Below are 141832 nucleotides of genomic sequence, written 5' to 3'. Positions count from 1 at the left end.
AGTGGTTTCACTAATTTTATAGGTATGATGAGTTAGTTATGAATTAATCTAGTTGCAACATATTTACACAATCTTGCATGTTACAATAACTATTTCATGACTTTGCGTATTTTTAAAAGATATAGAATCATGTAAGAAGACTAGCAAAATTAGTTTCATGATTTTTGGATTATCAAAGAGTTAACTATGCATTTAACTATGTTTAGCAAATACATTTTCTCACATAAAATATATAACTTTTTTATGAGTATAAATACTTGCATTTAACTATGTTTAGCAAATACATTTTCTTACATAAAATATACAACTTTTTATGAGTATAAATACTTTTATCATGTCGATCATGTTACAAGGAAACTAAAAAAATTTGTTTCAATTTTATAAGGTTGGGCTATTTTTTGGGGATTTTTTACAAATGCCCTCGACGTATCGCATAATTCAACCGGATTTTGACGTAATTTGACCGAAATGCGAGGAATGCGTGAAATGTAAAAAAAGCGAAGAATGCGACCACATATCGGTGTGATGCGGTCGAATTATCGTTGAATGCGGTCGAATATCGGTCGGTCGTTCAAGTGGATTTTGCCTTGATCAACAGAGTTTAACCACACAAATTTTGGGTCACATTTCTCAATTCATGATATTCGCAAATTCAGCAACCCTTGCATTTTTACCTGACCTTGCATTTGTGAACCCTGGTGCCAATACGGCCGACCAATACCTGATCTTGGTTTTGTTCGATCTGGATTGGAAGAACGATACAATTCATCGGGTAGCAGTACAATCTTTTAAAAGGGGCTTGAGCAGTATGATTACCGGCAAAGCTGCAAGTTGCAGTATTGCCTTTGGTTGTTATCTGATCAGTGGACTGCCCACTTAGCTACGCCGACTGGACGCTACTTCTTGTCGCCTTTGATTCTATCAGGTTCCAACTTCCAAGTCATGGCATACATGCTCTGAACTTCTGGGGTTCTGACCACTTTTCTCCTAGTCGGAGCAAGAAAGAAAAGTTGAAGATTTGGGTGGTGGTGACTGGTGAGGGTAGGGCACAATTCACATTACAGTAAGTCAGCCAAAGTTACCTAACTAACAGAAGGAAACAAAGAAACAAGTCTTCAGTCTAGCCATTTTTTCCTCCCTTTGAATTATCTGTAAGATGGTATGCATGCATGTACAGCGTAGGCGACGGTGGATGTCTACGGAGAAGTAGCGGCTGTGAGCAATGCAGAGAGGCGTCCAAGTCAACCCATAAACTGTTCTAGGCCGTCGATCACTGCCTGCCTCGCGTTGTGGTGATCCGGTCCAACTCACTAAACGAAACAAATAAACAATAAATCAAATCAATTCGATTTTGTTATGATATACTCCATCCGATCAAAAATACATGATCTTTTTATTTTTCATAGTTTTCGACGTGCAATTTTGATCATTATTTTCTATTAAAATATAGTTATAATATCTAATAAAATATAATATTATAAAAATATTTTTAAAATAAATCTATTACCAGTTAAAGTTTTAAAACTTTGATCGTATCTTGATCAAAGCGACCAGTATTTATGACTAGAGGAGTAAGTCGTATAATAGGGTACATACTTAATCTAAATTAATTCTATGAGGACATGGGCCTTTATGTTCATTAGTGGTAGAAAGTTTAGTCTTATATTACTTACTATATAAAATGTGTCTCCACCTCCCTTGTACAAGGAGAGAAGTGGTTTTTAAATTATACATATAATTATTAATAAAGTGGAACGATAATTGACTATATCCCATGTCTTCTATGTGCTATTCCTTTAAATTCTTATTTAATTGGTGTGCGATAACGTGAATATTGCAACAGGTTTGACCTAACTTTGATTTTTCGCTCAATCCGCACTAACATTCAATCGCGCACGCACCTATGCCGTGACCATGCATGCAGCACGCATCAGAGTACATTTTTGCCTGGCTGATCCGATCGCTAATCACGCCAAACGTTAGGTGAAAACTGGAATAAATTAGTATCTAGACAACACAGGACAGAATTTGATGCAAACTGGTGCACTAGAACACAGTGTCATTAACCGATTAACCTGACCAGTCACCGTAATTAGCCTGCTCTGGGCGCGTGGTTTTCGTCAACGGCCGTGACAATTTGACATTCTAGCCAGTCCGGCAAGGTCAATTCCAAGATTTGGCAGAGAGAGAGAGAGAGAGAGAGTTTCGGCGGTGAGTGGCTCGCGGCCTGACCAGTACGGTCGAACCCACGCCCGGGTTGGCTTCTCTCTCGCCGAGTTCGACTTGGACTTCGCCGGCCGGCGAGGCGTTTCCTCACGTGCTCTGCCAATTTTTTTTTTTTTTTAACATCGAGTCTCTTTCCTGTAGTTTTTATTAAAAGCTTTCTGACAGAACGTGCGAAACTGAGGACTCGCTTCAGGTTTGTCATCGAACTACAAACCCGTTCGCTGCTGATTTGGTTGGAAGTCTTGGACCGCTTGTGTTGGAAGATCGCCGCTTGTGCCTAACGTCTGTACCGAACTTAACCGCCATGGGGTCCAAGTCGATCGAGTGCAACTGTGTTGCCATGTGGGCGTTACGTGCGCAATGTGTAATTGCGTGGTCTCAGTCTCAGGACAGCGAGGCGCGCAATGGCACGGGAGATGGTAGATGCCGACCCGACTTGATCTCCTAGCCCGCACGGATACTCCACGAAACTTACTATGCACGCAGCCATTTGCTGGGGACAAGTGTGTGCTTCGTACACGACAGGCTGATTTTGTTCTCCTAATCAACTCTTAAATCATCCATCTGATTCTGTTCCGTAGAGTATATGTGTACCGCGACAAGACAGGATCTCCTTTCTTATTGGCATACAAGCAACTAATTTGACATCTTTATAATTTTATGGCACTAGTATGGTGCGATAATGATTTTGTCTATATCTATATTTGTATATTTTTATAAAATAGATGAATTGTGATCGATTCAAATGATCTTCGCTATCGATTCGAGTTGATTAAACGGTTATTGTGTAAAGTTAGATCCCGTTTGTCCTTTCAAAATTATTTCCAATCTTCTCACCCACTAATTAAGGAATTATCTGTGATTTTATCTCTTTTTTACAATCCGTACGTGTATTTTTAGATAGTCCGATATGTAAATCTTTTTATTATACTATATTCTTTTACCTATTTGATTGCTATATTTTGAATTGATTATACACGTGTGAAATATGAGTGCAATGGTTAGTAATTAATGATCTCAGTTTAACTGTAGCATGCCCCTAACTTTTTCTCACAAACACTCCTTTTCCTCTGGGGAGAGGTTATACGAAACAGAGACCGGCGAAGCAAGCGTACGTTCATTCCCCAATCGATGGACGTCGCTGTTGCTTTGGCAAATCCAGGCACCCATGCGCGCATCATGCCACGTCCCCCAGAATGATTTTTTGGCGATATCGTCAGGCGAGCATGCAGTGCGCGCGTACCCGAGGAGAGAGATGGGCAAGCAACACGGACGCACGCACGCTTCCCTGTTTACTTGCTGCACCTGTCATCACTCTCAACTTTACCAGAAAATAAAAAGAGTAGCTGTTGCAAAATCTGAAAGCACTGCAATTTGCAGCACAAATAATCGCAGTTGATTCAGCCACTCAGCCAGAGCTCTTGATTGGAGCTGAACTAACACCAGAAGCAAGAGGCATGTCCTGATCTTGCATTCTCACTCCGCTGGTAAACCTGCCGATACGAACCTGAATCCATTCAAGGCTTGCGTTGCGTTGCGCTGCATGGCTTGGAAATGCCCGGCCGCTTCCGCGGTCTTGCCCCCACGACACTCCTCCGCGCGCGCGCGGCCACACGAGACGAGGAGCGCCGCTCGGTGCCATGCCCTGTGGTGTAGCGTAGGAGACGGTTGTGGTTGGCAGATGCGTGCGTGTGTTCTGGAAATCCTCGGCCCGCCGCCGTCAGCAAAAACCGTTGCGATCGACTGACCAGTGACCACCTCGCAAGGTTTCTCCGGAGTTTGTTAACCACCGGTTGCCACCGTTCTCGGATCACCGGCCCCGCCGTCATGGTGTGGTGCGCGTACCGATGTGTGTGCTTCACATTTCACAAGCGAAGTAAAGAGGCGAAACTGAGAGTTAATGAAGGAGCAATCTTTTTGGGAAAATGACCGCATCATTCTGCGTTTCAGTATTCCCCGCAAAAAATATTAATGATCTGCGTTTCAGTACTCAAGGAGCTAATTCTGCATGAGGGCAACTTTATGCTATTGGACAGCACACTATTGTGCCGATACACACCATATTGCCTATTTGGCAGAACTCACTTTTATCTAAATTTTTAGGAAAAATGATTTTTTTTTAGTAAATTTAATAGAGGAAGTGATTTTATGAGAAAATTAAATCAGAGTAAGCTGATTTTTCAGCTCTCAGCATCTAATTCATTTTAAAAAATCACTATCACATAATCACTCCGGAGTTAAAAATTATAAACTGCTATTTGACATAACTTCTCTCAATTCCACTCTAGGAGCTGGTATCGAAGCTATGCCAAACTAGCCTATAGCATCAGGGGCGGATCCCTACTACTTCATAGCCAATAGAAGCCCTGCTAAGCTTCCAAATATTTTTTTTGTCATGGATAAGAAAAAGGAAGAAGAAAAGAGAGATAAAAAAAAAGGGATAGAGGAGAAAGATGAAGAAAAAGAGAGAGATGGATAAGATCAAATATTATTATAGTATCTTCTATTTTTTTTCATCTCCAACAACTACCTTATTTTCTACGTTCTATTATTTTTTATCTCTATTCGGGTCCACAATCATCTTTTATGAACAGTGCTGCATAATGGTACAGTCTCTACCACTAGCCGCAAATTTTGGGGAGTCCCCCTCCTTTCCGTATCCTTGTATCACTCGATACAGGTGCTACTAGAGCACTCGATACGGTTGTCTCCGATCCATATCTGCCTTCTCCTCACCCTGTACCACTCAATATAGGTGTTGCTGGAGTTGTTTTAAGCCCTATCTGACTCATCTGCATCCGCTATCATAGTATATGCATGTCGAACCTACGGATATACCTTGTTTGAATCAAATAATGACGTTAGTGGATTGGATATCCGTCAGTGGAGACAGGTGACGATACAGGGTAAAAAGACTGTGTAAAGATCGGTGACGTTCTAAGAGGGAGGTGAATTAGAACATTTAAAATCTAATTAACTCTAAAAGCTTCTCAAGATAAACCTATATCAAATTCTATCTGAATATACTCTAGATTTATCTAGTATGTTTACTCTACCGCTCAAAAGAGTTTTACAAACTATAGACAATCCTAGCAAACAACTCTAGTAAGATAAATGCGTAAAAGTAGATTGCAATTATGTAAATGCGGAAATGTAAATAATGTAGAGAGAGCAAACTCGGCACGAGGAATTTTTATCCAGTGTTATCGATGGCATAAACGCACCTAAGAAATCAAGTGGATAAGTGTTTTAGTTTACATATGATGACACATTGGCAACAGTTGATGTATCTTGAACTTTGTTACCATTATTTGTGGATGATTGTTCTTGTTCATGTCTAACTCGAGTTGGTGGTGTTTTGAATTGGCGAATTCTTCTTTGTGTGCAGAAAAATTACACACACCGAAAATTCGATGTGAACATTGAATGTTCTGGTGTTCATCGAAAGTTCTGGTGTGGGCAATGTGTACTTGCTGGACTATTTCTTGTAGAGAGCAATTTTCGGTGAAATTAGATATCAATGCACCGGAAGGTCCGGTGAATATGGTGGCTACACCGGAGGGTATCATTGGAGTATTTTTAGTGCTGAAGCAAAAAATGAAAGCAAACACCGGATGGTCCGGTGATGGACTTTGAGAGCGTTGGAGTATTTTTTGTAGAGAGTAGATTTTTGACGCCAAATTTGATTATGTATGTCGGATAGTCTGGTGTTATAATTGTGAACACCGGATAATGCACCAGACTTTTTGTTGTAGGGAGGTTGCAGAAAGGGTGGTTCAATGGATTAGCACACATGAGATTATTCAGTGATGGATATGAGATCACCGAAAACTTTCACCGAACCTTTTCTTGCAGAGAGCAAAGTTTTCCTAGAACAGATAGTGTTACACCCACCAGATTGTCAGGTGTTCAGGAGCATAACACACCAGAACATCCGATGTTCACGTTTTCTGCAGGATGTGCTCTGAGTTGAAGTTTTTGATTTTGTGCTAATCAGGAGACATTTTGGAGTATGAAAAAATATGTTTGCTTGCTTCAAGGTATGCAGGTGACAGATGCAACTTGACGGTCAACGACAGGTGATTGGGCTAGACGATCAAGGAGGGATAGACAGAGTTAAGAGTGATCCTAATTGTACACATGAAGATTAGATAAAGCATGAAATGGAAGATGAAGATGGTATGTTGACAAAGTCAAGCGAAGATGGCATGTTGACGTGGCGGCCCGAGGGATCAGGAGTGGGAGAGACTTGTCAGTGGTCAAGATCGCAAGACGAAGGACACGTGTCATCATCGAAGCGCTTGCTTCAGGTGGAAACAAGTGACGGCTAGTCACGTTTTGAGAAGTGTGTTAGGATTTCGGGGTTTGACTTCAAAACTGTGAGAGCACTAGAGGAGTATGTGGTACCATCGCGAAGCTTGCGTCAAGACGAAGTTAAGTCGTAAAGACACCACGGCCGTTTGATGAATGAAAAAGAAAATGGATTAAAATACACTTGGTGGTAGGTAGAATTATATTACAAGAGAATGTTATTTTGGGAAAAAGATAAGAAACTTTGAGGTCAAGTTTTCTAGACCTATAAATAAAGGGGTAGTACTATGAGAGAGGTAGTACCAATCATTTGAGCCCCCTATGCCACCCATATGAGAGCATTGTGCTAGGATTTTAGTGGAGAGGAAGATGAGTGCTTAACCTATGTAATATGTGAGAGTTTTGACTTTTGAGAGAAAAATATTTGTAATCGGTCTAAAATAGAGATGATCTCTTTGAATAATAAAATTTATTTTGTTTCATATGCTTGGATTCTCCTCCTAGTTTTCCTTTCTTGGTTCTCTTGCCTTGTGTGCAAGTTTTTTCTTTGCGGTTTTGATTTTCATTTTTGTTTTTGGGCTGAAATTTTAGCATATTGTGAGGTCATTTTTCTTGTTGCAAGAGGTATAAAATTCGCATACACACGCTTATGTGATAGAGTCTTGAATTATACTCTACCATTCAAAAGAGTTTTGCAACATATAGCCAATCCTAACAAACTACTCTAGAAAGATAAATGCGCAAAGGTAGATTGTAAGTATGTAAATGCGAAAACATAAATAATATAGAGAGAGTAAACTCGTCACAATGAATTTTTATCCCGTGGTATCAATGGCATAAACGTCACCCTTAGTTCACATTAGAGCTCTACCAAAAATATTGAGCCACCAAGTCAAGGTCTCAAGCCGAATGAGTTACCAAGCCATAAAGGTAAGGCTCAACCACTAGCCTCTCTTCCGGTCACTTACTGTCCTGATCACTTCGGAGTTTGAGCCACCAAGTCAAGGGTTCTGTGTCCCTGTACACGTGTTTTATCACCGCTCCACACTAAGTCGAAAGGTTAATAAACTTGAGCAACTCTAGCTTAAGTAACCGACGAGTCATCAAGACTCCAAGACGCCGACGTACCACTTGGTACAAGTTAGGATAACTTATTGATCCCTTTTTCAAGCTACAACGTCTAGTTACAACTCACTCTATGTCTATAAGCACTAAACATTATCTAATCTTATGCTTAATCACCTTGGATAATCACTTTAAGCACTTCAGTGATTTAGAAATACTCCGGTGTAAAGTATCTGGTGTGTACAATACAAGTACCGGACTTTTCGGTGAGTTGATCTTTGTTGTTTTGTGCTTGGATTCTTTTCTGTAATAATCAATCCGGCGTGATCCTCCGGTGATCACTGGACCATCCGGTGAAGCCATCTGCATTATCTCCTTTGTCAATAATGCTCCGTTGCTTCTACCTATTTGACACCAGACCATCATGTGAGGTAAAGCTATATCTGGATATAAAACTCTAGTGCGTATAATTCTTCAAGCATTGGATCGGTGAGTATATTTTTCATAGGACTTCTCTAATTCAACTAAATTTTATTCCAGTTATAATTACTTGTTTGTATATTGCATCTATGAGAACTATTAGAATATATACGTGACAAATATTTAAATATCATCAACTAAATTGTCATTAATTATTAAAATTTATAATCTAATAGAATTATTTTCACTGCATGCAAGCACGGAGCAGAGACCGGTAGCCGTAGCGAAAACAAACACAATCCCATGCGCGCGCGGCAAAATCCCAGCCCAAAGTCCCTTTCCAGTGTTTCCATTTGAGCATAGCTTTTTGGACCAGGTCATTCGAACATAACTAACAAGAAACACGGCGCGGGACCGCACATGCGTGCTACCTACAGTGGCAGTAGCCTCTGTGAGATGGATCTCTCGATCTCGTCTCGACCGGCTATAAATAGACCAGCCGGCGCAGAGGCTGCGGCATGCACGGTGCGATTAGCTTAGCTTCTCTCTCCAACCTCCATCTCCTCTTCGAAGCATCGCGCCGTGCTGATCAGGACAGAGAGAGAGAAAAGGAGAGAGAGAGAGCTTTCAGCAATGAAGAGGGCTCTGTTCTTGCTGGTGTGGGTCGCGCTGTTGAGTGGTAAAGCTACCTGGCCATTAAATCGTGTTGCTAGTATTATGAGTTGGAGACGAAGGACTAATGATCGTGACCCTTTCGATCTCTTCCTTTTGCAGCTGCTCGCATGGTGCAATCTCTTCCTTACGACTACTCGTCGAGCTCTGAGGTACGCATAAGCAAGCTGCTGCTGTTGCTGCTGCTGCTCTCTCTCTCTCTCTCTCTCTCTCTCTCTCTCTCTCTCTCTCTCTCTCTCTCTCTCTCTCTCTCTCATCTCCATGCCTGTGACGTGCTTGCCTACCAAATTGTCAAGCCCCCGCGCGCCATATGCGCCATGCGCTCGACGGCCCGCGATGATGGTCGGTCGCTCCATCAAACTTCAGTTTCGTATTGCATTGTGCATGCCATCCATCATCTCGCTGCCCAAAGATTTACAGGCGCATGCATAACCTGCTGCTTACCAGTGCTGTTGCGAATTAATAAAAAAAGTAGCTCATGTTGCTAGCTTGGCTCGACCAGATCAGCCACGCAAAAGAGATCGCGTTTTCGACATGAAATCTGGCATCCTAGCTTTGGAAACAACTTGTTTTTTCAGAGAATTTTTTTTGCAGTACCACGTCTATACGCGTGGTTAAATCACCAGCCGTTAGTAGTTGCCTGTGCGCGCGTGTGACTTGAAACTGACAAAGTGACATGCGTGTATGTGGGCGGGCTGTGTGGCCCATGCACTAGCTGCACAAAAAATATTTGTTCTTGCCTCCTGTGATTCTGCCGACCTGAGTCCACTTAGGCACTCACTAGTGACGATCGAGACATGTCGCGTATGCAGGTCACAAAAGCTTAGTGATCGTGTGAACTCAAGCCATGAAGTTTACTACTTCATCACTATAGTAGCTTTTTTTTTGTTCATTTAGTACTAATATTCAGGCACAATAGTATATCCCTTTTGATCAGTTAGGACATCATGGGTTGGTGCAAATGGACCAAACAAGTAGGAGCAAGAAGACGTCGAAGGAAAAAAAAATCACAGTTCTCTGCCAAAATACTTCCAGAACAGGGCCGATTTGCAACTGAAAGAAGAAAAAAAAGGCTGGCCAGGTCGTTTTGACTCGGCCTGATCAACTTGCTGATCAGATCAAAACGCACAGGTCCATTTCGATCCAGCCTAACAGTTAGTAAACACTACCCTGCTTCAGTCCTGACCGATCTGGTTGCGAGGAGCCTAACCACGAATGATCGATCATCCACTGTCGTAGTCAATAGAAAAAAGGCCGGTCGATCTCCTTCAATGGTGACGATTGAACTGATCATCATGCAACGAGCCGACCCAATTGACCAGAACCCAATGTGCGCGCGCACACAGGCACATATTTGCTTGTTGCCAACACATCTTTATATCGGCGTGCCTTATGATCGATCGACGGCCAAAATCAGAGTTGGGGATGCCTTATTTTGTTTTTGTTTTCTCGTGAACACCAAGCAGAGGAGGGCGCGTGTACCCCAGTGTCTGCCACACACTGCATCATGCTCGCTCATGCATGCCCCCACTAAACCTCTTTTATTTTTGAAGGAATGGGAAGAGCTGCCGATTATAGTAATAAGAAGAAAGACCAACGGGCTAACATGCTCGGTTAATTAAAAAAATTAAGCAAAAGTTATAAAACACAGCGGGCTAAAATCCTAACTAAACTAAACCAAAAGCAAAGCAGAGACAACCCTGTAGACTACAACCATTGAACCTCTTATTGGACAGATCATTATTCACACCTGCTTAGCTTCAAGAGGACAACTTATTCTGGTTAATCGGTTGGTGAAGATGCTATAATTTGCTGTCAGTTAAACAAGAGGTCTATACTTGTGTGTGCAATTGTGGTTAGGGCAGGAGAGGAAAGTCAAGGGCTTCCAAGCATGGGCCTAAAATGATTTTCTTTTAGTTATTTTATTTCGCCCCATAAAATTAGGTTTTCGCAGTTTGATTTTTTTTTATTCAAACAGAGATACGTTTTCTTTCGTTAGTCTTAATGGTAGTCGAGCAGTTGGACTTGTGCAGTGCTTGCGATCAGTTGGACTTATGCAGGAAGGTCAAACATTATTCTTGTTCGTAGTACTAGCTGACTTTTGGTCAAATACTCAAAATACAAATAAATCAAATATGGGGTTGGCGATGAGTGACGGTGTACCAAACAAAATCCGGCATTTGCAGAAGTAGTCTCGTGCTTTAGTCGACAGTCAGTTACCGTACACGACCTTTTCGTGCCTTTTACTGAGATCTTGACAGGGCCGGCAGTTTTGACAGTTACGACGCTGTAAAGCACCTTCGGGTTCAGTAGTTTCAGAGTTCTTCAGTCTTCACTGTACCCCTCTTACTGCACAGTGTAACTTTCCTGCCATGCAAAATGCAACGTCACTGTGCTACCGTCGGCAAGCTTCTGCTGAGCTGAACGTTCATGCTGTGAAACGTGGTTGCAGTGTTTGCCGGAGCCGCTGGAGCCTCATTACAGCGGCGGCATCATCCGGAACGCCGACTTCAGCGCCGGCCTCCAGGGCTGGTCGGGGTTCGGGTACGGCATCGTCTCGGAAGGCGTGTCGGCAGAGGGGAACAGGTTCGCCGTGGCGCGGAACCGGACGCGGCCGTACCAGAGCGTCAGCCAGAAGGTGTACCTGCAGAACGACACGCACTACACTCTGTCCGGTCAGTGATCTACGAAGAGTTTTTGTACTGCTTCGTGCTTCTTGACATGTTCAGAACGGCAAATTAATAATCGGATTAAATTTGGGGGTTTTGTTGTGCGCAGCTTGGCTGCAGGTCAGTGATGGCAGCGCCGATGTCAGAGCCGTCGTGAAGACCAATGGCGACTTCATCCACGCCGGTGGCGTAGACGCGCGGTCCGGGTGCTGGTCCATTCTCAAAGGCGGCCTCACCGCCGCCGCCTCCGGGCCGGCAGAACTCTACTTCGAGGTAACCGCACAAACTTGCCGCATTATTGCACGCTTGTAACGACTATGATCACCGAATCTTGGTAGTATGGCAGGAAGCCATAGGCTATAGCAATGCTCTGTTTCCTCGAAGTATAGCAATGCTCTGTTCTTACAAGAACTTGGTTTGGTTGCAGAGCAATGCGACGGTGGACATATGGGTGGACAACGTCTCGCTGCAGCCGTTCTCCAAAGAAGAGTGGTCCGCTCACCACGAGGCGTCCATCAAGAAGGCGCGCAAGAAGATGGTGCGGCTCCGGGCGAGGGACTCCGCCGGAAACCCCGTGCCGGGTGCGCAGATGCGCATCGAGCACGTCCGGAATGGCTTCCCGCTGGGTTCGGCCATGAGCAAGGAGATATTGACCAACCCGGCGTACCAGCGGTGGTTCACGTCGCGGTTCACGGTGACCACCTTCGAGAACGAGATGAAGTGGTACAGCACGGAATGGGTCCAGGGCCGCGAGGACTACTCGGTGCCCGACGCGATGCTCCGGTTCGCCAAGAACCACGGCATCGCCGTGCGCGGGCACAACATCTTCTGGGATGACCCCAGCACACAGATGCCGTGGGTGAAGGCGCTCTCCGGCGAGCAGCTCCGGCGCGCCACGGCGAGGCGAATCAAGTCGGTGATGTCGCGGTACGCCAGGCAGGTGATCGCATGGGACGTGGTGAACGAGAACCTGCACTTCAACTTCTTCGAGGGCAAGTTCGGGTGGGAGGCGTCGGCGGCGTTCTACCGGCGTGCGCACCAGATGGACGGCAGCGCGCTCCTGTCCATGAACGAGTTCAACACGCTGGAGCAGCCCGGCGACCTCAGCGTGGTACCGGGCAAGTACCTCGGCAAGCTGTGGCAAATCAAGGACTTCCCCGGGAACGGCAACGCCGCCAGGATGGCCATCGGCCTCGAGGGCCACTTCGACGTGCCCAACATCCCATACATCCGCGCCGCGCTCGACACCATGTCCAAGGCCAACGTGCCCATATGGCTCACCGAGATCGACGTCAAGCCGGGGCCCAACCAGGCGGCCCACCTCGAGCAGGTGCTCAGGGAGGTGTACGCGCACCCCGCCGTGCACGGCATCATCCTCTGGACGGCGAGGCATCCGTACGGGTGCTACGTCATGTGCCTCACCGATAACAACTTCAAGAACCTCCCCACCGGCGACGTCGTCGACAAGCTGATCTGGGAGTGGAAGACGCACTCGAACGTAGGCGTGGCGGACGCCGACGGCTACTACGAGGCCGAGCTGTTCCACGGGGACTACAAGGTCACCGTCAGCCACCCGGCGGCGAACTCCACCGTGGTGCAGAGCCTGAGCGTCGATAAGGAGTCTGACAACGAGTACACGATACACGTCTAGCTTAGCTAGCTAGCTTCTACTTCTAGGAGGATTGGTATACGCATACATGTGCATGATTGTTAATCTAGAGGATTGTTGTTGTACTATTGTGATCATACATAGGCACCCGAGAGATTGAATTCCTGGAGTGGCGATTGATCAGATGTACATAGTAAATGAAGAATGAATTCGATTTGTTCTTCTGAATACATACACCTTTCTGTCTCATTCCTGTCGACGTCAATCGTACAAAAACATTACACGAATGCGATTTAGTGTAATGGAGTGGCCATTACTACTGCTATTTACTCTTTGCTAAAGCTTGGTTAATGGAGATGCGTCGTGTCAAAACTCAAAAGAATACCGGACTCTGCCATACGTACGAAGAAAACTCTACGAAACGCCAACGAAACAGCATGTCCTCTGTATTAGAGAAATTTTATGATGGTCCAAAATTAATATAAGCCATCTATTTTTAAGTTCAACGGTCCAGATTAGTCAGGATACTACTAATTTCTCATCGGTAGTATATATGAGTAGTATGGTAGTATTAGGGTTATTTTGAGAAGAAAAATGCATGGTATGAAAGTAATTAACTGCAGTTATATGTCTCTAAATAGAGTAATATTTCATTGTCGTTTTAACATTTTAATCTGCATTCGTCATGAGAGTTCATTTGCTACCCATCGGCTAGGGTTAGTGATCCGACGTTTGCGGTGTTGATCTTTCTATTAGCAAAAGCATGGTGCGTAATTATAACAAAATTACCACAATTACCAAAATATCTAATTACGTGGATTGTTGGATTAAATTTATACTACCTTCTACCTCTAGATAGTATAGACCACTATAAAAAAAAGCTCCTATATTAGCCCTGACGCCCTCAACACCCTATCATCACTAACGTCGTTGTCTTGCCGGCATCTTCTCCAGCACCAGGGAATCGGAGAAGTTGTCGCAGCTCTCCCTCCCTCCTCATCTACTTCTCGTGCTTCCCTGTTACACCCTCACCCTTATCCCACCCTCCTGCCTTGTCTCCAGCAGCTTCTACTGTCAAATTCATCATCGCCAACTGCTGCCACACTAACCTATCTTTAACAAGTCGTTAGTGAGTGGCCCCCATCCAAATCTTACCCATCGACGGGCGACCACCCACCAAATGTCATCACCGCCAAACAGGCCTACAACCATGGGTATTCCTCTAAACCTGCATGCTTACGATGATAAACCCACACCACAAACCACTAACGCGGACACTGCCAGACCCTCATTGAGGGTTGTAGAATAAGGTCTGAGTGTGAATCACAACACAGATCCGCCAGCATGAAATCGAGTGAGATGAGAGGGCGAAATGTTCGAGTGGTCTTTAGCAATAATGTGTTAATCTATTTTGTGAATAATTATCATTTACATTGATAAAAAAGTACATGATTTGTTCGTGAAGCTCGTTATTTGTATTATGATATTATTATAAATAATTTATGGTCTCATATCATATTAATGATTAATAACCATTACATATATTCATTGATGATCACGTTTTATAGATCATCAATATGGAGATATTAAATCAATAATATGGATACATGTTAGGTAACACGGTATTGGATTGACCTACCTCGACACACTATTAGATTGTCATGTGATATGCCATCAATTGTAGTTTTGGATGGTATACCTATAAAACCCTTAGATCTAAGATCGTCATTGATCCTCAGAATGTATAGTAGTATACTTAGGGGCTACAAAACACTACTACATAACTAGATAGTTATAAATATAGCTTTTAGGTATGTTGTGAAACATATCGTAAGATATGAGCAATCAAGATAGAATATGTCTCTCATAGATAACAAGATAAATATCTTTGGGCCTCTCAATATGGTTGGAGTAAAAAGTATATGATCATACCAATATGATTGAAGAGTTAATCATAAATAGAGTAATTCACTACAAGATCAAGTGAATGGTCGAACTATCACAAGAATACCACACATCTTGCCTTGAACTAAACTGATAGCGTTAGGTAAAGGGATCAATGTGTGTATATCGAGGCTTATTTGATATGATATCAATATATCCTAGTAGGAACCGCTATTGACTTGTAGTATAGAAAGAATTTTTGGGTCGCTGCTATTTACATAACCTAAAGGGTCCTACGCTTAATATGTTAGAACAGTAATTTAGATTGGATCTGTACGTGAGCTACGCATAATGATTCACGAGGGATTAGAGTCATAATAGTCCTTCAATGTGGCAGGCCATTAGTGAGCACTATATAATTAGAGGTGTGGGGTTGTAGACGTGTAACAATTCTACACTCAACTACCTAGCTATTACCTCCACCCAGCCTCCTCACAAGATCCTAGCCAGGCCTGCGGTGCTAGCACATGGACACACGATATTTAACCCCTAGATATGTGGATACCGTGAAAGTGTTGCTGCTATAGTTGCAGTGCTGATCGACCAAGAGGACACAAGGTTTTTGCTAGGACGATTGTCTACTTCTAGGCGAGCACATGATCGCATGAGGAGGAGACATTTGGTTCGTGATGAAATAGACTACTTCATCTATACCAACATACATGACGTTGCAATAGGCTGCTTCAACTCTTCTTCCACTACTCTGTACGTCTAATGGTAACAATCCATGTTCCCCTACTTGCATGATTTCCTAGTTAAACGCTGTAGAAAATTTAATTTATACTATCATAATCTACCCGTCCTGCTATAGAAACCTGAATAAAATTGATAGGAGACGCTACTAGGCGGATCTACCACTAAGGAAACTAGAATCATGGCCGTAGTCTTAGCCACATCTGGCCAAATGGGCGGTTCGACACGGTACATGACTGTTTAGCCACATACCGATTAGCCAAATGGGTCGTGTCATGCCGGCCCATGGCACGATAGGTACGGCGACGATGGCGCGACGACAGGGCAAGGCGGCGGAGTAGGACGATGTGGGGCAAGGTGGCGGTGGGGCGATGGTGGGACGGTGCGGCAGGGCGGACCGACGTAGCCAAGCTAGGCCATGCTGACATGGCATGCCGCAGCTTTGGCCCAGATACTATACAACCATGTGACTACAGTAACAGGTCTCATGCTGATCCAGTTAACCAGCTTTAGTCTCAGCTCAGTTTAGCATGAACTTTCTCCTATTTTTCGTAGAGCCCAATACGACCATCCCATCTGGGCCATCGACTGGCCCCAGTCACTGGGCCAGCCTAGCTCCGCCTAGTTAACTGATTAATCAACTGATTAGAGGAGAGAGAGAGAGAGAAATGAGGGCGTCAAGCTTGGTTGTTCTGCGGCTGCTCGCGTAAGGTGGTTTCTTCGTAGTCGTTTCTTAGTAGTTTTGTTCGTATGTATAGACATATTCTTTATAGTTGGACCGTAAGCACGCTTGATATTTAATAGAGCATCTCCTTGCATCACGAATCGATATAGACCAAAAGCCTAGCTACAAGATTAACTTTTTTTCCATTAAAATGGTCAAAAGTACAGATGAACTACTGAAGTAAAAGGATAACATTGCATGGCAAATTAGGATGATAATACAATACCTGTAGTTGTTCCCAACAGTGTGCGTTTTCCTGACTAGTGCATGCAGAGTTCTCATTTTTATCAAAATTATCTAGACACGGATATAAGTATTGGAATTCGATTCGAATTCGGATGTTTGATTCGGCAAAAGAAAATTTGGACATGTGAAGTACATCTCCATATCTAGTATGGATTCGGGGTGTCTAATTTGACAAAGAAAATCTCTTTTTTTGTCGACAACACTGTTTTTTATTCTCTCTCAAAAAAAAATCTCCTTTTATTTTTGACACTTGTAAACCGTGGGGCTCGGCAGTCGGCATGCGTTGCTTGGGAGTAATATTACAGCCTCTAAATACTATGGGTTAATTACCACCCTGAATGTGCAACGGCCTTCCTCCTATTTTTATCTGCTTCATTACATTCTTAATAAAAGATATACTAAATATATCTCTTTGTTCGTCCGCTCTTCTCATAGCTATATAAACAGAATTCTTCAATGTCATGATCCACAGACTAGTTGTTGCTAGTGATAAAAGAAATATGAAGGTTTTCACAAGAAAGCTGATCTTGTTCTTGTCGCTTGTGCTCTTTGAAGGTTAGCTTTTTCCCTCAATTGGATTCAGCTTTGTTTCTTTTTTTGGTCTAGACGAATAGATTCTTCATTTTAAAATGCAACCACACGAATGCATTACTGTTTTATGCATTACTAAGTAAATTGTAAATGACTCTATACATTGATTTTGCATATGTTATCCGACAAAATCTATTCTACGTTCGATAAATTGTGAATTAATATTTATTTAATTTTGAATATGCTATATGAGTGGCACCTCTGAACTTTTAATTTCCTTTTTTTTGAAACCTTAATATATATATACATGCACTGGAAATTTATTTAAGTCACCTGATTTTTTTTGCAGATAAGTTGTATGAATTGATGTGTGTTTTGTATATATATGACCCAGATTCTGATGCATAACCATCTGTTTTCTGAACGCAGGATGCTTGGTCAGATCAGAAAAGGTTTCCTATGACTATACAGCAAGCATCGAGGTAAGTGGCAGAATTTATTCTTCTTTTATCCGTATATTTTCTTCAACAAGTGTTGTCGTCGACTGAACGGCCCAGCTCCGTGCGACGCCGGTGCGCGCAGTGCGTGAAGGAGCCGGAGAAACCTCTGTACGGTGGCGGCATCATCAGCAGCGCTGAGGCCCCGGCCCATAAGTCGGCCGGCGGCAAGAAGCTCCTGATGGCGAAGACCAAGAGCTCCGCCCCGGTCAAGGGCTCCGTCCTCAAGGTCGAGCTCCAGAAGGACCACCACTACGCCCTCTCCGGTAATTGACACCGATCATTTCATCCCAAGATAGATCTCGTTGTGATCACTGCAACGATCAAGTGTCGAGGACAATGTAGCTAGCTAACTGAACAAACGTTTTTGCGCTTGTGCCCAGCTTGGCTGCAGCTTTCCAAGGGCGCCGGCGACATCAGCGCCGTGATCGTGACCCCCGACGGCAAGTTCAACACCGCCGGCGTGATCGCGGCCCAGTCCGGCTGCTGGACCTTGCTCAAGGGTGGCGCGACCTCCTTCGCCGAGGGCAAGGGCGATCTCTTCTTCGAGGTAATGGACTACGCAGGCAACGGCATCAGCTAAGTGAGACGTGGGTGAAGAACCAACGAAAGTTAAAACTGCAGAGCAACTCAACCGCGGAGATAATGGCGGAAAGCATAGCGCTGCAGGGGTTCTCCTTCGACGAATGGAAGGCTCATCGCGATGAAGTTATCACCAGGGTAATGTGGTTTCCCATTCAATGCCGACGCAAAAATAAATGCCACGGGAAACATCAATCTGAAAGGATCTAAGACAGGAGCGCAAGAAGAAGGTGAAGATCACGGTGGAGTCCGACGGCAGCCCGGTGCCGGATGCGGAGCTGTCTGTGGAGTGGGTGGCGAAGGGTTTCCCTCTCGGGAACGCCATGACCAAGGAGATCCTGGACATGCCCGAGTACGAGGAGTGGTTCACGAAGCGGTTCAAGTGGGCGACGATGGAGAACGAGATGAAGTGGTACAGCACGGAGTTCCACGAGGGGCACGAGGAGTACGAGGTGGCGGACAAGATGCTGGAGCTGGCGCAGAAGCACAACATCTCGGTGCGCGGCCACAACGTGTTGTGGGACGACCAGAGCCACCAGATGGAGTGGGTTAGCAAGCTCAGCCTGCCCAAGCTCAAGGAGGCCGTGGCGAAGCGCCTCAAGAGCGTCGTCTCCCGCTACGCCGGCAAGCTCATCCACTGGGACGTCGTCAATGAGAACCTCCACTTCAACTTCTTCGAAGACAAGCTCGGCAAGGACGCCTCCGGGGAGATCTTCAAGGAGGTCGCCAAGCTCGACGACAAGCCCATCCTGTTCATGAACGAGTTCAACACCCTCGAGCAGCCCAACGACCCGGCGCCGCTGCCGACCAAGTACCTCGCCAAGCTCAAGCAGATCCAGTCCTACGCCGGCAAGGACCTCAAGTACGGCATCGGCTTGGAGAGCCACTTCGACAAGCCCAACATCCCCTACATGAGGGGCTCCCTGGATACGCTTGCGGCCGCCAAAGTCCCCATCTGGCTCACCGAGGTCGACGTCACCAAGGGACCCAAACAGGTGGAGTACCTGGAGGAGGTGATGAGGGAGGGGTTCGCGCACCCGGGGGTGAAGGGCATCGTGCTCTGGGCCGCCTGGCACGCCAAGGGGTGCTACGTGATGTGCCTCACGGACAACAACTTCAAGAACCTCCCCGTCGGCGACACCATCGACAAGCTCCTCGAGGAGTGGAGGAAAGTGCCGGAGAAAGCCAAGACGGACGACAAGGGCGTGTTCGAGGCCGAGCTCTTCCACGGCGAGTACAACGTCACCGTGAAGCACAAGTCGCTCAAGGAGCCCGTCGTGCGGACGGTGGACCTGGACTCCAAGTCGGAGGCCACCATAAAGGCGTAACTGATCAAGTCCCTGTTCTGTTCTGTTCTGTTCTCATATATATAGTTACAGGTAGGCTAATTGCATTTCATTGTTGCAATAAAATGGCCGAGGAGAAGAGACCATGGCCAGTTTGAATGTAAGAATAGTGATTTAAGTGGATATATAATAGTTAGTTCTGGATAATTATTTAGTTTATTTTTTAACTTAATTATGTGGGAGTGAATCTCTAGTTTATTTTTTTTAGTTTTGGATCAATTTGATAAAAAAAATACAAAACATGCATCCCTGTAAGATGGTTTGATGGTACACGGTCATGTCGCGTCTGTTTTTTGGTACACGATCATATCGGTACCAAAAAAGTGTTTTTCGACACACGGTGTGTCGAATACGGCACTGTTGCCCGTATTCAGCATACTGTTCGCCGAATACAGTCCATTTTTGGTATACGGTGTGCCGAATACGGGCAACAATGCCGTATTCGGCACACTGTGTGTCGAAAATTGCTTTTTCGTTTCGGTACACCGTGTGCCGAATACGGATACTAAATTAATAAATACGACCACATATTATCTATTTCGACAAATACGCTCATATATGTTGTCTAATTTTGGATTTTTGCCGTGAAATACTATTAGCATAAAATCCGGTACGGAGGTTACATACGTTGATAAATATTATATGGGACATGGGGTTTATAGTTGATGCGCAAGTAAACCTTAACCATAAAGATAAGATGTCAACAAACATTGGTATGTACAGTACACCTAAAGACTAATCTAATAGTTGTCGCTGCTAATCCAAACATATATTAGGGAATGAAAATATATCGGGTTATAGTAGATACTCTCTACTGAGTGCACCTAGGATATTTGCCATTTCTCAGGGTATTATGGCCCTCCACTATAGCGCGACAAGCCCTCTCCCGCTTCATTTCCCTCTCTGCTTCGCGTGCTTGAGTCATGGCGAGCTCCTCCGCTGCCTTCCTCATGCGCTCCTCCTCCGCCGCTTCAACCATAGTTTCTCCTGCTGTTACCTGTACTTTCGACGTTCGTACGCTTCCCTCCTTCACCGTATGCTCATGTCGACACACCGCTTATGATCCTCATTTTGCTCCATATCAAACCATTCCATGAAGTCAGAGATAGGTAGAGGAGACTGGACAAATGAAATAAGATAGGGGATTAGTAAGGCAATGTATGAAATCATATGAAAAGTGTCACATGAGTGATCAATATCGTTGTACCGGTGGGTACTCATATGGTCCATGTTGAGGCTTGTCGTATTGGTAGTTGGTACAGATGAAAAACTTAGACCATAAGTATAGGAGATATCCCGGGACTTGCAAAGCCTACAAGGATCACCATAGAAGCACATCGGCAGTTTGACTCCCTAAGGGATGAAAATCCCCCAATGTTTACTGGGTGAGTTTGGTGGAGCTGACAAAGACATTGCGGTTGAGAGAGCCGAAGAAGGAGTGGTCTATCCATGAAAGAGGGTAGGATTATTTATAGTGGCTGGAGGCTGCTGAATGGACTGAGTGTATTGGGTTGGCTGGAGGCTAGAGCATAAGATTCCCTGCGAAAGCTGGAAAAGTTATGACATTGATGTTAGACAGAGATTCCCTGTGTTAGAATAGAGGCGTTGTCATTTAATTTATGATTAAAGCTCTGCCATGTGGTCACTTCAGCCTGGTCTCTAAGTAATGATTTTCATATATTAGAAAGAATTGTGCTAGGATAGTACATTGATATAATAAATTTACCATAACATTGATTAGACATAAAGTTTACAAATAGTTCATAATATAATACGTTAATATAAGACACTAATCATATAACCATTGAACTGATAATAAAATGGAAATGGAAATGTAAACAAAATAAATTGTCGTGGCTGGCATTTGCATAGTTCTTAGTGCATAGATGTTGAATACCTAGATCATCTCAAGATGACGGAGGAAAGTGCCAATGCAAATTAACAGAAGAATGCAAGCTGTGCCAGTCGCTATCAGGTTAAGATGATTGTCATCTCTGAGGTGGTGATGGAAAATTATAAGGATGGGTACCAACAAATCCACCATCATTTTCAAGGTCATCAATGTCCTCTGGAGATAGAGGTCTCGAAGGGAGGGGTCATTGTGGCATAAAATCATCATCATCGTGATCAATTTGAGCTATCACGGTAATAGCACGTTCTATTTCATTGTTGGTTGTACGCCATCTCGATGTGGTGCATGAACGTCCTCTTATAGTGTTACTTGAACCTTCTCCTATATTGTTACTGGAATATCGAGGTATTAGCTGCATGAAATCATCATCCTCATTATCCTTGTTATTTTTTGGATGAGTAAAGAGGGCGCCTTGTACCTCTTAGGTTTGTTGATCGTCGTCGCCTTCTACGCGAACCAAGTATCACACCCCTGCCGAAGAGCATATACATTGCTAAGAATTTTAGGATTTCTTTGTTGATCAACTCTGCGTCTTTTGAAAATACCTAACGTAAAAGAGGAGCATTCAAATCAATGAAAAAAAGATAAATAAGGTGACCAAATATAAAATGATGAACCTGAATATGGGATGCAGACTGGTCGGGTAACATCACTATCCTTCTTTTGCTTTTAGACAAACCTAGAACTGAAGGATGATAGGCCAGTTCACACACCTTGAGGTACTTCTGACGCTACTCGTGCAATAGAGCCCTAAGGTCATTGGTGGTTACATATTGGAGTGAAGCGGTTAACGCAGAACATAAGGGTCTTCCATGCAAGTTGGACACGGATTGGATTAGGTTATTCTCCTTGAAGAGATCATCATTTCCTCCATGCACAACCTGCAATGAGGTATTAAGTACTATATCAATCGTTTTAAGTGTCCATAGAAAGCTTATAATAGAAGATCCCGCCATAGATTTATTGATCCATGCCTGCAACATCCTGCCTTTGCACCAAAGCACAAATCCTTAAATATTTAAGAAACATTAAACTAGTACTAAATATCACAATTAATATATAATAATGATTAAGAAATAACTAATAAATAAAGTTAAGTGCCATAATTATTTGAAAAATAGTAAATAAATTAAAAATAATTACATTAACACTACAACGAATAAGACATGGTAGGGATGACTACGACATTAAAATGAATAATACATGTTTCATGAACAAGTACAAGTGCATCGATGGAAGGAGTGGTCTATCTATGAATGAGAGAGGGGTTATTTATGGCGTGTCTAAAGCCTGAGCCAGGAGTTTGCTGGAGGCATTATGTTATTCTAAGCACTTAGAACAAGCAGTGATGACCAAGAGAAGCTTTTCTCAACCTCAACGTAACTTCATCAGTAAGCCAAGGAGTAAATCTGTTACAGCCAAGGAGGGAGGCCAACAGATTACTAGTAGAGACAGAAGTAAATGCTGGTTTTGCCAAGAGACTTGGTCACCACAGTATAATTGTAAAGTGAGAAAGAAGTTGATGGCCTTGGCTTTAGATGAAGGCAATGAGTCTACTGTCAGGGATAAGCTCAAGGCTCTTGCAATTGATGAAGAAGGACAAGAAGAGGGAGATGGACCTAGAGAAAATTCTCCACAAGTGGGATTCGCTACTGCACCTAGTAGCCCTCGTCAACCCATACAAGTGGAAAGAGTTGAAGAGTTGATGCAAGTGTCACTGGATGCTGTAAGTGGAACATTTGAGCCTATGACTTTCTCCCTAAACATAAATATTGGGAATAAGAAAGCTATTGCCTTAGTGGACAGTGGCAGTACCGACACATTCATGGATTATGAATATGCCTTGAAAAATGATCTAAAACTGAACTATGTAGCAGCCAAAAGGGTGACAGTAGCAGGAGGGGGAGAATTGGTCACTGACATTGTGGTGCGGAACCTAACATACTCAGTGTGTGGAGAAGAATTATGTGACTCTTTCAAATTACTGAAGCTCAAGAGCTATGATGTTATGCTAGGAGGGGATTGGATTTATAAACACATCCCAATTGGACTGGATCTGCAAAAGAGGTTATTGTCTATTACTAAGCTGGGAAGAATCATATTGATACCTGATCATACTATCCCAAACAACATATGCATGATTAATGTTAAGAAGCTACAGAAGATGTTGAGGAAGGGAGTACTTGGGTGTGTGATACGTGTGACAATGTTACAAGAGGTTGAAGAGAATGGATCAACTAGGAATATTCCAAGGGAGGAAGTGTTATCACATTATTCTAATATTTTTGAAGAACCAATATGCTTGCCTCCCAAGAGGAACTGTGACTATGTTATACCTTTAAGGAGTGATGTTGTACCACCAAACATGAGGCCTTATAGAGTGCCACATTAATAGAGAAATGCCATGGAGGAAATAATCAGACATCTTCTCAAATCTGATGAGCTCAGGCCAAGTGTTAGCCCATACTCTTCACTGGCAGTTATGGTGAGGAAGAAGGATGGCTCATGGAGGATGTGTGTGGATTATAGACAGCTCGACTCCCTCACAATCAAAATAGGTTTCCCATGCCAGTAATAGATGATATATTGAATGAGTTGCATGGATCAATTATTTTATCAAAAATTGACTTAAGGTCGGGTTCCACCAGATAAGGATCATTGAATCTGACATTCAAAAAACTACATTCAGGACTCATTTGGACCATTATGAATACACCGTCATGCCTTTTGGTCTCATCAATGCTCCAGCTACTTTTTATTCCTTAATGAACCAAGTTTTCACTAAATTCATTGTTAAATTTGTGCTAGTCCTTTTTGATGATATCTTAGTATACAACAAGGGCATGGAAGAACATATATCTCATCTGAAGTCTGTCCTGGACATTCTAAGAAGAGAACAATTGTATGCAAAGATGAGCAAGTGCACTTTTGCCTAACCACAGGTGGACTATCTGGGGCACGTCATCAATAGCAGTGGTGTTTCTACTGACCCCAAGAAGATCTAGGATGTTCTTCAATGGCCAAAAATCAGAAAATGTATCTCAGCTAAAAGGGTTTCTTGGCTTAACAGGATAATATAGACGATTTGTTAAAGAATATGGTAAGATATGCAGACCCCTTTTGATTTGTTGAAGAAGGATGCTTTTGAATGGAAAGAAGTACACACTAAAACATTTGAAAGGTTGAAGAGGGTTGTGACTTCTTGTCCAGTTCTTGCCTTACCAGATTTCTCTCAACCCTTTGTGTTAGAGACAAATGCATGTGGTACTAGTTTGGGTGCTGTTTTGATGCAGTCTAACAGACCCATAGCATATCTTAGTAAGACATTGAGTGCAAGAGCAATGGCTCAATCAGTTTATGAGAAAGAAGCAATGGCAATCATTGAAGCCCTTAAGGAATAGAGGTACTATCTATTGGGAAATCCTATTATAATTAGAACTGACCAAGAAAGTCTAAAATACATATCCACACAGAGGTTGACTAAGAGCATTCAACACAAATTGCTGCTTAAACTAATGGAGTATGATTATAAAGTGGAGTATAGGAGAGGAAAAGATTGTTGAAGGGGATCGAGGACGTCCTAAGAGGGGGGTGAATTAGGACACTTGAAACTATTAGCTCCAAAACTTTCACAAGATAGTTTATATCAATTTCTATCTAAATGTTCTCTAAGCTTATCTAGTGTGTCTACTCTACTGCTTAAGATAATTTCAAGGTAAATTGCAAGTAAGTAAATGCGGAAATGTAAATGAGGTAGAGAGACAAACTCAGCATGAGGGATTTTTATCCCGTGGTATCGGTGGCAAACAAGCCACCCCTAGTCCACGTTGGAGCTCCATAAAGGATATGCTCCTGATCACCAAGTCTCTTCCGGTCACAACTCTTGAGATATCAAGTCACCAAGACAAGGTCTCAAGCACGATGAGCCACCAAGCCACCAAGGCGAGGTCTCACCACTAACCTCTCTTCCGGTCAATTGTACACCGTCTTCACTTTGGAGCTTTAGTCACAAAGACAAGGGCCTTCGTGTCCCCGTACAATCCTTTTGTCGTTGCTCCACACCAAGTCGGAGGATCAACAAGTTACCGGCGAGTCACAAAGACTCCAAGGTACCGACGTACCAAGAGGTACAAGCTTGGATCACTTCTTGATCCACACTCTAAGCTACAGTATTTAGCAACTCTTCTCTCTATACCTATAAGCACTAATCACTTACTAATAGTGTACTTAATTACCTTGGATAAACACTTTATGCTCTTGGATGCCTTGGATGTCTTCTAATGTGTACAAGGGTTTCTCTAAACTCCAGCTGCTCCAAATGAATGAGTAGAGGGGTATTTATAATCTCAACCCCGCGGACTAGCGATTATCCCAATAGCTCAAATATTTTGTGAACACCAGATGATCTGGCGTTAATAGAGGTACAAGCACCGGACCATCCGGTGTGTCCATTCTTAGAAACTAGCTATTGGAACTCCACTCAGAGTTCTTCTGAACGCCGGATACTCCGGTGTATACAACCTCTTCATCACCGGACTATTCGGTGAGTTATCCTGAGCCAGACCACGCCAAACTTCTTCTCTGCACAAAATACTCCGGTGTGCACTGTCTTCATCACCAGACCTTTTGGTGTGTAGAACTTTTTATTTTCTGGGTTTTCCACATACTCTGTTATATGCTCCGGTGAAGCATCCGGTGTGCACTATCTTGATCACCGGACCTTCCGGTGTGTAGAACTTCTTCTTTTCTAGGTTTTTTACACACTCTGTTAAATGCTCCGGTGAAGCCTCCTGTGTGCACTGTCTTGATCACTGAACCTTCTGGTGTGTAGAACTTCTTCTTTTCTGGGTTTTCGACACACTCTGTTAAATGCTCCAGTGAAGCCTCCGGTGTGCACTGTCCACTCAGACCCCTTCTGACAGAATTGCTCTGGTGTGTATATTTCTTATCACCTGATCATCCGGTGAGGCTACTTGCCTATGGACATAATGCTCCGGTGAGTGTAATTCTTCCAGCGCCAGATCTTTCGGTGAGAACAATTTCTCTCGGACATTTTACAATTCAATCAAACTTTGTCCTGGCAGCGGTGGCTTTTTGATGTATTGCATCCACGAGACCTGCTAACAACATGTTAGTCCCATTAACTATGTTGTCATTAATCACCAAAATCACAATCATGGCCTAATAGGGCTATTTTTGCTACATTTGCTGCTGATGCTTTATTCCGGAAAAGCAACATAACAAAAGAACATATGTGTTCAGCAATCACTAATGTTCATCTTGAATGGGTTCATGATGTCAAAGAAAGCTATACAGGAGATGATAAATATCAGCAAGTCATTGGGAGGCTTAATGGTGAGCCAGATCCTTAAGGAAGGTATTCAGTGGTTGCTGGGTTACTGAGCTATAAGGGAAGGATTTATGTGGGAAAAGGAAACAATGTAAGGAAGGATATACTTAATACATACCATAAATCTGTAATTAGGGGTCATTCTGATATAAGAGCAACATATCACAAACTTAAGGCCTTGTTTTATTGGCATAAGCTGAAGGCAAATGTCAAATAGTTGGTCGCTAAATGCCCAATTTGTCAAGTTACAAAATCTGAGAACTTACATATACCTGGACTACTAAACCCCCTTGAGGTACTTGATATGGCATAGACTCACATTAGCATGGATTTTGTAGAAGGATTACCCAAAGTGAAGGGAAGAGATATCATACTAGTGGTAGTGGACAGGTATACTAAATATGCATATTTTCTTGCAATGTCACACCATGTTACAGTCTAGCAGGTGGTTCAGTTGTTCATGGATCAATCTTCAGACTGTATGGGTTTTCACTTGTGATAATTTCAGACAGAGATAGAATCTTTACAAGTAAACTCTATCAAGAAATCTTTAAGTCAACTGGAGTATCTCTCAGATTAAGCACTACATACCATCCCCAGACAGATGATCAAACTGAGAGGGTTAATCAATACCTAGAGAATTACTTAAGGAGCATGGTCCTCCAAGAGCCTAAAGATTGGTTGAAATGGCTACCTATGTGTCGGAGGGTGAACTCCTAAAGCAGGGGTTCGGAGGGACCCCTTTGAGATTCGGCCGGGGGGATGATTCTGAATCTGTTTTGCGGGAGAAATAAATGAGCGTAAATGCGATGGCAAGTGGAATGGAATGATCGGATGCAGAATGCAGTAAATGCACTGGAGGTTTTTTAGACAGGTTCGGGCCGCACTGAGCGTAATACCCTATTTCTGTGTGGATGCTATAAATGTACTGAGAATGTCTCTCGGGGATGTTGCTGGTTACAAGAATATTTGTCTATCCTAGAGCTTCGGGCTCCTTCTTCTTCGGTGATCTTAGCTTCTGTGCTTGTACTGGACCTCTGTATCCTTCCTTGGCTTCCTTCGATACTCGATCTCGATTCCGATCCTCTTTCCGTGTCCACCGGCTTCTCTTAAATACTCGCCGGCGGTAGCGTGCCCAGAAAGGGAGGGTACGAGTTCCAAGGCACCATAAATGTAAAGCAACCATCATTGGCTATTGCGCGAAGTGACGGAGAGGGTTGAAAACGCGCCCCTGTCCGGTCTCGTTTGTCATGATGTCGTTCTGCAACAGGCGCTGCGAAGAGGGCCCACCGGGCAGCCACTGAACGGCCCGGCGTGCCCGCCCGGTCTTGTACGCCTGACATAGCAGGGCGGCAGGCGGGGCGCCTTAGGCCTCGCAATGTTATCCCAAGACGCGCCGGATGACGTGGGATGTGACCCGTGCATTAAATGTCCCCACGCCTCCCTGCCAGGCCGTGGCAGGGACTGACACCGAGCATGCCAGGAGCAGTGGGAAGTGACAGGTCACGCGCCCTCTTAAATGAGGCATCGGGCCTTTCACTGGTTGACACCTCACCGCTGGACCTTTGTGGGGGCCACCGGCGAAGGACTTCTTAGGCCGTCGGGGAACCGAGTGCTCGGGGGGTCACTGTTCAAAGCCCCGAGCACTCTCTCCCGGATATGCCCTTTCTTGTTCATCGGGGAACCGAGTGCTCGGGGGCCACTGTTCACAGTCCCGAGCACTCTCTCCCGGAATTGACTGTTCAGGTCCTCGAGGAACCGAGTGCTCGGGGGCCACTGTTCATTGCCCTAAGCACTTGGTCTTCTCGGATTATCGGGGAACCCGGGTACTTGGGGACCACTGTTCATTGCTCTGAGCACCCTCTCCCGAGACTTAGTCTTCTCGTACCTCGTGAAGATGATCCCTGCGGGAGGGCGCCACGTGGCAAACTGCTGATCTGACCTCGAGACTCGAGGACCCCTGATTCCTGTGTCACCGACACTATGGCTGAGTGGTGGTACAGTACCTCTTTTCATACATCTCTTGGTACCCCTCCTTTCTAGGCCTTATGTGGGTATCCACCTTCTCAAATTGGTGAGCTATCCATACCCTGCAATATTTCTACTGAAGTAAGAATTACTATAGAAGAGAAAGAGAGAATGATAAAGGAACTGAAAGAGAACTTAATAAGGCACAACAGAGAATGGAGCCTTTTGCTGACATGAAAAGTATTGAAAGAGAGTTTCAAGAAGGGGATATGGTGTACCTTAAGATGCAACATATATGATGAATGTTTTTTAAATCAGAGGGTCTATTAAGCTGAGGTCAAAGTACTATGGTCCTTTTAGGGTTATGCAAAAAATTAGCCAAGTAGTATACATATTGCTCTTGCCAGATAGGACTAATATACATCATGTATTTCATGTCAGCCAGTTGAAGAAGCACCTCGGATCACATGTTGTACCACTGCCAAATCTGCCATTAGTTACTGCAGAAGGGAAGATCAAGAATGAGCCCCATGTGCTGGATAGAAGGATTATACCCGGGGATAATGTTGCAGTAGTATAATGGTTAATCTAATGGGTGAATTTAACTGCTGAGAAAGCAACCTGGGAAGACACAAGCTTCATTCAGTTGAGTCTTCCCTAATTTCAATCCTTGAGGGCAAGGATGGTCTCAAGGAGTGGGAATTGATAGAACCACAGTATTCAGATGTTAGAATTCTTCAGTTTCATCGATGGTTCGTCAGCTGAGTCAAGACTTCAGACAGCTGAACCGGTATGCAAGAATGGTGGCCATCCGATTTAGATCGTGCGGTGGAGGACGAAGATAAATTATCTTTCACGTTAATTTCGTTAAGCTGTCGTAATATTCTGTTAATTGAGTTAAACTCATGTAAACAGGATACTTATAACCGGAGTTGGTGGAAGGAAAAAAAAAAATCTTTCTCTAGTTTATCCTCTGTAGTTAGAGTTCTAGCGTTCTTGTGCTCTCCGCCTAATGGGGAATTTCCACCACATCGAATTAGTTCTTGTCAGTGATTTCTCTTTATCGCGAGATCCTGATACAGCACTAGAGGGAGCCCTCCACGGCCAGCGCCGGCGCGTGCTCGCCGTCGAGGCGCCCGTCCCGGAGGCAACTCACGGCCGCCTCCGCCATCTCCGCTCCTCGCCGCCGCCCCTAGCGCTTAAACCCTAGTTCGCGCGAGAGCCCGAGACGATTCGCGGAGCTCCCGGAAGCCAGGAGTAGCTCGGGGCCCAGGCTGTCAGAGAGACTCGAGCTCCCCTTACCCCACCCGTGTCGGATGTAGTCAAGGCAAACTCTTTCGACTCCTCCGAAGCTCTGGTCACCTCCGGCTGGGCTGCTCGTTCGCTTCTGGGTTTCTCTCGCGGCGGCGGACGGGGGAGGAAGAGGAGAGGGGTGATGAAGGCGTGCGCCAAGGCGGCGGGGGAGAGGCTCCCCCTGGTTCGTCCTCCCACAGGGCAGCCGCTGGCTCGGAGGTATTGTTCTCTCCGGTCCTCCGATTCTTCTCTGCTTGCTCCCTAATCGATGCGCTCGTTTTTTGTTCTCTTTCGCATGCTCGTTGGTATAGAAACATCGTATTTGGCATGTATTCAATTAGTATGCGTTGTTCTGGTAGTGCGTATGAGTTAATTATCAGAGTTGACGCGTTAACATCGTCCCAGGGCGGCCTGACCTCGTCAATGGAAAACACAAATTAACATGAAAAGTTGCATTCCCCTCGTTCTTTTATCTGGATTTAATTAAATCATGTGATCGCAAGTATTGCTTCCTTGTTAACAACTTAATGTATTTTATTTACCACTGAACCTGGACAGTAAAGATATTCGCAGGTAGCATCTTATGCTGATTGAGCTTGTTATCCACACGGTACTGACTTTATATTGCTATTATCAATTAACAATTGTATCTGTGCAATAATATTTGACGTTTCCTTTAATCATAAGGAAATGGGAGACCTTAAGTACTGTTTTCTTGGTTTGCTAAAGAATTGCACAGTCAAATGGACCAAAAAAATTGTGGTCATACAAAAAATTCATCATCAGTTCTACAAATTTGTCGTGTGTGTGTGAACTTAATAATCACTTCAAACTAACTTGATTTGTTGAGACTTTATGTATAAACTGTTTGCTATTCACGGATATATTTTTTTAGCGCACAGGAGAACTATGTGTTTTTTATTGAAGCATTACGAAATTTTCATTTGGATTACTACATGAGGTACTTACATAATTGTTTTGTTCAGTTTCATTAAGGTAAGCAGATTATCTTCTCAACATGAGACAAGGTCTGTAGTGTCCTGCTCAGTTAGGGTGTCAGAAAACATGGCACACAAAATAGAAGCCAGGGCAGAAAATATTTTCCCAGCAACAAAAGATCATGTCATGAAAGCAACCGATGCAATCAACAGAGGGCAAGTGATTGCAGTGCCCACTGATACAATATACGGATTTGCTTGTGATGCTTGGTTAGTGCTTTCTTTATTTCCCTGCTGTGTTAGGCATTTTAATGTGTTGCTTCCATTCTTAGGTCCTGCTGTTTTCATGTTGACTCCAAATTTACATGGTTTGCAGCGCACTGAGATTCTCTAGCACAGGAGATCGAATATTGTTTTCATATAACTCCGTAATCAAGTTATGAGGAATCTGTACCCATATAAATTAGCTAACAGAAACATCCACAAACATTTCAGAAACCTTCATTATTTACTTTTGAATCTTGCTTTCATCTACAGTTAAAACTTAGAAAAACTTTTAGACCTTTTCAAGATGAGAATTTCATTTTGGAGGTTCTTGACTGTATTTTTTTTTCCCCAATGAAGAAAACCTATCCACAATTCATTTGGAGCAAACAATTTATAAGCATCCTGATACCAGAGTCTGGGCAAAATGAAATAAATGACATGAGCAGGCACACTTACTGATATGAAAGTGTATGCAAAACAGAAACTTAAATCTATTCAGACTAGCACAAAATAAACGAAGTTTGTGGAACACAGATCAAAACAAAAAAAAAATCCACTTGAACTCAGCACCTTTGTACTACTTTTCTATTAGCCTTATTCATTCATTGGTTCAATTTATATATAAAAAAGCTCTTCATGACAGCTCTGCGGGAGCAGTTAATCGCATATATGAGATCAAAGGGCGCATACAAACACGCCCTCTAGCAATCTGTGTTGCTGATGTCTCAGACATATCACGGTTTGCTTTAGTGGATCACTTACCACATGGCTTGCTTGATAGTCTACTTCCTGGGCCTGTCACTGTTGTTCTAAAACGAGGTGCTATACCACGCCATTTTTCATAGTTTTATCCACATTTTCTTGAAAGCAGCATGAGGTGTTGAACATACTCTTTATTTGTTTACATTTAGGTGAAAACAGCATATTAGAGAGATCACTCAATCCTGGCTTGGATAGCATTGGAGTTCGTGTGCCGGATTTGGATTTCATACGATCCATTGCCCATGGTGCTGGGAGTGCACTTGCACTTACTAGTGCCAACTTAAGCGGACGTCCTAGTAGTGTCAGCGTCAAAGATTTCGAGGAATTATGGCCACATTGTTCATATGTCTTTGATGGTGGAATACTTCCTTCTGGACGTGCTGGTTCAACAATTGTTGACCTGATAACACGAGGAGTCTACAAGATATTGAGAGGTGGAAGGTAAGCTGCAGTAGTAATATTAATTCTTCAAAACTTTGATTAAATCCCTCTCATCGAATTTAGAGATGAAAGTATGGAACTGTTTTAACTCAATATTTAGATGGAATCTCTGACACCTACTGCAAATTTGCAGTTCAAGGGAGGAAACAACAGCAGTGCTTAGCAATTTCGGCTTTGTCGAAGCTTCATGACAACATGGTGCTTGACAAAGTTGGTAGGATCAAAGAGTTTCTTCTCATCCATCCTTTTTTTGTTCAATTAGGTGATGTATCAGAGTACAGGTTGCTGTTTGTGCTTTTCTTTTTCCTCTTTGAACTTATTGTTTTGATGTAACTTTGAGTAGTAGAGTACTAACATTGTTTAAGATGGGAAAGTATTTTGCCTCTCATTTCATTTCAGCAAAGGAACTTCACGTGACAACAATAAGCATCAAAGTTGCCGCAGCTAATTTTGACCTGAAGCTAATAAAGCGTGGAGTATTTCACTTTGGAATCTTCGAGAGCAGAATAAAAAGGTTTTCCTTAGCCTACTTGGCTTCCATTGCAAATTTTCAGGGTAAAAACTGATACATGAACGGCTAAGGTAGCTTACACAGTTCTGACACGAGCAGGTAATTTAATTGGTATATAATGATGTGATCTCCAAAGCCCTGGCTGAAATAGCAATTGACGATTCAGCTGCCGCTGGTCTAGACCTGGATGTCAACGAAGTATTCACTCTCTGCGCCCAGCTCGACCTTGACGCTCCGGGAGACGGAGCTGTTGAGCTCCGGGTGGCTGACGGTGACCTTGTACTCGCCGTGCGCGAGCTCGGCCTGGAAGTAGCCCTGCGCGTCGGTGGCTGCGGCCCGCAGCGTCGCCCGCCACTCAAGCGATGAACCGGTCCACGACATCCCCCTGCGGCTGGTTGTTGAAGTTGTCGGTGAGGCACATCACGTAGCACCCCTCCGCCCGCCACGCCGACCACAGCACGATCCCCTGCACCGCCGGCTGTGCGTACGCCTCCCTCGGCACCTCCTCCAGGTGCTCCGCCTGCGATGGGCCGGCGGCGACGTCGACCTCGGTGAGCCAGACGGGGATGCCAGCCTGGGCGAGGGTGTAGAGGGTGGCGTGCATGTAGGTAGGGTCGGCTCTGAGATTTTAGTGGTTAAGGACGGAATTAAAAACGGGAATCTATTAAATGTAAATATTAAAATATTTATATATTAATTACAACGATAATATTTTAGATAGAGTCCGCGAGCATTTATTATGATAAGTTGTAACAACTTGAAATACGTCCGATCAAACATATTCTAAGTTATTTTAACTGACAATTAGATGTATTTTGGGTTATTTCAGCTTATCGTAAATGTTCGTGGGAACAAAATTATCGTAAATACTTATGGGAATAAAATTATGAGGGATTGGAGTACACGTACGTATACTTGCGTTAATACATGCTAGCTAGGTAGAGATACTCACTAGATCAACTGTATTTGCATGCCTATGTATAACTTGCTGTGTATAGCTCTAGTTACTCACTAGTACATGCAACAGGTAACATGCAATCATAATATGGCTTTAGAGCTATCTGCTCATAGGTGCCAGCCCCACAGCACAAACGCTGCGCTGGTGGACAGTTGCTTATTACTAAACGGCTAGGTTCAACTGCCGGTGGTCGATCGGTTGCGTGCTTCTGTGATTGGTAGCGTGAACGATCGGGTTTTGTGACAGCGATGATTGGATGCACGCGGGAGCCACCCCCGTACCGTACAATGGAGCCGGACTCATCGATCCTAGAGCGAGCGGAGACCTTTTCATATTTCAAACATAAGATCTCAGCAAGGGTCACATCCATTTGAGGTGGAGTAGAAACTATAGAGTAGAAAATCCAGCGAAAAAAACTCATATGGCAATGGCTGATGCCTGTCCTTAATCGAAGCTGCGGGCATATGAAACGTCTTGGAGTCATGGTTCTGCGGAACGCAGAAAACTAAATTGTATGGACGGAAAAAAAACACGAAACAGACAAACAACCAAATAGGCTAGGCATGCAGGTAGGTCACTTGATTTTTTATGGACCAAAGGAACCAGACCACCTGTGTCTTACTATACGGACTGTTAGGCCTACCTGCTATTTTGAGTCTAGTTTCAATTATTGTCGTGCAAATTGTTAGACATATATACTATACACATGTATATGAAAAGGGGCCGCTCGGTTTTGGGGGCCCGGAGTGGTCGCCCCGCTCGACCCCCCTCAGGGTCAGCCCTGCATGTAGGGGATGTTGGGGTGGATGAAGTGGCCCTCGAGGCCGGGTAGGAGGCAATGATCTGTCGCAACCGCTGCAGGTACCTATCCGATAGCACCTGTTGTATATAGTGTGATAATATGAGCATTGATATTACTCCATATATATAAAAATAAGAGCTAACAATATGAAATTCATACATATGAATAGTAAGCATAATAACAGAGATTCTATAACAACAATAATTATAAACATGTGTAGTGTATGAACTGAACAGCACACATAAAACTTTTGTAAAATTGCTCTAAGAAACAGTATGATAATTGGCCTCGGGACCTGTATGATCCTGCTCCCTAATTGTCCTACCAAGTATTTCATCGATTGGACAATGTTACTGAGATCTCAGCTAGTAGAATTATAACCTGCGCTAAAATCTCAAAATCTGAATGCCTTTCCTGGACAGTGCTGCAGCCCAATATCAAAGAACACAAAATCGGCACAGTAAAAACAAGATAGTTGATACAGAGATGAAATTGAACTACAAAAAGCAAAAGACAGTAACTGCAATTTGAGCTAGCAATCCATCTACAACCAGATGCGTGCAAAGTATACTCAGATCACACTGCAGCACTAATCCAGGACAAGGTTAACAGACAGATAGCTGTCAACCCAATTCAACAAAAGTATCATAGTGTGTTAGAAATAGAACATGACTACACACCGAATAGCCTCTAGGTAGCACCAGATTCAACCAAACAACAAGAAAAACTACACATATATACTAGTGTACTCAGTGAATATGCCCAATCTCATGGCAATTACACATCATCGAGCATCCTGTGCCAGTGGCAGACCCAGGGTCACAACGTTGGGTAGGCATCCGATTAAACTTTTCCTTTTTTTCATTTTTCTTTAGATGAATCGTGAGCTAGACCACATACTAAATCAAAGTTGGATCAGATCCTAGGGTAGTCTCAGGCACACCTGTACTACCCTTTGGGTTCACCACTGTCCTGTGCTGTCCAGACCATAGAAAGAGAGGAAACCGGAATACTCACAGTGAGATTCGCTTAAACGCGAAATCAATCGATGCAAGGAACGACACAGATGTCGTTGTCCCAGAAATCTTATTCACCGCCATTGCCGCAGGTGAGAAAGACAGAGATACAAGACCTCACCAAACCGCGTCGATGTGTGCGGGCGAGCCTCAACAAATATAGCTCCAATAAACACCAGCATAGGAGCTTCTCCACCAAATCACTCGAGAAACCGAAGCACCAAAGCAAGATCAAACTTTCCTCCTATACACAGGGAGAAGAAGCCAGCCCTCTTATAGATACGGTACATCCCTCAAGAGCCTCACGATCCCCGTAGGAATCAGAGTTCGGCTGCGCCACCGCCGCTACAAACAAGCAGCCGCCAACCTTCTCACTCTCTTTCTCATTTTTTCTTTTCTTTTCTTCCAACCGTAGCCAAGTGGCTGCTGCCCCATATGAGCTACCCACCATGGACTTGGGCCACACACTCATCAACAGGCCAGCAAAACGAAAGAGAATAAGCCCAAGTAAAGAAAATATTGAAATCAGTATTTTCTTCAACAGCAAGACCATGTCGCCGGGCTGCTCCAGCGTGTTGAACTTGTTCGTGAACATGAGCGCCGAGCCGGCGTCCAGCAGCCGTGTGGCGGCGTAGAACGCGGTGGACGTGTCCCACCTGTAGAACGGCGGTTCGGATTGGTTCATTTTTTTATATCCCGATATTCCTGAATTTCTACCTATTTTCGATTCCGTTTTCAAGAGAAAATGTAAAATGAAAATAGTTAAAAGGGTTTTTCTGACCGTTTTCATCCCTAGCAACAAGATACGACATCAGAAGATCTGATTGCAGACTGAAATTTGGCAGGCAGAGAAAAAAACAGAAGATGAACTGATTCTGTACATATTGTTATTGCTGGCTACAGCTGGTGGCTTTTGTTTTGTGGCGCAAAATTTCATGTGGTAAAAAAAAATTAGGCCAGGAATCTAAACTAACAGGCTTGCACAATATACCAGCTGAAATAAACAGGTTAAATTGTAAAAGCTAGATGAAACTGATGTAAGGCGGATTGCTGAATTATTATAATCTGTAGGCTAGGTTGTAATCTACAAGCTGATTTTCACAATCCACAGCTCAAACAAATATGCCTAAGTAAAATATAAAATTTAATCATAATTTCTACCATATAATTACTCCTGAGTTCGTTGAAGAGTCTTCACAGAATGGTTTTAGCTACATCATGTTTGCTCTGCTAAAGTGCCAGGTAAGCATTCCCCCGAAGGCAGCATAAGACCAATGGGCTGTTTGCCTTCATGCTTCTGTAGAAAGCCCACATTTCAATTAATTCCCAACTGCAGAAGGCAAACAAAGGTTCAACCGTCTGGGTCTAAATATATAAATGAACAACTCGTAAAGCTCTATTTGCATTAAGATCATCAGAGGAGAGCGATATGAACAAAAAAATGTGAACAGAAACACATCTGTAGAATTAAAAATGAAATGCAAAAGGGGACATACTGTGAACTCTGAATTTTAAAAACAAAGAACAGAAGAAACATATGATCTTATAAACAAACTAACTATCTCAGACCTTGTTGAACCCATCAAACAGAATCAGGGTCAAATGCTACAGCAACAATGTCGTTTTCTATGTTCACATAAAAGAAGGAAATATGAAGTGGAAATTATCCCTTGTAAAAAAACTATATGTCGCATACCACAAATTCTGAGCAGTAACTACAGGGCAATTAGTAAACAACTTTGAAGAAAACAAGTTGACAAAGTTGAAGTGACTGAACCAGTTCAAACAACGTGAATGAAAACAATAAATAACATACCAGATGGTCCCAAATCGCATTGGTCACTGATCCATATTGCATGTCTTATTTGCACCAACTGGAGCTGTTCAGTAAGATCTTCATTTCCCCTTGCTGGAAAGGCTGGCATCACCCTCGCTGATGGTAGCAGAAAAGGGAAACTGGTAAAGGCAAAATGCTAAGTTCTTTTTTATTATGTTTGACTTGAAACAGTATTCAATGTTCTGAAGATGCGTGACAGGAAAATTGCTTAAGTATATGTTCAATGGGCATTTTAAGTTCTTATTAAAGATAGAAAATCATTTAATATTGGTTCAGCCTTAACAGGTTCACAGCAGGAAGAAAAAGAGTATACAAAGTAAAACGTAGTACTAAAGTATAATGTGTGATGTACTAAGTCGTGATAAGACAGTATGAACTGTTCCAGCGAAGAAGTTCCCTGGGTAAAAGGCCAACCATCTCCGGCAATTTTTTTTTAAAAAAAAAATGCTGCCAGGAAAACCGGGCTTTTTTTGTTGTCTTTTCCCTTTTTTTTCAAAACTTTCAATTCCGAACTTGGGAACATGTAATTGAATGCAAAATGTGCATACCTTGATTGCTCTGGATTGCAGTTGCCGATGGTGAGCGTGGGGGGAGGGGCAGCCAGGTAGAGTTCCCAAAACCATAAGTAGAATGTTTCTGATTTACAGTTGGTAACCAATAGTTTTCAGAATCCTCCTGATCCTGATCATGCCAAATGATATTTCACAAGGTCGACAAGACATGTAGCTTAGTTCAAGATGAACAGTATTGTCATGAAGACTTTATAGTAATAACTGCAATCTTCGAGAATATATGTAGCTTAGGTCCTGTTTGGCACAGCTCTAGATCTAAGATTTCTCGGAGTTGGTTTTGATCAGCTCCAAGAAATCTTGGATTTGGAGCTATGGGTAGATTGCGGTATTTAATTGAGCTATTTGCTTTTTATTTTGAACTAAAAATAAAAGTTTAAACCGTTTTATTTTATCGTACAAACTCCAGATACAACATAGCTTTCGGAGCAAGAGCTATACCAAACAGACCCTTAGATCAAGATGGACAGTATTGTCATGACAGACTTTATAGTAATAGCTGCAATCAGCCTTTGTCCTCCACTCTTAGAGGTGGTACTTCGTTTTACTAAATACTCTCATCTAGAGCTTGCCAATAATAAATGCTTTTGTTGTATAAGCTTATCTATTTACAATTCACCTAGCCTCCCGAGACCCAATAACTTAAACTGTTGCTAGCATTATTCTAAAATTTAACATTATGAGAAAAATGCCAAAATAGATTCACTTGGTACTGAAAAGTAAGAGATTCTCGCTGTGAAATAGAACCGGATGGTAACCTAGTATTTTTATGACCATCATGTCCTCCAAGCTGTTAAGCACAGCAAGTTATGGCAAAGGCACCGACAGTGTCACACACATACTTGTGTACTATCCAGTTGCATGTGTTAGCCTTTTCTGTCTTTTGATAAGCCCTTCCATCAAAGTGATATACGTCGAACTGTCAACAGACATGCCCTTTTGCATCATTTCATCCAAAACGGCCTTAGCTTCTTTCAATTGGCCACCAGTGCAGAGCTCATTTAGGCGTTTCTTATAGTCCTCCAAAGCATTGCCTTCTGCATTTTCAACAGTTTCAGTGTCAGATTTACCCTGATGGTCCTTCCCTGTCTCTGCTTCCTCCACGGAAGGCTTCATCAAAGTAGAAGAAAATCTTTCAGATAATTTTCCACTCTCAGCTAGCTTATGCAGCATATTCTGGGCTTCTTCTGATCTCTGTGCTTCGGTTAGTGCAGATAACACAACATTGTAAGTAAATGCATCAGGTTGCAATCCCCTGACCTCCATATCAGCAAAGAAATGCAAAGCAGCATCGACATTGCCATTTTTGCACATGGCTTGAATTAGGGTGTTATACGTGATAACATCAACCTTCTTCCCTTTCTCTACCCAAGACTCAAAAAGCTTCAATGCTTTGTCAAGCTTGCCATACAGACACAGACAATTCATCAAAGTGTTGCAGGTCACAACATCCGGTTTAAAAGAATTCTCCACCATTTTGTTGTGGAACTGAAAAGCGTTTTCCAAGTCCCCATCCTTACAGTAAGCATGAATGATGATATTGTATGTAGTATCATCTGGTACCAACCCCTTCTCCATGAGCTCATTTAACTTATAAATCGCCTCTTTCAACCTCCCCGCCCTACAAAACCCTTTGATCAATGTGTTGCAAGTAGAAGTGCCCGTTGTTAACCTCCTCCCAATCATCTCATCCCACAGACGCAGAGCAGGCTCTGGATTGTACTCCTTGAAGTAGGCTGCCATCACTGTACCATAGCTGACTTCATCAGGTACAAAGCCCTCCTGTGGTGTGAATGCAAGAGATCCTCAGTCTCTTTGTAACGCTTCTCCTTGCATAGGTTATACAACATAGTGTTTAGAGTGAAAGTGTCCATTTTGAGTCCCCTTCCCACCATCTCATCCATCAACATGAACGATTTGGCAACATTGCTAGCTTTGGAGTATGCATGGATCAATGTATTGTATGTGATCACGGCTGATGCTAACCCCTCCTCTTCCATCATCTTCAGACGGACACCTCCTCCAATTCCCCCTCCTTGCAGAGCCCCTTCACAACAATGTTACGTGTGACCTGTTAGAGTTAGCCGGAGAAACGACGCTGTAGAAGGTCACCGGCGAGCTGCAGATACACACACTGAAAACTCACGCGAGAACACAGTCAAGAGACTAGTACACACGGTCTCGTTTTGTGCTGTAACTTGCAGCCTTTTCTGTACACCATTAACTTGTTTAAGTAATCAAAATACAAGACGAAGTCGTGGCCTGTACAGCCCGACATGCACGCAACAACTCCTTCAGGCGAATGCCATCCCAGACGCCAGAGTCGTGGCGCGAACGACGCGCTCCCGTGCGGACGAGGCGCACTTCAGAGCCCACTGCATGCGTGCAACAGAATTGACCCAGCTACACGCATGACTAGCTAACCAACTAACTGATTAAGCAAAAACGAGCTAAACTAGTGGACAAGGTTTATTTCACATGACCAAACTTGCCTTCACCCCCTTGTCACGCATTTCCTCGAGCAGCCTCGATGCATCTGACGAGGAACACCACTTGAAGTATGCATCAGCAAGCGTATTGTAGTTCACTACATCAGGCGATACTATGTCAAACCGCTCCATCTCATCCTTCAGTCTAAATGCCTCCTCCACCTTCCCTGCCTGGCACAGCCCTGCAGCGAGCACATTGTACGTCCACAGGTCAGGCTCGAACCCGAACGCCGTCATGGCCTCCACGATCCTGGTCGCCTGCTTCATCCACCCAATCCTCGCGTAGGCTGAAACGAGCGTATTATACGTCGCCCTGGTGGGCGCGATCCCCTCCCTCTTCATCCTGGCAAGCAAAGACCGCGCCTCGCCGAGCATGCCCTTCCGGCAGTGCGCGTTGAGGAGCGTGTTGTAGGTGACGGCATCAGGGTAGAGACCGAAACCCTGCATGGTGGAGAGCGTGGCGAGGGCGTCGGCAAGGATGCCCTTGGAGCAGTGGGTGTGGACGAGGAGGTTGAAGGTGTCGTGGTTGGGATGGAGCCGCAGCGCGATGAGGGAGCGGAACGCGTCGAGTGATGCCTGCGGCGAGATGGAGAATTTTTTTTAGTCTTTTTAAAATTAATATTTTAATAATAACCTGTCAGGATTTATATTTTCAGAAACTAGCCTCTTTTGTCACGCCACAGGTTTTGGCGTGACTCACCACTTGATCACACCAAAGAGCCTGGCGTGACTCCGGTGCCACGTCGGCGGGCGGTCCGTCCCGTGCCATGTGGGCGTGTCAACGTGGCAGCCTGAGTCGCGCCAGGCCCCATGACGCGACAGAGGCCCATACAGGCGCGCTGGCTGTGTCCCTCTGTCACGCCAAGGACACTGGCGCGACTCCAGTCACGCCAACCCCTTTTGCGTGACAGAGGAGTATACAGGCCGGGCGCTGGCCCTCTCTCCCGCACGCAGTAGAGGCAGAGGCACGCAGCAGAGGCAGAACCCCAAAACCCCGCTGGTGCCTCCTCTCTACATTCCCACCGATTTGGTGCCCGAATAGAAAGGGATTTGAGCGGGAAGAGTCGAAGAAAGGTATCTCATCCAATGCCTCCATTTTTTTTCGGTTAAATCGGTTTGCATTGCAAGTTTTTGGGTTGTTAGGGTTTAGAATTTGATTCGGTTGATCTACGAAATTTCAACGTTTCGATCTAGATCGGTGGTCATATATCGTGCTATGTACGTATACCAACGCATATCTATCGTGTGGAATTTGTTGCATGCAATCGGTTGAGCGTAGGAAATTGAAATTCGTATATATATACGAAATGTATATGAGCAACGCAAGTTTTTGCATTTGTGAGATGATTTTTAGTCGAATTAAAATGTATAATGAGTAGCTTCGGTATTCATGCAGTTTATCGGTATGACGTCGAATTTATGGCGCAAGCAAAAGTGGGCACATATCGGTAAGAAGTATCCCGATGTCAGTTGCAAAGATGCTCCCGTTCCCCCCGCCCTCCCCGTCCCAACTTGTGACTGTGGTAAGCGAGCCGTGGTTCTCCTCATTCTCTCCCGCCTCTGCTCCCGCCTCAACACCACCGTGTCGTTGCCTAACATGTTCCACTTCTTCTGTCTCATCATCTTCGACATCATCCTCACTGTCCAAGGAAAATGTTTCAATTTTCTCAACATTTTCCAGAGCCTCCTCATCCTTAAAATAATCATCATCGAAATCATTACATACAACAGCTATGTCAAATTTATTTGAACCACCAGCATGTGGCTCCTCAACAGATGCCCGGGTTAACTCTGCAACTGTACCATCCGCGAGTATGGTGGTACCGGCACCCTCTGCGACAATACATAGAATTTTCTGGGTCAATTGCTCAACAGGCTCAACTTCCTGGCTAGTATTGCCCTGTACATCATCAACCGATGGCATCGAGCTTCCGCCTACAGCCACATCAACTACCAACTCCGCGCAACAGACTTGAGAACCATTCAAACAATCCTTATACAGCTTCCAATCATTTTCTGACGCCAACTCCATAACAATATAGTGAGCCTTACCACCCCTGCCCGCATCCAACCTTCCCCGTACGGTAACATTACTTCCATCCGCATCAACATTCAAAACTTCCCTAACCCGAGCAACAATTTCATCGAAGCAAGGAGCGTTCCCAAATTTCAACACTTCCTCCCTCATCTTATCGATCTCCCCAGTTGTACTAACCGTGCCACCATAAAAAACACGGACAATGCGTTCCATCTACACAAACCATCCAAACATTACACGTGTATCATCGCTATAGCACGTTAAAAACCTACACATTAAACATTTCAATTCGACTACATTACATCTCTACAATGCAAAACATCCTCCGCAAGTGTACAAATGTAAAAACTTGTGTTGCTCATATACATTTCGTATATATATACGAATTTCAATTTCCTACGCTCAACCGATTGCATGCAATAAATTCCACACAATAGATATGCGTTGGTATACATACATAGCACGATATATGACCACCGATATAGACCGAAACGTTGAAATTTCGTAGATCAATCGAATCAAGTTCTAAACCCTAACATTCCAAAAACTAGCAATGCAAACCGATTTAACCGGAAAAAATTGGGGGGATTGGAGGAGATACCTTCGTAGCACTCTTTTCCTTCAAATCCCCTTCGAATCGGGCTCAAATCGGTGGAGAATGGGGTGGAGGAGGGCGAGCCGGTGCTTGAGAACTCTCCTGCTCGCGGCCGGTTGAGGAAGAAACGGTTCACGTGCGGGAGAGAGGGCCGGCGCCCGGCCTGTATACTCCTCTGTCACGCCAAAGGGGTTGACGTGACTGGAGTCACGCCAGGGTCCTTGGCGTGACAGAGGGACACAGCCGGCACGCCTGTATGGGTCCTTGGCGTGACAGAGGGACACAGCCGGCGCGCCTGTATGGGCCTCTGTCGCGCCATGGGACCTGGCGCGACTCCAGTCGCGCCACGCGCTCTGGCGCGACTCAGGCTGCCACGTCGGCACGCCCACGTGGCACGGGGCGGACCGCCCGCCGACGTGGCACAGGAGTCACGCCAGGCTCTTTGGCGTGACCAAGTGGTGAGTCACGCCAAAGCCTGTGGCGTGACAAAAGGGGCCAGTTTCTGAAAATATAAGTCCCGGCGGGCTATTATTAAAATATTAATTTTAAAAAGGCTAAAAAAAATTCCGAGGTGGATGGGCTGCGCGCGAGTGCGGAGAGGACGGCGTTGGCGGCCTGGAGTGACGGGCGGACGCGTCAGTGGCGGCGGAGGGAGTGGAGGAGCTGCGCGGCGAGGTGTGGGGGCGGAGGAGGGCGTACGTGGAGAGCACGACGTCGGTGAGGACGCTCGAGGGGAGGTGCGCGAGGAGGTGGCGCAGCGGGTCGAGAGGGACGATGGCGAGGAGGGGCGGTGATCCATTCTAAAAAAGGGAGGAAGAGAGAGATCTCTCGTTAGGTCTTGGTGATGACCGCCGGGGGAGGAGGTGGCGGTAGGAGAGCACGGGTAGGAGCGGGAGGAGGGAGGGGAGGCAGGACGGAGGGGAGACGAGGCGGCGGTAGGTGAAGAGCGGATGTGGCGAGGCGAGCGACGGACAGGTGCATGCATGGGTGGTGCGAGGCGGCGAGACGAGGGAGGTACGGGGCCAGGAGGGTGTCCATGGGCGGCGGGGCAGGCAGGTGAGAGGCGGAAATAAGCGCGTCGGCCACGGCCGATACCAGCGCGGAGTCCGGGTCAGGGCCCGGGCCGGACACGGATACCGGCGAGGCGCGGGTGGAAATATATATATCTTACCGTTACAGTTAATAGTTTCCAAGGTGATGATCATTTGATTATATATATCTATACTTTATAATAAAATTTAAATTTACTTCTCTTATTTATATAAAATTTTATTACAAACTAATTCTTATAAAATATATGATTGAAAAATGATTAATTTTAAACATATTATTATAAATTGATTAATTTTAAGATATATAATCAATTTTCCCGTGCGTCAGTGTGGCAAGCGGAGGGAAGAGGAAATGGTGCGGACCCGGAGAGTGGAGCGAGGCCTGCAGGCTCGACGGAGGCCCAGCTGTGGAGGAGTTGGTTTGACACTGGTGCAGTCGCAGGCTCCGACCCATTGCAACATTGCCTGGATTGGCACTTCAGCGGTGGGGGCCAATCCAGCCCAGTGTTATATACACCCGTGTCTAAATTCTTTCGCCGAACTGAACACTTTAAATTCGACCAAGTTATATTTCATATGTCCCAATTTTCTTTACCAAATCAGACATCCAAATCTGAAGTGGATTTCAACACCCATATCCACTTTAGGTAACTCTGGTCCAGCCTCCACGTCCACACTGCCCGAAATGAAGGCCGAGCCTGCTTCAGCTTGCCACAGCAAAAACTCCCCCTGATGACCTGATTTGCTGCATGTTCAAAGAGTGCAGAACCGCAGATTGGTACCACATCACATCCTCGAACATTACAACAACAAATCTTGCTACTACAAAACTTCCATGAAAGAACACTGATATCCAGAGCTACATTCTCTCAATTAGAACAAATATGTCAGAACAGCAATCTATCTACTCATTCGCGTACTTGTGGCCACTCAGAAAAGGGCATCGGAATAAATGGACTTTGAGATTAGCACATGCAGCCCCGTTGATCTGGCACATCACCAGTTCAGCACCATCGCTGCTCCCAAGCTTTTTCTTCCTGCGAAGGAAAAGGATGGAACAGCAATACTATGTGTACACCAAACTTGTGGCAATGAGAGAATGCAATATACATATTAATATCAAAACTTACCTTTATTTGTCTAGCAATAGAAGGAAGCCATTTCTCTCCTCTGACCTTCTTCAGTTCCCGCACCCTTTCTTCCTCCCTCTTGGCTTTTGCCTTCGCTGCAGCTTCTCTCTCTTCCAATCTAGCCAATGATCTCCGGGATGCTTTCTTTGCAGAAACAAGTATGTCATTGCCCTCGACAACAACAGACCGGAGCATATGCCTGAACTGAAACCAAGACCATAGAAAAATCAGTAGAAATTATGACTAATGTGTTCAAGCATAGGCCAAACCACAATGAGAATAGGTGTCCAACCTTCTTTGATTTCTCATCGACCTCTTGTCCAGGCAGGATTCTTGGTCTCCTGAGTTGCACATGCAATTTATCTGGAAATATACGCTACATTTGAGGGTGTTTTGCCGCAGAGAATTGATGCTTTCAGATCGTGGAAAGAACTTCATCACTTACCCATGGAATCCATTTTGATACCAGGAGGCGCTTTTTTAAATAACTTTATCCCTCCTTCTGTTTCCGTAGGGTCGGTTAAGTTCGAGCAAGTAGCTTTAACTACTTCGAGATTTTTCTCTAACATATCATCCAACATATTTCTTACCTGAATGTACAATTTGAATGCAAGATTAAAATATATAGTGCAAAAATAGTATGATTGCCTGACCACAAAGAAAGCAAACGTATGTGGACAGAAGCACAGGTGGATGAAGGACAAGAGAAGACAATTAGGAGTGCATGAGCTGATAAGCTCATTGAATGGAAATGATTGTACAACAGGTTACAGCTCCACATCAAACAGACAAACACTGTGCTACCGTTGTCTAGTTGCACATTAGGCTTACCAGCATGGATCATGACTCCATTACATAAGGAGATGTATCTTGCAAGTGAAGAATGCATAAATGTGTAGCATGTATTCGATGGAATTCACAGGTTTCACTATCAAGAGCATGCATGAGGCATGAACTTAACCGATAACAGGTCCGATAACCACTCAACTGAGATGAGATAAACTGACAAAATAGCATAGTTGTTTCTGAAGGTAATAACATCACATTTTTTTCCTTGGCCCTTTTCAGCCTCAGGCTTCCTCTATCTCAACTTCGCTCTCTTTTATCTAAAAAAAACAGTGTTCTATTTTTTTCAAAACGACAGCATGAGTTTTGCCAATATTATATTAGAAGAAGAGAGTTGATTCAGTTTATGAGAGAAACCAGACCCAAAAACCATACAACTACACAGGGCGCACCAACGACCACTTGGACACTAAACTTGATGGAAACTGCCGCAGGTTATCGTTGCCAAGCATGACCGCAACTCCGACTTCCTACGGCAATCTGTAACTATTGTCTCTATCCATCGACTCCACCGCAGGGGAAAGCCATGCACCACGTCATTGTTGCCAAGTTCCGTCGCTCCTCCCCCCTGATGCAGCAGCTCCAACTTCCCTACCGCATGGCTAGCCCCACGCGGAGAGCAACACCAATTTGGCAAAACAACCCGACGAAAGAGAATGTCCAATGAATTGAAGGTTCGGTGTGGTCGAAGCCACTGTCGGAAGATCCACGCCTGTGCCCAAGCCTATAGCCACACGAACCCAAGAAGGGACCTCTATTGCGATGCCTCCAAGGAGGGAATGACGTCCGCAGACGTTGTCATTGCCTGTTTGTACACCCGAAGCTCAGTTTTCACCCAAAGAGTCCCCAACCTAGAGGTGGGGGCAACATGACAACGCCTTCAAGAAGGAGAGTGATGCCTCAGGCGTCACCGTTGTCGACGTCGGTAAGAAGCCAAGCAGGGCTTTCACCTGTGGCCCCCGGCACCCCAACCGACAAGCCGCAAGCAGATCCCAGCGACATATCAAGCAGTGACCCCCTCCACACGCGTTCCACCCCGAGCCACCACCATGCCGTCGAGCTCTCTGCGGGCCAGATCTGGCAGAGAGATAGATCTGGCAAGGGAAGGAGCACGGACAAAAGATGGGGGACTAGAAGGCGAGCACAGGGGTGAAGAGGGTCAGCAGCCACAGCAGATCTGCCACCGCACCGTCGGGCCACCCACCACGTCGTCGGGGGCGCAGATCCATGGCATGGATGTCGGCCACGTTGACCATCTCTGCGGCGACGGCCACAAAGATCTCGTGCAACGTAGCGATGTTAACGATGGGAGGAAGTAGAGGGCTCCCCCCGGTGCTGAAGCCCACCGACACCGCGCACCGGTGCACCACAGACTGTGCCACGCCCACTATGCCGTCAAGCCACCCATTGTGCCGCCGGGCCACCCACCGCGCCGTCTGGGGCGCGGATCTGGCAGTCGGACCGCCCACCGCGCCATTGGGAGCGTAAATCCGTCGTCGAGTCGCCCATTGCACCATCGGGGGTGCGGATCCAGCTACTGCGCCGCATCGTCGGTGCCACAGAGCTGGCCACCATGCCGTCAAGCCGCTATCCTGAGCCGACGGAGGAGCGGATCCAGCCATACCATGCCACGAACGAAGAAGAGAGTGAGAGAGGAGGGCGAGGAGACCGCGATGACCACTGCTTAGCGCCGTCGCTGGCCACCCCGCCACTGTCGATGGGCCGAGGACGCCGCAGAGATGTGGGGGTGGAGGGTGGGGGTCGCCCCCGAGTCGCCTCAAGAGGCGACGCAAGGGCCGGGAGAATCAACCCTTGGGCTCTATGATCAATATACTGTGTTCTATTTGCTATGCATGTTTTTGGACACACACCAAGACATCAAAACCGCCGATACCACAGCTTGTAACGGCAATGCACCACTCCATTGACATGAAGTCAGTTCATATCAGGAGGAACCATATCATTTTCAAGCTCATGACTTATGCTCTTGCCCCTAGTAACATTTATCACTTCAATCGATCTTACAAACGGAGGAAAGGTATTCTTGTTAGCCCAAAATTAACTCCCAGTTTAGCAAACAGTAGCACTAATTCCTCCACGGAACGAATGAAATGCATGAATCCATAAACTCGCGGTAACTTCCTTTCAGGGGGAAAAAAAATCCCACGGTAACCAAAACTCACGCATGTTAACTAACCAGCGCAAAGAAAAGGGGAACAAAAGCAACCATAGATACCTTGATCTGGTACAGCTTAAGCCCAGGAGTCTGCCGCTTCCCTTCCCGAGGCTGCTCCAGCTCCACGCCGTGGCTCGCCTCGCCGCTGCAGCCAGAGGCCGCCTTCGCCGCGCCGTTGGAGGACGGGACACCGAACCCGACTGAAGCTATGGAGTCTATGGCCGCCTTCCACGCGGCGTCCCCGTCATCGTCGCTGCTGCTCCCGCCGCCGCCGCCGCCGCCCCCCATCACGAGAAGCTCGAGCCGAGTCGACTGGTTCAGCCGCTGCACCGCATGCTACGCTTCCGGCCTTTACTTGGGCCGCATATAGGCTTTGTTGGTGGGCCGGTAGCATGGGCCAGGCACAAACCGTTTCGGACCGACCTAGCGCGACGGCGGCTCGAGCCGTATTCCAACACGGCGCCGAGCCGCGGACGAACCAGCCGCATCTTCTCCCAACCTGCCGATCCAACGCCAGCCCGCCACCACCTCGTCGCCGGCGAAAACCCCGGTGGTACCACCAGCGGTAGACCGTGGGATTACAATTCGGGCATAAAGATGGGGAAGAAGCAGCACAGCAAGGACCGGATGTTCATCACACGGACGGAGTGGGCGACCGAGTGGGGCGGCGCCAAGAAGAAGGTGGCCGCCGCGCCGTTCAAGCGCCTCCCCTTCTACTGCTGCGCGTAACTACTTGCCTTGCTCTTCCTCTCTGTTCCGGCACTAGCCGTGAGAAAGATTTGCCGTCTTATGTGTGTTCGAGTTCTGGGGAGCTTTAGCTTGTAGGGTTTCATCTTTAGGTCATGGACTTAATTTCTTTGCGTATAATGTATGCTTGATTCCTGCTAAAGTTAGTACCTTTAGATGGTACTCTTATGATTTATTCTGTCCGTAAGTTCGACTCTAGAGGACATAAGCCTGTGGATTGTAGATGATTTAAATTGAGATTAAGTTACTGAGTGTGTTACTAGCAAAATGTTAATTCATCTTCGTTCTTGGCTGATTATTATTTTGTTGGGTGGTGCAGACTCACATTTCTTCCATTTGAGGATCCAGTGTGCACGGCTGATGGAAGCGTCTTCGATTTGATGTGAGTAGCTAAGCATTCCAGTTCAATGAGCTCTTTAGATTTTTATAAAAAATATAAGGGTTAAAAAGATTAGGAATTCTGAGTTTGTTGTTTGTCTATGTAGGAGCATAATCCCATACCTTAAAAAGTTTGGAAAACATCCAGTAACCGGAGCAATGCTCAAGCAGGAAGATCTTATTCCTCTCACGTTCCACAAGAACTCAGATGGTGAGTTAAATCTAGGCTGTGAGAATACCAATGCAGCTTGAACTCGTACCAGATCGATCTGCTAGTTCAATTGTGTCTTCCTTCTATCTTGAGATATGTGTGCTTTACATCCACTTCATATATTAAATCAGTGTTCATTTTTTTTGCAGGAGAGTTCCAGTGCCCTGTTCTGAACAAAGTTTTTACAGAATTCACGCACATAGTTGCTGTAAAAACTACTGGAAATGTCTTCTGTTATGAGGTGAGGCTTCATAAGCTTTCTCAAGTATCCAGCTTCATGGTACGGTATTTTCTTAGCTTACATGTCCATGCTTTATAAAACACAGGCAATCCAAGAGCTTAACATCAAGCCAAAAAATTGGAAAGAGTTGCTAACTGATGAGCCCTTCACTCGAAATGATTTGATAACAATTCAGGTAACTATTATGAAGAATCTACTTGCGCAGTTTCTTATTAACATTTAGCCGCATAGCCTAATTATGTTCAACTTTTGTAACTTTGGTAGAATCCAAACGTGCTTGATAGCAAGGTCCTAGGGGAATTCGACCATGTCAAAAAGGGCCTCAAACTTGAGGATGAAGGTTCGATTGTGCTCTCCCTTTCATTTACCTTTTTTTTTTTCAATTTCAGTTGTTTGCGATTTAACTTATGTATTCTGACTGGCTGGCTGCCTTGCAGAGTTGCAGCGAATGAAAGATGATCCAACCTACAACATAAATATTTCTGGTGATCTTAAGCAAATGATTAAGGAACTTGGGACGGAAAAAGGAAAGATAGCCTTTTTGCAGGGGGGTGGAGGGCAGAAAGCTCAAAAAGAAAGAGTTGCTGCACTTGCTGCTATTTTAGCAAAAAAAGAGAAGGATGACTCAAAATCGGGAAAAGAATCTAAACCGCAACAGTGTTTCAGTATTGTGGATGCTGCTTCTGCTTCTGTCCATGGCAGGAGTGCAGCAGCAGCAAAGGCTGCTTCTGCTGAGAAAACTGCTGCTAGAATTGCTATGCATATGGCAGGGGATCGAGCTCCTGTAAATGCTAAATTGGTATACTGTCTTCTCATCTTCATTTCTTACGATAGCGTTGCTTTACCTATCCAACAATGTTTTCTTATGGAGATAATTCAATGATTTCAGGTCAAAAGTCGTTACACTACTGGAGCAGCTTCACGTTCCTTCACATCGACTGCCTATGATCCTGTTACCAAAAACGAATTTGAGTATGTTAAAGTTGAAAGGAACCCAAAAAAGAAAGGATATGTTCAGCTGCATACAACCCATGGTGATTTGAATTTGGAGCTTCATTGTGATATAACTCCTCGGACATGTGAAAATTTTCTCACGCATTGTGAAAATGGTTACTACAATGGTCTTATCTTCCATAGGAGCATAAAGTATGTTCTGGTTGCTTTAGTCCATTATCTTCCTTTAGTTTTTATGACCATATCTAAATCTTGACCTTTTTTCTCATTCCCTTCTTACAGGAACTTCATGATTCAAGGAGGTGACCCAACTGGCACAGGAAGTGGAGGAGAGTCCATATGGGGTAAACCTTTCCAGGATGAGCCGAATTCAAAGCTGCTACATTCAGGAAGAGGTGTGGTCAGCATGGCAAATTCTGGTCCTCATACCAATGGATCCCAATTTTTTATCTTGTACAAGTCTGCACCACATTTAAATTTCAAGCACACGGTATTTGGTATGGTGGTTGGTGGTTTGACCACACTTTCAGCTATGGAAAAGGTTCCTGTTGATGATGACGACCGGCCATTGGTTAGTGTCACTCTATCTTTTTTCTGCTACTGTGATGCTTATTTTTTAAGTATTATCTTTCATGTTCCAGTGTCTCTGAAGATCATATTTCGTATTTGTTAGATTTGTTTTTTATACTTCGTTCTCCTTCATAATTATTTTAGTGAATGCAAAACTTTTTTGAACATGGTATTCCTATGCCTTTCTTGATTTACAGGATGAAATAAAGATACTAAAAGTTAGTATATTCGTGAATCCTTACACGGAGCCAGATGAGGAAGAAGAAAAGGCAAAGGAGGAGCAGGAGGAGAAAAAGGATGAGGATTATGTAATGTTGCCTCATAGCTTGTTTTAGCTATAATCATTGACTTTTTGCATTTATTTTTCTTCAGTTGTACTAACATGCATTTACATTAATTCAGGATAAGGTGGGATCTTGGTATAGCAACCCAGGAACTGGTGTTTCTGGTTCAACAAGTGCTGGCGGTGGAGTTGGCAAGTACTTAAAAGCTCGAACTGCTGGCTCTGTTGATGTGACTGGAAATGCTGGTGCAGCTGATGATTCAAGCAAGAAGAGAAAAGTGAATGCTTCTAGTGTAGAGTTCAAAGATTTCTCTGGATGGTAGATGTTATGTGTATGCATTTCCTCTTGCTTCTCACAGAAGAACCAGCTGGTGTATACGCTGATAGTATCTTGACATGTCATTCATGTTGTGCTATGATCTGTTAACTGTCCAAAATGTGCAAGGCCCACATTTGGGTGTGTGCTCTGAACTGTATGCTTTGATTCAAACCTTCTTGATACTGAAATGCTGAAAAGGCATAATCAAGCCGAGCAATCCGTGTTCCAATACACTATTATGATTGATGTTGCTGCGGCAAAAGGAACCTCGATTTTCTTCTGCTAGACTACAATTTTATATTTAGCTGCGCCATTTGCCCTGTTTGATTTTCCAGGACGACAAATTGGATATGGAGAATAGTGCCTTCATTTTTGTGTGCTCACAAGGTATACTGGTTTTTAAGGGTGGGCTTGTGCAATATTGCCACTAGTGTGTATGAGACTGTCAAGTTAACTGATTTTCCTGCCGTATGTAGATGAGATGTTAAGGAGAACTGGACACTGCTAACTTCGCAAGAGGTTGAATTATTGTGGAGTTCATGTTTTCACTAGTCGTATGAACTGATATCTTAGTCTAAACTCAGAAAATCTCAAGTGGGAACCGGGAAACCCAAGCTTTTGTGTAGAAACCCATATTTTTTTTGAGAACGCGCCTGAGCACGTTGTTTCATTAAGAGAAAGAAGCACAAGAGTTCACTCCATCACGCCTGGGCGATCCAGAGCTGGAGATTACAGTTTGCATGGACCAAACACTTAGACAAAGATTAGCTAAGGAGGATGGAGGAGTTGCATTAGCCGCCTATTGCCGGATTGGCACCAGTAGCGCCCCTCATCCTGATTCGCTTTGCTCAGAGCCCCCGACAAGGAAGCAGCACGATTGAAAACATGATTGTTTCTCCCCCTCCATATGAACCAGGCGACTAGCACTAACAGGGAGTCGAAACTGCGCCTTAGATCCTTAGGGAGCTGCTTACGAGTAGGGAGTCACCAGTCAACCAGCTCAATGTCTGCCCGCGGTGCAAACTGGTCAAGGCATGCCAGCCTCAGGAGGTGGAACCATACTTCGCGGCTAAAGACACAACCCAAGAGCAAATGTTGTATAGTTTCAGAAGCCTGAGAACAGAGGGAGCATGGTCCTTCATTCCTTGTGTCTTTGCAGTCAGTCATTCGTCCAACAACGACCATACAACGCCAACAAAAAGAAGAACTTGCATTTCGCCAGAGCCTTTGTCTTCCAGAGTTGTTACGCTCCAGGAAGTTTGGTCTGCCCAAAAAAGAACACCCTATAAGTTGAAGAGGCCGAGTACTGTTGGTTGGCCGTCCACCGCCAAATGAATTTATCAGGGTCATCCGACAGCCGCACTTGCTCTACTGTGTCCCAAACATGAAGATACTCAACAAGAATGAGCACTGTTAGCGACCCCGTAATGTCACGCACCCATCGACGGTTGCACAAGGCTTGATCTACCGTTCTTGATCGCGAGAAGCGCTTGCTAACCGCCTGCAAAAGATGGGGTGCCATATGCTGAATTGAAGCGCCAGCCAACCATTTGTCTATCTAGAACAGAGTCTTAGCGATATTACCAACCTCAACTGAGAAAGAAGCCTGGAACATCAAACGGATGATGAGCTCGCTCTTTGATGGCAGGGATACCTAGGACCGCGAATTGTTGACCCGACGCAACCACTCCCAGCGCAATCGAAGGGTGAAGCCCAGGTTTGAGAGGTTGAGAACTCCAAGCCCGCCAAGAGAGAGCGGTAGACAGTTGCGTGACCAGGAGACCAAACAATGTCCTTTGGACACCATATCAGTGTTGCACCAAAGGAATGCACGATGAATCCTATCAATAGCCTCCAGCGCCCAAGGTGGTAGGCAAGAGGCCATGGACAAGTAGATAGGAATCACCGTGAGACTATCTCCAACTGTTTCCCTTCATTTTGTTCCCTTCCTACCCCAAAATCTCTTCCCGAAGGGATTCCCTTCCCAGACTCGTTCCCTTCAGGTTCCTGCACTCCAACAACATTCACTTCCCCATTCCCTTCCCCAACAGACTTCTAATATTCTATCATTTTCCACATAACTGTCATGACACATATAATACAACTACAATATGTGGCACGTATACACGGTCAATGTATTTTGTATAGGGAGAAGAATGCTGCATGCGCCTCCAATACAAACTCCCTCTGCCACCAATTTTCATTACCACTCTCTTCTATATTTCGTTGTTTTCCCAAGTACACAGATCAAAGCAGCATGCACACTACCCATTTCATGGTTCCAAGCACACATCAACCAGCAATACGTACATGTATTTTTGTACATAAATGGTCTTAATTCCTTAACCAAATTCCCTGCTAGCTTTGTGGGCACGATTCTTCTCCTGGAAGCTAGGAACCACATGCCTGATATCTTCGTGGTCACGATTCTTCCCCTGGAAGCCAGGAAGCTCATGGTCGTTATCTTGCAAGGGAAGCTAGGCGCGGGTTGCTTACTCGAGAAGACTGCCACAACTATAAAAGAGGGTGGCTGCCAAAGTAGAGAGGTGCAATTGCCTCTGCATTTTACATTCACACGATGAGCTTGTCTATGTTTGGAGATCCTTCCATATTTTCATCAGACTCGAGTGATGATGAGGAAGAATTGATGTTGCTGCTCGCCATCGAGGAGGAAGAGCTTGTTGCCCAACATCACCCACATCACCGTTGCTCCGTGCTAGGACATGCAGTTATAGACTGCGGGCACCGGGAAGGTGCTGCTAGGTTATTCTGAGACTACTTCGCCGATGTCCCAGTGTATGGTGATGCATCGTTCCGTTGTAGGTAAGGCCATATTTAGTACTAACACATTTATAGCTATCGATGAGTACTTATAACGATTGGTCACCCTCTAAGGTTTCGGATGAGTTAGTCATTATTCTTGAGAATTGCCACTGTTGTGGAGGACCACGACCCTTAGTTTCGGCAGAAGAGGGATGCCACTGGGAAGCTGGGCCTAAGCTCCCTCCAAAAGATGACAGCCACCATACGTCAACTGGCATACGGAGTTAGTGTAAACACAGTGGACGAGTATGTTTGAATAGGGGGTAGCACAACGATGCTCACCCTAACCAAATTTGTGGAGGCCATTCTCTTGATTTGCTTCGATCAGTACCTCTGCGCTCCCATTGCAGAGGATACTGCTCGACTATTAGCCATTGGCGAGCAACGAGTGTTCCCCAGGATGCTTGGGAGCATCGACTGTATGCATTGGGATTTGGAAGAATTACCCGAAAGCATGGCATGGAGCTTTGGAGGCGGTTGTGTCATACGATCTATGTATATAGCATGCTTTCTTTGGAATGGTCGGTAGTTTGAATGACATAAATGTTTTGCACCGCTCTAACATTTTCAGCAGGCTCACAGACAGCACGGCGCCTCCTGTGTCATACACCATTAACGGTAACATGCATGGCGTGGGGTACTACCTAGGCGATAGAATATACCCCAAATGGGTGACCATAGTGAAGGCAATTTCAGCACCAAGGGGGAACAAGAGCGTGTATGCCTCTGCCAAGCAAGCATTGGTCCAGAAAGATGTTGAACGTGCATTTGGTGTCCTGCAGTCACGGTTCACCATAATTCGTGGCCCAGGTTGAATTTGGAATGAAAGCACACTTCATAATATTATGACCGCATGTGTCATAATGCACAATATAATAATTGAGGACGAGAGGGGCCGCTACGATGAGGAGGAGGTGTATGACTATATGGGCGAGAAAGCCACAATTGCTCATGATGCAGACCAAGCTGCCCTCCAGTACATAGAAGTAACTCGAGCAATCGGGAATCGGGCATTGTACCACCAACTATGTGATGATCTTGTATAGCACCTATGGAGTCTTCATGGAGTATAGTAGAAAGGTCGTCCTGTTCCCTAGTCCATGCATTGGCGTTGTAATATGTGTGTTTAAGTTATGTTAGTTGCAATGTTATGCTTCGTAATATAACATAATATACGGGAGTAGGCTTTCGCTGTGGAACTACATCCAATAAAAATCTATTCATGTGCTTGGTGCAGAAGAGGAACCAGGAATCTGTGATGACCAACTTGTTTGGAGTAAACCAGAATAGTGCCTCTCCCAGATGATACATTGCATCACCATCAGAAATTCAGAGTAGCATGTCAAGCTAAAAAGGTGCAGGTGTTGGCTCTCCTATTCCTTTGCATGTGAAATTTTACCAATTTCTTCTTACAAATATTTGTTTCCTCAGACTTACTTATTGAAACCTCCACGACTCCACTGAGATTTTTCATAGCAGGACTACATATATGATGCATCACTGAGCCTGGTACACTGACTTTTCATAGCAGGACTGCATATATTCTTGCAACATGATTGGCTAACACAAAAACCAGAAAACCTCTAAATCGAACTGCACTGAACTTACGTGCAAATATTGGCTAACAATCAGGTGAAACCGTACATGCAGTAAAGCATGAGACCTACACAGAAACTACGTTGAACGAGTTCAAATACTCAAGGTGGCATACAACCATACCATATGACTAAAAGAGTTTGGCCACATCCACACACAGTTTCAAAGTCTGTCGAAATTATTACAAACTAGACCACACTACACTGAGTCCTTGCAAATCCGGCATAAGCACCTTGCGAAGGCATAAGCAACGTGCGTCTACGGGTTTAGATCAGTGGCCTCGTGCGCATGCCACTTGGGGTGGTCGGCAAGCATGACCCAACAATGCGTGTATGCAAAAGGCTTCCCCTCAATCCCCTTATACACTGTGCAAGCACGAGTCATCTGCGCAACAAGGGAAACATGAGTGAATGACACAACTACAGTTTATTGATCACATTTGAAGAACAACATAAAGAATATTGGGAAACACTATACTCATCAGGGATATGTCACTCTATTGATCACATTGATGTATAGCCTAGTCGAAGTTGAACATATTTGTGAATATATGTAACTTTAGTCCTTTGTAATGCAGCATGTTGGTCCAATACTAACACTCTGTTCAGAGGATGGTCAACTTGCAATATGTTCAGTTGTTCAAAATTTTGGCCAACGTCTACTTGAGCTTGGTGGTGATGTGAACCTAGTTAAATGGCACAGTTATCCTCATGTAGGTATGTTCTTCTCTCCTTTCTGTCTACCTAATAGCAATTTTAATAAGGGATTGGATTTCTCTTTACTCCATTGTGGTACCTAGCCATTTTAATCACTATGACTTCCTAGTTAATGATTCTACCAATTTTTGTCTTCTTTTTAACATCATCCCCATTATGCAGGAAAGAAATGGAAAGACTAGACGTTATTGATTACATAGCTTGGTCCTCCAAAATGACAAGAACTATTGAGTTGTTTTAGTTACAGTTTGTATTGACAACAAGCAATCAGAATGTATAATGAATTTTTAGGTAAAATGTGAGGAGGGGAGAATGCACAATGATGACATGAAAAAAACTTGTTCCCAGTTGCAGGACTCTACTAGTAGTACTATATTGCAAATGGAATAGCTAAATTGGGTCATTCAAAAACACATGATTGTATGTCTTCTTTAGTGCTCCAACATGAAAAATATGTGCATACCTTGTCACGCTCGTTGGTCCCGCTAGCATTGAGCTGCTCCACCTTCCTCACGTGCACCGCATACTTGCTAACTGCGTTCGTGATGAGCTTCATGTGGTTGATCAAAGCCTTGTCTGACCTTTGCATCATAGACGACTTCCTGTACGTGTTGAAGTAATGGGCGATCCTGCCCCAGTACATCTCCTTTGACTAATCAGTTCCAACTATAAGATCCTGGCTCACGTTTAACCATGCAGACACGAGCAGCTCGTCCTCCTCGTCTGTCCACTTTGTTCAGTCCGTCTTGAGCTATGCCTTCTTGTTCCTCTTGGAGGTGATCACCTTCTCCGTCCCCTTATCATCGCTACCCATGCTGACCTGCCCCATGGCCTCATCGGGCACGAGGTGCAAGACAGGAGTGCCTGCAACCACAAAGTGGCCCATTTCCAATGTAGGTGCAACAGTGGAGGGTCTCTCCTGCATATCTAGCACGGACCAAGTCATCCATTGCACTCCGTCCTGAAGAAACTCTCGTAAAATGGATCCATGGAGCACCTGCACATCACAAGAAAAAGGAACATGAACATGCAACTGAATGGCTAATTCATATGAAATCTATAAGGATATGTACTTTGTAAGCTAACTCTTCTGACCCAAACCAACCATACAGCTGCACTACTACTACTCTAAAGATATGTGCTGAGGTTAGAATTTTACAGGAATAGCAGTGATTAGAATTTTTTCATATGTACTGACCCTTATTTTGTCAGACAGTTATATGGCATTTCAATTTTTTATACCTTTTGTTGGAGACCTGTTCTATATCCTAGTGACAAAAATGTTATTGTCTTCCATACTCCATTTGGAGGTTTAGTCAGCTAGGATGAAAAAGTTTAGGGTCACCATGCAGCCTGCATTACTGGAAGATCATCTCCCAAACATTTCAACTGATAAAACATAACAAAGGGTAGTACATCAAAGCATTGTCTTGCTTTTCTGATCCTGGTTCTAGAAATTGATAACAAAGAACAACCGCAATGGCAACCACACTCAGGTACTTTGAGATAGTGAAATAGATAATTACACCTGGAATAGATAACTAGACCTTTTAATAGGATCATGCTCACTACAAAACTATGGTTTACATATGATTTCATATATATGTCAATACAACTAGTTGAACTGATTATCTTGTTCCATAGTGAAGTTAGCTATATTCAGTGTACTTCAAAAACTTACTACTAATTCACTCAGGGGTCTATACAGGTTTGTTCTCTGGTTGGAAGCAGTATGGTCGACCATTCTCCCTTGCATTTTAGAGTTTGTGGACAAACACACCAACCAAAGAGTGAAGTGGAATAGCTAGGATGGCAGCTTGGTCCTTCATTCACGTGAGGAGATGAGAGAACTGTGACCATCGTTCCCAAAAAACATAGCTACTGGAGCAGAAATCTGGCGTGGTCATCATAATCGATCACAAGAGACAGGGCTACATCCATAAAATGTCTACCAAGTTACAACATACAAGTATTAAGCCACTAAAATGGCTTCTTGTAGACACAATAGAACCCTGACCCATTCGCGGGATATCTAGTCTGCTCTAACGATCAAACAAGTTAATACATGGTCAGGTTACTACACAAACACAATAAAACAAAAGGCATTATCGAGTCACCAACCCAATCGGAAGAATCCAATTGAAAATTAACACAAATTGCTGCACCCAGATTAGAATTGAAAACTCTAAAGATATCCCAATTGCACTGCAGTCCTATTAAAACTTTAGCTGATTGGAGTGTACTGCCACCAGCAAGCATGCATATCAACAAAAGTAGCTGTTAGACTCAGAAAAATGGTCAGCTAGAACACCTTACAATTTCAGAACAAATCCAGATTCAAAGTTCATAGATTGCAATCCCAAATCCTTGCATTCTAAAACTTAACAAATCTGCCCTACATAAACTAAAATAGCATACAACCATGGCAACCCAGGCATTCATAAGTTTAACAATTATAGGCCTTGTAGGGTTCAAATTATAGCTAAACTCCACATATATCAAAAGGCATGCTGACCACAATACCACACCATTTCACTCTACTAAAGTAACCAACACCTGACCCGACTACAACCTCCACGAACGATCAGATTCAATGGATAGGCCATCATCTGTATCAGCACACAGGACATCATCGGAGCTTCAGTCATCGGGAAGGACGTCGTCGTCATCAATGTCATTGGATCCTGATGCTTCCTCTTCAACTGTCGCGCTGCTATTGTCGCCCAAACCAACATGATTGGGCACAACACCGCCGCGGAGGACATCCTCAACTTGAAAAACTAGCTGATCCAAGTCCACCGCAATGGAGTCGACCTCCATAAGTGATGTGTTGAGCTCCATAGCAGCAGGGGTGCTATCCGGACTCAAGTTGTCGCTTGCCGCCTTCTTCAACGCAGCAGCCGCCTCCTACACTTGGTCCTGCATCTTCGACACGAGAGTGGCAAGCGCTGCTGCGTCCATCTACAACAACGAATCAGGGGAGGCCATGAGCACACACGTAGCCGGAAGCTCCTACCGAGGCCGACGTCGCACTATGGTGACACACATCCAGTCGGCGCCGACAGACCAACAAGACCTACCCGAGATAGCCCACCAAACTGAGAAGGCTCTGAGGTGAGCAGACCCCTCCCCTCCCCCACCCCCCACCCCCGAGGTACCACCCCAAGCAACGCCCGAACATCCCCACAATCTGAACCGATGCTCCTCCCCTCTACTCCGCACGACAAGTCGTCGGCCCTCCATCACCTGATTCACGATTCGCACACATAGCTCCATCACCCGATTGGCGCAAAAAAAACTCAGATCTGAAAGAGTTTGGAGATAATTTCGTACCTCCCGTTGCCGCTCGTCATCGCCGTCGCGTCGCCTCCGGTACAGTCGCTGCTTCCCTCCACACCAATGCGCAGATCTATCCTCCGGGAGCCGCTCTCCATCGCCATCAACCTTTCATCGCCCTCCTCGCTTGCGCCGCACCTCGCTTCTGCCTCTTCCGCCCGAAAGCACGAGCTCAACCTCCAACCCCCTCCCCGCTCGCCATCTCCACGAAGGGATAAGAGAGAGGTTCCTTGGGGCGTGGGAACCTCTCTCCTATCCCCTCCCGTGCCGACCCACGATGAGAGGCCGTTGGAGGTAGCGTTTCATTCCCCTTGCGTTTGTTTTCCCATCGAGAAGGGAACGGTGGGTGCAACGGGAACCCCTTGGAGATGCCCTTAGGGTCACTTTGGTAAGAACGACGCGGCCAGCAACGGTTAGAAGGCCTGATTTCCATGTCGGCAACATGTCAGCGACCGCGTCCATGAGTGGTTGGACATCACATTTTCGCAGCTTCTTCAAGGATAGAGGAAATCCAAGGTCTGAGGTATCAGACAGGGAATGCAGCCAACTGAAAAGGGAAGAATCGTTTTACGGTTGTCAAGTGTTCATCATCATTGCATTTGTTAAGATTGGTGTACAAACCCATATGGACGGCAGTGCTTAGAGCTTGCTTGGAGATCTTGTGTTGACTTTTTGTACTCTCGTTACTCCTGAAACCAGCTCACCACTTTGGTCAATTGCCCACTTCCACAATTTACCTTTCATCTTTCTGTATCATTTGCTTGCTCTTAGATTACCATTTTTGAAGAATGTTTTACTGAACCCGAAAGGCATCCTGGGCTACTTAATTGCAATGCAACAATGCGATCTCAAAAATGCAACACGGTACCACCTTGCATGGATCTGCAGCAAAGACGATAGCACTTCGCGACGATCGCGTACCAGCTAAACTGGTAAAGTGCACGCGATGATCGAAGTTCTCTTTATATATTCTATTTGACCTAAGCACGCTTAAGCAAAACTACCACGATCGATGCAATAGCCAAAAGAACAAATGCTGATGGTGCATTTGCAAAATCCTTGCTGGAGCTCATGATCATGGTCTTCAGCTTTCCCTTGCAACGGCCCTCGTTCGAGGTTGCGACCAGATCTTGCATCATGCTTGAAAGATTGGTCACTATCTCGGACAGCAGTGCCTTCATTTTCTCCACATAATCCTTAAGTGATTCTCCAGCGCTTGGAGAGAACTCGGAACTGGCTGCCTCACCATCCTCCACCTCATTTTCGGTAACGCTTGTAGTAACACTAGAACAGTCGCTGAACTCTGTAAGAAGGAAGATCGAAGAGAAGAAAACAAGTTAGGTTATGAAGAACACTGAATTAACGAATCACCGAAGAATGTCGACAATAATGCTTACTTGTCTCGTATGTCTTGTAGAACTTCATAACCTCTTCGTTCTTCATCACAGCATCCCAGACATTCTTATCTGAAGCAAGTGAGGCAACAACATCCTGCAAGTAGCAAAGGTTCACAACAAAGCAATCCTCTTTAAATAGAAGTTTCCAGCGCAGAAAGACTGAAGGTAAAAAGATGGGAAAGAGAACATGTACTCAAGATGCCACAATTTAAAGTCTGTTCAAGGTAAAGTGGGAAAGTCTCGGGGCATTAAGCTTCTGCACTATACATTCAAACTAACATAAGATGGGAAAGGTACTGAAGAATAGATATGGAAAAATATTCAGCACTAAAAATATGTTTATTGTGCTCAAGCCTCAAGGTTCCCTAGGAACAGAGTAACTAGGAGCAGGTTTCTAAAAATAAGCAAAATGGGAATATATATATATATATATATAGAAACTAGTATGTACTCTTGGGTGTATGTACTTCCACCTCTCATATACCATTTTTACACGTGTGTTATACTTCTTTATCACTTTAAATATACTTCATTAGTAATTATAAGATACTACAATACAAATCCCACAAAAAGTTTTATGAAATTCCATGATTTTTATCATAATTTGCGTATATACTTCTTTTATGTATAAAAAAGAGTATATAGTAAAAATGAAAGGGTAACATTGAATTTTTTTTTCGTACAACTCATATTGGAGTATCTTAGAATTAGTATTAGAGTATACTAAAAATGATAAAAGAGTATAAAGTGTTTGTTTAGGTGGTATATTGCATGTGAGAGTACATATAGGAGTATAGAATAGGTGTCCTCTGTATATATCGGATGAGGACTTCTGGTCTCTCCAAGATATGATAAACAATACGAAAAGAATCAAGTCCTGACTACCTACTAAAACCGAGACCTGACGATGACACAAGAAAAGGAACAACAGAGGGTGGCAGCTTGTGTGTTAACATTTGCCATACAAGATCGGAGAGACGAACCTGAACTTCAGGGCTCTCATGTAGCAATGTGAATGCTTGAACAACAGGTCCAGGGGCTCCAGATGTAACGAGCAAATTTTCGTAGCTATCTTCCTGCTTAGGTGTTTCTGGATGAACAGAGTTTTCAGAGAGAACAAGTTCCGGAAATGCACTTTCCTGAGCAACCTTTGTATGATCATCCAGGTCGCTAGGCGAGAGATGTGTCTTGGGATCAGCAATATGAGATTCAACCTTAACGCTGGTTGCATGAAAATGGGTCATCAGCTTTAACTAAAACAACAAAGTATACATAACAACAGCTACAAGCATAAAAGGGAATAACCTATAAAGAATATAAGCATCCGTATGTTTTCTTTTATGTAACCTAATCATGGTTCGTACTGCTTTGCGTACTGTCGTGTTTTGCACTGGGAGCATCGCAAGACCTCTACTAATCTCTATTATATAAAACACGAATTATTTCATACTTCATATCTTCCACTACTCTCCTCTCATCTAATAAAATCTCATAAAATTTATGTAATTTATCCACTTTTATTATCCACTCTCGTCGACATGTAATAATCTCTACTATATAAAATATGAGTTAGTTCTCGCGTCATATCTTCCCTTACTCTCCTCTCATCTAATAAAATACATAAAATTCGAGTAATTTACTCACTTTTGGCATCCACTCGCATACTCTAGTTTTACCGTCTTATTACCGGCTAAAGATATAAGATATATTTTACTAATAAAAATAAAAAAATAAGAAAAAATTAGTAGATAATCTCCTCTTTTTCAGATCAAATCTAAAATCAAGATACGATATCGCTCCTGACATATTCATTCGACGCATCAATATCTTCATACTTTTGAGTTTACGGTGTAAATGTTTGTGTTATCTCACGACACTTAGCTAGTGTCAAAGGAAACATGAGACACGGCCATCAACATTGCATGCATTAGCATTGCCATTACTACTACATCAGAGTGGAGTAAACAAACCGTCAAATTAAGCAAAGTAATTACCCAACCATAGTAACGAAAGAAACGAGAGAGATCAGAAAAGCAGAAACGGCAAGGAGAACTAAGAGTGGAAAGTAAACAAGCGAGGCTACGCACATCTCGAAGGCGTCCCTGAGGTCAAGCGCCGCGGCCGAGGCCTCCTCGCGGGTGGGCACGGGCCCGAACACCTCGCGCTCCGGGATGACCCACTCGTCCACCGCAAACGTGGACGCGTGGCGGCTGTCGGCGGCCGAGGAGTGGGGAGACTGGGGCGGTAGGATGGCGCGGCGCACGGCTGCGGCGGAGCGGTAGCCGCCGACCATCGCGGCCTTGGCGGCCGCACGGATGCTTCCCCCTCCCATGGCTTCGCTGCGAGATCGCACGCGAGCGCCCAAACGAACTCCGCACCGGATGGAGGGAACCGACTGGATTGGAGTTGGCGATTTGTTGGGGAAAATATAATAAAATTATCGAAGAGAGAGAAAGTTGTTCTCGACAAATGAAATAGCTAAAGATAAAACGGCGATAATTTATAAAAAAAAATATTTCTTTGCTAGTTGAATATTACACTCACCGTTTCAACTTTTAATTGGTTGGAAGTTTAAACGGCAAGTGTAATATTCGATATTGACCGTCGGATCTGTAATCAATGGATACGAGAACCCTAGCCCCGAGGAGTCCTGATGCCTTGCGGCGCGGGACGCGTGTTTAGTCTGCAGATAAGTCATACGGCATTGCCTTCCGGAATCGACGCGTGGGGAGACTGTTAATTGCGAAGCTAATCACGTCACTAATCAGCCTGATTACAACAGATTCAATCAGTCCGACAGTCTCGGAGCTTGGTCTCCTAGATTTTAATCTAGAATAAGCTTATTTACGTTAAGATTTGTATTAAAATATATGAAAAAAATTGTAAGTATATGAGAGAATAATGAATAAGTATCATAGGTGAGAAATTGACGAATAAGATAAACCGTATGTATAATGATATGCTGAAGTTACATTTTCAAGAGCAAGTCCATCAATTTCCCGGGAAAAAAAAGAACTCCATCACGTCTGTTCTGACTTTGGCAGCAGTGGTTTAAAACAATAATACCTTGGCAGTAATGGACGATGGCATGTAACAGAAATACCTTAGCGACACAGTTCTGAACGTTGCAGATTCAAAAATTCTGCAGGAAACCGCAGCCCTATGTGCATGTTACAATTCAGGTGTACAAAGGATGATAATAGGTGACAGGCCTAAGAAATTTTCACATGCACATTCTGCATCTTGGATTAAGGACACATAGCCCAAATATGGAAGATGCTGGAACTGAACCAGCTCTCGTATCCATCACCACAAAATTCACAGCAGACCACAAGGAAAGGATTAATAATACTGAAGGTGCAGCTACATTATTCTGAAACTAGGGCAAGTGGATCAACACCACACCTCGCCCACAAAGGCCACAATTTTTTATCTGATTTCAGAGCAAACTCGAAAACTGCACATTTACAACTCTGCAAGCATCTACATCTGACCTAGACAGTCAATACTTTGGTATCTGTCAATGTAACAGCGTATAGGAACTTCATATTCCTAAGAATTTTTCAAGAATCCTTCCACCCCTCGAGGAGCCGCCACCGTTTGTGCCAGTAAATGGAGACCCGGGACCACAGAGGGAACATGAAGCTATAATCTGCAGCTTCGTCAGGGACTCCCCCAATCGTCAAAGGTAGCCAGACGTATCGCGAATCTCTCAGGTCAGACGGGTTCCACCGGTCAGCCATGAAGATGAATGAGCCTGGTAGCCCTGGAATGGGCAACACGAATGTACTCTGGGAGAAGAATGTTGTTGATCTGAAGACTTCATTCCCTCCCACGCAGGGATTCCCCAGTGTCTCCCAGGGTCCCATTACTGACGTTGCTGCGTGAGCCAGTGCAGTGTTTGGCGCCCAGCCTGTGCAACCAGAGGTTACCATATAGTATGTGCCTTCGTACTTGAAGAGCGCAGGAGCTTCTCGATGCTGTGCAATGAGAAGCCTTCGCATCACATTGGTGACATCAAGGTAGTCATCAGTTAATGGACCAATGTGGAGCTCACTGTTGTCCTCGGAAGAATATATCAGGTAGGCCTTCCCATCATCATCCTTGAAGATGGTCATGTCTCTACTTTCACAGTCATGTGGACGCTTGCTGTAGAGGTAAGTGAATGGGCCTGTCGGGGAGTCACTGACGGCCACACCAACTGACGCTTTGGTGTAATTAGCGTCATCTATGTGCATCCACATCACATATTTGCCAGTCCGATCATTGTATATCACCTTGGGCCTCTCCAGGACATTGGATTTGTGGAGGTCATGTGTTACATTCTTTTCCTCACCACGGAGGACAACTCCTTCATTTTTCCATGCCCACAGGTCCTCCGAAGAATAGCAACTTATTCCAACAATGTCAACCTGGAAAATAATTTATCCTGGTTAGTGATTACGAATGACAAAGTCGCTAAATAGTATATTAAACGGGAACATTGACAAAAAAGGGGGATCACTTGAAGTACTAAAGTAAAAGTAGCACCTAAAAAGTTCTACTGCCAAAATATCTCTTTCTGTTTGTCAGCAGCAAAATACATTTGTATGTCCATATAGTGTTGTGTTTTCTGTTCCTGGGAAATCTAGTAAACTCTGCTGGTTCCCATGGCCTGTCCTACATTGGTTTTCTTTATGTCAGGATAATCAAGTCGAACTCTATCAAGGGAATCCTTACTGAACTAGAAATGCCTCAAAGGTTTCATAACAACAAAGGTTTTTTTTTTTTCTGCTTTTCAGAAGAGGCCAATTGTCAAAAAGAAAATTCACTTTCCGATTGTTGGTGTTGCACTATCAGTTACTTTAGATTAAATCAATAAATATGTTGCCGTTGGTGTGCATATGTGTGCGTGCGTGATTACCTTGTAATCTAAAACAAAAGCTACATGTCTTTTTCTTATACTGATTTAACCTTCTAACTTTGCGAAAAGAAAAAAGAAAACTACTGGGTTGCTTCTTGCATTATTACAGCCAGCAACATAGAGCTGATTCTTCATTTGGTGTTATGTGAACAGGGGCCCAAATCTACTGATATTTCATTGTTCCAAGTACTACTTGGCATATTATGATTCTGACACTGCTTGAACAATACAAAATAAATAGTAAGCAGCATCAATTAGTTTTTACACAAAGCAGCCATATGATAAATTATTTTTTATCAAGCTTTTCATCGTTATAACTTATATACTACTACATACCAAGTAACCCTCCTTAAACCGCCCAGACAATATTCTTACCTTCCCAACAGATCGTAACTTCCAAAATGTCCCCTAGCAATTTGGCCTCATCGATAGAATCTAAAAGGTCAGCAAAATTAGATGTATGCATTAGCACACACTGCTACACATGTACTGAAATGTTCACAATCATATTTAGAGAAACTAAGCTTTCTTTTATATACTTATTTTTAACTATCTCGAAGATTGTTTTATCAAAATAGAAAAGGAGCAAAGAAATCTCTCCAGCAATAATTGATTGGAGGAAGACATTAATTTATGATAATGATGCAGAAAAAAAAAGTCCTACAAGAAAGTTGTGGAAAGTGGGACGTTGATGTTTTCCCATAATTTTTCTTCGCACTTCTAACAGACCATCAAGTCTACTTGAGTCTGCTCTGGTCATGTGCAATACATGCTAAAGCAGCTCAACCAATTTGGTTTCTGCATGTACTATCTGCCTCAACTCTAAAATGAAGGGTGAAGTTCTCATACAGTGTATACAATCTGATACTGCGTATCTAATTCTTATGCCCCCAAATACAAACTTCACACAACCACGTTCTTCTATATTTAGCTAGTACCTTTTGAGTTTTACAGAGGAACATGACATAAATTGAAACATTTGAGTTAAGTGCTTCTACAGCCGCATATCATGTAAATCCCTGAACACAAATGGTGTTAATAGCATCAGAACAGTTCAACTCACCCGGTCTGCTCCCTTGTTGTGAGCTTTGTAGGTTTTGCCATCCTTATTCTCCCCATACCAGAAATAGGTATTGGTTCTCTTATCATACAGTACACCTCCTCCATGAGCTTGGATTGGTTTGCCATCAGTATCAAGCCAAACTCTCCCTGGGTAGTAGAAGGACAAGTTGTCATTCCCACCATTGATTGGATATACAGCCGTCTTCTGTTCTGGGAAGAGCATATCATGTACCGCAGAAGACTCATCCAAGAACTCATCCACTATGGTGGGCGGCTTCTTCTCGCCCTTGCGCCGCACAGCCCGGGGATTCCTCCGGCTCCGGGGTGGTGATAACCGGAACTTTTCCTCCTCCACCTCTTCCAGTTCTCTCATAATCGATCGACGGATCTCATGTGAACCGATACCCTCGTCCTCCTTACGAATGATGAGAAGATGGAAATTCACAACGATGACCAATGCTGCTAGGCACCACAGTACCAGAGTTAGGGACCGATGGCTCGCCGGATAGCAGCGGAAAGCTAACGCCTTTGGATGCCTGCTCCTCACACCCATGGTGCCACTTATCTATTCCAATTAGTACACGCTGCAGTAGAAGAAGAAAAAAAGTTGAACTCAAAGACAAAACTGCAAATCAATAGTGGTTACGATTTCTGCAACGCTTAGGCTCATCACCATGTCAAATCAAGAAAGACACAATTGCAGCAACCAAACTGGAAATTCTCCAGAAAAGAATAAGGTTTATTAGGATACAATCCCAACATTTAACTGGCCCAGATTTCATTCCAGAATTAGCGATGCTCAGCTCATTTCAGAAAACTGTTAAAAGAAACAAGCAAGCGAACTCAACAGTTTAACCATGGCCAAACAACCCGCCCCCTTCCGGGTGTTTAGATACACGGACGAAGAAAACCAATTGGAGCAACCCGAACCGAAGAACTGTATGACGAATCCAGAAAAACAGCATAACAATGGGTTTGTACCGAGATCACGGAATTCTCCAAGAACAACAGACACTTTGCACTTTGCAGGTAAAAAGAAAGAAAAGAAAAGAAAAGAAAAAGGAAAGAAAGAGAAAAGGATGCTCACCATGGCAGGTTGCTCCAGAGAACTGAAGAACACAAATGAAAGGCAAAACTAAAACTCAACCAAGTCCCATCACGCAAGTACCTACTACCAGCTAGCACTAGAATAATAATCTCAGCAACTAATATAAAATCAGCGCAGCTCACCATGGGCTAGTCCTGTCGAGATCTTGGCGAAAGATGATTGGGTAATCTGATCAGCTTTAGCCGGAGCCGGGATCCCAGGGAGATTATGGTGCTGGCTTGCCTTGAGCGGCTGGCAACGCGAGCTGTAAAACGGCGAGTTGTTTGGTATTGGTATGGTTGGCTTCCCTCGTGACAGCGAACTGTGGAGTCGCTCTGGAAAGGTCGCCCGTCACATAATGGTGGGTAGGGTACGGCGTGGGGGTGGCAGATTGGATTGGACTTTGGAGGAGCACCGGGCACGGGACACCTGGGCTGTGTGTGTGCGGCGTGCCAGCGGCTGGGGTTGGGTTGGGGATGGACGGAGGACGGTCTTCGGCGGCAGGTGGTCGCCGTGCTTGATGCGGCCTCCGCTGTTTATTCCACCCGGCTTTTTTTTTTAGGGCAACTCCACCCCGGCTCCGCGCCCTTGCGTCTGGGGTCTTGTGAAAGACGACAACCGACTTAATAGCCAAATTGGTCTTCGTTTTATTTTGGATCTCGAGGGTTTGCCAGCCTCGGTAAGTTGATTTTTCAAATTCTTTATGGATTCTGCTTCAATTTGTGGTGCACACTGTGCAAAAAGTGTATTGTAAGATTTTTTTTTCACCAAATTAGTCGGTGGAATACAAACTGAGGAACATTATTATGTTTTTGATGAATATGCAAATCAAAAAGTATTACCTGTATTGAGGGGGAAAATGAACCGAATTATGTGGTATTTATTTGTGGTAGAAATTAGCAAGGTAGCATAGGTTTGATGCTAAATTGTAAATGTCGATATTTTTTCACTTGTTTCTTCTAACACAGTAAATGACAAAATTTGAGTGAGTTGTAATATATATCAAATGCCATTACTAAACACAGGCATATGCTTCAAACAAATATTATATTCTTGGCACACAAGATTTCTCAATTCTATTACTCAAAGCGTTCCGAAAAAGAAAGATAGCCTGCATCCCCTTCGCCAAGAGAGCGATGAAGCTCTCCAGCAGTTTATCAAGAGGTTCAATAATACCGTAAATACAATTCTTGATATTAATGATTCTTTAGCAATTCAAGCCTTCGGACAAAGAGGGTGAAATAGGATACTAACATAATATATGGTTATGTATCCGCCTCAAAACACCAAGGAGCTATTTAAGATGACCAGTTGCTATGTTGCAATAGCAGAAGTGGTTGAGTGGAGTTGTTACTTCCATAAGTGAGCTAAGTCCAACAAGGGTAGCCTTCCGAAGAAGACCCATGAAGTAAAAAATAAGAAGGTTGAGATGCAAAATATTATAACCATAAAATACGATAAGGATTTTACTTAAGAGAATCTTGAATATTATAAAATCTTATGTCATATTTTTCGATACGTAAAGTTACTGGAACATGTAATCCTACATTAAATAAGTATTTATATAATCAATTTTACTTATCATCGACAAGTATGCCATCTCAAAGCAACCTAAAATATACTATTGCTAGCGAAAATAAGTTTACTACTATTATGAGGTTTGTCCAGTTCAACATAAAAAAATTTAATCAGATTCTTTATCTTCAAAACTTTTGATACCGTACAACTTTACCCACCGAGGCAGATTTTAAGTGAGTCGATCTAAAGTTTAATGTGGACGAAAGAAAAACAACTTACACATGAATTGAATTAACTATAGAGGAATTTTACGGTGCTTCGTACTACTAGTGCGTGGCAGCGTGAGCATTAGTGTACACAAATTTCGCATACTATTAACTATTAAGGGAAGCCCAAGGCCGTTGCACGCGTCAAACAATCCTCGCTGGTCGTGATACTGACCCCCGACGAGCCACGCCGCGCCGGCAACGCCGTGAACTGCCGCTGCGGGCGCGGAAGCACGGCGGGACGCTACCGACCTATGGCCCAGCCCGCGCGCGCGGCGGGCGTCTCAGCGCCGTGCGGGACGTGCCACGGGAAGGCCTCAACCTCGGCGGGCAGGTCCGGGTACTTGTGGTCACGCAGCGCGGCGCGCATGCAGGTGGGATGGATCATGGAGGAAACACCGTACGTCTGTAAGCGTGCTCCGTGCTCGCCGGGTTCTGCACGTGAAGCACCGAAGGGTGTACCGCTGTACGGGGAGTACTAGTCGTGATCTGTGCGGCACGGTTCTCTTGTGTTTGCAAGGGTGTTTGCCGTTAGAGCATCTTCAGTCTATGTTCGATTTAAGAGGGAGCGTTCTGTTTTATTACTATAATATATGCGGGTCTTGTAGACCAATAAATAAAATTCTTTCTTCTTATCGTGCTCATTCGTGTGGGTAGCGTGAAGCCAGTCAATCAGCGACCATATGTAGGAAATAATTTTTTATTTAACATGGTTCGACTACAATTTGAAATGTGATTTTGGTTTCTGACACCTTGGATCAACCCAGTGTGTCTGGTTCGATTCTTCCAACAGGCACGGTTTGATTCGAACTCACGTTGAAGGTGCTCTTAGAACTTGGGGAAGTTGTAAACTACATCATGAGGAGAGTACAAGCATGCCTGTAGGCAGAGTTCTATAGCAGAGCACACTTCTTTTTTTTCTGAGACCAAGGAGCTTTATATTATACCCAAGCAGGATTACAAAGATGAGCTCGCGGAAACTAGAGCACAGTTTAGGCAAGATGAGATGCGTACACATCGGCAATCTGAGCCATCCGACGGTGAAGCCCGTGCTCAATCCAACAAGTAGTCAGCCCATCGTACCCTAAACGATGACTGGGTTGTGCTGACCCTGCTCCTTAACCTTATACAGCCGACTGGCCCAGTGTCATAAGAACCCCCAAGTTTGCATGTCACCAATTTAGCTATGTGTCGAAGATTTACTATATTAATTCACATGTTATCGATATAGATGATCTATGATCTTGTTTGGTATAGTTTGAGGTTAGATTTTTTTTTGAGCTATTAAAAAATATTGGATCTCGAGTTGTAGACGGATTAAGTGTATTTAGTTGAGCCAACTGATTTTTATTTTAAACTTAAAATAAAAATTTAAATCACTTTTATTTTATCATACAAACTCTAAATCCAGTATAGATATTAAAACTGGAGTTATGCCTAACAAACTCTATATGTCAATAAAAAAAAGGTGATAATTTTTCAAAATGCCAATGGTAACTGGGTAAATCTTATTGAAAAACTACTGCTATCGAGTGTAGTCCAGCAATTCCTTAAAGAACGATTGCAAAGAGATAAACAATATGAGAAATATTATCTATCCTTTATTAATTTGTTTTTATAATAAGAGGTATTGTCCCGTATATATAGTGTCAAATACCTTAAAGGGATAGAGACATATTTCAAGAAGTTCAAATCTTTAGAGATCGAGACAGATCCAAAATCTATTATAAAACTCTAGATTTCCTAACACTCCCCATTTGTCACTTTTCGCGAAATGTATATGTCTCATCAAAACTCCCCACAACCTAGCAAGAAAAATTATGATAAAGAGTACATAGCTTGCAATATGGTCACACGAATTATCTCATTAAAAACTTAAGAAACTTCAGGAAAACTCATCTAAGGGAAAAAGAATACAATTCTCAAAATACTTCAAATAATCTTTATGATTAACTTTGAGCACTTAATCTTCTTGATTAAGATTTAATTTTTTATATCGATATTATGTGAAAATTCTTTCACTAAAATGTGTAACTCTCTAAGTCGCATCATCTCAATGCAACGAACACATCTTTCAAAAGTAGATTCGAGGAGAGACACAGTGAATAAATCTGCAAGATTTTCACATGACTTGGTATGTATTATCTTTATTTCGTTCATCTTATGCAATTCATAAGCATAAAAGAACTTGAGATTGATATGATTCGTTAAGTTGCTTTTCACATATTTCGATTACACTTATGCAAGACATGTAATATTATCTTCATAGATAATAGTAGGGATGTTATTAGTGTTCAAAACATATGACTGCTGGATATGATTGATCACTCTTCTAAGCTATACGTATTCCTATGCTACTTCATATAAAGCTATTATTTTCGAGTGATTCATCGAAGTAAATACAAGATTTTGCTTCGACAATTTATAGGATATTATAGTTCTACCACATAAAAAAGTATAGCTAGATTATGATTTCGCTGTATGCGAGTTTGACAGATACTCATCATCTACGTATCTAATTAGACTTAGGTCCTGATTCTTTCTATGGAACAGACCTAGATCTTTGCTACCTTGCAAGTAGCGTATAATATCCTTCAAGCTCTTCCAATACTTTTTAGTGGGCTCTGCACTGTATCGTGCAAGTAGTTTTACTGCAAACGCTATATCTGGCTTAGTGTAATTAGCCAGATATATCAGCGCACCTATTACACTTAAGTATGGGAATTGCAGTCCCAATAATTCCTCCCCTCTTCTCTAGGTCTATAGAGATCTTTATCTATTTGCAATGACTTTCCAACCATGGGGGGTTTAGCGAAAAATGATTTTTCAAAACTAAACTGCTCTAACACCTTCTAGTGTAGTTTGACTGATATACAAAGATTTCATCTGCCACATGCTCTAGCTACAAGTCAAGAAAAATTTGATTTTACCTAAATCTTTCGTTTCAAATTCAGATTTCAAGTAAGAACTTGCTTCTTCTATTTACTCTTCTGTAACGATGATATTCAAATCATCTACATATAAGGATTTTATACAAAATCCATTCTGTAACATTCTTATGAATACACAGGTACAATCCGTGCTATTTGTGTAGCCTCATTTTCTAAAAAATTCACTCAAATGATCGTACCACATTCTGACCGATTGTTTCAACCCGTACAACGACCTTTTCAATTGTATGCTATAAATGTGTTTATTTCCTCTATCCTGGTACAGTAATGGTATTCTTTCAGTTACCTCCATATAAATTTCTGAATCTAGGCTCCTATAAAGATATATGATCACAACATCCATCTATTTTATTTTCAACTCCAGATTGACTGATATTGAGATTAAATGTCTAAAGATAATACCACCCATCACTGAGAAATATGTTTCTTCATAATCAACGCCTGTTCATACGATTCAGATCTATTTTGATGCAAATAAACAACAGCAACGAATATACGTACCGAACAGATCTTATCTTTCAATCCTTACTTGCAAGACGATTCGATTCTCTAACTTGTCTCTGGTAGAGTCCCGTACTAATAACGTGTTGAAAAACTGCTGCTATCGAGTATAGTCTAGCGATTTCTCGAAGAACGATTGCAAAGAGAGATACAATATAGAAGAAATACTATCTATTCTTTATTTATTTCTATTTATAATAAGAGTACTGCCATGTATATATAGTATTAAAAATTCTTAAGAGATATAATCAATTTTCAATAGAAGACCTATTTAAAAAAATTAAATCTTTAGAAATCCAGACGAATCCAAACTATATTATAAAACTACAGTTTCATAACAAATCTCACCCGAAATTGCGCGGAGATCACGTCTGATACGGATTACTACCGGTCCGGCAGTTTGAATCCCGTTGGAAATGTGAGCGGATACCGGAACGGAACGGCACTCGTGGTTGGTAGCCCTATCATCGACGGCCACGCGAGCGCGTATGATTGGCGGACCGGACGCCAATAATACCCTCCTCGCGGCTCGCCCTCCCTGATCGCCGTTGCTGGCAGTCGGGGCCTGTCCTCCCTCCTGCCCCCATCCACGCCGCGTCGCCTCCGCCTCCAAATAAAGCAAGCGCGGTGGCAGCCCACCACCAAATCCCCCCTCCTCCGCTCTCAAAGCCGCAGGTCCCGATCCCCTCCGCCCTGCCCCGCCCCGCCGCGACCGGACCCGGACCCCCGAGACCGGGCAAGTCACCTCTCTTCTTCCGGGGGGGGGGGGGGGGGAGAAAGGAGCCGGCGCCATGGGGTTCTGGGAGGCCTTCCTCAACTGGCTCCGCAGGTATAGGTTTACGCTCCTGCTTCTCGTTTGCTATGGAATAGGTTCGTCTTCCTGAGTATGATCTACTGCGCATTGCGGGGTTTGGTGGGTAGGAGATCTGAGAGTTTTTCTGGTCTGGTTAAGATTAGTTAAGGTAGTTACGAAGGATATGAAGCTGTTGATTGCTGGTGGAAAACTATGGCGAGGAGCAATTAGCAAATGTGATTGATTCAGATTGGTGGGTTTTTTTTCTGCTACTATGGCGCGATCCTATTAAAAAGAGGGAGAAGATTGGGTCCTTGTGGTTGGTTTCGATCAGTAATGTTGAGATTTTGGAGCTTTGCTAGTGCACTGTGGTAATCGTGCTAACAATCGAACATGCAAATCAAACTATTGATTAAACATGCCAATCAAGTTTTAATCAGACATGCCTGCCAAAATCAACAAGATTGTGGATTCTGGTAGTGGTAAAGCGTTTTTCCTTTTCTTTCATAGTGCACTCTCATTGATTCTATATTACTGATGAAAATATCTATTAGCGCTAGTAAGTTCTTACATGGTGGAATTAACCTGAGGTTCGGAAATTGTTTGTTAAGCTTCAATCATTGGCATGGAATATAGCATCTAGTATACTGTAATTTATTTCATCTCTACCTACCATCATGGTTTTTAAGGCGTTGCCTAGGTGTCAAGGCGCTCCGGGATGGCAAGGTGTCATCCACGCCTTAACGAAAGCAATGAAGAATGAGGGAGAGGAAGAAGAGAAAAAGAAAGGGAGGGGAACCGGCCATCAAGGCCAAGCAGCTGCCGCCACCCCCATCCCTGCCGGCTCCATGCCGGTGGCCGGCACAACGCTCCCTCCTATCAGTGGCGGCGGTTGATCTAGAAGGGGGTGGCAGCAGCAGTCGATCTGCAGGGGACGGGCAGTGAAGAATGGGAGCACTTGGAAGATGGAGTGGCTGGCTGGCTATGAGAGACAAGCAGCGAGCGGTGGTGCTGCGCTGCGAGAGAGAGAGAGAGAGAGAGAGAGAGAGAGAGAAGGGTAGCGAACGGCGGCCCTGCTGGGGGGGGGGGGAGTGAATGAGCGATCCAGAGCTAGTACAGGGCATTACGGGAGGAAAGGGGTATGGGCTTGATGGTAGGCTGGGCTGGGCCTGACCCCTCCCTTCGCCCCCTTATTGTTCCTTTTTATTCCTCCTTCCAGATGCTGCTTTGCTGTTTCTGGATTGGGTATGGTGATGCCTCACCTCGCCTAGGTGTTGTGAAGGGGTGGGTCACCAAGCCTCGCCTTAGCGCTTTAAAAACCATGCCTACGACCCAGGTAGGCTTTGGACTAGATACATACAAATACAAAAGGGCTTGCATTCTAAGAATGTATTGCACGTGCACTTTTGGGTAGTGGAGCATTACTTTGACGTATGTTCCAACTTCCAAGTAAAAAGATGAATTGATGCAATCAGTCATTCGTTTTGCTCAATGGAGCTTGAATAACATATTTCTACTTTTTAACGTCTGCAGCCTCTTCTTCAAGCAAGAGATGGAGCTTTCCTTGATAGGGCTCCAAAATGCTGGGAAAACGTCACTTGTGAATGCCGTTGCTGTAAGTATCAGACATTCTTTTGGCACCACTCATTTACTGGGCGTATGATGTTTATCATGGATAAATATGTGTTTTGCAGACAGGAGGCTTTAGTGAAGATATGATTCCTACTGTAGGATTCAATATGAGAAAGGTAACCAAAGGAAATGTCACAATAAAATTGTGGGATCTTGGAGGCCAGCCAAGGTTCCGGAGCATGTGGGAGAGATACTGCCGTGCAGTTTCTGCAATTGTGTAAGTGTTTGTCTTGTCTAATTTGATGCACTCACTGTAAGAAATAGTACTATACACACTAGCTGTCATTCTTAGTTGTTGGATTACTGCACATGTCAACTATTATATTAGACTGTGTCCGTATTATTGTTATTTAATTCCATTCATTATTGGAGGCAAATGCACAACTGGGTTATTTCTAAACATACAGTGGTCATTGGTCAATCAAACTGCTAGACATCCTATACTCAAAGTAGTTTCATGCTGTATGGATATTCACTGCTTATAAAGTTGACCGTGAACTCTTATGGTTTGAGTGCAAGCTCTTCATTTCCCAACTATCTTATTTTAGAAAGGCTTTCTTTAAGGTTTTTGTGATCTATCTTTTTTCCTTTGACTTTTATGTTTTAGTTGTCTTTGTGGCCAGGATGAATGTGAGTTTGCCTTGTATCACTTTGTGTATTAGTTATTCTGGTCTTCTGGATACTTGTTTGTTTCTGTTTTCTGTTCTTTTACTTTATTATAGATGATAACGATGCTTGTTTGTTTGTTTCCATTTTTTATTATTTTGTTTTTTCGAATGAAATATTTTGCTCTGTTGGAGATGGTGGCGATGCCTTGTTTATTTCCCTCCCTAAATTCTTTTATTTTTCTTTGTTGTGGATAATGGTGATGCATTGTTTATTTGTTTCTGACTCTGTTATTTTGCTTTATGAGCTGAGGATTGTACAAGCTGGACACTGTATTATTCTGACTTATTCCGACCTGCTGTATTTTTTATACATAGCTGCATTGAAACTTGCTATATATTTATTTATGGGAGTTACTATAACTGATTTTGATTTTAAAAACATAGGAAATGAGATCTTTTTAGTGTTCTATAATTGAACTACTGTGTTTATGCAGGTATGTTGTTGATGCGGCAGATCGAGAAAACATGGCCATTGCAAAAGGCGAGCTCCATGACCTCTTGAGCAAGCCATCTTTGACTGGGATCCCTTTACTAGTCATTGGGAATAAAATTGACAAGCCTGAAGCTTTCCCTAAGCAAAGCTTCACAGAAGTGATGTAAGTACATACTAAGCTACAGCAGACTGATAAATTTACTAATCTAAGTAAATTGGGACAATCCATGAACGCCCCACATCTGTCTAACGAATCATATGCCATATTACAGGGGCCTGAAGACTATTACTGACCGAGAAGTGGCGTGCTTCATGATATCATGCAAGAACTCGACCAACATCGATTCTGTCATCGACTGGCTCGTGAAGCACTCAAAAAAGAAGAATTGATCTAAATCTGTAGCTTTTGAAGTGCTCCAGTTTCTCTCCTTTTGCATGTCGGTTAGCATTGGGGCTGTAAATTATGCAGGAGGTATTGATCAGGGAGGTTGTGTTCATAATTTTGTTAACATGGTTGGCAATATGATGGTAGACTGCGTCTGGTATTGTGCACGCTCGTGATTGATTGTTACAACATAAAGGAGGCTGCACCCTCGTGTTGCATACTTGCTTGGTCAAATTTGAACTGAGTGATTTGTTTTACATTGTTTGCTCTAGATCAAACAAAACTGAAATGAAGTGTTGATAGTGCAAGCAAATGAGCGTTGTGCTGCATTGCTGCCGGTGCAAAACAAATGCGGTAAAATAAAACAAACCTTATGATACAAAGTTTCCAATTCTTTCTTCGTGTTTTAGGAGCTGTTTAGTATTTTAATATGTGAATCACATAATCCGTGAGCAAGGAGTTGAGGAAATTGCTTAGTTTTGTTTAAGCAAAATCTACATTTTCCCTCCTATCTGCTAAGTGAAAAACAGCTTAGTTTTACCTCTACTGTCTTTCTTAATTTGAAGTGTTAAATTTGAAAATTAATCCAAACAAGTCATCAAATTTAAATCAGTAATAGTCAAAACGAAAACAAACGGAGCATTTTGTTCTTGCTTACGCCCGCTGGCGTCCAAACCCCTGATCCCCTGACCCCAGAGCCCAGAGGCTCAGAGATGGGGGCGTCGCTCTCCAAGTCTCTCCGCCTGGGGCTGCCCGGTGGCGGGGGGCACCGTTTCCTCTCCCACCCCTCCAGTTCCCAGGCCTCCTCGCCACCTCCACCTCCTCCGCCCGCCGCCGCCGCGCCGCCACCCCCAGGTATCCATGTACCCTCATCGCCTTGCGAAATGCCTTGCAAAGCACCCACAAATCGGGTCGCGTTCCACTCGCAGGTGCAGGGAAGGAGGCGGGCGCGTGGTCCAAGCTCTTCCTCTTCGCGCCCGGCGCCATCACCTTCGGCCTAGGCACATGGCAGCTCTTCCGGAGGCTGGAGAAGGTCAGCCCACGCACACGCACGCCCATTACTCCCGCTTTGTTTGGTTGGCGAAGGTGATCTCACCATGTGCTGTTTCCTTCTCGACCCCAGATAGAGATGCTGGATTACAGGACGCGGAGGCTGGAGATGGAGCCCGTGGCATGGAACGAGACGGCTTCATCTGCCACCCTGCGTGATCCGGCCGCGCTGGAGTTCCGGAAGATCGTGTGCGAGGGCGATTTTGACGAGGAGAAGTCAGTGTTCGTCGGGCCTCGCTCCCGGAGCATATCGGGTGTGACGGAGAACGGGTATTATGTGATCACTCCGTTGGTCCCTCGGTCGACAGAGCCCGGCAGGTAAATTATTTAGAAATGCTGAATCACAGTCGCTAGTTTTCAAATTATTTTGGGAAGCAGCGCTGCACTCTTGCAACGAAATTACCAGAATGGTTGAGTTCGGTGCACTGTATTTTGGGAGGTTCTTGTACGAAAGGCTATCATAGGGAAATGGTTAACAGAAGCAAAACCTCGCTATGATCAAACTGGCAAATGATAATTTGGTCCAGTAGAATGGACTTAAGAAAATTTCTTCAAAGTTGCAAGTGAAAAGAAGATCCAACGATAAATAGTGTGAAACTACTAGGAACATGCCTTATAGTAGAGCAAAACCATCACAGTTAAATTAGAGGAAAATACACAAACTAAACTACCCTTGTACATGGCAGTGATTTGGATTCTTTTTAGTCAAAATTGGCTTAGTATATAGGCCCCTCCATTGTGTTTCTTGGAAAATGAAACTTTCAGCTGTCAATGAATTAATTGAAAACTGACATAATTATCTTAATTAAATCTACAGTAAAGGAGATATTGTCACAAAAACTTCGCCAATATTGAAACACACCTGTAGATATCTCATGTCTCGATAACTGAACTGAGAGATAAAGCAGCATACTGTAAAAACTCGTTGAGCAGTAATCCGGGGAAATCAGAATTTTAACTTGTACCTCTCCATAGAACAAGTCCCCCCCCCCCCCCCCCAAAAAAAAGTGATCCATTTGTGAAGTAATGCCATATGGAAGGCGTAGTGTTTCCATCAGATTTAGGAGAGAAACCTTTTTTTTTTCTAAAAAGTGTAAGTTATAATCATAAAAGGACAAAGCTAGTCGTTAAATTATGCATTGAAGAAATACATACTTAAGGTTTTGCTTGTGCCGTGTGCTATCTGATAGCTTATTAGTGATTGGACTAGTACGTGCAGATTTGTGGGTGATAAGGATGCAATCTTGTTTGCTATGTCTATTTTGACTTTATCACCCACACATTCCTGTCATACAGAGCTCATAAACTTGAGTATTACCATGGTTCCATACTCCACCTGTTGACCATAGAAATGAGAAACAAATCTTACAGCTTCTGTTTCTATCTACTCATTTATCCTTCTAAGAAATGGTTTGTCAGTTTGCAGTCGTCTATCCTTGTGAATAGAGGATGGGTTCCTCGTGGATGGCGTGATAAAAGCATTAAGGACCACCAAATCCTTGATGAAGCTTCAGAATTGAAAGAAGCTGTTAAAAAGACGGATGAAAAAAGTTCATGGTGGAAGTTTTGGTCTAAGTAGCCTAAATCGTCTCCTGAGGTGATTTGCATCCCTTGTTTTTGGCATAGCTTCCAACCTGTTACCTAAAATCCTAAATATGTCAAATTGGCAATAGTTTGTTACTTTGCTCATCAGGTCATATTACCATGTGTTTTGTGTGTGTCGTTACCTTTTGAATTCCATGGTATGTGAACTCCTTGTACATGATAACGTTGTGACATCCTTTTATCAAAAGTATGTTTCATTTTATTACTGTTAGTAGACCTGCTTTGAATCATTTATGGCTGATAGTATGATACTAGTATGGAATGTAGGCTGGTTGTTGGCGTTCTGTGTTGTCATTATCTTATTCAAAGTATCTATATCCCGTGAGTCGTATTTGTATTGCTTTAGTCAAGCACAAAATTTAGGCAAGTTACTTTTTGCAGATTGAAAAACCTGGAAGACCTCTTGTAAGAGTTATTGGAGTAATCCGAGGAAGTGAGAAGCCAAGCATATTTGTTCCAGCTAATGAGCCCAGTAGTGGTCAGTGGTTTTATGTGGATGTTCCCATGATTGCTCGTGCTTGTGGGCTTCCTGAAAATACTGTTTATATAGAAGATATAAATGAAGATGTCAACACCTTGATTCGTCACTCAGTTATGCCACTAGACCATCTTAAATACACCTTTACATGGTAAGCGGTTTGATTATTTCATTCTGTGTTAGTTTTATCTTTTGACTGCTGTTACTAGGACTTTAACATTTCCTGATAGAAACTAGTGTATTACTCCTTTCATCTATATGGTTGGGCGTAATTTCTGGCTTTATCTGACATACACAGTCATTTTTTAAGTTCATTGCCGCTACATTTTATAACTTGACTTCTTGACTTTGAGTTTGGCAGCATCACCGCCAAACCATGGTAGCTGACATCTTCTCGACAAGAATACTTGTGCTGAACATAGAAAACTCCTTTTTGTAGCAAGTTATGTGCACATCGAATACTGGATTGATTAAAATATTCAAGAAAACTGCTTTACTTAGATGAATCATCTTGCATCATTGGACAATAACTTTTTCCCTTTTTGGAAAACAACTTTCCTTAGATGTTTTTTTGGAAAATGAAGCTTTATTAACTCTCATCATTACATCAAACTGATACAACCGTATAAGAGTTTACCCCCGGCCTCTGCATTACTAAGGTGTACACAACCACTTACTAAGGAGCCAGAATGTTATATGAGACCGATAAAAGGGAAAGGCTAATAAGAAGAAACACATCTCCTCTACTGAGGTTATTATGATTAAGGTTGGATGCGGAGTCTAGACTGCTATCCAAACCGGGTAAATAGCTCCCTAGCCGCCCGCTTCAGTCTCGTACACGCCATAGTAACCATCATGCGATGCTCCTGCCGATGTAATACAGACCACGAACGGAGCCAGCGTGTACAGGTAAAAATAATCTGTAAAGGAAAAACATATTTCTTCTTGTTAAAGACAATATCATTCCTGCATAGCTATAGCGCCCAACAAAATGTAGCCGCCACTGCCATTATTAGCCTTTGATATTTTTACTAAGACCCTGAAGCCAGTTCCAAAGCATGTTTTGAACACTTCACGGTTGGTAAAGATTTGATGCTACCTGAACTGTTTTAATCAATCTTGTATCATTGGACAATAAACATTTTCCCCTTACAATATTGCTTGTCTCACACTTGCACTGCATTGATAGCAGTATACTGATGTGCCGATTTACATATTCTGATTTCTGTGATGTTTGTGCACTGTGTAACTGGAGCAATGGATCTAGCCATCTAGGATAAGTTCACTAAATGCAATTGTATTATGACAAGTTGAGTTGCAAAAATCAGGAAATAAGCAAGGGAATAAGGCTCTGGGGGAGAAACACACGCAACAGAACATTGGGTTCACCTCCTGAAATCTCGTCTGTATGCATGCACACATGTGATGAGCTGACAGAGGTCATATGTTGATGCACGGGCTAATAAGATTATGAATTCGACGGCATTAATTATGCTCTGTTGATTCTGTAAGTGTGATATTTTTTTTTCCTTGTGGGCATCTTATCACCATTTGTATGTTTCGTACTATTTTAGGTACACACTTTCTGCTGCTGTGACTTACATGGCTTCAAAACGGATAAAAGCAAAGAAGATTAGGTTATAGCTGGAATGGAGTCCAAACTTCTGCATCACCGTGTACTTCTGTATGGAACGCTGCTCTGGAATATGTCCAAGCTACTGTTCCTTTCTTCTAGGCAATAAGTATATTGTTGCTCTTTTTGTTCCGATATGGTGTACATTGATTATCGGTATCTCATGGTTGAGCTCAGAGGATACAGCTATTTTGTTGGCCTAATCGCCGTTGAAAGGAAGGCATGTAAGGTAGTAGTTTCCTTGTAATATTTTGTCAGGGAGCCTAAAGCATGTTTGTTGTTCTTATTCTTTTAGCATTTTTTGTAGTGATTGTTCCACCCGAGAAAGTGATGAACTGGGTTGGCCCCTAACTTGAAACAATGTTGCAGTTTCGATCTCTAGGCAGTTGCTGGCTTGCCGTGAGGTCACCAGCGCAGAGAGTCCTGATGGGCTGATGGTGCTTGCACTAGCAGTTCTATTCTATTTGCCACATTCATATGAAGACTGAAAACAAATGAAGTACGTGTTTTCTATTCAATTTTTTGTGTTTTTACCTTCACCTTCTTCTACCCCATCGTTTGGCCGCTAAGTTTTTTCATGCTATGCTTGTAAAGCCCTGTGAAATTATAGTATTATGAGAATACACTTTCGAGATAAACCTACATACATCGCTTTGATATGGTTATACATATTCATCTTGTTAAAAAAAATACATATTCATATTATTGAGTGCCAAATTAAAAAAAAAATGCTTGTTACGCTTGAGAGTAAATGTAAGCATGTGATGCTTGTGACACTGTTTCGTGTTCTACTTGTCCTCTTTCCAGCCTGCATATGCATTCCTGCTCTTGCTTTTTTACAGAAGTGCATAGACAGTGAAATAACTATGGCTTGGTAGGACTGGTCCATCCACGTTCCAATGGATCAGGTTCGAGTAAATTCCTCAGGAGAAAGGCGTGATCGTGAATTGTGAGGACTGCTTTTACAGTACCTAACTATGGGCCCTGTGGCGAAAGCAAGCTGTCGGCAATGCATTGCACGTGATCAGTTGCGGTACTTCTTTCTGTTCCATATAAAAAAATTGAAGAGCGGGTTTTGGAAGGTTTCTGGTACGCTAGAGACTTAAAGGCCGAATCCGGATTCACTTCACGGTGAGCCCGTTGAAACTGAGGTGGACAGACAAGATTTGTTGCTATAGTGCACTACATATTTTCTCTTACTAGTAAATTTGATCTATATATTGCTACAGTGCCCAGCTGATAAAAAAATATGTATCCTCTCGCAAAATACTGTTCCCTCTGACTTCACTCTAGGATCTGCTTGAGGCCCCTCCTCCCCACGGTCGATCCGCCCCTGCGTGATGGTACTTGAGGAGTTGAGGATTTGATTTCTATCCTTAAATAGCCACAGTACACCGTGCCGCTTAAATAGCCATTTTTATGGAGTTTGCTCGTACGTTTTTGTCCGGTCTTTATCGTGTGCACCACTCAATGGTGCCGCAGCGAACTGACGCCTTGCAATGCCCAGCTCTAGCTCTAGCTCGAGCCATTTAATGGCACTACCAAACAGCACCAGGGACAATTGGACAGTCCTAATGAGAAGGGAGCACTGGCATTCAGCCACTAATCATGCTTAATCTACTAACAACTCGCACCAGACACGGAGCCCAAAATGGACGGCACGGCACATGTATTGGGAGTCGCCACTCGCCAATAGCCGCACATTGGATTCTTCTTTTCTCTGGACCATACTGCATGTTTGCAACGTGTGATGTGCCCATCAGCCCTGACTTTCAGGGGAGCAAGAGGTCACATGACATGCAGTCTCGCAGATAAGTGATTAGCATCCAAGAGCATGCCAAGATTGCAAACGCAGGGTGACGAGTGGAAGCCAGTGAAGATCACTACCCCTTCTCCGTTCTCACACTGCGTCGAACGATTTGGTTCAGTTCTGCTACTAGCAGTGAGATGAGCAGGGAGGGAGGGGACAAAAATCTGGAGGGGTTCCAAAATGTCAAGGCCTAGCCGTCCTAGTGCTTAGTGCTAGTTCCTGATGAAGATGGAGTCGTATGGCAGACTGGCATGGCCAGCTGCTCTTTTTCCTTCGTCAACAAAGCAGAGCAGGCCACCCACCTGCTCTCCACTTCTCTCTGCTAGAAAGGGGGCGAATAAATGCGTGTGTCCGCCCGGGCCGATGCGTTGTAAACTACGCTTAAAGGCACCGATCTTTTGCACCCAGCTCTGCAAGAACTCCAAATTCAGAATCAAACTAGAACCAGTCATAAAGTCACTCCTAATATCTTATTTCTTAAATACTCTATCCAATTATAAATATAGATTATTTTATATTTATTAAAAAAGTTAAGAAAGTAGATTAAATAACTTTATTGTCCTTTATTTATTCTGCATTGAAAAATATAACTTATTTATTTGTGTGAGTGTTAGCATTTATTAAATAAGGGTAAGATTGGAACAAAAGAGAAAAAAATGTATGGTTGGAACAAAAGAAAAAAAATACATAGAAGTTCGAAAATGATTTATATTTAGAGAATAGTTAAGGAGATTAAAACAACATATATTTGCAACCACAGAGAGTAATATCTAAAAAAAGAGAAACAGTAAAAAATTATTATTGAGCAATAGGCTTTATATACACACATGTCGCTAGTTTATGAAGCTCGGCTAAGGCAATTGCCTCACAGGGAGATGTCTTTTTTTTTAGAATTGCTTTTTAAATTACTTACCACATCAATTTTTTTAACAGGACAATTAATTAAAAGCTAAAAAATCAACCAACTTAAGCACTGGGAGAGGCCTAATCAACTTATTTCGCTGGTAAAAATCTATAATTAGATAACATACATCAGCATATTTGTTAAAATAGATAATATATTATCATATTTATAATTTTAGCATTCATATTCTGCACATCATATACCGAAAATGAAATTTTGGTACACCGAACATCGAAAAACCACTAGCCCGATTATATTCGGCACGCACTGTAGCACATATTCGGTCAACTGTATTTGTCACACGGTGTACCGAATACGGGCTATAGTGTCGTATTCGGCATACAACGTGCTGAATATGGGTTTTTCGACATATGATGTATTAAAAATTCATTTTCGATAAATGATGTGTCTAATACGGATACTAAATTTATAAATACAATAATATATTATCTATTTCAATAAATACACTCATATATGTTATCTAATTTTAGATTTTTAGCTATTTCACGCGCAGATAGCGAATCACTATACGACGTATACGCTGAAAAACACAAAAATTCACATGCAGCTTATACGCTGGGGGACACAAAATTTTCGAAGTATGCGCTGAAAGGCAGGCGAATAACAGTACCACGACATGCTGGCTTTCATTGCGGGCCTTCAATTGTGACGGACCAAATTTCATGACAAGATTCCCATGCAAATCATTTTCATCAACGATAAAACCCACACAATTATACCGCCGTGTAGGGCCGGGCTGGGGCCCAAATCAGGCCCGCCCGGCACTAGGCCTCAAAAGCAACGGCCCCACGCCACCGTCCTCCGCACCAGCGCCCGCGCTGCCGAGCCCGTACCCGCGTCCAGCCTGCTTCCACCGAAGCACACACCAACAAACTCTTCCCTCGTAAGCGTCTCCTTGTCTCTCCGCCTCCCCCCTCCTCTGCTGGTGTTGGATTGGCGGGGCGTTGGAGTGGGGGGTTGGGATCGGTTCCTCTTGCTCGTAAGCAACCCCAACTCGCCTGGATGGAAATTTTCTGCGAGTTTTTTTTTTCACGATTTTCCTGAGAGCGAGTTTTGGTCCCGGAGATGTTTCGACTGCTTCGAGCAATCACGTCCGGATTTTCCTTTCTCGCCGTCGTTTAGTTGCGGATTCCGCTGCTGCATGGTGGAGTATCAACGTAGTCCATCCATTTGTGGTTCTCGCTGGATTCGATTTTTCTTCTTCGTCAGCAAGTTCAGTTCACGCCGCGGGACTTGGGATCCGAGGTGGGGCCGTGGGGGTGCAGTTAATTTTCTGAGATGAAATCGGGGTTTCATGCACCTCGCTGAGTCCGTCCCCTTGCTTTTTTTTGGGGACAACGGGGCTGCATTTCTCGGGAGATTGTACGGCGCGCCAGAATTCTGGTTTGCTCTGCTGTTTCCTGAAGTATAAACAGTGGATGCCCTGTTGCCATGCTATTTTTCATGAGGATTTATCCCATTTTTCCTTGTTTTGGAGTATGAAGAGTGGAAGAACCAATCTCTCTAATCTCTAACGCGTAGTGGACCATTGCTGCAGTTGACAGTAGGAATGGGTGTTGCTGCTCCTTTTTTTTTTCGAAGAAAGGTGTTGCTGTTCCCTTTTTTTAGGAAGAAAGGTGTTGCTGTTCTTGGCTTCTGGTTGTGGATGTTGATATGTGTAGGTCTGTAGGTGATGAAGTTTGCACTAGAGATCTTACTGGGAGTTCACATTTGCCGTTGTCTCCTGTATGTAGTATGTGCGCGAGTGCAAATAATTTTGTTAGTCTTTTAGCTGCTTTTGTGGGAATTTACCTTGCAGATCACTTGATTGGTATATCCAGTTCTGTTCTACTGTTGTGTACCAGAAACTCAGAATCTGCCTTGCCGTTAAGCATAAAAACGTGGAGCTGTATTAATTTATTTATTTAAATTGGGCCACATTGGGAATAGGGAACTGCTAAATCTGCCTGTGCTCATAGATTTTCTGATTGTGTTGTCTGTTTGTATATAGACCTTTTATGTTTTTGCTCATGATTTTTTTGCTAAAGTGTGCACTGAGACTTCCTATTTTTATCATTGCGATGTCCTGCAGTGTACCTGGATTGAGTGTCCAATACCATTGGTCCAAAGGAAGATCCTAAGAGAGACGGAGCTATTTATCTAAATTAAGTGATTTTTTTTGCACAGCAGAAAATGTCCGCGATCATGTTATGCACTTGCAGTGGGGACCAGTCCAGGTTCGAAGATCTTCCTCGATCCCCAGAATCTCTCGCGACACGTGATTTCTCAGCAAATGGCTCTTCTTCAAAGATAGCAAGTCGAGAAACAACGCCTGATGATAGCCAAGTAAATGAAGTAGAATCAGACCTCAGAGAAACCCTTTCATTAAATTATGAGGTTTGCTGCACCCCTTCACTCTTTGAGGAAATTAGGCTATATTGTGTTTGTTATATTTGCCAACTATTAGATTTGTTTGTCTGTGTAACAGGAGGCCCGGGCATTGTTAGGTAGACTGGAACATCAGAGAGGAAACTTTGATGCAGCATTGCAAGTTCTTCAGGGAATTGATATAAGAAGCTTGAGACAGCGAATGACCAGTGCTATTGCTGAAAGTATCAAGCCTAGAGGGCCTCCACGTTCATCAAGAAGGAAAACCTCACAAGTGAATGGAATGCTAATGCATATGTCAATGCATTCTGTAAGCTTGCTTCTAGAGGCCATATTGCTTAAAGCAAAATCATTGGAAGCCCTTGGTAGAGTAACAGGTATTAACTGGATTTTTTTTTTCAATGTGCTTTCTTGTATTGTACTTAAGCATTTTCATCTGAAATCTGTATAGTAAGCTCCAGAAGCATTGCAAATTTCCTGTTGCCTATGTATGCGGGCCTGGTTATTTTGTTTTACTGAAACATATGTATTTGACAAACCGAAGTAAAAGGCTGTTATGCTTCATATTGATAAATTCTGCATCTGAAAGAACTTTGTTGCATCCGTCAGAATTTCACTTCATGCTATCTTGACATGGCAGAAGCTGCAGAAGAATGCAGAACCATCATAGACATTATAGAGTCTGCATGGCCATATGGTGTTCCTGACGGTACTACTGAAGAGTGTAAGCTAATAGACATATTCCATTCGGCTCTAGAATATCTTCCCAAACTGTGGATGAGAAGCGGTTGTTTTGAAGAAGCCATCATTGCATATCGGAGAGCTCTTGAAACGCCATGGAATTTGGATTCACAAAGGTCCGCCAACTTACAAAAAGACTTGGCAGTGACTCTGCTGTATTGTGGAGTTGAAGTTAAGTTCCCTCAAGAATTTGGTCAGAAAGGGAACCTGGTAACCCCTGGGAACAACATAGAGGAAGCAATTTTGTTGTTACTGATACTAACAAGAAAGCTATCCCTCCAAGAAATAAAATGGGATCCTGACCTTGTGAACCATTTGATGTATGCACTCTCATTATCTGGGCATTTTGAAGTTTTGTCCATCCATCTAGAAATGTTGTTGCCTGGAACGTATACCAGATCGAAGAGATGGTATATCCTTGCTCTTTGCTACAGTGCAGCTGGCATGGATGATAGTGCATTAAACATCATAAGGAATGGTTTTTGTGTATTGGAGAGAAAAGGAAAACCTCATATTCCATCTCTTCTTTTAGGAGCAAAACTATGCTGTAAGAACCCAAAGCATGCTTCCGAAGGGATAAAATTTGCAAACAAAGCCATGAAGTCTTTCGGAAGTCATGATATGCATTTCATCAGCGTTGTAAACCACTTTCTTGGTGTTTGTTATGGACCTTTTTCTAGGTCCTCCACTTCACACTTGGACAAATTGAGATTACAAGATGATGCACTGAGGCTGCTTCAGGATGCTGCTACAATGGCAAACTATAATCCTGAAATAATGTATAGCCTTGCTTGGGAAAATGCGATGCAGCGCAAACTCAATGCAGCTGTTGAAAGTGCAACAGAATGTCTTGAGATGGTGATGGGAGGTTCAGTTAGTGCCTGGAAGTTATTGATCCTTGTATTATCTGCACAGCAGAATTTACAAGAAGCTGAAGCAGTAGCGGATATTGCAATAGATGAAGCTGAAAAAGATGATCAATTGGATATTTTGAGGCTAAAAGCACAAATTCAGGCTTCCCGTGGGCAATTCAAATCTGCAGTGGAATCTTTTCGAGTTTTGCTTGCAACCATTCAAGCAAAGAAGGAAGTCTGGAAATCGACCAATTGTGACAAGGTACAGTCCCTTCTCTTCTTTATTGAACTCCAGTGGAAATATCAAGGTTCTTCTTTGCTCATTATCCACTTGGTCTTGACAGATTAAATCCGTACAGAAGTTGGAGATTGATGTATGGTTAGATCTAGCGTCAATGTACACCAAGCTTGAGGCATGGCGTGACTCAAACATCTGCCTTGACAAAGCCATATCCACTGATTTCTTTTATCCCAAGTGTTGGCACGTCAGAGGTATATGTTGCCAACTATTTGACTCTGCTACTGTTTGTGCGATCTTAGGTTTTGGGCAATCCTGATTCACAAATAGTATGATCAAACTATTATGCTCTTTTTTGTCAAACATTAAGAAACTGGAAATATATTATATTAATTTTGGCCATCTTGTTCTTTAGGCTTGGGTGTAGTGTCGAGACTGGTTTTAGCTGTATTTGCTTCAGTATTCGTGTCCTCTGGACATTCAGAAAATAGGGGGTAATGAAACTTAGTAGTATTGTTTTACTGCTGTACGATGCTTCTGGATCAGTATTTAAATGAATATGTAGGAGGTTGCTTCTGTTAGATTTTAACTAATATAGTTTGTTTGATGGCTCTCGATGTTTCAAAGTGCTGATGCGAGCAGCGCCTTTGCAGGCATTCTATTAGAGGCTCAATCCTTGCACCAAGAAGCTTTGATGGCGTTTTCATTCGCCCTCTCGATCAATCCAGATTACGTCCCAAGCATGGTTTCTATGGCAGGAATTCTACGAGATCTCGGAGGGAATTCGATATCGATTGCAAGAACTTTCTTGCGCAATGCCCTCCGTTTAGAGCCTACAAACCATCGAGCCTGGTTGGATCTTGGACTTGTCCTGAAATCTGAAGGGTCACTGCTCGAGGCTGCGGACTGCTTCCAGGCAGCATACGAGCTCAGAGAATTGTCACCAATCCAGGACTTCTCCGAGCAACTCCCCATCATGCTGCATTAGGAACCATACTAAAAGCTCAGTTCTTCGTGTAGAAATTTTGTCTTCGTATGTTGTTCTCAGCCGTTACCGCTTGCAAATGTAGTAGTAAGCATGTGATTTTGTGAATGTAGATTGGTTCATTTTTGCTCATGTTGCAACGTTGAGCGTACTTCGCTGGACATCCTTAACAATTTTGTTCGCTTTTGGAAATAGCAAAGCTATGTGCATCTCTCGTGTTTGTCCCATGATCAGAGAGCTGGGAGAAATGCTTCATCCCCAAATCATGCTGAGAGTGCAAGTTCTCAGTGGAGGTGTAAGCGTGATACAATCTGTCCCATGTGTTGAGGTTGGACGAAGACGGGGGACCATTCCTTGCGATGCTTTTCAATGTGTATTTGGTGGCAGGCAAGAAACAAAGTAAATGCTTGGGAAAGAATGCGGAGTGCAGAGATGTGCAAGTCAGCGTTGTTCCATTCCAGTGAGGAAATTCAGAGGATGGCTACTAGAAACTTGCATCCGAGACCACAAGTGGGTGAGACCTCGCGAAAAATTAAGAGCTGCGGCCTTCATCTGGTGAGGTGTGAGCGTGTGCAGAAGCCTCATTGTTTATCTGTTCTCCAGTGCCCTGACTCGCCTTGCTACCATTTGGAACGATTGAATGGTTAATGGAATTACTTTCCATCTAAGAAACAAAGATTGCATCAGTACGCAATATGACAAATGCTAGATTTCCAAGTCATGAAGCAACAAGCATCTGGCTGCAATCTCACCTTGACATGGCAGAAATAGGTTTACCACAAACAAAAGCGGGATATGGTGCCTTGAGATGTCCACGCACCTTTCTTAGAAAAAAAATGGAAGCAAAAATCCCCCAACAACTAAAGCAAGCACGGAACTGGAAATAATGAATTGCATCGGAGCATCACAAATCACGACAAAACTTACGATCCAGACAACCACAGACGAATTAACTCAAACATTTGTTTTGAGATATCTGAATTAAGAAAAAAAGAACCACGGTACCCTTGAAACATTCGATTTTCTTATGAAATCAAGCCGCCACTGGATAGGTCTCAACAAAGTGTTCAGGAAAGCAGGCATCAAAACTTGACTACGAAGTTCATGTCACCCACCTAGATAGGTGGTAGTACATATATCTTCTAAATAAGAAGAAAATAGTGACAGGACTTTCTCTACTCAGCCGTAGCAGCAACCTCCTGTCCCGCCATGGCCTCATCTCCTTCGGTAGGCCTTTCCAGCTTCACACCAACATCCTCCTTATAGTCACCATGGACCTAGAAGGTAATAAGAAAAGTTAGAATCAAGTCTTAGCAAGTAACCTGTATGAAAAAAACACATTTAACTTCTATTAGTTACCTCCATGAGTTTTCCCAGATCGAATTTGGGGGCCTTCAGGATCTTGACCTTGCGGATGAACACATTCTGGAGAGGGAAGATGCTTGATGTCGCCTTCTCAATCTCCTTGCCAATGACTTCAGGGATGAACTTTGATACCAGCTCCTTCAAGTCACAGGTAGAGGATTGGCTTGCCATGATCTCAACCATCTTGCGGCGAATCTGCACACAGTAATGGAGTATATATAGTGAGACAGCAGGCTAACATATAGTTCTAGGTCTCTTTAAAATATGAGATATGGACAGAAACATACCTGTCGGATCTGGCTAGCCTGCGCGTAGCAAGTGCGCTTTACTTGGTTGGGACGTCTCTTGGTGAAGCCGATGCAGAACAGGCGGAGCATGTAACTATCAGTGGTCTTAACATCGACGTGAGCCTCGATGAGCGTCTGCCACTTCCTCACCAGTGACCTGAGCTTGTCAGTGGTGAAATCCATGCCCTAACAAGATTTAGAACTGGTTAGTGACATGTGACAAACAGAAGGGCAAAACAATAGTCACTGTGTGCAAAGAGCCAAAGATCATTACCCAAAAGTTTGTGAGCACATTCCTCCCTTGTACATCTTCCGCGCGAAGTCTGATCTTCCTGTAAGCCTGATCCTCATCATTCTGGAGATCAGCCAAGGAGACCTCAAAAACTCTGTGCTTCAAACCATCGGAGGCAATCTAGAAACCAAAGAAAGCATCAGGGAATCAGCAAATATCATAAAATCCAATGCATCTGTATTTGAATGAAGTTTGCAAATTATTAAACCTGATAAAAACCTACAAAAGAAGTATCAGATCCACAAAAACGTTTAGTGATCTTCCAAGATAGGTCACCAACTACACATCTGTATATAGTGAACAAAAAAGTTCTACAACCTTTACCTTTGCAATGCTACAGCCAAGACAAGACATGAATACATGATATAGCTCCCAACCTAATAATGGCACTTTCACAGTGACTCTTAGCTATAAGATTATGCATAAATATTGTGGCAAAGCAAACAATGCATAATCAGCAGAAATTTCCTCACAAAATACAGAAGGATATTTATGGCCACAAGAAGCTATGTAGAGAAATGTACTATGGATAATGAAACTAAAGTATGATTGGACCTCAGACGTTAAAGTAATTGCCATGGTGAAACTAAAGCATAATTTTTTTGAAACAGCCTATCCTGAGATACAAGTAGTAGTATCTGAACTCACGCACCCAACATGCACACACCCACTCACCCACACTCCCTATGCGCAAGCTAAGACCTACACCTATACTCAAACTCACGCGCTGCCTTAAAGAGATGTCTCCCCAGCGCGAGCGCGACCAGAAATTAATTGGGAAATAAATCCCAGTGAGCACCAGCACAAAGGTTCAAACGCTGGTGGGCAGGCTGCTCACAGCGAGCCTTACCATCCGAGCTAAGGCTCGGTCCCAAACTAAAGCATAATTGGAACTCAGAATTTAATGTAATTGTCATACAAATATCAACAACTCCATTTTCGATGCTATGATAATCTAAGACTGACACCAATTGGCAGCTACAAATTTCATTCAAAACAATCCTCCCATAACTTGGGAAGCCGAGCCTAAGGCCATTCCCAAGGGCTTCCCTTCGCGGGGGAGATTCCCGTCGTGAAGGGATTCCCATTCCCTTCAACGCTCCAACGATTTCCCTTCGACGGGATTCCTAGGGTCATTCCTTTCAGGACAGTCTCTACTTTCCATTCGCGATTCCCCTCAAGGAAAGCTGTTGAAGATGAGGGGAAATAAAGGGAATGGGAACGGGGAAGGGAGTCGGGAAGGGAACGAAATGAAAGGAATATGGTTGGGGGTGGTCTGAATCATTTTAAAACCACGCAAGTCTGGAACTAGGATTTTTATCAGAATGGTTTTACAGGAACCACGTCTAAATCAAAGCACTGGAATAAAATGCTACTTCCACATATCCTTCATGTGTACACCATATACAGAGCACTATATCAGTTCTCATATACCCGCGTCAACATATAGCACAACATTATCGAAGGAACACACAAATATACAAGTGAGCTGTTGCACACGCACAACAAAGATCCTGACTGTCTGACAAAGTGACCTATCGAACTAACCCTGCCACAATCTACACACGTCGAAGCGACTAAGCACGCACAACCTCACCACAGAATCCATATCAGAAGTATAAACCCTACATAGTCGAGTGAGAAAAGAAGCACAGACCTTGGTACCCTGTGTCCTAGACACGAGGGTCTTGCCGACGTTGCGCACGCTGAACACCGACGGGGCCTTGATGTCGTACCAGTCCTTCTTGGCGAACGGATCGACGCTGCAAGACAAGACACACGGGGAGCAATAAACGGATCAACACCGGACCAAACGGCGAGGAAGAGATAAACAAGCTTTGGATCTGAGAAAAGAGAAACGAAGAAGGTGGTGGCGAGCAAACTCACGTCTTCTTCTTCCCTCCCTTCTTCCCCTTGGAGATGCGCTTGTTCTTGCCGACCGCCATGGCTGCCGCTGCCGCCGGTGCTTGGTGCTCGGGAGGTGGAGTGGCTGGCGGCGCTGCCTCGGGTGGGTTTTGCCACTCGGGGTGGAGCAGCTATATAGGTGAGATAGGGTTCCAGGGTTCGATCGCACGGTTGAGATACGCTCATGAGTGAATGGACGCGTGCGATGCGGTATGTCCGGTGCTTCGGGAGATGGTTGGGCCATTTTGAGGCTCGTTTGGCCCAATTGACTGTCAAAAGTTCTATGACAAATCGAGGCAAGAAAAAGGGACGAAGAGGCCCACGAAGAAATGAAAAATCTTCAGTGCAAATAAAGAAGGGTGTCTATCCAAAAGTTGCGGTTGATTTACAAATAGCTCATGTGGAGGGGTTTATTTACAGAAAGTTCACGACTATGAAATATCACGAAATAACTGCTCTGATAGAATCAACTATAGTCTTCGGATGAAGATGGGACGAATGAAATTCACAGAATTTGCACATTTATACTTATTTGTTAGTTTGCACCAAATTTTTTCCTACGATGAATCTAGACATGTCGTCCTGGTCTTGTATCAGCACCTCAGCCCAATAAAACTTGGGCCTGTCATGTAGCAGCCCAATATGGTCTTAGTATTTTCCTCTCTTTTTTTCACAGTTCTGTTATGCTTTCTCCATACAAACCCATTTAGAGCATGTACATGGCTACTTAAAGGAGATGCTTACGAAGAAAATACGGATTTTTTTCTCAAATATATTGGTATATTTTCTTAAACAGAGAGTAAGATATTTACTTAAATATTTCTGCTTTATATTAATATTAATAAGATAGTTAATCGTATTTAAAACATATAGTCTTTATTTGTATTGAAAACTATAGATTTTATGTAGATATTTAACGCTCTTTTTTTCTAAATACTTAGTTATAAGTATCTAATATTGTTCATGCCCTTATTATTTATTAAAAAAACATGTATAATTGCAATTATCTAAAACGAAACGACGATTTCAAGCTGCCATCCCATCTCCTTCCGTTTACCGATCAATGGCTCCGCCGTGATTCTGGAGAGCAACGCAACGCATGGACGGCGAGGTGTCTGCAGACGTAAGACAGTAGGGGCAGGAAACCAGGTCGATCTCCGCAGAGAGAATAGAATAGAACACCTCGTTCGACAGAACTCTCACGAACTCGTAGAGAATGATAATGGGTTCCATTCTTCAGTAGAGAATTCTCTTATTATAGAATGACTATAAATTTTTTTGATTCTCATGAACTTATATATGGATAGGGACGAGAAGGCGCTTCTCATTCTCACTTTCCACTGTATAGGCCGGAGCAAACAACTAGTAAACGGAGCAATAGACCTATAGCCACCTACTGTGTGCATGTGAGCCAAAATTGATCCCTTCCCGGCAACTTTTTATTTTTATATTTCCTAGCATAAATATTAACAAAAAATATACCCCAACTAAAAATATTTACAGAATAGACAACCTTTTCAAATGGTAGTAAGTTTGCCACGATAGCACACCCAGCGCCACCAAACCCTTACTGTCCTCTCATGAGGAGGTTAGACTTTACTACCTCATGAGAGGGTGGATAGAGCCTACCCTTAACGTGCCATCTCTTACCACCCTCACAAAGAGCGGTTAGCCCCTTACCTACTGCCTTCTTAGTTTTAAGGCATACTGTGCATATTAATGTTTATTGTCGTCATATTTTTATGGTTAAGATCTATTCATGCAACGACAAAAAATCTCATGTCCCGTGTAATATTTATCAGTGTGACATCCGTACCAGATAATATGATAATTGTGCTTCACAACTACTATTGTTCGATAAATTAGATTTTATATCCTCCCAACGTTACTTCACTAAAAAAGTAACTCAGATAATTTTACATCAATTAAATAAATAAATATTGATAAAATTATATCAAACTAAAACTAAGGATAAAATAAACCACTCCGTGAAACGTATACGGCAATTTGAAAAGTCTGAGAGGGCAGTTAGTCCCTGACATTTTTGTCGAATGAATATGTAATATTTTTCAAATTACCGTATACAAAAGTTATATAAAAAAATCCTAACCACCTCTTAGATTACAGTAAGAGGCTAACCGATCTCTGAGAGGGTGGTAAGAGGCGGTACGCCGGGTAGGCCCTTACAGCCCTCTCAGGAAGCGGTAAGATCTAACCACCCTATGAGATGGTGGTAAGGGCCAGGTCACACTGGCCGTGCCACTGTGACACTCTTACTGTCCTATGAAAGACTTGTAGCAGCCCTTTCAGAGAATGTTAGGTGTTGATTCCTACAAATATTTTTAATTGGGGTATATTTTTTTAATATTTATGTAAAAAATATAAAAATAAAAATGTCCTTCCTAGCTTCATCTTGCTCTCTCGCTTTTGCCTCTCGTTCTCCAGTAGCTCGGTTGCTTGATAAAAATGGTGGGCAAGAGGAAAAACAAACAATACAATTTGTCACTATTTGATTGAATTTTTTAGCAATTTAGCAGTAAGATGTCCGATGATTAGTTCAATTACTTGATATTGTACTACATTGAAAAGTGGACTTTTAAAGGACACTTGATTGTGATAAACATAAGAAAAGATTTTAACTCATAGAAGACCGGAAAATAAACTTGCCAATGAAACTAGGTGTTTAGTGCTTTACTAGTGGTATGCATTTTGAATTATATGATGTAAAAAATGTTATTTATTATTCATATTAAAGGTACATCTTAAATTTTCTCCTATGCCGTTCATTTACCGTTTACATTTTAATTTGCGCGATTACAATATATTTATGCTTTTCGTTTATTTTGTCGCTCGAGTGCACACCACTAAAATTTTCAGCCGGGTCGGCCACTGTCTGGTAGGCGTTTCAATCATCTCTTGTTTCTTTTTTCTTTTTTGCATGGTGTGTATCAATGACGGTCCGGGGACGTGTCAATGGCTCAACAGCATCACAATAATGGAGGCAGCATCTCTTCGTGACTCTCAGTTTCAGCATCCTAAATCCTAGTTTCGCAGATGATGTCAAACCCTTCGGTGCGCCGGGTACCCCATCATCGGTGGCGGCGGAGGAGGCGCGTGCTGGTGGTATTGGTGGTGGTATCGGCGGAGGGTCCTGCCGACGCGGAAGGCCGCTGCGTTTGACCCGCGGAAGAACAAAGAGGAACAGAGGAGAGGTTGCAAAGGATTAACAAGACTGGTCATGCTAATTCGGTCGAGGTCGTTTGGAGAACAAGGGAGCTATGGATATTATTGGCAGGAAGGCAATCCATGCACATCGCCGACTCGTTGCAGCGTAACCACTGTCCATTTGCCCACTCGTTGCCGAGCCATCAGCAACAGAACGGCTTGAAGAGACGAACCTGCACAGCAATGCCCAGAAGAAAACAGAACGGTTACCGGGGCCAGCAGCGACCAGTCCGGACGAGCGACCCGTCAAGTTGCTGCACGAATCTTTTGCCCAAGCCCGTGTATGAGCGCCAGGAATTTTGCCTGCAGCAGCCATCTATCCGGCTACGAACTGGCGACGCCGCAGGCACTTATCTTGTCGCCAAAAGGCTCGAGCCTGGGCGAGCTGCACGCATGCCACAGTCACAAACCTGCGGAGCTACCCTGCTGCAACCCGTCACCCACACGCATCCATCAATCCATCCGTCGTCTGCAGAAAAAGATTGACGAAACGCTGAGAACCCAGTGCTTTTTCAGAGACCGGAGAGATCCCATCACCATGCGGACTTCTCTGTGCAACCGTGAGCCGCTGCGGCGATGCTGTGCAGGACAGGAGCATTCGCTGCCTCCGGGCATTGCCAGGGGCCAGGGCTCGCTCGCGTTGCAGAAGCTTGATGCCGGACTACACAACTAACAGGGATTATTTGGCACTCAGCGACCGGAGCGCCGAAGTGGAAATTTGATCATTTGAACACAGGAACTATTTACCATTAATATGACAGGGATCATTGGACGACTACTGCATGTGCTTAATTATGATGAAAAAATCTGCTAATGCCGTATCAAATCGAACCACAATGTTGTCCTGTGTCCATGATTAGGCTCTCGAACTAGACAAGGATTTTATGCGATACTGTATACTGATGTGCCACCTTACATTACAAGCATAATCAATCCATAGAACTGCTACTGGCCAACTACTACTACCAGGCATCTGTAGGGCATCTACGCAGGGCGATACTACAATTAACTTATTTTACAATACGCCGTCATCCTAGCAAGTTGCAATTTTGCAAAGCAGTAGCTGCTGCCTGCATTGACTTGCACTGTGCTCGGTTGCTCGCCGACCGGAACCGAACGCTTGAGCTGGCATGGAAAGCTCACCCTTCGGCAATGCTCTGCAGCGCGGGCCTCCATTGCCGGCCGGCACGCATCCCGTGCGGCAGCAGCGCCTCCAGGTCGGACGGCGCGTCGGCGTGGCCGCGTCTAGCGATGGGACCGGACGACGGGGTTGGCTCCGGTTCTTCCGTCTGGCGCATGACCTGGATTGATGGGAACGGGAGTGAACGCGTGATATAGCTACGAGCGGCTTGTCAAATGCGAGATGTGATCCAGCGATGGCGACTGAGCGTATCACTTTATCAGTGGTTGGAGATTGGAGTGATTCGTTGAGCTGGAGCTGAATGAAAAGAAAATCCTGTCGTGTTGAGATCAAGGAGGGGCTCCCGTACCTTTGCGAGTGACCGGTCGGGTTCTTTACGCTCGCCGCCACTGGCACGCCGGCGGCGAGGCTTTGCTGGCTTCACCTCCTCGTCTTCCTCCTTGGCCTTGATCGTGACGCGGCTCAGCCTGGCATGCCGCTTCGACGCGAACTCCCTCAGCACCTCTGGTCACACCCACAGTTCATTAATTGGAAAAAAGCGACATGAAAGAAGTAAAAAGATTAGAAAGGTGGAAACCAATCAGAGAAGATGGGGAAATTGTCACACTCCATTAATCAAAAGCTAAATCGATTACGGACAACGGAAAAGGTCAGAAAGGCGCTCGCTAACCTACTTTAGTATCATCATAGTCAACAGTGGCATTTCTCCGTACGCGAGCACGAAGCATCTCATGCCCGCCTACCAGCCGGCCTAACACGGCCAACAGGCAACAGCGCACGCGCCGCCAGCAGATGCCGCAAAACGTTCGGTGGCGCAATGCAACGCGGCGCCGGCAGCACAACGTACCTTCAAAGCTGACGAGGCGGTAGACGCGGCCGAGCAGGAGCGTGTCGTCGGGGCGGAGCAGCTTGAGGTGCTTCACTGGCGCGGCGATGGCACCGGATGAGGCGCCCGCAGCGGGGGCGGGCGTGGAGGAGGCGATGACGGCCGCGACGTAGTGGCCCGGGTTGGCCGCCATGACGGCGCCAGCGGACAGCGCCCAGTAGGCGCGCTCCGTGCGGCCGCCGCCCGGGTGCTGGATCAGCACCGTCGCCGCCTCCGCCGCCTGGCAGTTGCCCATATGTACCTGGCTGCCTGCCACCGCCCGCGGCGCACGCGCGTGTGTTGCGTTCTTTTTTGTGTGCTCGCCTGCGACGGGGGAGTAGACCGCGGGCGGTAGCGGCGCCGAAGGATTTTATAGGGTGGTTGGCGCGACGCGAGCTCAGCGCGATGGTATATGCCGGTGGCCGACGTTGCACGGTAGCTGCTCTGCCTAGTCCCAGGTCTGAGATGCTTATATAGAGCGGCACGTGATACGTGGCGGATACGCCGGATTTTCCTTCTGTCAATGCGGGGCTTGTAAAATCGGGAAATTAATTATGTGAGGCGACAGAAGTAGCATTAAGTGCGAAATTATTGGATTTTGTTGAAATCTTTTTTTGCAATTAGGTGACAAACATACATTTTTTCAAACTCAGTATATATAGTATAAAACAACGACGAACACATAATAGCCTATTAGAGGCTCACCTTCTTCCTTCTCTCACAGTTCCCCTCTCTTCTTTTTACTCTCCATCTTCTTCTTCCTCCTATCTCTCCTTCATCTCCATAAAACACCCAAGGGTACGCAATATCAAGTAGATTTGTGCTTTAGGACTACTTAGATATATTAGGCTTTAGAAGTTTTTTATATGATTGATTATTCATATAAAAATAATCTAATTCCTTGAATACATATAATCTGAAACGTATTTGGTTGCTCATACAGGTCATTGTGGTATGCCAGTCTTGGGTGTGCAAACTATTTACAGACTTAAATGTGTCATTCAACCTCCAGTTCAATTGGTTGCCGACAGCTTTGAAAGTTTGAAAAAAAAAAAAGATTTAGGGCCCAAAATCGTTGAAGTAAAGCCAGACCACATTCAGCGCCATGCGACGATTCAAACCGTCCTTTCTCTGTCTTCGATCTCAAGTACAATAGTTTGCGAGGACAAACACTACGGGTATGTTTGGTTTTTATACTCACTAATCATATTTAGTAAGGGTAGACAAGACAAATTTTATTAAAAAAGAGAGTCAATTTAACTCTCTTAAAAATAAAAAATCCTTATCCACTTTATTTAAATTCAAACTAAACAAATAAATTAAACATGCTTACTTGTGCTCTAGTCTTGTTAGGCGGCTAGGCAAGATTAGATAAATATTATGTTTGTTTCAGTTTATTTCTGGTTTCTACTTCTCAGAAGCCAAAAGTTGAAATAACTAGTCTGAGAAAATAAACTAAAAACTGATAAGCTGATTGAGAATAATTTTTAAAAATATTGTTAGGCGGCTAGGCAAGATTAGATAAATATTGTTGATTTTTAAAAATTGAAAAATTAGTTCCTAATAAAATAAATTAAAAGCTGATAAGCTGATTGAGAATGTTTTTTTAAATTTTTAATATACTGAGAATTAAAAATTTCTCGTAAAAACCAACCGTCAACCGCTATAAATAACTTTTAGCAAAAACTGTTTTTAATAATAATCCATAAATTTCAACTGTAACCAAACATTCCATTGGTTTCAGCAGTCTAGTCAAACTCGGCTGTAAACTTCGGTGCATCGCACAATTATGCATGCTTTCACTGCTCCATTTCAGTTCAGCATCACCCGGGCCTGTCGACATGCCACTTGTGCATGCGCATCGGGCTCTGCTCAGTGACCGGTGCAACCGTGCAGGCGCGCACCAAACACTGCTCTAACCGGAGCCTGCAGTAAGCAACCAACCCGGGCGATGCGACCTGAGGCCACGGCAAAGGATTTCCTTCGCGAGATTTTTATTGTGAAAAGATTTTTTTTTTCTTTCAGCGTTTCTACGATTTTTCTTCACGATTTCTTTCACGACGGGATCCTCAATATCATTTCTTTCAGGACGGGATTCTCTTTCATTTTCATCCACGATTCTTCTCGAATTGAAGCTGTTAAAGATAAAAGAAAATAAAAGAAATAAGAACGAGAAAATGAATCGAGAAGAAAATAAAAAAAAAGTTAGGAATGATCTGATCTCCTCCTCCTCTTCCTTCCCGGCGCATATTTCCCAGCGGTGGTTACCCGATTGCTTTCGTCTTAAGGAGGCAGTTCAGTTGGGTCGTCAGCTCAAATCTGCAGGCCCCCAAAATCGTTAGCGCGCTCTGGAGTCTGGAGCGGTCTCTGAAGATGCATGCACATGCGCGCCCCAGATAGAAATCCGTAGGTTGAGATGGGCGTGTCACCGGGGATCCCGTTGCAGACGAAAATTAGTGCTCAAGCAAACAAACCCCATCTCCATTGGGCTTGCTTGTAACCTTGCGACAGATCTAGGAAAACGCCATGGTGATCTGAGGTCATGACAGCAGAAAAGAGTCTGCTCCTCCGCTTTCTTCTCCCTGAAGAGTACAGTCTGCAGTGCAGGGAAGAACACATGGCCGGACAGGAGAGGACAAAATTGCGAGCCTAAGCAACTTGGGGACCGAGAATGGCCGTGTTCTTGCCAACAACTGGACCCGGCCTTTTGCACGAATAATCCGACTCCCGACCCGCAACTGGCAACCGCACAACCCTGAGCGTTATGGCTGACCTATCCGTCTTTTTTTTTTTTATCTCTACTATACGTTACACATATACTCTTCTTCTATTCTCTCCATCTAATAAAAACATTTAAAATTTGAATAATGTACTCATTTTTTTATCCACTCTCATTCCCCAACCACCTCAACTACCGGCTATGAATATAAGATTCATTTTATTAATAAAAATAAAATGCTAAAATATCTATCAACAAACTCTTGAGGGCAAAATCTGTTGAATTTCATATCGTGAGATTCTATTAGAGATTTATGCATGCCTTTCTTCTCTGGTGAGCTTATCGTCATCTCCGACGAGCTCCCTTTAAGTTAGGGTTGAGAATTTTCGGGATTAGGTTTTGGGATTCTAGTGCTACCGGTTATAGAGGGAGGCCCGTCAGCTAGGCGGTGGTGGTGGACGACGAGTGGGACGGCGAGGCGGCGGAGACCCTGCTCGCTGCGGTGGCGAGAGATGGCCGGTTGGCTTGTGGTAGTGGTAGGAGTGTTGTCATTGAAGAGGTTAGCGACGGTAGCGGTTGTGGGCGGTGGCGGAGGTGATGCGTTGCCGGAGTCGAACGGGTGGCGACGGAGGTGCGGGAGCTCAGAAAAAGAGTGCGGCATGGGGCCATCAAGAGGGGGCGCAAGGAGGAGAAGGAAGACTAGCGGGCCGTGTCATCACCAGAGAAGGTATCAGCAAGGCAGGTGGTAGTGGCTTATATGACCTGAGATTCATCTGGGACATCCGATCCAGATTGAAGGGTTAAGAATTCGACAGATTTGAAGCATTAAAAACTGTCAACTGTTAAATAGCAAGTCCTATAAAACATTAGGAGAGAAATTAGTTAATAGCTTTCTATTTTTTATTTTATCTGAAATTAAACTACGATATTATTTTTGACGTCGTTTGGTGACGTTCTTATAACGCATTTAGTGAATTAATGCACATATTAGAACCGTTTTTTTCTAGTTGAGGGCTTTGGGGTTTTCTCGCGACGTGGCCCACTGGCCCCTGGTGTCGTTCGCTGCTTGCTTCAACTGGGAGCACGCATCCATCCGGTTTGAGGGACCTTCGAGCTGGAGAGCAGAGGATAACGCTGGCACTGCCAACTACTAGGATGAAAAGCGTGGATCAACCAAAAGCATTGGCCAACTTCTGGATTGAGAGTAGAATTCACGAGTTATCCTGGAGGAACCAGGTGCTTTACTGCATCACTGGTTAAACTACAACAAGTGCAGGCTTTTGTGTTACCAAAAGAGGAAAAGCTCCTGGATACGTCCGCCATATCAGGACGCTACAAACAAGTGCATTGGAACGCTGCATTTTTATTTTTAAAACATATCAACTTTCTAATGGATGTCAAAAGTATATAATTGCAAAATTTTAAAATAGACGTATATATTTATACTTTTTAATTTAAAAATATAAAAATAAAAATCTTGGCAAGTACTCCTCTTATGTGGGCTGCTCTAACGTTTTCAGTCCAAGTACTCCTCCCTTGCAACCTGCTCATAGATATTTTTGCCAAATTTTGGAAGTTAGGCTGAGCCCAACGCGGACAGAGATTCGCACACTTTTCCGGCCCACCGGTGGCAAAATTGACTCGGTCCGGAACCCCAATCACGAAATTTTGACGGCGCCACCGCGAAACGCAGCGCCTGCCTGCCCTTGGTCGGCTTGAACCGGTTCGCGATCGAATAAGGTGCCTAGGGTTTGGTTTCTAGATAGTGATAGCGAAGCGGAGAGAATGTTGCCGCTTTGAAATGAAGTCCTCTGGCCCCTTCCCCGCCTCATCGGTGTTCGCTCCGACACCGATGAAGGGCTAGTGAGGCGAGAGTCCACTGGATTTGAAGCTTTCGCTGAAGTTTGGGATCTCGGCGGGGCCTGTTTAGGAGCTTTGTGCCGTTCGACGCTTCAGTCTTATGTGGAGGTGATGGCAGTGACGTGGTGCAAAGCGTGCTGAGTTTGTGGTGCTATGTCGAGTGGGTCTGCTCATCCCTTTGCTGTCTTTCGGCGGTGTGAGCAAACCCAGGATCAGATAAACATGAGGTGTGTCCCGGGCCGATGGGTTTGTAAGGTTACTTCTTTCTCGTCGCCGGTGATGGGATGCTACTGGGTTCCTTTCAAGGCCTTTGTGCGATGGTATTTTCCTTGATCTCAGTGTGGAATCTGCTATTGTCTTCCTGTTCCGACGACCGTCTCGGCATCGACAGAATCCGACGATGGGTAGCGTTTCCGGTTAACACAGAGATCTCTAAGGACGTGCTTATAATTTTAACACAGAGATCCCTGCCAAAGAGTATATTAAAAGGCTCTGATTTCAATACGTTTGCAACGGTCACATTTTTTTTCTAGCTATTCTGTAAAAATATGGGTACATATCTCGAAGACTTGATCTTTCAAACCAAGTATCTTCCTAAAATCTGATTTGAAAACCATTATTTAGATGAAACGATCCCAATCTCAAAAATTGATCTTTGACCTTCATAAGGCCCGACCAAAAGTGAGAATCGCCAGATTTCTATTTCACTCACCTATCGTTTTATTCTTTAAATATTTTCTTTTCAACAATTGTTGCCACGTCCTATCTTCATTTATCAGCTTAAAGAGCCATTTGCTAAGCAAACATTTATTCTGAACATCAATATTTTTGATACCTAAGCCACCCTGGTCTTTAGGTCTACATAAGATGCCTCATTTCACCAGGCGGTACTTTTTCTTATGTTCGGTGCTTTGCCAAAAGAAACGTGATCTAAAGTAATCGAATTTCTTAAGAATTCCACGAGGGATCTCAAAAAAGGATAACATGTACATCACAATGCTACTCAAATTAGAGTTAATCAGAACTAAGCGACCCCCAATAATCAAAAGTTTACCTTTCCAACTACTCAATTTCTTCTGAAATCTATCCTCTATTATCTGCCAATCTTTATTACTTAATTTCCTGTGATGCATAGGGATGCCAAAATATCTAAAGGGGTAATTCCGCATCTCACACTCAAACAAATACGAATATTCCTCCTCAGACTCTTTAGCATCCCGTAACAGAACAACTCATTTTTATGGAAATTAATTTTCAAGCCAGAAAGCTCTTCAAATGCACAAAGCAGAAGTTTCATATTCTTAGCTTGATCAATGTCATATTCCATAAAAAGAATAGTGTCATCTGCATATTGCAATATGGAGAGGCCATCGTCAATTAAGTGAGGCACAACTCCCCTTATTTGACCTGCGTCTTTGGCTCTACTAAACATGGCTAAATGGGCCATTCGGGCTGGCCCAGCACGGGCCCAGCTCGGCACGGCCCTAACGGCCCATCTACTGTAGCGGGCCGTGCCGTGCCGGCCCGGCCCGTCGGTGACCGTGCCGTGCCGTGCCGGCCCGGGCACGATTTTGGCCCGGCGGCCCGGTCGGCCTGACAGGCCGAAATAGATAAAAAAAATATAAAAAATATATAGAAAATAGATAAAAATAGTAAAAATAGTAAAAATCTACAAAATTAAAAATAATATAAAAAATAGAAAATAATCGGGTATTTACGTGCCGGGCCGGATCGTCCTGGGCTGGGCCGTGCCCGTGCTGGCCCGACTCGGCCCAAACACGGCCCGTGGCCTCGTGCCGTGCCGGCCCGGCCCATCTCGACTCGGGCCGTGCCATGCCTGGACCGTGCCTACAGTGCCGTGCCTCGGGCCGACCCAGTAGGCACGGTCCATTTGGACGTCTTTAGGCTCTACCAATCAGAACATTTGCATATGTATATGTACTTGTACTCGTCGATGTATATTTTCATTACAGTTTACTATAGATGAGTACTTATAAAAAAAAGAACTGCTTCGTGATCGTCGGCTGACGCATCCCGCACCACAAAGCCTCGGTGCGGCGGTGCACCGGTTGACTTCTTCAATATCTAATGTCCACGGCGTGTCATTGATTAGTCTGCCCGTCAAAGGAAGAAGCGCACAAGACGCGGTGTGTTTAGTTGGTAGGATGAGGTTAGATGGGAGATGACCATTCATATTTTAAGACGTTTAGTTAGAGGACGGGTGGATATAACCATCTGACTTTTGAAAATATTCCTTAAATGTGCTGGATGGAGTGATCTATTCATTTTAGCTGGATGAGACCATCCACCTTAGCTAATCATGATCACAACACGGCCCGAGGTCACGAGCCGTGCCTGGGCTGAGCGCACAGCACGGCGTGCCGGCTCGCATAGGCCCAGTTATTTTCTACTTTTTATATATATAGTTTTAAAATTTTTGTAACTATTTTAATCTATTTTCTATATTTTTTATCTATTTTTTATTTTTTAACTTTATAGCTACTTTTTATTTATCAGACCGACTGTGCCGATAGGCCGTCCATGTGTCATTGGACCGTCCGTGGCGTCGTGCCCGCTGTGCCTGTTGTGCCCACTGAGCCGACGGTGCCGTCGGGCCGTAATCGTGCTCGGATCAGTTCAGCATGGCACGGTGATCGACGGACCGTACTATAGACCGAAAGGAAGGCACACGGATTGATACAACACGTCCTATCACAGTAGCTGAGCCGCAGCCGGACCCATACCGGCCCGTCCGAGTGGTCGCCATCTCTGATACAAACCACCATTGATTATTACATCGCCTCACCCATAGTAGAAACTGCTGACTGAAATCAAATTATGGGGTCATGCTTCAATTGCAACAACTTGCTTGCTACGGTACGCAATTTAACGTGTGCTTAGTTGGTTGCATCACTACACCTTAACACCATCGGAGCACTGGATATCTACGCACTTGACGCACAGTCCAACAAAGATACACTTTGACTAGGAAATACTGTATAGATTTTGTGAAGAAAATAGACAGAATTTCCGGTTTTTTAACCAAATTAATTGATCTGGTTACGTTCCTCTTGAATTGATACATGTATGTTCACTTCTGTGAAAATAAGACACGGCAAGAACTAACGAAGAAAATCAACGACGAGTTGACGAACAGTAAAACCAGTCAAATTTCTACAGCTTGGCGCGTCGCCCTCATCACCCTTCCATGCCCCTCCAGCTCAAGTAGACCAGGCCGGCGAGGTAGTGCGCGAACGCGCCGGCGATGACGAGCACGTGGAACAGCTGTTGGCTGTGCCTGGCGAGGTCAAACCGCCCTGGCATCCACCGCTCCGGCACCCTGGTGGCGTACACCACCACGCCCGCCAGGTATAACGCGCCCATGGCCATCTCGTAGCCCGTGTTGAGCACCGCCTCCGGGCACGAGGCCCGACATGCCCATGCACGCGAACAACCCCGCGGCGCGTCGCCCTCAGCACCCTTCCATGTCCCTCCAGCTCAAGTAGACCAAGCCGACTGTTAAATATTAATCTTGTTGTCTAATGATTCATCATGTTTAGTTGTATTTTTTAGTCTTAGTGTTGTTTGGTAGCATATGTATGCATGAGTAGTAGTCAGGTTCAAGCAATTAGATGCATGTGGCATAGTGGCAGTGTGTAGATCGGCAACGGATTGAGTGGATCAGAGTGAGCTATTAGTTGAGAGCCCTTGCATGCAGAGTTGTTTGAACTAGTTTCATCGAGTTGTGACATAAGTGCCGACCATGCTAATGCTGTATGTGTGTAGGAAAAAGACAATAGGTGCATGGACTGAGTCATTGCACATGTCTAAGAGGAAACGATCTAGATATGTCTGCATGCTTATGGAGAGATGACCGAGTCTTGGGTGACTGCATGTATCGTATGCTAATGGAGTTGTGACCCGTGCAATTAGGAGCTAGTTAGTGGGTTAGTGGCTGGTTAGTTATGTGTGCATCTGTGCGTTATTTAAGACACTACAAATAGGTTGTTTAAGTTCAAGAGAAGCAAGCAGAAAAAGGCACAAGTGTGGTGCCGCAAGAAGTTCTCTGTTAGCCATCTCCTCTAGGCCATAAGCGGCAACCGCATAGCTAGCGGCGGTGAGCAGAAGGCTCGCAACCATTGGTGCAAAACATGAATGAAGGTACTGTCACACTCCAGTATCCATTGTTGATCAGTAGCAACTATGTTGCATGGTCAATGAAGATGAAAGTGTACATGGAGGCTCAAGGAGTGTGGGATGCCATTGAAGATGACAACATCGACAAGCGCCAAGACAAGATAGCTCTAGCGGCCATCTACCACAGTGTAAGCGAGGAGAAACTGCTTGCCCTCAACGGCAAGAGGACAACGAAGGAGGCATGGGTGACTCTCAAGTCCATGTATGTTGGAGTTGAGCGCACGACTAAGGCCAAGCTCCAAAATGCCAAGAAAGAGTTCAATAATCTTCATATGCGAGAAGGTGAGTTATGGATGCTTTTGCCATGAGGGTCACTCTTGCTCTCAATAAGATGCGAACCTTGGGGGGAAAGGGATGAAGACTCTTATGTGGTGGATAAGGTGCTTCGGGTTTTGACACCGAAATTTCTCATGATTGTTTGCGCCCTTGAGAATCTTGAGGACTTAGATGTGATGTCGGTTGAAGAAATGTTCAGGCAGCTGAAGGCATTCGAGGAACGCCACATGGTCAGCGAGGAGGAAGGTGAGCATCTGCTGCTCACTCGTGCCTAATGGGAGTCCAGGGCCAGGAACAAGGAAGACAACTTCAGCTTCAGCAAGAAGAAGATCACTTTTGACAAGGCCAAGGTACGCTGCTATAATTGCCATGAGTATGGGCACTGCTCTTGGGAAAAGAAATGCCATGAGTCCAAGAAGGAGAAAGAGGCGCTGCTTGCCATGGTGGACACTGATGACGAGCCGGCGCTACTTTGAAGCTCAGCAAGGAGGTGTTCAAATAATGCCAACAAGATTAAGGGGGTGAATGTTAGATATTAATCTTGTTGTCTAGTGGTTCATCATGTTTAGTTGCATTTTCTTGGAGTCTTAGTGTTGTATGGTAACACGTTCATGCATGAGTATTAGCCAGGTTCAAGCAATTAGATGCATGTGACATCGTGGCAGTGTGCAGATTGGCAACAGATTGAGTGGATCAGCAGTGAGGCATTAGTTGAGAGCCCTTGTATGTAGAGTTGTTTGAACTAGTCTCAACGAGTTGTGGCATAAGTGCCAGCCATGCTAATGCTGTATGTGTGTAGGAGAAAGATAGCAGGTGCATGGCCTGAGTCGTTGTGCACGTCCAAGAGGAAATGGTCTAGCTATGTCCGCATGCTCGTGGAGAGATGGCCGAGTTGTTGGGTGGCTACATGTATCGTGTGCTAATGGAGTTGTGATCCGTGCAATTAGGAGCTAGTTAGTGGGTTAGTGGCTGGTTAGTCATGTGTGCATCTGTGCGTTATTTAAGACACTACAAACAGGTTGTTTAAGTTGAAGAGAAGCAAGCAGAAAAAGGCACAAGTGTGGTGCCACAAGAAGTTCTCTGTGCATGTTCTTCTTCCTTGTGTTTTTTACGTGATCGTGTGAGTGTTTAGCTGTGACAACAATTGGTATTAGAGACGGTGTTGCGATGGTGAGGATGGCGAGGTAGCTGTCTCCACCGTCATCGAGGCGTGCTTCTTATGGCCTAGAGGAGATGGCCAACAACGGCAACCGCGTAGCCAACGGTAGTGAGCAGAAGGCTCGCAACAAGCTGTTGGTTTAAGACATGAAGGAAGGTACTGTCACACTCCAGTATCCATTGTTGACCAGTAGCAACTATGCTGCATGGTTAATGAAGATGCAAGTGTACATGGAGGCCCAAGGAGTGTGGGATGCCATTGAAGATGGCGACATTGACAAGCGCCATGACAAGAAAGCTCTCACGACCATCTACCACGGTGTAAGTGAGGAGAAACTGCTTGCCCTCAACGGCAAGAGGACAACGAAGGAGGCATGGGTGACTCTCAAGTCCATGTATGTTGGAGTTGAGCGCACGACTAAGGCCAAGCTCCAAACTGCCAAGAAAGAGTTTGATAGTCTTCGTATGCGAGAAGGTGAGTCAATGGATGCTTTTCCCATGAGGGTCACTCTTGCTCTCAGTAAGATGCGAACCTTGGGGGAAAGGGATGAAGACTCTTATGTGGTGGATAAGGTGCTTCGGATTTTGACACTGAAATTTCTCATGATTATTTGCACCCTTGGGAATCTTGATGACTTAGATGTGATGTCGGTTGAAGAAATGTTCAGGCAGTTGAAGGCATTCGAGGAATGCCACATGGTCAGCGAGGAGGAAGGTGAGCATCTGCTGCTCACTTGTGCCTAATGGGAGTCCAAGGCCAGGAACAAGGAAGACAACTTCAGCTTCAACAAGAAGAAGATCACTTTTGACAAGGCCAAGGTACACTGCTATAATTGCCAAGAGTATGGGCACTGCTCTTGGGAAAAGAAATGCCATGAGTCCAAGAAGGAGAAAGAGGCGCTGCTTGCCATGGTGGACGCTGATGACGAGCCGGCGCTACTTTGAAGCTCAGCAAGGAGGTGTTCAAATAATGCCAACAAGATTAAGAGGGTGAATGTTAGATATTAATCTTGTTGTCTAGTGGTTCATCATGTTTAGTTGCTTTTTCTAGGAGTCTTAGTGTTGTATGGTAGCACGTTCATGCATGAGTAGTAGCTAAGTCCAAGCAATTAGATGCATGTGACATCGTGGCAGTGTGCAGATCGGCAACGATTGAACCATTAGTTGGGAGCCCTTGCATGTAGAGTTGTTTGAACTAGTCTCATCGAGTTGTGGCATAAGTGTCGGCAGTGCTAATGTTGTACGTGTGTAGGAGAAAGACAGCAGGTACATGGCCTGAGTCGTTGCGTGCGTCCAAGAGGAAACAGTCTAGCTATGTCTGCATGCTCGTGGAGAGATGGCCGAGTCTTGGGTGGCTATATGTATCGTGTGCTAATGGAGTTGTGATCCGTGTAATTAAGAGCTAGTTAGTGGGTTAGTGGCTGGTTAGTCATGTATGCATCCGTGCATTATTTAAGACACCGTTGTTTAAGTTGAAGAGAAATAAGCACTAAAAGGCACAAGTGTGGTGCCACAAGAAGTTTTCTGTGCATGTTCTTCTTTCTTGTGTTTTTTATGTGATCGCGTTAGTGTTTAGCTGGGACAACACCGGCGAGGCAGTGCGCGTACGCTCCGGCGATGACTAGCACGTGGAACAGCTGTTGGCTGTGCCCGGCGAGGTCAAACCGCCCGGGCATCCACCGCTTCGGCACCCTGGTGGCGTACACCACCACGCTCGCCAGCCCATGGTCATCTCGTAGCCCGTGGTGAGCACCACCTCTGGGCACGAGGCCCGACATGCCCATGCACGCGAACCCGCGAGCGCCCAACGCAGCTCGGGCTCCTCGAAGACCCGCAGCAGCGACACGACCACGGCGGTGGCGCCGAAGACGGTGATGAAGCCGAGGTTGAGCGTCTGGTAGAACGGGTCGCAGAGGAAGGTGTAGTAGACGAGCGGGTAGAAGGAGGTGACGATGAGGCCGGTGATGCCGGCGTAGTCGAGGCGGAGCAGCACGTAGCTGGCGTGCTCCGAGTGGCAGGCCAGCAGGTGGCACGCGCTGCTCATCAGCAGGCGGAACATGCGTGGAGCCGCAGAGGTACGCGTAGAACGACCACCGCGCGACCAGGTGCCCCGTCGACGCCGCCGCCGCGAGCTCCTGTTCGACGGACATGTTGCGCAGCGCCATGACCGCTCCGTCGGTGCTGTAGGCCTGTAGCTCAGCACGATTTGGTTGCCGGTGTTGTTGGCTATGCCCGTGGACGTTGCCAAGTGAGTCGCCTCGTATTCCATCGGGACCATAGTGGCGGCGCACACGGTGAGTGCGAGGAAGACGAAGAAGCCGATCAAATGTCTTCAGGATATTAAGAAGAAAACGTCAGTTCGAGCTAATCTAGCAGACACGTTGTCGTTGATCGTGCTCTCGAAGAACAGACTCTTACGTCCAGACGTTGATGGTCTCGTTGTGGACGGAAAAGGCGCTGAGGAGCGCCTGCTTGATGGGCCACTCACTACCGGAGACGGTTTCTTTGCCGAGTGTCCCAGACTTTGCCGTGTGCTTTTTATCGGGCACTCGGCAAAGAGCCTCTTTGCCGAGTGCCAGCGAGAAAGAACTCGGCAAACATCTGGCACTCGGCAAAGAGTCTCTTTGCCGAGTGCCACAAAGAAAGAACTCGGCAAAGAGTTAATTTGCCGAGTGCCAGAGATAAAGAACTCGGCAAACATATGGCACTCGGCAAATAGGCTCCTTTCCCGAGTGTCATTTTTTGACACTCGGCAAACCCTAATTTTTTTTTCACTTTTGACCTCCAAACTTTTTCTGCAGTCCTCATACAATACCTGGTACTTCATGTTCCAATGTGGCACATTTCTCGGACTTTTTCTATATTTCTTTAATTTATTTCAATTAATTGAATTTTCTTGGATAATTTAAATTATAACTGCTAGTCATTCGAATAATGAAAAAAAATGAATGGAAAAATGATATTCATGTTATTTAGTATAATGTGAGGCCGTATCCAGGAACAGACCACAAATTTCGAACATCTTGTTCACGAAACATGACCACGAACTTGCGGTCGAGTTGTTTTTAAATTGTATAAAAAGCAAACGAAGTCCGAAAATCATGAAACTTGTCAAGATGTCATGATATCATATGTGGAGGCTGTGATAAAAATTTGAGAAGGTTTTGCACAAGTTGTCACGTACTATTCGCTCCACCTCCACCTTCTCACTATTCTACTCCTGTGAGTATAAATGTTTTAGTTTGTATGTTCATGCTTACGGTCAAACCTAGTGGAGTATGAAAGTTTTATTCATGTATGGTATATATTTATCTTGTCTCACACATGCAATCTCTTCTCCTTTGTGCAGAATCAATCGGCGGCATCGAACGATCCTCATGCTTCAGCGAATCCTTCACCAAATCAGTTTCATTGACCATCTTGGTGATGATACTTGTGGTTGTTAATGGTACTTCTATTTGCAATTATGGTTGTAGATGATGGAGCACTTGGATTACTTGTGAACTTATTTGTGATATATTGTGAGACATGTGATGTTTGTGATATATATGTGTTGTTGGTGATATATATGTGCTGTTGATGATATATATGTGATGTTGGTGATGTTTGTTATATATATATCTGTTTGTTTGGATGGGATGTCAAAAACAAATAAAAAAGGCTGTTTTCAGTCACTTTGCCGAGTGCAATGGCCATGACACTTGGCAAAGTGACAACATGCTTTGCCGAGAGCCACGGCCCAGGCACTCGGCAAAGATGGCCTGTTTGCCAAGTGTCCTCCAGGTGGCACTCGGCACAGACGTCACCTTTGCCGAGTGTTTTATTCACTGGCGCTCGGCAAAGCGGAGGCCTTTACCGAGTGTCAGCTTAGCACTCGGCAAAGCCTTTGCCGAGTGCCCGATAAAGTGCACTCGGCAAAGAGGTCTTTGCCGACAATTTTTTTACCGAGCGTCCTTTGCCGAGTGTATATCGTCCTTTGCCGAGTGCCTGAGGCACTCGGCAAAGAAGCTGTCTCCGGTAGTGACTCGCTGCGGTAGTAGTCGAGGATGAACTCGTGCTTGAGGAACGCCGGGAGCGCGTCGTAGCTGACGAGCTCGTACATGTGCCCGCAGCACTGCTCTGTGCCGTCGTCTCCACACACGCCCTTCGTCTTCTTCAGGAGGGAAGGCTTCATCGTTTGCGATCCGACGCCGACGTCTTCACTCTGTACGGTTGTCGTCAAGCCTTTTTAGCTGAAGCTTGTTGGAAGTTGTCGTGCACCACGGCTTGTTGCTTGTCTCCTGCCACTTTTTTTAGGAATTAAGGAGCTTCATTTACTAGTTTTCAGTACTATTATAATCTAAAAGTAAATACTCTTATATTGACAGCGATACTAAGGTAAGCCACTTAACGCCAACTCTAATATATGATATTTCTTTTACAAATGTGCAGCTTTATTACAAATATGATTAGCATAAGAAATAGAAACATTCAAAATCCTCCTGCTAAATTCCTTGATATCATTGAGGATTAACGAAATAACAAACCTCTGTTACTGAAAGTTTGTTCTAAAAATCAGCGAGTACTATACTATACGTTTCCATGAACACATTCATTACCCCACTTTGGATAACGAGCAACAAACCATCTCTGCAGACTATCGCCTCCATACCCAAGGCACTAAGGGTCTATTTTTTTAGCTACAAATTATGAAAAATAACTTATAGATTGTGGATTGTAAAAAGCTGGATTGTGAAAGTTGGATGATACAATATACAAAAACTGATAGAAGATAAAATTACTGAATTATTATAATCTAGAGGCTGAATTGTACAATCTAGCTTTTACAATTCAACTTATTTGATAATATATAATTTGTAAGCTGCAACAAACACGCTCTAAATACATTCACATACTAAACAACAGTTGGGTCGTGAAAATCTCCATACTCATCATCTTGTCTCCTGCCACTTGAGGAGGTGTGCTTTGCATGGTTGCGCTGTTTGGGTGTATATATAGCTGGTGTGAGATCGTTGGTCTGGGAACCGGGTGACCGTGAAACGGTCCAATCAATCGGACGGCGGGCGCGCGGGCTCTGAAGATATTGTATGCGTGGTCACGGTCCGGTTTTTGGCATGGCCTTTAGCCGACCAATTTTTGGCGCTGCTTTTAGAGGACCAGCAGCCGAGTGATGTGCATGTTCGTTGTTCCGGTGTATTGGCCAGTGTTGGATTTTCCTTCACTTTTCTGTTTCTTGGTCAAATGGCTTGTCAGCTGCTACTGCTCATTCTTGCTCGTGGGAAACGGGCATGGCTTGGTCAGAGTCACAGGGACATCCAGGACTTGTACGTTACGGCAAACATCAGAGTTCACTATTGGCGCGCGGCTTCTCGTAAGATTAATGAGCAGAACCTCGTCAGAGAAACGATGCTGCCACTGGGTTTAGACCAAGAACTTCAACGCTTGACACTTGAATGCACCACCGATGGCCAACGGTTCAGCACACTGTCGACCTGCATGCATACCTAGTCAATACAGTGAAACACTAAACTGATACTACTAGTATTGCAACCGATCAATGCAATCATGGCATTATATTTTTGTGGATCCTTTTCATGACCTTGTCAAAGTAGTCGTACCAGCCATGGGTGGTGCTCTCGAACATGTCTCCTTGCTTCCTGGAGCAAGGCACTTCCGGGCCTGTGTTTCTCCGGTCCCGGTTGGCAGATGGATATGTCTTACTAGAAAATTTGGCGTGCCATTGGCGCGTCCCTGGTGCCCGCCTGTATAATCTCAGTGATTGAATTATATTACTGTTAGAATTATTGGGCCAGCCTATAAAATAATTCTTAATTAATCTTAAAGGTCTATATTGCGGAGAGATGATCTATGTTGAGGTTATGGAAAAATAATCTATGTTAAGGTCCATCATTTATTGGTATCATATTACTAATAGAGGAGACCTAAAATTAGGAACGCTCTCACTACGTGACTTTATATAAGAGTTAGTGTTTTGTCTCTTTCTCTTTTTGTTGTGCTGCTACTGCAGTCTACTCCATCTCAGCATCGGCATGCACTGACAACCGGAAGAGTAGGTCTCCGAAACTCTTGCTCTTGAGATCTTGCATCGGGAGAGGGCGAATAAGTTTTTTATGAAGCGCTCCACATGACTGCTCAATTTATTCACCATGACTCATCTTTTTGATCGCTTAGGCATCACTCGCAGTCATTGTCAACAAATCCGACGTGTCATCAGCAGGATCAATCGTGCCATCAATACGGTGCAACCAACATCTTCAGTAACCTCTATAACGCAGGACCAGTACGTAAAAACTATATTACTTATACTTTATTTCCTGCGGTTACTAATTTTAAGTATAGTAATTCTAGTCATATGTAGTGCTTTCGTACACATATCTAGATTATATTATAATGATATAATCACATTAGTTTATCAGTTTATGCTTATAAATTATTTATAGATTACATTAAACCTAAAAGTACCTTATATTCCAACAGTTACTACTACATATTAATTATTGATTCACTTAGAACATAGATCCACTTACTTAGAAATATTTTTTTTTTAATGAACCATGGCAGGAACACTTTGCTTGATATAAATTAAGCATGTAACTTCTACATTTAGCTGACACTTGAATAGAGGTTGAAGCCTGAAACAGACACACGAATATATGAATGAAATCAGTCAAAATGATCTGCAAGTATAAGTGTAGAACTATCAAACATTAGATAATTTTATGAAGATGGGAATGTTTAGGAATGCCTTTCTGACTTCTTATACTACACCTGAATTTATAAATCATCAATTTACCTACCATTTATTCTATCTTGCAGTTCATTTGCCTCTTTATCTATGATAATGTCTTGCGGCCTTCAGGACCATGTTTTTCATAACCAGGTATACAAATATATTTTAGGATATTAGATATACTTTGGATACATGTAAAAGATTTAGGATATATTCACATTCATATGAGTCCAAAAATAGGTAGGGTATGATCTGTTGCAATACAAATATGATGCATATCTTCAATCCTATAGTTACAAAACAATATTGAAATGAATCCAGATCTATAGACAATATTGAAATGTATGATGTTTGGAATAAAAGAATATAGAAATGCATAAACTATCTATGTTCTTGTTATCCAAATTTCCACAAGTAGAATCACATATTAAGTACAAGCTCTAACTGTGATTAGTGTATGTCTGAATTGAAGCAGAAGTGTAACTTTTATATCAAGAACCGCTATCATCATTGTGTTGTTGTAGTGATCGCGGGTATGAATTTGTCAAATGCAGTAACTATGTCACATTTGGGTATAGCATTTCCATTGTGAATGTGGTCACAACGCATTGTTTTTATACAAAAGCACAACAGACATTAGGTTTAGTTTTGCAGCAAATACTGAACCTAATACTGAACTGAAAATTAGGCAATTACTCGGGAGAAATGAGGAGGTATCTACGTATAAAGCAGCCTTAATCATGCAAATTTAATAAACACAACTTATAGAAATGTTATCTGCTAGTTCGTCATATTTCATTTTTCTGTAGAGTTGGGAGGAATAAAGGGAATGGCATAGGGGAATTTTCCTGCAGTTGAGACGGTAGGCATCCGTAACGTTTGTAAACATCAAGAATTTGTAACAGAGATTATGTTTAGGTACTACAATAAGGTACAAGAAATGAAATGTTACCGCTTTGAATTATGTAAACAATTGCAAAATTTGACTCAAATCTTATGAACCTATAATCATATTTGTTGAGATCGCCATGGACATATGTAGATTTTTTAAGTTGCAGTTACAAACTAAGGTCCTATTGTCAAGCTCAGTGACCAAAGTGTTTAAACCATATTACAAAGCTGCAGAAATTTCTTGATTCAATATTTTAGAATTAGTTGCATGTTAGAATTATTAAATCAGAGCAGTGCTATTTTTCTCAAACCAAATGATGTTGCAGGAAGGACATCTAAATTATCATTGATTAAGCTTACATGAAAATGCTCATAATTACAACATGCAAAGTTGTACATCTTTTTTCTGCATTACTAATGTTGTGTGAAGCCTGAACACATATCCACCCAAGAAGATATAAATGCAAAGATGAGAGTGAAAAAGCATAATTTAGGAAGAGGTTTCAGCTGGTTGTAGTAATATTCATGAGCACGATGAGTGCCATTCTATATTCTATACTTGTTCATTCTAAGAAGCAAAAGAAAAAAGCTTTAGACATGGACTCCCAACTTCCCTAGCAACTATCTAGCTCTAGCAGCTCATTTGCCAACTCCATCTTTATGTTCTCTGGCTTTATATTGTGATATCCATGTGTGTGTTTCCTTATTGAACTTCAGCCAAGTTTGGTAGAAAAGACATAGAAGCTTGCCTAGCTTCCCAAAAGGATGAAGTCATGGTGCAAGATATTATATAGTCAATATTGCCCTATATTATGATTGAAACTACCATATGTGTGACAACATTTCAGGAATTTTAGTCTGAATTTGGCATCTACACTCAATGGTTTGGATAAGATTTTTTTATTAGCACTAAGAATTTCAAAGAAGACTCCAGAGTGGTGTGCTAAAATTTTACTACATAAATAGTTAGTTTTGACAAAAACAAAGTGGCATTGGAGTACGAAAGTGTGTAAGGATGTATATTCTAGGAGCTAAATAAAAATAGTATATGTTACCATCAACATTCGGCTTCAAGGAATTCAGATCTCACCTATGGGCAGAAGGAAATTTGGGCTCATGTAGTTTTATACAAAAGATTGAGCTATATAACTGAAAGAGAAACATAGATGGCCAATTTGGTAAATCATATATGCTAGGGAAACATGTTGTAACACATGGAATATTGCACACACAATGAGCTATAACTTGCATTATACAATTTAACATAGCAATTCTAGTACCAATTGAAACCATGGTAACCGCAGGAAGCAGACAAATCACAATCTAAATATTTCCATAATATATTATCTAAAGAGCATTCCATTGAACATGTTTAGTGCGCCTAACAAATGAACTACATAAATAAGTGAAATGAGAATTAAAGGCAAACTAGCTTTGTATAGCAACCGAAGTAAAGAATAGTGAACATGAATTGTACCTATCACTCCTCTCCTTGCAAACAACATAACTAAATGCAAAGAACTCACTAACTATTCAAGGTTTTAGTTAAGTAATAGGACCAACTATTTTAAAAACATGGATTGTCGATTTTGATGCTGTGCAAAGTAACTTGGGAGGTTATTTAGCTTTCGTTCATTCATTTTCTTTTTGCGCTACCCAGATGTTTGCAACAATTTGACCTGAAAGCAAATGATGGTTCCTTAAATAACTTAGCGTATTGGTATTCAGTAATCTATATCACCAGAAATTCGACTTGTAATTTATCATCTTTTTACAGCTTTGGTTAGATTTAAACCTGAAAGCAATTTTGCAACTTTTATCAAAAGAAATTAGTTCTATCTTGTATCACACATAGAATGTTTGTTGTTTACAAATGATCTTGATCAGAAACTAGTAAAGAGCGTGCATAGGTATATAATAGTGATTCACAAGCTTGTTCGTAGAAAATTGAACATATGGATAAAAACTAATAAATGATAAATGACAGTAGATGCTTCATTTGTCAATTTTTAGTTATTTTAATATAAATAGAGGAGCAATGTTAAGTAACAATGACAACTAAAACTGAATATAAAAGATGGCTTGCGATACCTTTATATTTCATTAAATAGTTAGGGGCATGAAGATAAAAGGAGAAGAAGCTCACCGTGCTTTGCTAATTTGATGATCAGAGCCTGCTTGTCTTGTCGCTTCGTGCATTCCTTGTATCACATCATTTAGTGCCACTTTACTAAAGGTATAGTGCTCCATTCATTTAGCGGTCAACAAAATCTGCACATGCTTTAGTGCCAAATATACCGAGTCAAAAAAAATGTACCCAATCTTTCTACAATTATACCTTTACCTCTCTTCTAGCTACTTCACTAGGCCATTATAGCTTAAAAATTATGCACCTTTAGTATAAGGAAGCTTATACAGCATACCCACATGATAAAGGAAAGTAGTTACCTTCATGGTAGCATTCAATTTAAAGCTTTCCTCCCTTTGTTTCCTATTTTGACATCCTCCAAACAATGGTGAAGGATTTTTATCTTGTTTATCAATGGTTATATATGATAACTTCTTTACGATTATGTTGGGAGTCCTCTTTGGAATGACAACATCATTTGGATCATCTACAATAGGTATGTCGCAACTTGATCGTAGTTTATCATCAGATAAAATGTTAAGAAATGAATCTTACGATGGAGTGGTTTCGATGAGAGACCCATTTACACGTAGAGAATTTTGCTATCTTTTTTACAAAGAGCTGCATAGATTAAAAACAGACAAACTGTGTCAGCATAAGAAATGATTGCAATAGAGAGTCTTTATGGAAATACCAAGGTATGTAACTATGGAATGTTGTCCAAACACTGAAATATACAAAGGAAGATCCAGCACAACATATCGGAGGCTCAATGTACTTGTATAGCTACCATGTTCATAGGCAAGTGACATGGCAGTGCACATGAGCCGAGACTTGTAAGTAGGAAGTATCCAAGGCCACCAATATGCAATTGTGCATGTGAAGGAGATCATGTATTGCATAGTCAACAATACCATGTTCTTTTCTACTTCTACATGAGGTAGGATTATGGTAAACAACCACATCAGACTCCTAAAACCAATGCATAGAGATATCAATGCTATACATATGTACTGTCAAGTCCAGGTGATCATACGACATTGGAAGCACACATAACGAAATCTATGATACAATGTTATACCGGTGTAATCACATTCAAGTGGTTCACAAGGCATTGAAAGTAAGATGCGGGACATCAATAGCACTTTGCTACGCGCGCACAGAGTGACATTGTGATGGATAGCTCAACAGATTTCAGTGTAGCGAGGGAGGCCAAGTGGCCTAACTAACCTGAGAGGAATTCGATGGAGGAGTTGCAAGACCAGAGGTATAAGGCGAGGGCAAGGAGCACGAGCATCGGCCAAGCGATGGCCGACACGAGCACTAGTCGCATCGCGCCCATGTGCCACACCACTCGCATTGCTGCATCCACCTTCATCGTCGCCTTTGTGCCATCGCCTGCGACTGAGGCACACCAACTCTCACATCCGAATAGAAAAGCAGACATCTAGGTCGGTTTGGGATTGCTTGATCGACTTGTGTGCCGATTGGGTTATTGCCTACCTCATCTTCGCTTCGCACGAGCATGCCTTGATGAAGAACACAAGCGGCATGCGCTGGGAGCTGAAGCTGAAGGAGGGTGGGTGTGTCGGGTGGAGGAGAATGGTACCCTGCCAATGGGGAAGGCAGCAGCTTGTACATGGGTGAATGTGTGCGGCACCTGCGAGAGGGAGGTTGGGAAGGATCGAGTGAGACCGAGGGTGGGTTTGCGATTTTCACCGTCCATTTGGTTTTTACTGTCCTTTTTCTATCTGACGGTGGAATTTTTTTTGGCTGATGTGACGCGACGAGGTTTGAGTTTTCGTCCAGGATTAGAGTATAGAGATGCGCGCTCGACCGGTCTAGTCATTAGTTATACTCCTATGGCAAGGTGGCAAACCCCAAGTAGCAACACTTGTTGTTGTCGATGCACTTGGGCTGGATCTTCGCTCAAACACCATGTTTCGCATCAACGTTTTACATTTCTTCACAATGTAACAATGTAATCGTTGGTTCTGGCTGCGGCGTCAGTTCTAGGCATGCCGCACCAATCGGACTGAAGCGCTAGTGCGGAGGAATGCCATGCATGACTCCGCTGTATTCGACGGTGCAAGCCGTGGTGCAGGTTTTTGGCCATTCAGTAACACGCAAGACCGTCAGGACTTGGGAGTCAAAATTCGCAGCCGCGGCCCACAGATACGAGACGACTGGGTATTTGGCAGTGCCGGAGCATATAGTTGTTCTGTGCGTTGTAGGTCTCTTAGGCCTGTCGATCTGTTGCACTTTGTGTACGAGAATTTTGAAAGTAAAAAAAAATGCAAAACTAGGTGCCTTTGAAAAAATTGCAAAAATATGCTAATCGCCCGCTTCCAATGGGTGATATGTTAAAAAATAAATAAAACATTGTGTTTCATTGCTCTCAAAATTCAAATCACTATCAAAATAATCATGAATTTTTTAGAGATGCTATAATATATCTCTACAAATTTTTTTGAAATATAAAAATAAAAATTCCTTTGTTTACAAAGTTCTCCTCGCTGGCCAAGGCTCGAGAGAACCTAGTACCGACCGTTTCTGTCTCCTGGGATGAACATAACGCCGGGTGGAGCTGAACCCACAAATTTATTGTTCAAACATCGATGGTTTTGTTCACCCTATTTAGTGACAAATTTTTCTACCAACCGTTACTTAAGTATCCTCAAGTCAAAATCGGATCTTGTTACCCGTCACTCATCATATTAGTGACAGATCATAACTACACCCGTCACTTATGACCAGGTCATAAGTGACGGGTCTCCCTACACTAGTTATAAGTGACGGGTTATATTACGACCTATCACTTATTATCTGCTCATAAGTAACAGGTCTTTCTGCAGTAATCATAAGTGACAGGTTATGTTATAACATGCCACTTATGACCTGGCATAGGTCATGGGTCTCCCTGGACTAGTTATAAGTGACATGTTAGGTTGCGATCCGTCACTGATGACTTAGTTATGTTATAAGGGCTGTCCAACTATTGTGCGTGCCTAACATTTACATGGCTCAACAGTATTGCGTGTACAGTAGATCTGACGATTTTCATCGGTTTCACTAGAGACTCTCTAATATCTTGTTGATTTGAAGTTTGAATTGTTGCTAGGTCTTTGAAGTTTTACATCTTTCCCTTTCCTCCCCCTCTAACCCCTATTTGGTAGATTTTTTATGCTTTGAGTTGTAATCGATCATTTTGCATCTTTGTCCAAAATCTTAGTATAAGTGAGTTGTATTTATTTTAGATTTGATACTAGGTTTGCATGATCTACCGTGAGATGCCACATATTAGTGTAATTATATGGAATTTTTAATCACATGTTTAGTCACGTAATTAAGGTAATTGTTAATGAAGAATGAATGCTTTTACATTGTAGATGACAGACATAAGTTGGATATACCTTGAAATCCGTACTTGTCCGGAGTACTTAGCGGGGTGGAGTCTTTCATGAGTGCTGCTTTGACGGATATGAAAGTTGAAAGATCATGATAAAACGTTAATGTATTATCCATGTCATGATTGCAAGAATCATAAGAAGTTCCAAGAACCAAACAATGTCCATGTACACTTGGTCATTCGTGGATTTAAAGATAATTATATATGTTGGAATAAACATAGTGAGGAATGCCTTAACGAAGGAGAGATAGATCGGGACCTCCATGTCGATAATGTGGATCAAGGACTTATACCCGGTGATATGGACCACGATCTCAGGGACGAGGACATATTAGTTTTCAATGTTAATGATCTTGAGGATTTTGTGGAGAATGTGGATCAGATGATGCGGAATATCGAGAGGCACAATGAGTATAATAGTGATGAGTTTGCTAAATTCTAAAAATTTATATGAGATTCCACTATGCCCCTTTATGCTAACTGTAAGGAGAAGTACACATGGCTATTTGAGGACCTAAAGATTCTACAGCTGAAGGCAACCCATGGCTGGACAGACAAGAGTTTCGAAGCATTGCTGAATCTGCTAATAGATATGCTACCGGAGGGAAACTTGGTGCCCGAGGATGTCTATGACGCGAAGAAGATAATTTGTCCTTTAGGATTGGAAATAGAAAAATATATACATGTAAGAAGTATTGTATCTTGTTTTATAGAGAGTATGCAAAGCTGGATCAATGCATTATTGTGGAACCTATCGATATAAACATAGAAATGATGGTGGTGACAGGGATGGAGGCAAGAAAAGTAAAGGGCCTTTTAGGAAGGTGGTGTGGTACTTTTTGTAATTCCTCATCTGAAGCATTTGTTTGACAACAGAAAGGAGGCACAATTTATATGTTGGCATAAGGAGGGTCATAAGAATGACGCAATGATATTGACTCAACGGATTTCGCCCAATGGCGAACCATTGATTCCACATTTGGTTGGCCCGTTAAAGAATTGAGAAATATTATGTTTGCTACGAGCATAGATGACATTAATACATTCGGTAACATGAGTACCTCACATAGCATCTAGCCTGTTGTATTGTCTATCTACAACCTTCCACCCTGGTTTTATAACAAGCAAAAATATATTATGTTATTGATCTTAATATTAGGACTAAAACAACCTAGCAACAATATCAATGTGTATCTCAGGCCTTTAGTCGATGATTCTAAGAAACTCTGGTTAGAAGGCGTCGAGGTTTAGGATCAATAAAAGCATGAGTAATTCACCTTGCACGCCATGTTGTTGATTACCATCATTGATCTACCAGCACTTCGTAACTTGTCAGGTTATAGAAAAAGAAAATGTGAAGTTTGCCCCCATTGCTTATATGATATGGACAAGCAGTTTAATGGCACATGGGAGAAAACGTTACATCCAAGGCATTTCAGCGAGAAAGATGTTCACAATCAGGCTAAGAATATCAATGTTGTCCTTGGCAAGCAAAAACGATCCTCTAAGGATAATGAACAAAAAGGAATGTGGAACAAGAAATCAATATTATTCGAGCTAGATTATTGGAAAAGAATTAGATATTCGCTGCTCTATTGATAACATGCATGTAAAAAAGAATATCTGCGAGAGTTTGGTCGGTACATTGCTCCAAATGAAGGGAAAAGGAAAGGATCATGAAAACGTACGAGCTAACCTTAAAGAAATGAGCTTTATGCCAGAGCTCCATGCACATGATACGGATAAAGAAAAATACCTACCCGCAACAGGTATCACTCTCTCCAAGAAGGAGAAAAAATAATCGTACGAGTTCTTGCACAGTGTAAAAGTTCTCCCTGGTTACTGAAAATGAATTTCACCATAACGAAGTCCGATGATTGCTATGTGATGATGATGTCACTACTTGTGGTAGCTCTTAGGAACATCCTCCCAATTAAGATTCGTAAGGTTGTCCTGAGCCTGTGCTTTTTCTTCGGTGCAATTGAATAAAAGATGCTTGATCTAGACTCGCTGGAGGAGCTAGAAAAAAAGACACTCTGAGACTTTATGTATTCTTGAGGTGTATTTCCCACTATCATTTTCTCATATGATGGTGCATCTCACTGCTCATCTTGTGAAAGAGATACATTGCCTTGGCCCCGTGTTCCTGTATCACATGTTTCCATGCGAGAGATATGTGGGTGTTCTCAAGTAGTACGTAAGGAATCAAGCCTTTCTTGAGGGATGCGTCGTGCATGGTTACACGATGGAGGAGGCATTGGAGTGGTCTGTTGATTACATTGACCAAATTAACCCAATTGGCGTGCCCAAATCTCGCTATGAGGGGAGGCTTGCAGGTGTAGGGGTTCTCGGGAAGATAGCAATAACTCAAGATTTGAAGGCATACATGAAGGATCGAGATACGGCCTAGAGAGAGGTGAATAGGTGCTTTTGCAAATAATAAAATAGAACAGCACAACAGAAACATATCTTGGATATTTTGATCCAGATGATTGGATGTTCTGACCTATACCGGAACTTACGATATTCATGATCAGAATTTCCAGTTTGCTTGGATTTAAAATGAAGCTAAATATACGAGCAACAATGAGTTAAACTATGAAATACAAGATGCAACATAATAAGATGCTATTCAATTTGAAGTAAGACTATCAAGCACAAAGTCTAACTCAATATATTAAACAAATTGCTTGAAATCACATAAGAGGAGAGAAATAACCAAAGCGGGGAGACACCACGAATTTGTTCCTAAAGTTTAGATCCTTGAGGGAATCCTATGTCTCCGTTGAGAGGCTTGATCACACTTGAGCTGGGTCTCTTTCAACCCTTTTCCTTGTGAGGTTGTACAAAGCACTCCTCGGCTCCACTTGGTATTCCTTTCCTTTTGGAGGTAGAATCTGGCGTTCACAAACTTCTCACAGTGCACCACAAGTGAATCGGTGGCTCGTGATTGGCTGCTAGCCGTCTAGGCAGGGGCGAACCCACAGGGTGGTCCCGGTAGACCCAGGACTACCCTGATCCAGCCCAAAGTTTAGCCTCATTTTTTTAAAAAAAAATCGGAAAAACCCAAATAATATCAAACGGTCGGTGGTCACACGTCAGAATCGACGCCTCGGCTGCCTCCTTGCCTCCTTGACTCCTTGTAGTCCTTGCCTCCTGTGGACGGCTACGACCTCAATTTCTCACGCCTGCGCCACTGCGGACGGCTGGACGACGTGAGACGCATCACGCTTGCGCCACTGCGAACGGCAGACGACACGGGATGCGGCTAGCCTGCGACCAGCGGGCAGCGGCTCTGTGCCTACGCCTACGCAGGTACGCCAACGCGCCTGCGCCTACGCCTACGCGGGCAGCCTTTGACCAGCGGCTCTGCGCCTGCGCCTGCGCCTACGCGGGCACGCGGCTACGCCTGCGGCCAGGCGGCCAGCGGCTCTGCGCCAGGCACCCGGTCACCCACACCCAAACGACAGACGTCAGTACGCCTGCGGGAGTGCGGGCTGCGGAAATATGAAGCAAAGACAAAGAAATATGAACTAGCACGCTGCACGCCCGGGGTGGCTTGTCTAATCTACTGAGTACTGTCTACATCAGTACATCTTGTCAATTTACCATCTTCCCACAGGCTGCAGTGACTAGGTGAGCTAGCGTCTAGCCTGTTTAAACAATTCAATTTTCATGCCATCCATGATTTCTGATTTCATGTTGTGCATCACATGCTCACAGCATCAGACATCAGTGAGCTCTCCGTTCGCCGATTTGTGCCATGTTACCCACTTACCCTTGTACGTGTATGATTAGGTTTAGGTGACGACCCTGCACAGATGAAAAGGCAGGGAGATATTGTCTCATTTTTCCAGAAATATGAAGCAAAGACAAAGAAGATTGCGGCTGATTCGGCTGAAAAGCATGTTCAAACTCAAGAACAAGAACCATCTCGTGTTCTGGCTTTTGCTGAAGAGCAATATCAAGAACAACTACATCATGTTCTGATTCCGGTTGTGGCTGAAGAGTGACCTCAAGAACAAGAACCACCACCAATTTGTGATGTTGATCATCTCGAACATGATTCTAGCTTAAGAGTACCTATTGCAAGCTATAATGTCAATGATCAAAATGCTATTCGGAGAGGATATATTCTAAAAGGTCCATGTCAACCTTATGCCCATGATTACCCAACCAGGAACATATACGGTAAAGATCGTTGCTTTAGTATTATTTGGTTCCATAAATATCCTTGGCTTGAATATAGTATTGAGAAGGATGCAGCATTTTGCATGGTATGTTATTTGTTTAGCAAGGGAGGCAGTAAATTTGTTAAGGGTGGTTGGAGAAATTGGAACATAGATAATGATGCACTTGAGAAACATGTGGGAGGTATAGATAGTGCTCACAAAGCTGCGCAAGAGAGATATGATTTATTTGTGCAAGGTAAACCAATTGATAATGTTATTCTGGAGGTGTCACAACATGATCTAAGTCTCTACAAGGTTAGGTTGACCTATTCACTTAGATGTTTGAGGTTTCTTTTACGTCAAGGTTTGCCATACCGTGGACATGATGAAAGTGAGGAATCTAGTAATAAAGGGAACTTTCTTGAACTTTTGGACTGGCTTGCAAAAAAATAATGAAGAGGTTAATAAGGTTGTTCTGAAAAATGCTCCAAGAAATTGTATTTTGACTTCCCCTAAGATACAAAAGTAAATTATTAAATGTTGTGCCGGGGAAACTACTAGACACATAATTGAAGAACTTGGTGATGACCACTATGCAATTCTAGCTGATGAGTCTAGTGATATATCACATAAAGAACAACTAGCTCTTTGTTTACGTTATGTTGATAAACTTGGAAGGGTATGTGAGAGGTTTTTTGGAGTAATTCATGTAGCCAATACTAGTTCTTTGTCACTTAAAACAGCAATTCAGTCTTTACTTGTTGGTCACCACTTGACTCTTACTCAAATTCGTGGGCAAGGATATGATAGGGCTAGTAACATGAAAGGAGAGATTAATGGGCTGAAAATATTGATCATGAAAGAGTCTCCTTCTGCTTATTACATCCACTGTTTTGCACATCAACTCCAATTAGTTTTTATTGCTGTTGCCAAGGGAAATGTTGGTTGTGCTACTTTCTTTGGACTAGTTTCTCGATTGCTGAATATTATTGGAGTTTCTTGTAAGCGTCATGACATGCTTCGAGATGTTAGAGCTCAAAAACTTAAGGTTGCACTTGAGTTGGGTGAAATAGATAGTGGGAGTGGATTAAATCAAGAGATGGTGATAACTAGGCCTGGTGACACTCGGTGGGGTTCTTATTACAAAACTATTTTGCACATTATTGATATGTATTCTACAATTCGAGAAGTACTTATAACTCTTGGAAAGGATCCCAAACAAATAGATGATTGGCCGAACATACATGCTATGGTTGATGTTTTGGAGTCATTTGAGTTTATTTTCAATGCACACTTGATGCTTATCATTCTTGCAATGAGTTATCTCAATGTTTGCAAAAGAGGGACCAAGATATTGTTAATGCAATGTCACTTGTGACTTTGGCGAAGAGAAGATTGCAACAAATGAGGTCTCATGGGTGGGAACAATTCTTTAAAGAAAAGGTTAAATTATTTTGTATTAAACATGGCATTGATATTCCTGCATTGGATGGTAGATATGTGCCTCATGCAAGATCCCCACGGTTTTATCCGGTTCAAACAATTGATGATCATTATAGAAGAGAAGTGTATATTGGTGTCATTGATCAAATTCGGCAAGAGCTTGACAATCGGTTTGATGAGGTAAATATGGAGTTACTTATTTGCATGTCAGCCTTGAATCCCTTTAATTCTTTTGATTCTTATGATGCACATAAAGTCCTTAGACTTGCCAAGTTTTATCCCAAGGACTTTTCAAGTGTGGAATTGATAAGACTTGAACTCTAACCTGATAACTTCATTGATGACATGAGGAAAGATGATAGATTCAAAGGCCTAAATAATCTTGGTGAGCTCTCTATTAGGCTTGTTGAAACAAATAAGCATGTTATTTATAACTTGGTGTATTTGCTTCTTAAATTGGTATTGATCCTACCGATGGCGACGGCAAGTGTTGAAAGAGTATTTTCGGCATTGAGTTTAGTGAAGGATAAATTGAGAAATAGAATGGGTGATGAGTTATTGAATGATTGTTTAGTCACATATATCGAGCGAGATATCTTCTCCAAGGTAAGTGAGGATGACATAATCAAGTCTTTCATGACCATGCGAAAGCGCAAAGTGAAGAATCTAGAATAATATTGTAATATGATGTAATCATCCATTTATGTAAGACCTTATATCATGTTGAGACTATTTATATTACGGTTTTATAAATTTGGGATTTATTGTTGAATTTACGATATTATACCAAATTACCGAATTTGTATTGTCTTTTGTCCAATTTTATACTCTTTTACCAAATTTATGGTCTTAAAAATTTAGATGCCTACCCTATAAAAAAATTCTGGGTCCGCCACTGCGTCTAGGAGACATTAATCTCCAAGAGTAAAAAATGCGCACGAAGAAAACTTGGAGATGATTCCTAATGCTTAAAGATGAAAACAATTCACTTTTACTAAATCTCTCACTCAAATCCCTTTCTCAAGATGTAGCACAAAGCAAGGGAGAGGAGAGGTGAACTTTGGGGCTCTAGAGAGGGTTTTTTTTTTCTGTCAAAGCATCAACAGCCCAAAGAGAAGAGAGGGGGAGTATTTATAAGGTAACCCCAACAACTAGCTGTTATGAATTTTTTCGCTCCACATCGGAACTTCCGATTTTATAGTTGAAACTTTTGATCAGTGCAATGTAACGACATTGACTTGCTCTACTCAAACCAAATCTAGAGATATACACAAATCAGAACTTCCGATCTGACACATCGGAACTTCCGATTTGCGAAAGGTAAAACCAGGCTGAGAACTTAATGTTTGAGAAAACTCTGGACATTCCTACTCACATCGAAACTTCTGACCAAAAGCATCAGAACTTTCGATTCAAACGAAAACTTCCCGAGCGCTACAAATTTAAACACACTGGACATTCCGAATAAAATCGGAACTTCCGATAGAACCCATCGGAACTTCCAATGTCAACAGAACTTTTAAACCCAAGTGTCCATGTACGTGAAATGTGTCTCTCATCTAAGGATTAACTTTGAGCACTAAGTTTATAGCAAAGCCTTCAACGTTGCATCCCTCTTAATAGTATGATATTTCTATACTCAATTTAAAGATAAAATGCTATAACAATAGGAGTAACCAAGTATCGTCTTCTTTCTTCATTTCTTTTGCGGATCACCATCAAAACCCACTTAGGGAGCCTAGATGTACTTTCAATCTCCCCCTTTTTGGTGATTGAAGATAACACGATTAAAACTTACAAGAGATGTTAAAAAAATATTTTTGAATGCAAAAATATATAGTGAGCTCCCCCTAAAGATGTGCATTATATGAAATTTTTTTAAACAACAAATACACATTTTAAAGAGATTTCATGAGAGCTCCCCCCCCCCCCCATCTTTGTATTCGTGGGGGTCCAAGTGTGAAATTGTGCTATATCGTGGTATAAAAGGATATGAATAAATAAATCATGCCATCTCACATATACCAAAAGAAAATGCATATGACATGATAGCTCACACAATTATGAAGCAAAAAATAAACAAATAACATTGCATCCATAAGACATAGTATCCACAAATCATAAGAGTAGCACATTACATCACACTAGCACAATAAAGTTCCTACAATAACTTAAACATAGTTCAACATATAAAACTAGTAATGTATGTCTGACAACGATGAAAAAGAAATAAAGACATCCTAAGATAAGAGATTAAGCTTTTCTCTCCCCCTTTGGTATCAAGACACAAAAAGGAAGAAAAAAGCTAAGATAAAGAACTACTCATCATTGTCTTCCTTGTCTCCCGCCTCATCTTTTTCAGACTTAGAACCATGACCAGGAGCAACATCATCATGGAAAGGATCCTCTATCACATCCTCCTCGCTGTTCTCAACCTCAGAGCAGTTTGGAGAGCAAGGTGGCTGAATGTCAAGGTGCCTGTGGATCTCCTTAACTCTCCTGATGAGCTTCTTCCTAGCAGCTCTCTCATTCTGAACTCTCATAGAAGTACTTTTGCACAAGCAAAAGATAGACTTTAGGATGCAAAGAGTGAAAGAAGAAGAAGCCTCAACTAGTGGTGACTCTGCTTTCATAGAGGAATGAACCCTCTTAGTTAACCTTACTTGCAGCCTTATGTGCTTCACTTCCTTGTGAAAGGTGAGGTTAGCGACTCTCTCAATCATGAACATGATATAGGGAGCATAACACAACCTATTTTATGATCAAGAGAGGTAAAGTGAATATCCTCCGAAATAAAGTTAAACACATCAAACTTTGTGTTCTCCTTTATTCTAAGTTACAACCCGCATAGTCCGCATTGGAATATCTAATGAGATTAAAACTAAAACTTTTGCCATACCAAAGCCCTAGGTTAGGTGTATGAACTAGATATCGAAGAATTCTCTTAACGGCTAGTAAGTTACACTTCTTCGGAGCGGTTTGAAATCTTGCACATATGCAAACACTATAAGCCTATTTAGGTGTATGATATTTTTGCTTATGAAATGTTGTCACTTTCCTACCAGATCATGTTTTCTCTATTCTGAACAATACTGATACATATTCATATTTGCTCGAACATGCTCCTCACAATCCGAGCAAATGATATGAAATCCTCCGATGTAAGTTCGATACAAGACTATTCGTAACTAATTTCAGTAATTAGTTTAATTTTATGATAACATGATATTGATTACGTGTCAAATTATGCATGATTTTTCAGCTATTTTTTCGACGACGGTGGACTGTCAGAGATTCAACCATAGATCACTGAGTTCTTGATGTCTGAAGCCATCAACTCATACAACGAGTTGCACTATAGAAACTCTAGGTTGTGAGGTTTATGTAATATGGATTGATTGAAACTTTGTAACTTTTGCGATTCTGTGATGAATTGATTGGAACTTTGTAACCTTTGCGATTCTGTGATGAAATGAGTTCTTATGTAAGTGTGTTTGTTGATATGGATTTAGATATATTACTATTGTTTGCTTGGAGAAGACGGCTGTCAAATTCTAGCTATGCTCTAAAATACAGCCAGAAAATATGACAATCCTGCAGGATAACCTACACATAAGTGACGGGTAACCTCTTCACCCATCACTTATGTTGATAACAAGGATATTCGTAACTTATGTTTTCACATAAGTGATGGGTAAAGAGGTTACCCATCACTTATGTCTTAATATAAGTGACGAATAACCTATTAACTCGTCACTTATGTCTTAATATAAGCAACGAGTAACTAGACTACCTGTCACTTATATCTTTTTCTTAGCACATGGGATATGTACGTCAGTGACAGGTCATAATTATGACACTTTACTTATAATCTCATTAGTTACATATCTTTATCCGTCACTTATAACTAGTTATTAGCGACGTGTTTAGAATAAACCCATCACCTATAACAATTATCATTTATTATCTATAGCCTTTTTTCACGTAGCCTCCGTTTAAATGGAGGCCGTTTAAATCAGTTCAAGTTCCAAGAGTTTCGAAGTCAGCTACGCTCTTCCATATAAAATATCAAAACATTACTGCGTGTTTCCTTATGCCTGCCAATTAGCGCTGCCCTGCATAACTTTTTCTGTCTCCCGCATATACAGGCGCAGTGACCCTACTGTTTATACGCATGTGCTAGCTACAAACAGAGTACACGACAAACTAACATATATGGCCGTACATATCTCGCCGTATTTCTGCAGGCCCACCGTCAACGGCCAGGACCCTCGAAATCTCAGAACCCCAATCGACGACGCTTGCATGCCTCAGTCCTGCATGCAACAGCTTAAGCTTTTCTCGTAGTAGTGTATATGACTAAGCTCGCGCGGCCGCCCGGCGACACACCTGCCGATCGGTCTCGGAAAACGACGACGCCACTTACTGGAGTTAGCTGGCCAGCGAGCGCGTGCATACGCACGTACAACATCTCAGCTGGAGATCCATCGACGAGACAAGATGCGCGCAACCAACAGGGCCTGTGTCTCGCCTGCCCCTGCCTGGTGCAATATCATATCGCATCACGAAATAAATCTCGCACATGGAAAGCCGTTAGCGTCGGTCGCGACATGACACGGAAGCGATCGATCAGAGATCCGCCACCACTCATGCCGGTCGAACAAGTTGTCGATCGCAAGCATGGATGCATGGCCCCCGGAATTCCCGTTACAGTCATGCCGCCAGCTATACATGCTTACCAAGCAGATATGTGTACGTACGACGGTACGAGTAGATAATGGTAGGTACAATGCTACGTAACCAGAGTGCCAGCTGTACGTAATTTTAAGAAGCGTCCAGAACAACGCGAGTGGGATGAGAATTTCGCGAAAACGTGAGGCGGATGCATCCAGGGACCGTAGATGGCGTTATTCGATTGTGACTTTCAGATATTTTTGATGAATGAATTAGTATAATTACATTTGCAAGTCGACATGTGACTTTTGGTGTTTGATGTGCAATTACATATCCTCACTAAAGCTCATGATGATGATGCTAGCTAGCTAAGTAGTGATATAATTTATTAGTTGTTTTACGAAAGTTTCGAGAGTTTTTTTGGGAACCCGGCAGAGTTCTGCAGTTTCTGTTAAGAAAGAATAGAAGAATTGTTTTGTACAAAGAGATTAAGAGACTTGAGGTCAGGTCAATGCCTCAATGGGCACAAAGGCAGAGCTGAGTCCTAATACCATCTCCAACAGCTCCTTTAAAACTCATCTCCTATATTTCTATAAAGGTTTCTCTAAAAAATTTCTTTTTCATATCTCTTCACTCTCCATTAAATCTTACCCCATATTTCTCATGCCAACTTCCGCACCGAAGGTATCCAGAGCTACAGTACACCCACGAAGTACTGTAGCATCGGAAATTATAGTACCCGCGAAGTACTGTAGCATTGGAAAATTGGTCTCCAGTCGATACCCTATCCGGTGGTACAGACGTAAATTTGATGGGTTACTGAAGCAGTACATAACACTGTAGCAGTACTGTTCACAGAAGCTGATAGCGGGTTCAGAGGGAGGAAAAGAGTAGTAGAAGGTAGGAAATAGGATAGCTGTTGGAGATGAAAAAAATAAAGGATGCTGTAATAGTGATAGGGGATGCTATAATATTTTTTTTAAGGATAAAAATTTGAGATAGTTGCTGGAGATGACCTCACTCTCCTATATTGAATTGTAACGGTTATCTTTGTAATGCATATTTTTCCAACGGCTATTTTTTATGGATATTTCCCAAACGGCTATATTCCCTACCATTAATTTTTCAATAGCTATATTTTGAATATTGGCTCTTCCTATGGTTCTCCTCCACCATATCACAATAAGTCGCCACAGCTTTCTCATGCAACAAGCCCTAGATTCATAGTCATCAGATGATGACGACGAACTTATTATTACTGCCACACACATATCGCATAATCAATATAAGCTTTTGAATGCACTACGTCATGGCGGTTTTGTGCCTATGCGTCAAGAAGTTCATCGCAATAGAAAAGCAAGGCATTCGAGACTACACCAAGACTACTTTTTAGATGTTCCTACCTACGGCCCAACTGTCTTCATGCGTAGGTTTTTAATGTAGTCGTGCATCTATGATCATGTATTTAGTACTATTTTTGTAATCAGTTCATATGTTTTTGTTCATGCTTTGTTGTTGATCCTCTTGCCTACAACTCATTCTTTTTTGTCGTGCAGGTTTAGAATGGCACATTCTCTATTTTTGCACATAGTGCATACGGTAGAAGACCATGATGACTATGCATAGAAAAAATGCAACTGGACATCTTGGGTTTTCTTCTTTGTAGAATATTATCGTACCATTTTTTAATGCTAGCTTATAGAGTATCAATAGATACTATAGATGATTATGTTTGTATTGAAGAAAGCACAACTATAGAGAGTCTGAAAAGGTTTGTAAAAATTATTGTTAAAATATTGGAGATGAGTGTTTGAGATCACCAAATGAGAATAATACTACTAGATTACTTGCAATTAGGGAGGCAAGATGTTTTCTGGGAATGCTAGGGTGCATAGGTTGCATGCATTAGAAGTGAAAAATTATCATGCAGTATGACAAGGTCAGTATAGTGGTCAAGTGCATGAGCCTACAATCATTCTAGAAGCCATTGCTTCACAAGCTTTGGATTTGGCATGCCATTTTGGTGTACCTGGGTCTTACAATGATATTAATGTTCTTCAATATTCCCCACTCTTTGCAAGACTAGCTAAAGGACAAGCACCAGAAGTAAATTATACCATCAATAGTCACAATTAGACAATGGAGTATTACCTTGAGGATGGCGTATGTCCTCCATGGGTGACATTTGTAAAGACAATATAATCTCCACAAGAAAATAAGCAAAAATTATTCGCACAAGCTTAATAAGCACTAAGAAAGGATTTCAAACGAGCCTTTGGAGTTCTCCTAGCTCGTTTTGCTATTGTTCATGGACCAGCTATATTTTGGGATTAGGACACACTATGGGAAATCATGACAGCTTGTGTCATCATGCGCAACATGATAATTGAAGATGAGTGAGATAAAGATGAAGACTTCTATTAGGAAGGTGTTGGCGAAACTACCAGACTATCCCATGCTCATTCGCCTGAATTGGATGAGTTTTTTCAAATTCATCACAACATTGGAAATAGGTAGACTCACAATTAGCTTCAAGATGATTTAGTCGAGCACATATGGCAATGTCATGGAGGATTGTAGTTTCTTGCAATTGTAATAATCTATTATGTACTATTTTAATCACTGCAATGTATGAAAAATGGAGATAAAATCACTGCATCAAAGGTACAATGCCAGATCAGGAGTAGGAGCACAAAGAAAGCAACAACACAATCGGCGGCACATAACTAAGACAAAAAGAAATATATCATAACAGTCGGGCTCCATTGGCACGATGGCACACACATGACATAGACATCAAGAACAACAATGGCCAGGCTTCGACATCAGCATAGTGACACGCACAGCAGAAACTCCGACATGATCGGGACACAAGCTTCAACAGCGCGCGATGACATCATGGTTGCACCAGGCCGGAGCACGGACATCAGCGGCGCATGGTTGGAGCATAGGCATGCACGAAGCGATGGCTGGTCCTCAAGCACAGAGAGTCAGAGAGCACGACACCATGATGGCTAGGCTAAGCTTGACAGTGTGGTGACATACCTCATCGATGGCGGTGATAAGGGCGATGGCCCTATACAACAGGGTCTCGGTGCTACCAGGCCTCCGGGCGGTCTCTCCTCCGGGCATCCCCATCAGTGGCGGCAGGGCAGAGAGCCACAGCCGGCTGCTAGCAGAGGCGTCACGTAGCTGCGGACGACCAACAAGGTAGAGCTTCAACCCCCTTCTATTCAGCGATGGGCGACCACAATAGGGATGGTGGCACACAGGGCCTCGACATAGGGGCTTTGGCTGGGCGTTGGCATGGCGCTCGGCAAGGGTAGCTCGGCCATAGGTGACGCAGCAGGTACAACGACATGTAGCAGGGAGCGCGCGCAAGGCATTGAAGGGTAGCTAGCAGGGAGGCGCGTGGGAGCGAGTGGGAGGCTAGAGGGATGTGAGGATAGGGGATCAAAGGGACCTGTAGATTTGGGGGATAGGGAGGCTAGTTTAGGGGATGTTTGTTTTTATTCTTATTATCGATTCTAACCAAAAACAAAAACAAAGATAAACGGTCACAGCATAAAAATTGATTCTTACCATCCACAAGTCCAGTTATACTATAAAATCACAGAATCCGTAATCTGATGGAAAAATGCTTAACGAATTATACAGACTGGATTGGATTATCACATTATAAAGCTAAAACAAATAGACTTATATAACCCATGATTTTGTACTGTACGTGCGTACATGTATCCGTCCGTCATACTCGATCGTACCGCATCAATTTTCAAATCCAAGTAGTAATCTCTAGATTAAGCTAGCCGATCCTTGTTTTTCATCCAGTGGTTTTCACGGCGAGATACTAATCTATCCGGCGCCAGGCACAGCATGTGTGTGAAAGATCGACCTAACTTGCCCACATGCATGCATGCTTGTAGGGAAATGCACATATGATCAACTGTACCAAGTGTCCCTCTACGTGTAAGTGCGCATGTACCTCCATCTGCACGCGCACACACGCTACTGTACGCGCACTGTACGTGCGACGCATGCAACCGAAAAGCTCGATCGGACAAGCTAGAGAGCTGGCCAGCGAGCGAGTCACTCCGATCCATGTGGACCGTACGAGGTCGCACGTGCAAGTTAATGTAGTGATAAAGCATGTAGTATGGGTGTGTATTACATTGCATGCATGTGGAGCCATTCAATAATTTCGCCTGCTCAGCTCGCCGTGAGCGCGCAGAGAGGCAGGCCGTGTCGTCGTCCTGGATCGCTAGCTCAGCTCGCGCGCGCGCGCGCGCTGGCGGCCTAACTGTCCCATGTCAGGTGCTCGCTGCAGACACTGCTCGCGCCCTTAACGACGGAACAGTGTCGCCCAGGTCGGCGTGGTGTCGGCGTGTCGCGACTCGCGATCGAAGTCCAGTGGCAAAGTTTGCTGGAGCCATTGTGTCGCAGATCAAAACCCGGCCCATGGATGCACATGCATCAAGATCGAGAGAGAATTATAATGGATAAGCAGTCACCCTAACCTACGCAAGTGACAGCACAACTTACCTGCAACTGTGCAACGTCGGCGGAGCCAGGTCTGAGTGGAAGGGGGAGCTGATCTCCTTCTTCCTCCTCCAGCCCTCCTCCTTCCTCCTCCAGCCCCCCTTCTTTCTTCCTCTCCCTCATTTTCTCTCTCATTTTACTACTGTTCTCTAGTATTTCCTCAGGGGCAGCACAGCGTAGGGGGGCTTGAGCCTCCAGAGCCCCCCCGGTGGATCCGCCACTGCTCTCAGGAATTTGTTTCGCACGGGGTTGGTGTCGGTAGCATGTCTTCTACTTGTCGATGAGGGTGCTTCTTGTGTAGCGAGTTGAACTATCACTACCGCATAAACAACAAAAATAAATAGAGTATCAATGATGATTTTTTTTAAAAAAATACATCACTAAAGACGATTATTAAAATAGACGTGGCTATAATATAATCAGCCGTCTCGGTGTGTTATAAGTCAGTTACGATTTTCGATATAAAACATCTGTAATAAGGCACATACAGATATTAAGAAAAACTATATAGGATGTGTCATAAAACATATATGAATATTAAGAAAAAAAATCGTCTATGGAAGATATATATGGACATTAAGAAAAACCATTTGTGATGTGAAGACACATAAGAGCAAGAACAAAAATTATCTGTGATGTAAAGACACAGACAGACAATAACAAAAATTATCTGTGATATGCCATAAGATACAAACGGATAATAATAAACCGTCTAAAAAGACACATGCGGATATTAACAAAAATTGTCTATGTGTAGCTGCGTTACAGACAAAATGTTATCTGTCTATGACAAACTTGATATCACACGTAATTTTGCAGAGATGAAAAACAAATTTATCTATGATAGGATTTAACATATAATATGTTATGAGGTAGGGCATGGCCGAATTGAAGCTATGGAAAACCTGGGCCGGGCGTACCTCGACATGCAGAAATGAAATTCTAAAGGATCAGTCCTTTCGAAAGACCTTTGCCCTAGCACAACATGTGTCATCTTCCTTCAATAAATATTTCACCATATTATTAAGTATTCTCCCAAATACGCTTTTTTGACATCGAAGTATGTTTTTCTAGAGCTTCTAAATTTTTTGCACGTGTGATACATGTCCTTTCTATTTCTCCAAGTAAATAAACGATCATAACAGATGTTAGCTCAATCCGAAAGAAATTATATGAAAACTCATATACTAACCGTTAGTTCAGAAGAAAGACGTATATATCAAGATGTCGTGAGAATCTATCTATAAAAGATAAAATAGAATTTCCTTGGCGACGTGCAAGCAAACCAGCCGAGCCGCAGTGCTCTCTGGGATCCCATGCATTGCATGCAAGTGAAGGATCTGGCTGATGCGTGTGCATGTACGCCCATTAATCACGTCCAACTGTTCTATCTGGTCCAGCAGCCCCGGCCGGGCGGCAGCTGGTAGCTGCTGCGTCCTAGCTACAGCCATATAACCTGCATGCATGTGCCCAGTTTTATACTACTAGCTGTTCGTGCCCTCCAGCGACGCATACATGCAGCACGTACATGGCAGCTCTCCGCCGCGTCCTTCGCCTGCCGCTCCCTGCAGCTTTGATCGGCGCGACTGTTCCGCTCGAGGAAGGGCTGCTGGCGAGTACGTCCAGGTCCAGCTGTCTCGTGCCCGCTGGGCGGCAGCAGATCCAGAGGTTTTACGCTGTCTCGTTCTCATGCCTCTGCATGGGGTTCAGCTCAAAAACCATGCATGCATGCATGCTGCAGTATTAATGACGTGCTGTGATGCTTGCTTTAAGATCTGTACTCGAGTACTAATCTTGACTGCATGCCAGGACAGAAATCAGGAAAAACACGCTTGCGGTCTATGTGGTGCTGCAGGATCGTGTTGGTAGTAAAAAAAATCTACCGATTCTAGTCCGATTTCTTTGTATTCGAACACATGGAGCACTGTGTTTCCAGATCTAAGCACAAAGACCCGTATTATCTCTAACCATACGCCGACGTAAGCAGCGTTTAACTGGACGTAAGCACCATCTGTTCCGTTAGCAAAAGACCCGTATTAATGGAGGCCTTAATCGAGGACATATGCATAGTCCAGCAGTCCACCATTCGTCATCGATGGACATCGGATTGGACTACATTCTCTGGACGCAACGCATGAAAAATGTCGAGCCTCCAGCGTCACATGCACAGCAGTGCAACAACATTAACTTGCTTCCTAGTCGACAATGAACGACAATGAAAATGCCCTTCATCTACCAAAAAAAAACGACTAATAACTAATACGCTTCGGTAATGTTGAGAACTGAATAGTAACTAATGTGCAGCGTGGTCAGTACCTATTGTTTTTTTTCCTATCGTGAAAGAGCGCCGCCACTAGGCTTCCAAGACATAGTAAGAAGATCATGAGCATAGATTACCAGATTCTACGGGTTGCTAGTATGGATATAAGTAGATATTTAATGGGTACTTCTCAAATTTGTTCACCACTTCGTTTTCTTTGGTAAATCTTTAATTTATTTTTGAGTTTTAGGTCAATATAATAATTAAAAGATACAAAATTTATATTCCTACCTGCTAGCGGTATGACGGCTCTAAAGCATCGCATGTTTCGCCGAGTGTTTTTCCAATCGATCGGATGTACAGCGATTCCACAAATTGTAGAATTGACACTGCCACGATCTCCATACGATGTCGGTTATTGGGCTGTGCTCGTAGTCAACGGCTCATTACTTTTTGTGGATGTCTGTTAATTGGAACTGACATTGCCACGTGAGCATCTTGCTTAGGGATAGAAATAAGAGTTGGCGTGCTCAGTTTTGGAAATTCAGTGTTGCACACTTGCATGTGCTCAAATGCAAAAAAAAAATCAGGATTCTAGTATTTCCTTTTTCAAATATTTCCAGTGTATCGTATATATATCGTTGTGTCGTCAATCTGGATATGATCAGCACTTTTCTGTGCATTAAATTGGCCAGTTACGCTTGGGCTAATCAGATCAGCCATAAAAGAAGGCGTGTCTAAGAAAAGATTAGTCAAGTTGGATCAGCGTGTGCGAAAAGAGGTTGAAGCATACTAGTAGCGTGAGCTGGGCACGGCTTTTCGATCGGACACCAAATTAAGTCGCTAAACATGTGAACTGAGAGTACCTTAAAAGGGTTTTGTGGTGAAACCTGTCTACCCAATTTTGAGTTATAGATTTTGTACGGATACTCATATTTTCTTAAGATTAAAATTAAAAATGAACAGTATATACATATATGGATATATTTAGGGTGTGATTGTTTACCCGTATATATAGATGGATTCTGACTCGGTGGATGCGTATAATCTTAAAAAGAAACGTGTTTGATTATCTACATGTACTGTTACAGTCTGGTCCTACGGATACAAATGTATACCCGCAGCCTGATCTGATAGATGCAGGCTTCTGCATCCACTCATACAAACAGAATCACTTATCAGTGTCATAAAATCACCTACATACGTGCAACCCATCAGAATCTTATAGGACATTTGGTTGCCTGTATGAGGCTCGGCCAGGCTTGTGGGATGCAGGTTACTGGTGCTTAGTTGCTTGGATGGTTACTTAGGCCTGGCTCACCGGGTGCAAAAAT

At 43.4% G+C, this 141832-nt stretch overlaps 11 protein-coding genes, 1 long non-coding RNA gene and 3 pseudogenes across 17 annotated transcripts; 7 read left to right on the top strand and 8 right to left on the bottom strand.

The window, feature by feature from the left end:
- Positions 1-8551: 8551 nt before the first annotated feature.
- LOC133916692 (endo-1,4-beta-xylanase 5-like) lies at positions 8552-13202 on the top strand. Its single transcript, XM_062360481.1, has 5 exons — positions 8552-8701; positions 8797-8846; positions 11147-11369; positions 11473-11636; positions 11791-13202. Exons 1-5 carry the CDS (start codon positions 8656-8658, stop codon positions 13012-13014), a joined length of 1707 nt encoding a protein of 568 aa, XP_062216465.1. The 5' UTR covers positions 8552-8655; the 3' UTR covers positions 13015-13202.
- A 3877-nt stretch (positions 13203-17079) lies between these two features.
- On the top strand, positions 17080-19517 carry LOC133914830 (endo-1,4-beta-xylanase 4-like). Its single transcript, XM_062357829.1, has 6 exons — positions 17080-17134; positions 17540-17592; positions 17693-17873; positions 17991-18157; positions 18232-18315; positions 18393-19517. Exons 1-6 carry the CDS (start codon positions 17080-17082, stop codon positions 19515-19517), a joined length of 1665 nt encoding a protein of 554 aa, XP_062213813.1.
- Positions 19518-29717: 10200 nt separating this feature from the next.
- Positions 29718-33369, top strand: LOC133916691 (uncharacterized). 2 transcript variants are annotated; one of them, XR_009909528.1, is made up of 6 exons: positions 29718-30277; positions 31045-31266; positions 31907-32082; positions 32175-32466; positions 32600-32980; positions 33077-33369. XR_009909528.1 is itself a non-coding variant. In XM_062360480.1 (5 exons), the coding sequence occupies exons 1-5, from the start codon at positions 30201-30203 to the stop codon at positions 32655-32657; spliced, it is 825 nt and encodes a 274-aa protein (XP_062216464.1). In that variant the 5' UTR covers positions 29718-30200; the 3' UTR covers positions 32658-32983. The 2 variants fall into 2 exon arrangements, 1 of the variants encoding a protein (XP_062216464.1); XM_062360480.1 differs by lacking the exon at positions 33077-33369 and having other exon boundaries at positions 32600-32983.
- Positions 33370-36817: 3448 nt separating this feature from the next.
- Positions 36818-38559, bottom strand: LOC133916690 (uncharacterized). Its single transcript, XR_009909527.1, has 3 exons — positions 38139-38559; positions 37570-37686; positions 36818-37083 (listed from the first exon to the last, which is right to left on the bottom strand). It is a non-coding gene; the product is annotated as an uncharacterized LOC133916690 (long non-coding RNA).
- Positions 38560-38608: 49 nt separating this feature from the next.
- On the bottom strand, positions 38609-44787 carry LOC133914829 (pentatricopeptide repeat-containing protein At2g16880-like; annotated as a pseudogene).
- Positions 44788-45041: 254 nt separating this feature from the next.
- Positions 45042-48809, bottom strand: LOC133916689 (uncharacterized). Its single transcript, XM_062360478.1, has 5 exons — positions 48546-48809; positions 45909-46053; positions 45756-45826; positions 45464-45667; positions 45042-45370 (listed from the first exon to the last, which is right to left on the bottom strand). The coding sequence occupies exons 1-5, from the start codon at positions 48771-48773 to the stop codon at positions 45338-45340; spliced, it is 681 nt and encodes a 226-aa protein (XP_062216462.1). The 5' UTR covers positions 48774-48809; the 3' UTR covers positions 45042-45337.
- A 90-nt stretch (positions 48810-48899) lies between these two features.
- Positions 48900-52454, top strand: LOC133916688 (peptidyl-prolyl cis-trans isomerase CYP65). The gene is made up of 11 exons (XM_062360477.1): positions 48900-49210; positions 49552-49614; positions 49718-49821; positions 49971-50062; positions 50148-50237; positions 50327-50402; positions 50500-50861; positions 50952-51208; positions 51299-51587; positions 51784-51894; positions 51989-52454. Exons 1-11 carry the CDS (start codon positions 49083-49085, stop codon positions 52190-52192), a joined length of 1776 nt encoding a protein of 591 aa, XP_062216461.1. The 5' UTR covers positions 48900-49082; the 3' UTR covers positions 52193-52454.
- An 8946-nt stretch (positions 52455-61400) lies between these two features.
- On the bottom strand, positions 61401-64498 carry LOC133914442 (uncharacterized). Its single transcript, XM_062357546.1, has 4 exons — positions 64144-64498; positions 63040-63277; positions 62057-62150; positions 61401-61962 (listed from the first exon to the last, which is right to left on the bottom strand). Exons 1-4 carry the CDS (start codon positions 64386-64388, stop codon positions 61640-61642), a joined length of 900 nt encoding a protein of 299 aa, XP_062213530.1. The 5' UTR covers positions 64389-64498; the 3' UTR covers positions 61401-61639.
- Positions 64499-65373: 875 nt separating this feature from the next.
- On the bottom strand, positions 65374-69673 carry LOC133916687 (uncharacterized). Of its 2 annotated transcripts, none has more exons than XM_062360475.1 (3): positions 69252-69673; positions 68023-68605; positions 65374-66468 (listed from the first exon to the last, which is right to left on the bottom strand). In XM_062360475.1, the coding sequence occupies exons 2-3, from the start codon at positions 68572-68574 to the stop codon at positions 65620-65622; spliced, it is 1401 nt and encodes a 466-aa protein (XP_062216459.1). In that variant the 5' UTR covers positions 68575-68605; positions 69252-69673; the 3' UTR covers positions 65374-65619. The 2 variants fall into 2 exon arrangements, with proteins under 2 accessions (XP_062216459.1, XP_062216460.1); XM_062360476.1 differs by lacking the exon at positions 69252-69673 and adding an exon at positions 69109-69244.
- Positions 69674-74881: 5208 nt separating this feature from the next.
- LOC133916686 (ADP-ribosylation factor-like protein 8a) lies at positions 74882-78512 on the top strand. The gene is made up of 5 exons (XM_062360474.1): positions 74882-75173; positions 76671-76752; positions 76832-76986; positions 77872-78033; positions 78143-78512. The coding sequence occupies exons 1-5, from the start codon at positions 75136-75138 to the stop codon at positions 78258-78260; spliced, it is 555 nt and encodes a 184-aa protein (XP_062216458.1). The 5' UTR covers positions 74882-75135; the 3' UTR covers positions 78261-78512.
- Positions 78513-78963: 451 nt separating this feature from the next.
- Positions 78964-83681, top strand: LOC133916685 (surfeit locus protein 1-like; annotated as a pseudogene).
- Positions 83682-86503: 2822 nt separating this feature from the next.
- On the top strand, positions 86504-91155 carry LOC133916684 (protein NPGR1-like). 4 transcript variants are annotated; one of them, XM_062360471.1, is made up of 6 exons: positions 86504-86735; positions 87926-88132; positions 88224-88500; positions 88764-89980; positions 90063-90210; positions 90610-91155. In XM_062360471.1, exons 2-6 carry the CDS (start codon positions 87929-87931, stop codon positions 90942-90944), a joined length of 2181 nt encoding a protein of 726 aa, XP_062216455.1. In that variant the 5' UTR covers positions 86504-86735; positions 87926-87928; the 3' UTR covers positions 90945-91155. The 4 variants fall into 4 exon arrangements, with proteins under 4 accessions (XP_062216455.1, XP_062216454.1, XP_062216457.1 ...); XM_062360470.1 differs by having other exon boundaries at positions 86506-86639; positions 87828-88132; XM_062360473.1 differs by having other exon boundaries at positions 86507-86735; positions 87828-88132; positions 90584-90773.
- Positions 91156-91922: 767 nt separating this feature from the next.
- LOC133916683 (small ribosomal subunit protein eS1-like) lies at positions 91923-94917 on the bottom strand. The gene is made up of 6 exons (XM_062360468.1): positions 94773-94917; positions 94543-94648; positions 92868-93005; positions 92594-92779; positions 92301-92501; positions 91923-92218 (listed from the first exon to the last, which is right to left on the bottom strand). Exons 1-6 carry the CDS (start codon positions 94829-94831, stop codon positions 92117-92119), a joined length of 792 nt encoding a protein of 263 aa, XP_062216452.1. The 5' UTR covers positions 94832-94917; the 3' UTR covers positions 91923-92116.
- A 3866-nt stretch (positions 94918-98783) lies between these two features.
- On the bottom strand, positions 98784-100472 carry LOC133914441 (uncharacterized). The gene is made up of 3 exons (XM_062357545.1): positions 100004-100472; positions 99506-99660; positions 98784-99316 (listed from the first exon to the last, which is right to left on the bottom strand). Exons 1-3 carry the CDS (start codon positions 100275-100277, stop codon positions 99155-99157), a joined length of 591 nt encoding a protein of 196 aa, XP_062213529.1. The 5' UTR covers positions 100278-100472; the 3' UTR covers positions 98784-99154.
- Positions 100473-107798: 7326 nt separating this feature from the next.
- On the bottom strand, positions 107799-114414 carry LOC133914828 (heptahelical transmembrane protein 4-like; annotated as a pseudogene).
- Positions 114415-141832: the final 27418 nt, after the last annotated feature.

The sequence above is a fragment of the Phragmites australis genome, chromosome 4 (assembly GCF_958298935.1).
Source record: "Phragmites australis chromosome 4, lpPhrAust1.1, whole genome shotgun sequence".
Taxonomy (NCBI): Eukaryota; Viridiplantae; Streptophyta; class Magnoliopsida; order Poales; family Poaceae; genus Phragmites; species Phragmites australis.
The sequence above is the reverse complement of the archived record's forward strand: the minus strand, read 5'-3'. Positions and strand labels throughout refer to the sequence as shown.

Excerpts from the sequence above, each read along its gene's own strand:
- LOC133916683 (XM_062360468.1), bottom strand. The coding sequence starts at position 94,831 with ATGGCGGTCGGCAAGAACAAGCGCATCTCCAAGGGGAAGAAGGGAGGG. Across the intron at positions 94,649-94,772 it reads AAGGGAGGGAAGAAGAAGAC|CGTCGATCCGTTCGCCAAGA; the intron begins GTGAGTTTGCTC and ends CTTGTCTTGCAG. Across the intron at positions 92,502-92,593 it reads AGGCTAGCCAGATCCGACAG|ATTCGCCGCAAGATGGTTGA; the intron begins GTATGTTTCTGT and ends TACTGTGTGCAG.
- LOC133916689 (XM_062360478.1), bottom strand. The coding sequence starts at position 48,773 with ATGGGGGGCGGCGGCGGCGGCGGCGGGAGCAGCAGCGACGATGACGGG. Across the intron at positions 46,054-48,545 it reads TTAAGCTGTACCAGATCAAG|GTAAGAAATATGTTGGATGA; the intron begins GTATCTATGGTT and ends TTGTACATTCAG. Across the intron at positions 45,827-45,908 it reads TATCAAAATGGATTCCATGG|ATAAATTGCATGTGCAACTC; the intron begins GTAAGTGATGAA and ends GTATATTTCCAG.
- LOC133914441 (XM_062357545.1), bottom strand. The coding sequence starts at position 100,277 with ATGGGCAACTGCCAGGCGGCGGAGGCGGCGACGGTGCTGATCCAGCAC. Across the intron at positions 99,661-100,003 it reads CCGCCTCGTCAGCTTTGAAG|AGGTGCTGAGGGAGTTCGCG; the intron begins GTACGTTGTGCT and ends GGGTGTGACCAG. Across the intron at positions 99,317-99,505 it reads CCGACCGGTCACTCGCAAAG|GTCATGCGCCAGACGGAAGA; the intron begins GTACGGGAGCCC and ends CCATCAATCCAG.
- LOC133916688 (XM_062360477.1), top strand. The coding sequence starts at position 49,083 with ATGGGGAAGAAGCAGCACAGCAAGGACCGGATGTTCATCACACGGACG. Across the intron at positions 50,238-50,326 it reads ATGATTTGATAACAATTCAG|AATCCAAACGTGCTTGATAG; the intron begins GTAACTATTATG and ends TAACTTTGGTAG. Across the intron at positions 51,895-51,988 it reads AGAAAAAGGATGAGGATTAT|GATAAGGTGGGATCTTGGTA; the intron begins GTAATGTTGCCT and ends ACATTAATTCAG.
- LOC133916684 (XM_062360471.1), top strand. The coding sequence starts at position 87,929 with ATGTCCGCGATCATGTTATGCACTTGCAGTGGGGACCAGTCCAGGTTC. Across the intron at positions 88,501-88,763 it reads AGCCCTTGGTAGAGTAACAG|AAGCTGCAGAAGAATGCAGA; the intron begins GTATTAACTGGA and ends TTGACATGGCAG. Across the intron at positions 90,211-90,609 it reads CAAGTGTTGGCACGTCAGAG|GCATTCTATTAGAGGCTCAA; the intron begins GTATATGTTGCC and ends GCGCCTTTGCAG.
- LOC133916692 (XM_062360481.1), top strand. The coding sequence starts at position 8,656 with ATGAAGAGGGCTCTGTTCTTGCTGGTGTGGGTCGCGCTGTTGAGTG. Across the intron at positions 11,370-11,472 it reads CACGCACTACACTCTGTCCG|CTTGGCTGCAGGTCAGTGAT; the intron begins GTCAGTGATCTA and ends TGTTGTGCGCAG. Across the intron at positions 11,637-11,790 it reads CGGCAGAACTCTACTTCGAG|AGCAATGCGACGGTGGACAT; the intron begins GTAACCGCACAA and ends GTTTGGTTGCAG.
- LOC133916687 (XM_062360475.1), bottom strand. The coding sequence starts at position 68,574 with ATGGGTGTGAGGAGCAGGCATCCAAAGGCGTTAGCTTTCCGCTGCTAT. Across the intron at positions 66,469-68,022 it reads ACAACAAGGGAGCAGACCGG|GTTGACATTGTTGGAATAAG; the intron begins GTGAGTTGAACT and ends ATTATTTTCCAG.
- LOC133916691 (XM_062360480.1), top strand. The coding sequence starts at position 30,201 with ATGAAGGCGTGCGCCAAGGCGGCGGGGGAGAGGCTCCCCCTGGTTCGT. Across the intron at positions 31,267-31,906 it reads GGATTTGCTTGTGATGCTTG|CTCTGCGGGAGCAGTTAATC; the intron begins GTTAGTGCTTTC and ends TCTTCATGACAG. Across the intron at positions 32,083-32,174 it reads CACTGTTGTTCTAAAACGAG|GTGAAAACAGCATATTAGAG; the intron begins GTGCTATACCAC and ends GTTTACATTTAG.
- LOC133916686 (XM_062360474.1), top strand. The coding sequence starts at position 75,136 with ATGGGGTTCTGGGAGGCCTTCCTCAACTGGCTCCGCAG. Across the intron at positions 76,753-76,831 it reads CACTTGTGAATGCCGTTGCT|ACAGGAGGCTTTAGTGAAGA; the intron begins GTAAGTATCAGA and ends TGTGTTTTGCAG. Across the intron at positions 76,987-77,871 it reads CGTGCAGTTTCTGCAATTGT|GTATGTTGTTGATGCGGCAG; the intron begins GTAAGTGTTTGT and ends GTGTTTATGCAG.
- LOC133914830 (XM_062357829.1), top strand. The coding sequence starts at position 17,080 with ATGAAGGTTTTCACAAGAAAGCTGATCTTGTTCTTGTCGCTTGTGCTC. Across the intron at positions 17,593-17,692 it reads ACTATACAGCAAGCATCGAG|TGCGTGAAGGAGCCGGAGAA; the intron begins GTAAGTGGCAGA and ends CGGTGCGCGCAG. Across the intron at positions 17,874-17,990 it reads CCACCACTACGCCCTCTCCG|CTTGGCTGCAGCTTTCCAAG; the intron begins GTAATTGACACC and ends GCTTGTGCCCAG.
- LOC133914442 (XM_062357546.1), bottom strand. The coding sequence starts at position 64,388 with ATGGGAGGGGGAAGCATCCGTGCGGCCGCCAAGGCCGCGATGGTCGGC. Across the intron at positions 63,278-64,143 it reads CTCAGGGACGCCTTCGAGAT|CGTTAAGGTTGAATCTCATA; the intron begins GTGCGTAGCCTC and ends TCATGCAACCAG. Across the intron at positions 61,963-62,056 it reads CTACAAGACATACGAGACAA|AGTTCAGCGACTGTTCTAGT; the intron begins GTAAGCATTATT and ends TCCTTCTTACAG.